Source organism: Pseudorca crassidens, chromosome 8 (assembly GCF_039906515.1).
Source record: "Pseudorca crassidens isolate mPseCra1 chromosome 8, mPseCra1.hap1, whole genome shotgun sequence".
Taxonomy (NCBI): Eukaryota; Metazoa; Chordata; class Mammalia; order Artiodactyla; family Delphinidae; genus Pseudorca; species Pseudorca crassidens.
The window spans coordinates 91083765-91227943 of record NC_090303.1 but is presented as its reverse complement, the minus strand read 5'-3'; the positions used below and the strand labels follow the sequence as shown (position 1 = coordinate 91227943).

Genomic DNA, 144179 nt, shown 5'->3' with positions numbered 1-144179 from the left:
ATGAAACTTCAAAGCTTTTGCACAGCAAAGGAAACCATAAACAAGACCAAAAGACAACCCTCAGAATGGGAGAAAATATTTGCAAATGAATCAACTGACAAAAGATTAATCTCTAAAATATACAAACAGCTCATGGACCTCAATATCAAAAAAACAAACAATCCAATCAAACAATGGGTGGAAGAACTAAACAGACATTTCTCCAAAGAAGACATACAGATGGCCAACAGGCACACGAAAAGATACTCAACATCGCTAATTATCAGAGATGTGCAAATCAAAACCACAATGAGGTATCACCTCACACTGGTCAGAACGGCCATCATCAAAAAATCTACAAACAATAAATGCTGGAGAGAGTGTGGAGAAAAGGGAACCCTCTTACACTGTTGGTCGGAATGTAAAGCAATACAGCCACTGTGGAAAACATTATGGAGCTTCCTTAAAAAACTAAAAATAGAACTACCATATGATCCAGCAATCCCACTACTGGGCATATACCCAGAGAAAACCATAAGTCAAAGAGACACGTGTGGGACTTCCCTGGTGGTCCAGTGGGTAAGACTCCATGCTCTCAATGCAGGGGACCCAGGTTCAATCCCTGGTTGGGGAACTAGATCCCACATGCATGCTGCAATAGTCCACATGCCACAACTAAGAGTCTGCATGCTGCAAATGAGAAGTCTGCATGCTGCAACTAAGAAGTCTGCATGCTGCAACTAAGAAGTCTGCATGGTGCAATTAAAGATCCAGCATGCCACAATGAAGACCTGGCACAACCTAAATAAATAAGACACATGCACCCCAATGTTCATTGAGGCACTATTTACAATAGCCATGACATGCAAGCAACCTAAATGTCCATCAGTAGAGGAATGAATAAAGAAGATGTGGTACATATATACAATGGAATATTACTCAGTTGTAAAAAGGAATGAAATTGGGTCATCTGTAGAGACATGGATGGACCATACAGAGTGAAATAAGTCAGCCAGAGAAAAACAAATATTGTATATTAATGCATATATGTGGAATCTAGAAAAATGGTATAGATGATCTTATTTGCAAAACAGAAATAGAGATACAGTTGTAGAGAACAAACGTATGGACACCAAGGGGGGAAAGGGAAGGAGGTAGGATGAATTGGGAGATTTGGATTGACATATATACACTATTGATACTGTGTATAAAATAGATACTAATGAGAACCTGCCGTAGAGCTCAGGGAACTCAGTGCTCTGTGGTGACCTAAATGGGAAGGAAATCCAAAAATGAGGGGATATATTTATACGTATAGCTTATTCACTTTGCTGTACAGTAGAAACTAACACAACATTGTAAAGCAACTACATTCCAATAAAAATTAATTATAGAAAAAGAAATGCATTTGAAATTAAGAGATCAGCAACTTAAATCATGCATGGATAGACTGTTATATCAAAATCTCACGTTAACCACAAATCAAAAATCTATAATAGATATGCACGCAAAAAATAGGAATCCAAACACAACAAACCACAAGAAAAGAGAACAAAAGGGAAAGGGGTAAAAATACCTACAAAAGCAAATCCAAAACAATTAACAAAAATAGTCATAAAAACCTACCTATTGATAATTACCTGAAATGTAAACGAATTAAATGCTCCAACCAAAAGACAGGTTGGCTGAATAAAGACAAAAACCCATATATATGCTTTCAACAAGAGACCCACTTCAGATCTAGAGACACATACAGACTCAAAGTGAGGGGATAGAAAAAGGTATTCCATGCAAATGTAAAGCAGAAGAAAGCTGGAGTAGCAATACTTTTATCAGGAAAATGGACCTTAAAATAAAGACTGTTACAAGAGACAAAGAAGGACACTAAGTAACAATCAAGGGATCAATCCAAGACGATATAACCATTGTAAATATATATGCACCCAACCTAGGAGCTCCTCAATACATAAGGCAAATGTTATCAGACATACAGTGAGAAATCGATAGTAATTCATTAATAGTGGGGGACTTTAACACCCGACTTACACCAATGGACAGATCATCCAGACAGGAAATCAATAAGGAAACACAAGCCTTAAATGACACATTAGACCAGATAGATTTAATTGATATTTATAGGACATTCCATCCAAAAGCAGCAGAATACACTTTCTTCTCAAGTGCACATGGAACCTTCTCCAGGATAGATCACATCTTGGGTCACAAATCAAGCCTTGGTAAATTTAAGAAAATTGAAAACTTATCAAGCATCTTTTCCAATGACAACATTATGAGATTAGAAATCAATTACAGGAAAAAAAACTGTAAAAAACACAAACATGTGGAGGTTAAAAAATATGTTACTAAATAACCAATAGATCCCTGAAGAAATCAAAGAGGAAATCAAAAATACTGAAAGAAAAATGAAAATGAAAACACAATGATACAAAGCCTATGGGACACAGCAAAAGCAGTTCTAAAAGGTAAGTCTATAGGGATACAAGTTTACCTCAGGAAACAAGAACAATCTCAAACAACCTAACCTTACACCTAAATCAACTAGAGAAAGAACAAACAAAACCCAAAGTTAGCAGAAGAAATCATAAAGGTGAGAGCAGAAATAAATGAAAGAGACTAATAAAATAATAGAAAATATGAAACTAGAAGTTGGTTCCTTGAAAAAATAAACAAAATTGATAAAACTTTAGCCAGACTCCTCAAGAAAAAAAGGAGAGGGCCCAAATCAATACTAGAAATGAAAAAGGAAAAGTTGCAACCGACACCACAGAAATACAAAGGATCACAAGAGACTGCTACAAGCAACTATACACCAATAAAATGGACAAGCTAGAAGAAATGGACAAATTCTTAGAAAGTTACCATCTCTGAAGTCTGAACTAGAAATACACATAAAATATGAACACACCAACTACAAGTACTGAAATTGAATCTGTGATTTTAAAACTCCCAACAAACAAAAGTCCAGGACCAGATGGCTTCACAGGCAAATTCTACCAAACATTTAGAGAAGTGTTAACACCTGTACTTCTGAAACTATTCTGGAATTTGCAGAGGAAGGAATACTGCTGATCTCATTCTATGATGCCACCATCACCCTGATAACAAAACCAAAGACATCACAAAAAAAGAAAGTTACAGGCTAATATCATCAATGAACATAGACACAAAAATCCTCAACAAAGTACTAGCAAACTGAATCGAACAATACATTAAAAGGATCATACACCATGACCATGATATCCCAGGGATGTAAGGATTTTTCACATTAACAAATTGAAGAATAAAAACCATATGATTATCTCAACAGATGCAGAAAAATCTTTTGATAAAATTCAACATCCATTCACGATAAAAACTCTCCAGAAAGTGGGCATAGAGGGAACATACCTCAACATTATAAAGGCCATATATGACAAACCCACAGCTAACATAATTCTCAATGCTGAAAAACTGAAAGCATTTCCTCTAAGATCAGGAACAAGACAAGGGTGCCCATGCTCACCATGTTCATTCAACCTAGCTTTGGAAGTTCTAGCCATGGCATTCAGAGAAGAAAAAGAAATAAAAGGAATACAAACTGGAAAAGAAGAAGTAAAACTGTCACTGTTCACAAATGACATGATATTATACATAGAAAATCCTAAAGAGGCTACCAGAAAACTACAGAACTCATCAATGAATTTGGTAAAGTTGCAGGATACAAAATTAATAAACAGAAATCTTTTGCATTTCTATACACTAACAACAAAAGATCAGAAAGAGAAATTACAGAAACAATCCCATTTATCATCACATCAACAAGAATAAAATACCTAGCAATAAACATACCTGTACAGGAGGCAAAACACCTGTACTCTGAAAATTAAAAGTTGCTGATGAAAGGAATCGAAAATGACACAAACAGATGGAAAGATATACTGTGTTCTTGGATTGGAAGTATCAAGATTGTTAAAATGACCATATTACCCAAGGCAATCTACAGATTCAATATAATCCTTATCAAATTACCAATGGCATTTTTCACAGAACTAGAACAAAAAATTTTTAAGTTTGTATGGAAACACAAAAGATCCCGAATAGCCAAAGCAATCTTAAGAAAAAGGAAGCTGGAGGAATCAGGCTCCCTCACTTCAGACTATATTACAAAGGTACAGTAATCAAAACAGTATGTTACTGGCACAAAAACGGACATATAGTTCAATGGAACAGGATAGAAAACCCAGAAATAAACCCACGCACCTATGGTCAATTAATCTATGACAAAGGAGGCAAGAATATACAATGGAGAAGAGACAGTCTCCTCAATAAGTGGTGCTGGGAAAACTAGAAAGCTACATGTAAAAGAATGAAATTAGAACACTCCCTAACACCATACACAAAAATAAACTCAAAATGGATCAAAGACCTAAATGTAAGAACAAATACTATAAAACTCCTAGAGAAGACATAGGCAGAACACTCTTTGACAAAAATCACAGCAATATCTTTTTGGATCCACCTCCTAGAGTAATGAAAGTAAAAGCAAAAATAAACAAATTGGACCTAATTAAAACTTAAAAGCGTTAGCATAGCAAAGTAAACTATAAAAAAAAACGAAAAAACAACCTACAGAATGGGAGAAAATATTTCTAAATGATGCAACCGACAAGGGATTAATTTCCAAAATATATGAACATCTCATACAGCTCAATATCAAACAAACAAACAAAACAGCCCAAAAAATGGGCAGAAGATCTAAATAGATATTTCTCCAAAAAAGGTGTACAGATGGCCAGCAGGCACATAAAAAGATGCTCAACATAGCTAATTATCTGGAGAAATGCAAATCAAAACTAAAATGAGGTATCACCTCACACTGGTCAGAATGGCTATCATAAAACAGTTTACACATAATAAATGCTGGAGAGGGTGTGGAGAAAAGGGAACCCTCTTGCACTGTTGGTGGAAATGTAAATTGGTACAGCCACTATGGAGAACAGTATGGAGGTTACTTAAACCAAAATAGAGTTACCATATGATCCTGCAATCCCACTCCTGGACATATATCCAGAGAAAACTGTAATTCGAAAAGATACACACACCCTAATGTTCACAGCAGCACTATTTGCATTAGCCAAGACATGGAAGCAACCTAAATGTCTATCAATAGATGAATGGATAAAGAAGATGTGGTATATACACAATAGAATATTACTCAGCCATAAAAAAAAAGAAATTATGCCATTTGCAGCAACTTGGATGAATTTAGAGATTATCATACAAAGTGAAGTAAGTCAGACAGACAAATATCATACGATATCACTTATATGTGGAATCTAAAAAAAATGATACAAATGAACTTATTTACAAAACAGATAGAGACCCACAGACATAGGAAACAAACTCATGGTTACCAAAGCGGAAAGTAGAGGGGATAAATTAGGAGGCTGGGATTAACATTCACACTATTATATATAAAACAGATAACCAACAAGCACCGACTGTATAGCACAGGGAAATATACTTAATATTTTGTAATAACTTATAAGGGAAAGAATCTGAAAAAGGTGTATATATATATATATACACACACACACACACACACACTCTGAAATCAGTGTGCTGTACACCTAAAACTAACACAATATTGTAAATCAACTATACTTCAATTTAAAAGTTAAAAAAAAGTTTGAAATGAAAATGGAAAAAAATTCCATCAGCTTGACCTAAGGTCTGGTTTCATAGTACGTCAGTCACCGGGTATTGAAAACTTAAGAGGAAACCACTGTACTGTCCTTTTGGAAATGCATGCATACACGCTCAATGTGTATTAACAATTTGTTTAAAAGTCTTTGGATTAGTCTTATTTTAAATTTACCTGTTTTTAAACTGTCTTCATTCTTCTGAAAACCACCAAAGTTCTAAACTCGGATGCTATAGAACCAAACTTTTCAAGACTCTTTCATAACATTAAAACCTCTGACAATACTTAAGTTGTAGTGATATTCTGTATGTACTCCACATACTGCAAAGGTTCAGTTTCAGTTTCTGTGTTTAGTCCCATTGCTTGAAGCCTCTTTAAATTTCCACTATCCATAACTTTTCATCTCAGTTCTGAAATTATGTTTGGCCTGGCTCCTCTGAATTCAGGTGTTTTTTTTTTTGTTTTTTGGGGTTTTTTTTTTTTTTTTTTTTTTTTTGGTACTTCCACAGAAAGGAAAATGCTTCTTCAGCTCAAACCTAAAGTTTGCAACAGGGACCATGATATATTCACAGGAATTAAGGCCTTTTCAGTGTCACTGCTGATGGGTATGAAATACAGGCATACGAGCTGTTTTCAATTATCTGCATAGAAAAATCTATGGCAGCAATTGGCGCTAGGTCAGTGAGCTGCTGGATTATTGCAGGAAGAGGTTACAGCTGCTCTGCCAACGACACACTCATTCGTCCACAGGTGCAGTCAGGAGCCGGAGTCTGAACTCGTTAGCAATAGCCTCTGGTAAAAGTACATCCTTAATCACCAAATTTGAAATAGCCATTTAGGTTGTCAAGAGAAAGGCTGATACTGAAGGAATGGAATTTTCTAGCTGTAACTCAAACGAGATCATATTTTCCATTCTATTTATCTTGTCTAAAAAGAACTAGGGAGTAAAAGTTAGCTGAGCAACAAATGCTAAATGTCATCCATATAGTTTGTAGTAGAATAACAAACTAGTCATTTGATTTAGTAGGTCCACTCAAGAAAAATGAACTTCTCAGAGATTAGTTCTGTTGTGATTTTTATTTTCAAAGAACAAAACATAGATTTTGTTCATCAATTGTAGGAGCCTGGGTCAGAAGCTGGTCTAGTATACTTACTCACTGGTATCAATTTTTTGAACCAGAAATCCCATACTGGTGTCTTGGGTCGATTGTTTTTTATGGTCCCAATGAACCCTGCCTCCTGCTATTAACGTCCTGTATAGTCCCCTCCAGCATTAACTTTGGATTTGACCCTTTTGCTAATGGGACATTTGCTGGTGTGAACTAAGTGGTGGTTTGATAGGCACTTGCACATTGGGTTTGTCCCTTTGGTATGCTCCTTCTGGAAACCTGGCACCATTATGACAAATCCCAAGTTAGCCACATGGGGAAGTGTGCAGAAAGGGAGAGATGTACAGCCACTGCAGCTGAGGCATCCATCAGTTATATGATTGAAGAAGACTTCTTGGATGTTCTACTCCCGGCATGACTCAGAGTAGAACTGGCCTGACAAGCCCAGTCCAAACTGCATAATCATGAGTATGTAAACGTCTGAGTTTTGGGTGGTTTGTAGCGCTGTTACCAAGTCCAAGATCATACTGCTTGCTACAAGACAGGCCAAGAAATCAAGAGATGGGTTCTTGGCGCAGGGAATAGCGACTCTTTTGGAAAGCCAACAGACTGAGAAGATGGTGGATTTGTGTCCCAAAGAACCATCTTGCCTGAGTTAGAATTCAAGCTTCCTTTATACTAAAAGGGGAGGGAGTAAAGTCAAACATTTCCTAGTTCAGGTCAGCCTCCAGGGGGCATATGTTAATTTCTTCCTCCCTGCAGTCATTCACAGGTGGGCCTGGTCAGGATGTTTCCAGTGAGCTAAACAAAGGTATTTGAGCTTAATGCTCATTACCTTGGAGACAGGGTTCCCAGAGATGGGCCATTATGTATAATTTAAGCTTACAGGCAACATCCCTTTGGTGATTAATTTGCAGCAGAATACGAAGTTTTTTCCCTATTACAACTCCCCACTGTCAATGTCCATTCTACAATCTTGTGGGAAAGAGATGAAGACTGTTCTGGCTACCTCCTGCATGTGCAATGAATGTTCCTTAGACTCTTTAGTCAGTCACTTTTTATCTACAACTATTTGAACCTGATGAAACCCCTTAGCCCTTTGTTGTCTAATTGGTAATTGAACTTGGGGTTTCTGTTCTAGTTCCCAATAAACATACTAGACTCCTGTGCTATTTATTTGGACAAAATTAAACAAACTGGTTGACACTTCTCCAGCTACGATGAAATTACCATCTACTTCAAATGGATAGACCTGTTGGAGGCAAACTCATGCACAGAGGTTAGTATAGTTCACAAAGTTTTAGCCTAACTGGAAACTGCTAGGTCTTTTAGAGAATTTATAGATTCTCCTGTCTGAGCTGACACCTGGAATGGCCTACAATGCAATATTTTAAAGGAGCTTAATTTCAGCCTGCTTCTGGGAGCCAATGATCTGTAGCAGGGCAACTGGCAAGGACTTATACCAAGTTAAATTAGTCTCTTGACATATTTCAGTGATGTTCCTTTTTAACGTATGATTCATTTTCTTGTTTTTTTCCTGTTGTGGTCTATAGGATGAGTGTAGTTTCAGTGCCTTAATTCAGATCAAGGGATAATTTCCCTAAGGAGGGCTCTAATCACTTCAGAGACTTTCTCTCCAGGTGGGATATGCTACCACCCATCATCAAAAGTATCCACAAACACTAGCAGGTTATTTGAAATTTCTTGCAGCTTGAGGCATTTGAGTGAAGTCTATTTTCCAGTCCTCAGTGGGGCAGGTTCCTGTGTGTTGATTCCCCATCTGGGGATGTCTGAGAGCAGGCTTTGGGTCATTTAAATCATGCAATTCTGAGTGAGTGCCTGGATGGTCTTTTTTAGGTTAGGCCCCATTATTTATATTTTTGAATCCACCATAAGGTGGCATTTCTCCTATAATGGGTACTATGATGAATGTGCTACAGCACAGGTCCAAGGTGTGCTCCAAGTAAATCTTCACCGTTTGGCCCTCTCTTTGTCCTTTTCTGAATACACTGGCTGGTATTTGGACAAGTTAATCTGTGGGAGAAGTAATCCTCTTGCCTCAGAAGATATTGTTTTAGGTTAGATGTCCCAGCAACACCCCCCCCTTTTATTTTGTGAACTGAAAACTGTTCTAAAAAATAAAGTCTATTAAAAAATTTTAAATCTAAACTACCTATTTTTTCCATAACATTGTTGGAATTAAAAATAATTTTTAAACTTTGATAATCTAACTGGTTACTAAAAAAATATCATTTTACTTTACATATGTTTAAATTATTATTTAGGTTGACTAAGAGGTTTGCAATTCTAGCATCCCTTTTTAATGGGATTCATATTGGCCGTGTGTTTTTGGGCTTCCCTGGAATGCCGCTAGTACACACTTATGGTCTTACATTTCTGTAGACGTGGAGGGAGGGGGAAAGAGCTCTGTCTCCTTTCCTGGGGTTTTCAAGAGTGCTATCTGTCGGCTGACATCATGTTCTGGTGGACTCTGATATCAAGCTGTTCTGGTGAAGAAGTTCAGGGTGAGGTCTACCAGAAAGTTAATCAGCTCGTTCCCCACTGGCAATTTTACCCAGGGCTACTGTGGGAAATTAGATGTCTCTAGTCCAAGGGAGTTCCTGGGCCTCTTTGTTCATCACAGTGTTCCTCTCTTTCTACCATATGACAGGCTCTCGTCTTTTATTGTTTTCCTTATGTTTTAACCTAAGGCAATCTCTTTTCCAATGTTCTTCTTCCTTAGTACGCACACTGTTCCTTCCCCAGTAGTGGCTCTTACCTCTCTTCCGGTTACTTGCCTTCTGGGAAACCCAATATTGTTGCCAAAAAAGTGGCATTGCCTTTTGCATCTTCTTTCTTCTGTTATTGTTCCCTGTTTAACACTTTAAAAGCAACATCTACAATTGAGAAGGATTCATTCCAAATGCACCATCTAAATTTTGCAACTTTCTCTTGACATCTGAGGCACTTTGCCCCCCAAAATGTCAAATTTACCATTCTAATATTATTTTCAAGGGCCTTGGGATCTGCATTAGTATGACATTTGTAGGCCTGATAAATCCTTTTGAAAAACTAAGAAAAGTCTTCATTTGATTATTTTTTTTTTTTTTTGGCTGTGTTTCTTGAATTGTGTTCAAAGTCTTCTGCTTTGGTTCCTCTTTTCAAAGTTCTGCCAAGATGCACTAATAAGGGGTGCTTTAGTAAGGGTATTCTTCCTTCACTGGGGTCCCAATTTGGTTCAGCTGTGGGTACTGCCAAGCAGGGGTGTAGAGGATCCTCCCTATACAGCAGGGTTGTGTTCTTTCCAATTAAAGTCTGAGATACCCAGCTGGCTGGTTATTTGCATTTAGTCCCCTATATGAGATAACAGTGATGGAAACTGCCTTGCCCTGGGAGTGGCTCCAGGCCCAAACTGGGTGCCCTGTCTGGTCTTAGATGGTGATACCAGACCAAGTCCCTGTGCCCCAGAAACTAACAGAAGATTTTCTAATTGATTCCTATAAGCAGGGACAGTCCTGAGGCCCCATGTCAGGAATTGGGGCTGGAAAGGAATGGAAGGTGGTAGAAGGGGTGGATATACTGGCATGACAGCCAGAATGGCTGGGACAACTAGCTCAGCTGGAGGAGTTCAAGTTTGAAGAAACATATCCTCACTCTCATTCCCTTTCTTTTCTTATTTTCCCTGAGGTAATAGCACAAATGCTTGCACATAAAGGATTTCATCATTCTTCCCCACTTCTTCACAAAATAGCTATAAAGTGGCTGGAGTTCCTGGACAAGACAGCAGAGTAGAAGGACTTTGAGCTCACCTCCTCTCACAAGCACACCAAAATCACAACTGCTGAAAAACCATTGATTAGAAAAGACTGAAACCTACCAAAAAAGATATTCTACATCCAAAGACATAAAGAATAAACCACCACAAGATGTTAGGAGGGGCAAACTCATCATATAATCAAATTCCATGCTCCCACCCCCACCACGTGGCTGACCCACAGACTGGAGAATAATTATATTGCAAAAGTTCTCCAACAAGAGTGAGAGTTCTAAGCCCCACATTAGGCTCCCCAGCCTGGGAGTCTGGCATCAGGAGGAGGAGCCCCCAGAGCACTTGACTTTGAAGGCCACAGGACTGCAGGAAATAGAGGCTTCACTTTTGGCAGGCACACACAAGGTCTCATGCACACTGGGACCCAGGGCAAAAGGAGCAACTCCACAGGAGCCTGGCCAGACCTACTTGCTGGTCTTGGAGGGTCTCCTGGGGAGATTGGGGGAAGCTGGGGCTCACTATGAGAACAGGGACACCGGTGGCAGATGAAACAGGAAGTATTCATTGGTGTGAACCCTCCTGGAGGCTGACATTTTGGCACCAAGTCCTGGTCCCATTCAACAGCCTGTAGGTTCCAGTGCTGGAATTCCTCAGGCCAAGCAAACAACAGGGCTGGAACACAGCCCCACCCATCATCAGACAGGCTGCCTAAAGATTTCCTGAGCCCACAGACTCCTCTAGACAAACCCCATGACAAAGCACTGCCCACCAGAGGGCCAAGACACAGCTCCACCCACCAGTGGGCAGGCACCAGCCACTCCCACCAAGAAGCCAGCATAAGCCTCTAGACTATCCTCAACCACCAGGGGGCAGACACCAGAAGCAAGAAAATGACGATCCAGCAGCCTGTGGAAATGAGTCTGCAAACACAGAAATTTAGAGAAAATGAGACAGCAGAGGAATACGTTCCAGATGAAGGAACAAAATAAAACCCCAGAAGAACAACTAACTGAAGTGGAGATAGGCAATCTGCCCAAGAAAGAGTTCAGAGTAATGATCATAAAGATGAACCAGGAACTTGGGAAAAGAATGGATCACAGAGTGAGAAGTTAAAAGAAGTTTATAACACAGAGTTAGAAAACGTAAAGAACCATAGTTGAAGAATACAATAACTAAGATGAAAAATACACTAGAAGGAATTGATAGCAGAATAAATGAGGCAGAGAAACAGATAAGTGAGATGGAAGACAGAATGGTGGAAACCACTGCCATTGAACAGAATAAAGAAAAAATAAAAAGAAATGAGGACAGTTTAAGAGACCACTAGGACAACATCAAGCACACCAACATTTGCATTATAGGGGTCCTAGAAGGAGGAAGAGAGAGAGAAAGGGCCTGAGAAAATATTTGAAGAGATAATAGCTAAAAACTTCTCTAATATAGAAAAGGAAACAGTCACTAAAGTCCAGGAAGCTCAGAGTCCCATACAGGATGAACTCAAGGAGGAACATGCCGAGAAACATAGTAATCAAAATGACAAAAATTAAAGACAGAGAAAATATTAAAAGCAACAAAAGAAAAGCAACAATATGCAAGTGAATCCCCATAAAGTTATCAACTGATAACTCCACCCACCAAGACTCTCATTCAGATTTCACAGCAGTCAAAAGCTTTACAGACAAGCAAAAGATAAAAGAATTCAGTACCACCAAACCAGCTTTACAACAAATGCTACAGGAACTTTTCTAGGCAGAAAAGGCCACAACTAGAAACAAGAAAATTATGAAATGGGAAAACTCAGTGGTAAAGGCAAACATACAATAAAGGTAGGAAATCATCCACACACAAATACGATATCAAAACCAGTAATTGTGAGAGGAGGAGAGTACAAATGCAGGATATTTGGAATGCATTTGAAATTAAGGGATCGGCAATTTAAAACAATCATGTATATATAGAGTGCTATATGAAAACCTCATGGTAACTGCAAACCAAAAATCTATAATAGGTATACACACACAAAAGAAATTGGAATCCAAACACAACACTAAAGGTAGTCATCAAATCACAAGAGAAGAGAACGGAAGAGGAAAGGAAGAAAAACTACCTACAAAAACAAATCCAAAACAATTAACAAAGTGGAAATAAGAACAAACATATCAATAATTACCTTAAATGTAAATGGATTAAATGCTCCAACCAAAAGATATAAACTGGCTGAATAGATACAAAAACAACACCTGTATATATTCTGTCTACAAGAGACCCACTTCAGACCTAGAGACACATACAGACTGAAAGTGAGGGGACAGAAAAAGGTATTCCATGCAAACGGAAATCAAAAGAAAGCTGGAGTAGCAATACTTCTGTCAGACAAAATAGATTTTAAAATAAAGTCTGTTACAAAAGACAAAGCAGGACACTAAGTAATGATCAGGGATCAATCCAAGAAGAAGATATAACCATTGGAAATTAATGTGCACCCAACACGGGAGCACCTCAATATATAAGGCAAATATTAATGAACACAAAAGAAGAAGTCAACAGTAACAAAATAATAGTGGGGAACACCCCACTTATATCAATGGACAGATCATCCAGACAGAAAATCAATAAGGAAACACAGGCCTTAAATGACACATTAGACAGATGGGCCTAACTGATATTTGTAGAGCATTCCATCTGAAAGCAGCAGAATACCCATTCTTTTCAAGTGCACATGGAACATTCTCCAGGATAGATCACATGCTGGGCTACAAAACAGTAAATTTAAGATAATTGATATGATATCAAGCATCTTTTATGACCACAAATCTATGAGATTAGAAATCAACTACAAGGAAAATAAACTGCAAAAAACACAAACACGTGGAGGACAAACAATATGCTACTAAACAATCAATGGATCACTGAGGAAATTAAAGAAGAAATCAAAAAATACCTAGAGACAAATAAATTTAAATATGCCTATCCAAAACCTATGGGAGGCAGCAAAAACAGTTCTGAGACAGTTTATAGTGACACAAGCTTACCTCGTGAAACAAGAAAAATCTCAAATAAACAACATAAACTTACACCTAAAGTAACTAGAGAAAGAAGAACAAACAAAACCCAAAGTTAGTAGAAGGAAAAAAATCATAAAGATCAGAGCAGAAGTAAATGAAATAGAGACTAACAATAGAAAAGATCAATGAAACTAAAAGCTGGTCCTTTGAGAAGATAAACAAAATTGATAAAATTTTAGCCAGACTCATCAAGAAAAAAAGGGAGAAGACTCAAATCAATAAAATTAGAAATGAAAAAGAAGTTACAACTAACACCACAGAAATATAAAAGATCACAAGAGACTACTCCAAGCAACTATGTGCCACTAAAATGAACAACCTAGAAGAAGGGGACAAATTCTTAGAAAGGTACAATCTTCAAAGACTGAACCAGGAAGAAATAAAAAATATGAACAGACCAATCACAAGTACTGAAATTGAAACTGTGATTTTAAAGCTCCCAACAAACAGAAGTCCAGGACCAGATGGCTTCACAGGCAAATTCTACCAAACATTTAGAGAAGTGTTAGCACCTATACTTCTGAAAATCTTCCAAAAACTTTTAGAGGAAGAAACACTCCCAACTCATTCTATGAGGCCATGATCACCCTGATATCAAAACCAGACAAAGATACCACAAAAAAGAAAATTACAGGCCAATATCACCGATGAATATAAATGCAAAAGTACTCAATACCAGCAATCCAAATCCAACAATACATCAAAAGGATCATACACCAAGATCAAGTGGGGTTTAACCCAGGCATGCAAGGATTCTTCAATATCCAGAAATCAGTGTGATACATCATATTAACAAACAGAAAAATAAAAACCATATGATCATCTAAATAGACGCAGAAAAACATCTGACAAAATTCAACACCCATTGAGGATAAAAGCTCTCCAGAAAGTGGGAAAAGAGGAAACTAACCTCAACATAATAAAGGCCATATATGAAAAACCCACAGGTAACATCGTTCTCAACAGTGAAAAGCTTAAAGCATTCTCTCTAAGATCAGGAGCAAGGCAAGGATGTCCACTGTCACCACTTTTATGCCACGGCAATCAGAGAAGAAAAAGAAATAAAAGGAATACAAATTGGAAAAGAAGTAAAACTGTCACTGTTTGCAGATGACATGATACTATACATACAATATACTAAAGACATTATCAGAAAACTACTAGAGCTCATCAATGAATTTGGCAAAGTTTCAAGATACAAAATTAATACACAGAAATCTCTTGCATTCTTATACACTAACAATGAAAGATCAGAAAGAGAAATTAAGGAAACAATCCCATTTACCACTGCAACAAAAAGAATAAAATACCTAGGAATAAACCTACCTATGGAGACAAAAGACTTCTACTCTGAAAACTATAAGAAACTGATGAAAGAAATTGGAGATGACACAGATGGAAGGATATACCATATTCTTAGACTGGAAGAATTGATATTGTCAAAATGACTATACTGCCCAAGGCAATCTACAGATTCAAGGCAATCCCTATCAAATTACCAATGGCATTTTCCACAGAACTAAAGCAAAAATTTTTACAATTTGTATGGAAACATAAAAGACCCCAAATAGTCAAAATAATCTTGAGAAAGAAAAATGGAGCTGGAGGAATCAAGCTCCCTGACTTCAGACTATACCACACAGCTACAGTAATCAAAACAGTATGGTACAGACACAAAACAGACATATAGATCAATGAAACAGGATAGAAAGCCCAGAAATAAACTCAAGCACCTATGGGCAATTAATCTACAATGAGGGAGCCAAGAATATACAATGGAGAAAAGACAGTCTCTTCAATAAGTGGTGCTGGGAAAACCAGACAGCTACTTGTAAAAGAATGAAATTAGAATTAGAACATTCTCTAACATCATACACAAAAATAAACTCAAAATGGATCAAAGACCAAAACATAAGGCCAGACACTGTAAAACTCTTAGAGGAAAACACAGGCAGAACACTCTTTGACATAAATCACAGTAATATCTTTTTTGATCCACCTCCTAGAATAAAAATAAAAACAAAAGTAAACAACTGGGACCTAATTAAACTTAAAAACTTCTGTAAAGCAAAGGAAACCATCAACAAAATGAAAAGACAACCCTTAGAATGGAAGAAAACTTTTGAAAATGAAGAGACCAACAAGGGATTAATCTCCAAAATATATAAACGGCTCACACAGCTCTATATCAAAAATACAAACAACCCCATCAAAAAATGGGCAGTTCTAAATAGACATTTCTCCAAAGAAGACATACAGATGGCCAAAAAGCACATGAAGAGATCCTCAACATCACAGATTATCAGAGAAATTAAAATCAAAACTGCAATGAGGTATCACTTCACACCAGTGAGAATGGCCATCATCAAATAGTCTACAAACAATAAATGCTGGAAAGGGTGTGGAGTAAAGGGAATTCTCCTACACTGTTGGTTAGAATGTAAATTGATACAACCACTATGGAGAACAGTATGGAGGCGCCTTAAAAAATATAAAACAGAACCACTATATGATCCTGCAATCCCACTCCTGGGCATATATCCAGAGACAACCATAATCCGAAAGGATACATGCACCCCAATATTCACTGCAGCACTGTTTACAATACCCAAGACATGGAAGCAACCTCAATGTCCATCGACAGAGGAATGAATAAAGACGATGTAGTACATATACACAATGCAATATTACTCAGCCATAAAAAAAAGAATGAAATAATGCCATTTGCAGCAACATGGATGGACCTAGAGATTATCATACTAAGTGAAGTAAGGCAGATAAAGAAAAACAAATATATGATTTCACCCATATGTGGAATCTAATTTTTTTTTTTTTGCGGTACGCGGGCCTCTCACTGTTGTGGTCTCTGCCGTTGAGGAGCAAAGGCTCCGGACGCGCAGGCTCACCGGCCATGGCTCACGGGCCCAGCTGCTCCGCGGCAAGTGGGATCTTCCCGGACTGGGGCACGAACCTGTGTCCCCTGCATCGGCAGGTGGACTCTCAACCACTGCACCACCAGGGAAGCCCCCAGAGAGACTATTTTAAATAGACATTCCCAAAACATAATCATTCCTATAGAGTTTATCTAAAACTCTTACCTCATTTACTTCTATTTACTTAAAATCTTGTCATAATGTTATTTTTCCTGCTGACAACATTTCTAACAGGAATAATAAGATCTTACTTGATTTCTAGTAAACCTAGGTACAATAAAAGTACTGTGCTTAATGTAAATGACTGTAAAGACATGTCTGTATTAAACAAACCAACAAGCTTAATCTAACTTTAGTACTAAATATTAATTCAATACTGAATATTTCCTAGATCATGTGAATCCAAAATACATTCTGGCCAGTTTTTTATATCTGAGCATTTATGTAAGTGCTTACTTTCCTTTAAGTCAATTAAGTAGAGCTCTTTTACAAATTAGTTATGGCAATGCCACACATCTATAACACGTGTAAAAACACACAAACAAACATACAGACCTCACAGTTCCTATTCCAAAATTTCAGCCATGAATCAGGTACAACAATGTAAAACCCATCAGTTACAAAAAGACGTTGGATTCAAATTGGGTTTCTGTTAGATGGGACAAATCAAAGTCACCTGTCTAGATGGCGAACCCTTTTTTACTAATATTTATGGAAAAGACACTTCTATTTCTATCTGTAGCTTTTTCTGATTTTAGGAACCAAGTGGAACCTGCCTCTTCTTCCTGGGAATGTCCCACTCTTGAACAAGAACAGACAGGTTTGGTTTTTTTTTCCCTGATCCTTTCCTCCATTTGATATCAGTAAAAGTTTCAAATATCACAAAACGGATTTGGCTGTAAATGAAGAAACAGTACCAAACAAAATAAAACGAAAAACCCAAAGGACAAACAGAAAATCCTAAATAAACCCTCAAGTTTGGTCTTGGGGTTTTACATATATCAACGACACGGGAGACCATAAACAACATAATTAACACCGTAAGGGTAGCAGTACGTAGTATACAGCGTCCCAAGATAACCCTGCCTAAACCCCTTGTGGAGATCCTAACGGGTACTGTGGCTACACATTGTTTCAATAAATATCTTCCTCTCACCCACGGGTTCATAGTTGTAATCAGATCACTTATCCAAAATGCGCCTCAGAGGATTTTCTTTAGGAATAGTTGAAACGTTACCCTTTTTTTTTTTTTTTTTTTTTTGCGGTACGTGGGCCTCTCACTGCTGTGGCCTCTCCCGTTGCGGAGCACAGGCTCCGGACGCGCAGGCTCAGCAGCCACGGCTCACGGGCGCAGCCGCTTCGCGGCAATGTGGGATCTTCCCAGACCGGCGAACGAACCCGTGTACCCTGCATTGGCAGGCGGACTCTCAACCACGGCGCCACCAGGGAAGCCCACATTACCCATTTTTAAAGACAAACTCAAGAAAAGCAAAATACAACCTGCACACACAAATGCTAGCATTCAAAGAAACAAATGAACCAGTTCACAAATTGAGTAAAAGTCCAACAACTCTTTCCTCTCTCCAACAGGGTATCTATCACACTCAACTACAGAACAAATCAGCTTATTCCGGAGAAAAAGCTCCAAACAGAGAGGAAATGCAACTCTTTTCCTCTCTCCAACAGGGTACCCCACTCAAATAGAAAACAAATCGGCTTATTCCAGAGAAAAAGCCCAAAACGGAGAGAAATAACATTCCCGGGTGTACACACCGGAGTGACTTACCTTACTGTCACGGGCTTTTGCTCCAACTGCCGATGCTGGGCAGCCTGTGCCGCTTTGGGGAATTGGAAGGGGAGATCCTCAGGCTCAGGGCAAGTGGTCCCGGCAGCTGCTAGGGCCTTACCGGCAAGGCTCCTGGCTGGTTGCACGAAAATTTGTTCACCAAGTCCAAGGTCCTACTGCTTGCAGCATGACAGGCCAATAAATTGAGAGACGACTTGTTGGGGCAAGAAATAGTGACTTTATTCGGAAAGCCAGCAAACCAAGAAGATGGCGGACTTGTCTCCCAAAGAACCTTCTTGCCTGAGTTAGGTTCACGCTCCTTTTTATTTAAAGGAGAGGGAGTAAAGCCAAACATTTCCTGGTTCCCGTCAGCCCCCGGAGGAGATGTGTTAATTTCCTCTGCCCTGCAGGCATTCACAGGTGGGCCTGTGAGCTACTCAAAGATATTTTAGCTTAATGCTCATTACCTGGGAGGCAGGGTTCCCAGAGATGGGCAATTATGTATAATTTAAGCTTAGAGGCAACATTCCTCTGGTGATTAACTTGTAATAGAATACAAAGGTTCTTCCCTATTACAACATAGCAAGAGATAATTGAATCAGAACCTAGCTTTCTAAAGAGACAACCCAATTGGCTTGATCATTTGAGATCCATTCCCTTACAGTGAGAGGGGACAGGAGGAGGGACTGTTACATAATTTTTTTGGCCCAATCAATAATTGAATTTGTGGTATTGGAGTGGCCCAAACTACACTATGGAATCATAGAATTAGGGAGTTGGAGAGTCCTCACAAAGCATATTTTCAAACTCTTCATTTTGAAAATTAAAAAAAAATGGAGTCCAGAAAAGTTAAGCTGGGAATAGAATCCAAGTCTCGTGATTCTTTCAGTATCTGTACCATGTTGACTACAGTGATCTTCAACACTTTCAAGGAAGTGGACCACTGTTAACAACATCCGGAACACAGTAAATGCTATGTTAATGTGCATTAATTTTTTTCATTATCATACTTTTTCTGCTAATGTTAATCTAAAGCCTCCAGATCCTTACTATGTCCTCTGATATAGTATCATCTATATCATATATATCCATATCACAGCACATAGGATATGGTGATAATCAAGTGTTTAAGAAGAAAAAGGGTGAGATAAAGGGCTTATATAAAGTCAGATAGCTATTGAGTGAAAGAGAAGGAATAATGTTTGTAAGTTGTTTATTGATGGGGTTGAAGAAGGACACAGTAAATGACACACTACATTGCAGCTCAAGTTCTAAGACTATTCAGAAAAATAAATAAAAATGAAAAGGGACAAAGCAAATGAGAGCCCCAAATATTGCCTTTATTACTGATAAATCTGATATTGGACATGTGGCTCATATGGAAGGACAAGTAGTCTTCCTATTACTGGCTTTTAGAGTGACACAGCCCAAAGAATGACATTACATGTGGTTCCCTCAAAGCTCCCCACCTTAAAGTGGAAAAGAAATAGGAACTGGAACAATTGGGGTTTAGAAAACTCATCAACAAGAAATATATAATTGGCTAATCAGGAAAAATTAACCTTCCTTAACACACATCCCTCCTTTAATAACATTTGGCCACGCTACACATCTTTTGTGCCACTGTTAGAGATGAAATATTTGGCTGAATAAGGCATTAGTGTGACTTACCGAAAATATATCTTATGCTGTTAGTGTTTTCTTATTCTAACTAATATGATAGAAAAAATGTTTGAAGCAGTATATTTCTCAGCTGTTAATTTGACCTTTTCCTCCTTGATCCAGAGAAACAAAATGTTAATGTCTAAAATACGTAGTCAATTTCAATGTACACAAATTAGTTATCAATAGATCTTGCCAAAGAATCCTGAGTTTATAAGGTGAGAGCAACCAAAAACTCTAAAGGAAGAGATTGAAGTAGAAAATAAAAGGTATAAGGGAAAGAATAGAATGTTGGCACAGGCAGAAGTATGTGATCTGATGGAAATTAAGAGTAAAATAACTATTTTCCATTGCAACAGCTCTTTATTAATAAAGTGAGCTAGTTAAAGAAAATTAAAGAATGTTCCTAAAACTCAGTACAGATGCTGAAATTCAGCATTAAAAAAAAAAACAAAACCAAAACCCAAAACCCAGGGAGGTGCAAGTAACTATGTTTGGTCTTTGGGGGAGAGATCATGTAATTACAATTTGTTTGCCATATCATAAGGGGAACAATCTATGCCTCTCATGTAATAGTTGTAGCAGATGTGTTTGTTGGCTACCCCATAGCCTTCTGCAACCTCCATTTCTTTTGCCTTCCTACCATATAGAGGCTGAAAAAAAAATCCTATCATCTTCAACTTACTGATCTTCCTTCCATGTCAATCACTTATGACCCTGTCATGGCTAATAATGTGTAAGGGGTCTTCTGGGGGCCTTTGGAAGGATTTATCCTTTCCCCATGAGAAAGAGATACTCAAGGAGAAGCCCTCTGTCCAGAACCATCCCTGAGACATAGCCATCTTGTAGACATAAGTGCAGGACAGCAGTATGGCAGAGACACCAAACTGAACCCAAATCTTTGAGATGCTGAATCAATGCCAGCAACCACCTATTTCTAGAAGTCTTGTTATGCAAGATACTGTCAGTCAGGTTTTCTATTATTTGAAGCTGTGAGCATTCCTAATTATCCCTAAAGATGGAGGCCACACTTTAGATAGTAATCTCCTTATCTGAATTCCATCATGATTTTTCTCTAGCAACTTACAGTTTCAAAACGTGAGTAATCATAATAATTCATTTCCCACAGATCAAAATGTTATAGGATGTGGGAAAAATGTAATGAAAATTTTGGGAAGATGAAGACTGAAAAAAACCAGAGGATATTCTTGGTCAGGACTGGCTCAGACCTCAACTTGACCCCCTCTAGCTGTGTGATCTCATCCAAAAAATAGGATGAGTCATTTACCTCAGAGTTTTTGTGAGAATTACATGTGATATTTGCAAGTTGCTTACCCCAGTGCCTGGAAGATGAAGATGATTATAGCCTGTTTTTATTATAGACTCCTGAATTAATTTGCAAAATAAATGTTCAATTTTTATAGTCATCTTTTTGATATCACCTTGCACTTTCCCAGCTTTTCGGGAAATATTTATTCTATGATTACTTCTCAAATATACTCAGTTTTCCTTTTTGACAAAATTCTCATTGGTGCCAGTTTTTTTCTCAGTAGTTATTCCAATCCTTTAGCTTTCATGCACAAACCAAACACTGTACTCCTCTCACCAACTCTCTCCCTCATTCACCTAACTAGGATGAGGCCAAAATCAGTGTAGTGCAAGGGAAGGCGGGGGAAGGGAAGAGCATGGGAATGTCAAAATAACCGGAGACAAGTACCTAGCCCAGCACATGTAAAATCAATGTCAGAGAAATTTCACCCAGCTGGGATAGGGAAATAGTGCTGACCTTAAGGTGGCACTGATGCTCTCATGCATACACACAGAAAGCCCAAACAGAACAAAATAATGAAAAAACAAGAAAGAAGATTCACAAACATGCACGCAACAAAACAAAAAGCAAGCAGAACTTAAGACACTGAAATTGTAAGCTTTGGGTAATAGCAAAAATCTCCTTGCAAGTTTACTAAAGAGTCATTAGTATGATTGTTTTAATGGATAAGAGAAGGGACATGGGGGGATGGAATGGGATGGGAAACAAGACTTAGTTAAGCTACCAATTTTGTCATTTAAGTAGCAGATAACCAGATTTTTCTTTAAAAGGCATGATTTCCCTTTCCTCCAGCCACTTTGATATGGGGAACTGCCAAAATATAATTACCTCCAAGTCTGGGAGAAATGAAAGAATTAGTCATTAGCTAAGTTTCTCCTTTTTTACTTTGGACATAGAAGCATCAGAAAGATAAATCAAACACCCCTTTTAAAAGGGCAAACTCTAGCTTGAAAAGATTTTTATTGTAGGGTTGAGAGCTTCTTGCACAAACTGATTTAAGGAAGTATTATAAATGGACTAATTAAAGCAAGGGGCCCATCGTTTTGGATCATTCTTTAAAAATGCATAAAAGGGGAATTTAAAATTGTCTGTTTGTACAGTGGTATGTATATACGTCTAAATTTTGCTTAAATAATACACTCTCTACTTGAATCTCGCATAAACCTCAGAACTCAACATTTCTAAAGGTGGACTCATCTCTAGTCGTCCAATCCTGTCCCCTGTCTCAAAAGTTGGCAACATCATCCACAAAGGTGGAATCCTAGGGGTTATTTTTGATCATTTTTTCCTTTCACCATTTATAGCCAATCAGCCACTGCTTCTTGACAATGACTTTCTCTCGAATCTCTTGTTCCTCCATCACCATTGCTGGTTTATTTATTCAGGCACGTGGTTACCCACCTAGATCATCTCAGCTGGTGTCCTTGCTTCATCTCCACTCTTTCTATTCTACCTACCCAATGCAGTAAGATCTTTAAAGTGGAAATCTGATATATGGCACTCTATGGCTTAAAACGAATCAAGGAATGCCTATAACAATAAAATAAAGTCTAACTTCCTTAAGAATGTTGGCAAGGTTATCCATAAATCTGACCCCTGTTCATCTCTTCAAATTCATCCCCTATAATATCTTTCTAAGCATGCTATGTAATGAAAAAATGGCAAATCTATAATAAGTGGTTGGTATTATTGTTCCAGTTTTGATGAGTCTTTCACATGTACACAGAGATAGAAAGGGATATATAGGTATTTATATACTGGCTTCTTCCTTCAACCCAACCTTTTATTTTCTTGTCTAGATTTCCACTTAAATTTGCACTAGTGTCAATCAAAAATGTCAATCCACTAAATATATACCAGTAAGTCAGCAGGGTAACGAGTGCTAGGAATTTAACTTCTTACAGCAATTACCATCTGTTTACAGCTTGAAAGAATGAAAAATCTGAAACTTATATGCCGGAATCTGAAAATTATATGCCAGAATACATTATGGTAAGAGTCTGAAATGACAAAAGGTTGTGGTTAAATGAGATCCTCACGTTTCTGTTAATTTTCAATACATTAGGCCTCACTTTGCATACTATATTCAACCTAGTTCTTGGAAAGTAAGTTCTCCCCAACCATTCTAGATAAAAATGAACAAGTTTCAAATTGTGCATACTCTGCTTTCAAGAGAAGGAGACCTCAAGGCACAGTGAATGTGAATGGATGCCTAAAGGCAACCACTCAGAAAGCAGCTGATTGGGGCACTCAATTCCCACTAAATAATTCAGAATCTCTAATGGAAATCAGATCCAACGTTTCCTCGGTGGAGGAGCAGCCCTTCTTGGTCACCCAATATTCAGCTAGCTACTCAAGAGCTTCTGAGAACAATATAGTAAAAGGTAAAAAATATTTTAATGGTGTTCATATTCTCTTGGGTGCTTTCTTGGCATGAAGTTCCCAACTTCCTGACAGCTGCTGCCATTGTGAAGAGACAGAGAGAGCAAAAGAAAGAAATCAATATTTAAATCTGAAACAGCCAGAAAGTTCAATGAGAGGCGCCCGTATTAACTGGTTTGTGTATGTGTTTGGCCTTTCAAAAGCCCCCAGTCTCAAGAAGAGAGAAGACATTTTAAGTAAACAACTCATTAGGAATCACACAGCAAGTGTTAGTTAGCTCATGATACACACACTTAATTTAAGGAAGAATATTCATGTGAGATATTGTCTAGAAATTTCAATAACAGAATGAACTGTTGCACAAAGTAATATGCCTATTTCTCTCTCTCTCTCTCTCTTTCTCTCTCCCTCTCTCTCTCTCTCAACAGGAAGAGAATATTGATTTCCCAGTCTTGGCCACCAGCCCCACCCCTTCTCACTATAAGCATTGAGATGAATGAGTTTGTGTCTCTAAAAGCACTAAGCAATCTTCAAGAGAGTACCGCTTTATAAATAAAAAAAAAGCTTTAGTATTATTGGGTAGAAATGTTAGAGAGAAAGTTGGAGCTCTTATCAAAGGCTGTTGGTGCCCCGACATTTGCTGTCAGCTCTGAAAAAGTGGCTGTGAAACTCATTGTATCCAATCGTGGTTGGCTTGGGGCCCAGCATACAGTGGGATTTCTGGCCAGTGGCCCCGTACAGTGGGACGGCTGGCGCCTGGCCCAGGGATTAGAGAGCTTTCATTTCTTTGTCTCATTGATATTAGTCACAGAATCTCCCTTTTCATGCACAACCCAAACCCGTGCGGGGGCGGGGGGAGAGAGCAGAAGCAGAAATGCTGCAAACTCTGAGCTCTTGTACCCCAGGAATAAGAAGAACATTTCCATTTCCAACTCAGTTATCCAACATCTGCGTCTATTTCTTTATGCACATTTAGCAGGAAATGGATAGTGTGGTGTATCCTTGAAAGAAAAATTGCTTTATACGCATAAGTTACTGCAAGTTAGCCTTGGACAAACAAGGTATTCAGTGTCTCCAGGCTTCTTTTGCTTCTCCCTCTCCCTTCCCCTCTCCTTCTCTTTCTCTCTAACGAACAAATGACTATTCTGAAATTTCATCTCAAGGAGCAATTTTGGTAAACATAATTTGTGGGCACATTTCCTTTCATTTCTAGATGTGTGTGTGTGTACCCTTTGCCAAAAGGTCATATGTAATATATCATTTGTTGACAGGTTTCCTTTGATTCCTTCCTTATGTGTGTGTGTGATTGTGTATTTGTGTGTAGGTGTGTGGTAGATGCTTTGCAGACTATCTGTACTAATATGTCCTAGAGCCACTTTCTCCTTGAGTCTTGGAAAATATTTTGCTGACTTCCATAGGCTAAACTTTGGTCTCAACTAATAATAATCTTGGCTTAAATATTCATGCCCAATGGAAATGAAAGTCATTTCCAAAATAAAACTAGGGCCATGAATTACTGAATAACAACTGATCTTAAAATAAACCACAGAGCCCCAACATATCTGAACAGGATGACTCAGGCTCACATCCCTTTGCCTGATTTCCCTAAAAAAATCTTCTGATACAAGAAAGGAAATACTAATGTCTGAAGGAGGGTCTCAGCTGAGCGCATGGGCATAACCTTGCTTCTTTTCAGTATATTGCAGAACTGCCATTACTGAGAAATTTGTTCATCTCAAGTATAAAATATGTACATTTTCTGGAAGTGGTAGAGGGAGTCAGTGAGAGACAGACAGACAGACAGACAGACAGGCAGAAGCGGGGCAGGGAGTGGGGAAAGAACCCTAGACAAGATAGAAATGCCTCTGTGAAAGGTTGTCACCATCTTCATCAAAGGATTAAACTTCTGCTTCCTCAGCTCTGACAGAGTAATATGATATCTATCCTTATGGGTTCCTGATATGCATCAAATGAGAAAATATATGTGAAAGACTTTGTAAAACTTACAGTATTTGAAGAAAGTGGAGTTGCTGTAGCACTTGAAGATGGCAATATTTAAGAGGGAAAATGAAAAGAAAGATGGATTTTGTTCAGAAAAAAGACACGTTAACTATGGACTTCCAAATTCCTAAAATTATAATAATAAATATCCAATTATATAATATAATATCCAATCCCATACTCAGAATAGCAGGATCTTAGATTACTTGTTCTACTATATTGTAAAGAGAAGAATATGAAGGTCAAGAGCCATTGGTGGTTTATCCAACGTCAGAAAACTAACTAGCAACAGATCAAGGGAATCTGATTCTGCTCATTTTTAACCCAGTATTCTTGAGTCTGCATTCCTTCCAAATGAGAACTCACTGTTTCTGTTTTTGTTTTTTTTAAAACAATGAGCTCTGAGAGAGGTGTTGGAGGTGATGGAGCAGTTCATTGCCACACTGTAAACCTGGAAAGTCTTCATGGTGCAGGAGGAACTTGACTGAAGAATAGTGTTTGGGTAAAAGCAGTAGAGCAGGGAAGACCTTATCAGTCCAGAAAAATAGCAAGAAACTATGAGGTGTAAAGAAGCACGCTATGTACAGAGGCTGCTGGCGAGAGCTACCTGGCTGCGTAGAAATGGATGTTGGAGACGATGAGAAATGAAGCACATTATTAAAGGCCAAACTTTAGACGATGTCATTCAAATACATTTTACCTGCACTGTAAAAGTTTGGATTATTGAATCAAAGACTGACAAGGTGACAAGTTCTTAAAGGATTTTCTTTTAGTCTGTCTCCATACCTCTGCCAAATTAATCTTCCTAAATACTGCCTGCACCGTGTCAGTCTGTTTCAGACACTGCCACGTCTCTGCAGGGTTGACAATAAAGGCAGACTCAAGATCTGCCCCAAAGTGACCTTCACTCCGATTCAAGTTTGCTCCCAGGTCTGGCCTCTGCTTCAGCCAAAATTGCCCACAAACCATACCCAGCATTTTTTCTGGACTTCATGGGCTTCCCTGGCTAGAATAATTGCCACCTCTGACTTGACTCATAAAACCCATTCTTCAAAACCAGCATACATTTTTCCATTTCTATTAAGTATTCTTTCATTTTTCCTGACTTTTGCTGTGGATGCTTTTTCTTCTGAACTGAGGAAACAACCCTTCATTATAAACTCATACACATTTGTCAGTAATGCCATATGTGTAATCTCTTTGAGGACAGGGCACGTGTCTTCACATGTTGCTTTGTCTTTGTGTATCCCCAGCATAAGTGCTGCCTAGATGAGCTGGTGTTGAAGCAGAATCTGAGGGTTGACTAGTCAGGCACCTACACACTGCAGACATCCTTCTTTGTTGACTATCAACAAAATATCTGTTAATAATAGGGGTTAGCAATCTAATTTGGGAAATGAGCAAAGAAAAACTGATTTCTTAAAATAAAGTGGTTTACGTTTGAGAGTCTTAGGATACAGCTTTTAATTAAGGGAAAGTACATATTTAAAGGACTTGTTACTTCATATTATTTCCTTTACACATGGATCTAGTCCCAATATAATGCAGTGTCTGCCCCAGATTTTTACGTAGTAATTTTAAAGGTTCTTTGTTAGTTTAGTGAGTGATGATATCGTGTTTATTAATAACCAAGCAGTGTTCTAGACATTTTAAAAGCTTAGTTTTCTTTGCAAACTTGAGAGGCAGGCACTGTTATCATCCTTATTTTTCCAATGGTAAACCAAGGCACAGGGGGGTTAAATAACTTACCAAAGATCACACAGCCAGTAAGTGAAAGTCCCAGCCTTTGAAACCAGGAAGTCTGACTAGAGTCTATGTCATTAACCACTACAGCTAGCTACCTCATCATTTGATTTTGTAAAAAATTTTCTTGAGGTCCATTTAAGAATTTTAGTTATATACAATAAAATGCACTCATGTTAAGTGTACAGTTTGAAGATTTTTAATAAATGTATATTTCCATGCAACCACCACATCAGTATATTATCTGATGGTTCTATCAACCTCTCTCAACCTGAACTGCAGTGGCAGGCAACACTGATCTGTTTTTTGTCAATGTAGATGAGCCTAGGTTTTCTAGAATTTTATATAATATAATCATACAGTATATGCTCACAAGTGTCTGGCTTGTTTTGCTCGGTGTAATGTTTTTGAAGTTAATCCATGTTGTTGCCATGTATCAGTAGTTTATTCTCTTATGGTTGAGTAATATCTCATTGAACGGATCTACTACATTTTATTAACACATTCAACAACTGAAGGATTTTCAATTTGGGGCTATTAAGAATAAAAATGCTATGAACATTTATATACAAAATTTGGTGTGGGATACATATTTTTATTTAACTTGAGTAAATACCTAAGAGTGAAAAGTCTAGATCATATGATAGATGTTTTGTTTTGTTTTGTTTTTTTTGCGGTACGCGGGCCTCTCACTGTTGTGGCCTCTCCCGTTGTGGAGCACAGGCTCCGGACGCACAGGCTCAGCGGCCATGGCTCACGGGCCCAGCCGCTCCGCGGCATGCGGGATCCTCCTGGACCGGGGCACGAACCCGTGTCCCCTGCATTGGCAGGCGGACTCAACCACTGCACCACCAGGGAAGCCCGATAGATGTATTTTTAATTCATTAAATTTATTAACAGCTGCCAAACTGTTTTCCAAACTGGTTGTATCTTTTTATATTACCACCAATGCTTAGGATTGTCAATATTTTTAATTGTAGCTCTTTCAGTAGGTAGGTAGTAGTATGTCATTGGGGTTTGAGTTTGCATTTCCTTGACAGGGCAAACGATGTTAAGCATTTCTTTCTATGCTTATCGGCATTTACATATTTCATTTTGTGATGTGTCTGTTGAGATCTTTTGGCAATTTTTTATTAGGATGGCTGACATCTGATTATTGAGTTATATGGAATCTTTAATGTTCTGGATCATGATCTTTGTCAGACACATATTTTGAGAAGACAGCTGGCCCTCCTGTATCTGAGGATGTGGAACCCATGGATACAGAGGGCCAACTGCACTATGCCTCTTTACATAAGGGACTTGAGCATGGGTAGGTTTTAGTATCATGGGGGTCAGAGAACAAATCTCTATGGCAAATGTTGAGGGAAAATTGTATTTATTTTCATTGTCGGGATTGCCTCATTATTTTTATGATGGTTTTCAAAGAGCAAAATTTTAATTTTGATGAAGTGCAATTTCTCAATGTTTTAATAATAGTTCGTGCTATTTATGTCCAATCTATGAAACCTTTGCCTACTCCAGAGTAACAAAGATTTTCTCCTACTATTTATCTAGACATTCTATAGCATTTGCTTTTACATTTAGGTCTATTTGGAGTTAATTTTTCTCTATGGTGTCAAAGTTTATTTCTTTCCATGTGGATATCCAGTTCTTTCAGGACCATTTGTTGGAAAGACCATCTTTTCTCCACTTAAATACATTTGAAACTATTTGTGAATTGATGATTTTGTTCTTCATTGACCCATAATTCTATATTTATGCTAGTACTAAACAATAATTTTGATTATTTTTACTCTACAGTAAGACTTGATACCAAGCAGTGTGCCTTCCAAATTTGTTCTTTATTTCTAAAAATGTTTTGCCTATTTGATAGACATTTTTCCAAAGAAGATATACAGATGGCCCAGAGGCACATGAAGAAATGCTCAACATCGCTAATTATCAGATAAATGCAAATCAAAACCACAATGAGATGTCACCTCACACTTGTCAAAACGGCTGTCATCAAAAAGTCTACAAATAACAAATATTGGTGAGGATATGGAGAAAAGGGACCCCCAGTACACTGTTGGTGGGATTGTAAATTGGTGCAGCCACTGTGGAGAACAGTAGGGAGGTTCCTCAAAAAACTAAAAACAGAACTACCATATGATCCAGCAATTCCACTGCTGGGTATATATCCAAAGAAAATGAAAACACTAATTTGAAAAGATACATGCACCCCAATTTTCACAGCAGCATTATTTACAAGATATGGAAGGAACCTAAGAGCCCATTAGCAGATGAATGGATAAAGAAGATGTGGCATACACACACACACACACACACAACGGAATACTACTCAGTCATAAAAAAGAACGAAGTTCTGCTCTTTGGAACAATGTAGGTGGACCTATGCTTATTGAACTAAGACAGAGAAAGACAAATACTTCATATTATCACATATATGGAATCTAAAAAATAAAACAAAAGCATGTATATAACAAAACAGAAACAAACTCACAGATATAGAGAACAAACTAGTGGTTACCAGTGGAGAGAGTGAGCGAGGGAGGGATGAGATAGGAGTATGGGATTAAGAGATACAAATTACTATGTATAAAATAAGTAAGCAACAAGGACATATTGTACAGCATGGGGAAATTTAGCTATTATTTTATAATAACTTTAAAAGGAGTATAATCTTTAAAAATACTGAATCAGTATGTTGTACACCTGAAAATAATATAATACCATAAATCAACTATACTTAAGGAAAAAAGGTTTTTTAATTAAAAATATTTTTTAACTGTTTTGCCTATTTGAGATCCTTTGCATGGCCATAGGAATTCTGGTATCACTTTGTCAATTTCTATAAAAAAACGTCTTGGGATTGGGTTTGGATGGCATTTAATCTATAAATAAGTATGGAGAGAATTTCATCCTAACAATTTAAAATTTTCAAATCAATGAACATAACAAATCTCTCCCATTTCTTTAGGTATTCTATTACTTTTATCAGAAATGTCTGTTGTTTTGCAGTGTATAAGCCTTTGACACGTTTTGTGAAATTTATCCCACAAAGTAGTTCATGCTTTTGATATGTACTTTTTAATATTTCATTTTCCAATTGTTCATTGCTAGAATATAGACATAAAATTGATTTTTATAATTTGCATCCAGCTAAAGACACTTTTTAGTTCTAAAAGCTTTTCTGTGCATTCCTGACAATTTTCTATGTACATATTCATGTCATATGAGAATAAAGGCAATTGTACTTCTTCCTTTTCATTATTTTCCTTTCATTTTCTGGCTTTATTTTACTGATTGAAGTCTCCAATACAATATCGAATAAAAGTGGTAAGAGTGGTCATTCCTGCCTTGTTCCTAATCTTAGATGGGAAGCATTCACTTTCACTATTAAGTATCACATTAGCTGGAGGCTTTCTGCAGATATGTCTTATCAGAACAACGATAATCATTTATATTCTTAAGTTGCTGAGAATTGTTATCATGAATGGGTGTTGAATTTTTTCAAATGCTGTTCCTATATATTTAATGTGTTCCTTTTGTTCCTCTAGTTAATCTGTTAAAATGGTGAATTCTATTGTTTGATTTTCACATGTAAAACCAAACTTGCATTCCAGGGATAATCATCCAATTTGTGTACAGTACTATATTTTTTTCTACATTACTAGTACTGATTTGATGATATTCGTTACGGACTTCTGCATCTGTGCTCATGAGGGATATTGGTCTGTAGATTTTATTTTCTTGCATCGTGTGATCAAGCCCCTTTGTGTGTTTCAGGCTGGATTTTCTGGAAGAGTCTGGCAGAGGCCACTGCCCAAGCCCTGCTCCTCAGCTTTGCCAGTTTAGAACCTTGATTTTTAGCAGTTCCTGACAAGAAAGACAAGATTGAGGGGCTTGACTCAAGCTACTTAGATTCATAAGAGACTGAGTGATAAAGTGCACATTTATAAAATTTCATGGAGAAATGCTAGCAGGCATTGTGGGTTGCTTCCCAAATCCTTTACACCTTTTCCTTTTGCTGGCAGAGTCTATGGCTGTGTGGCTAGGGGTCTATTGTCCACTGGGGTTTGGGCTTGCTTTATTTTAAGCCACATATGCCTGAAGCTCTCTGACCCCATATTGAAGAGAATTGGTTCACAAATTGGAGATGCAGAGTCAAAAGATGGAAAGAGGGCTTACCCTGGTGGCGCAGTGGTTGAGAGTCCGCTTGCCGATGCAGGGGACACGGGTTCGTGCCCCGGTCCGGGAAGATCCCACATGCCGCGGAGCGGCTGCGCCCGTGAGCCATGGCCGCTGAGCCTACGCGTCCGGAGCCTGTGCTCCGCAACGGGAGAGGCCACAAGAGTGAGAGGCTCGCGTACCGCTAAAACAAACAAACAAACAAAAACAAAGAAACAAACAAAAAAAAAGATGGAGAGACCTGGGTTCTTGAAGACTTTAAAACACTGTCTACCAACCTGTGTTGTTTGTGAGATAAATTCCTGAATTACTTAAGCCTTTCTTAGTTGAGTTTTCTGTTTTCTTATCAAAAAACAGCAAAATCATTTAAAAAATTACCTGAAATTGAAGTAAGTTTTGTAATATAGTTGCAGGGAACAAAAAATAAAAGGTTTTTAAAAAAATTCCCTTTCAACTATTCCAGAGAGAGGATGAGAAGTGTATTCATGGGACTTCTGTCAAACTGAGGGCATGATGAATTGTCCTTTTGCCTTCTAGCCATATTGAAGAACTCGGGGTGGTAATCAAGAATCCAAACATCCTGCCAAGCAGGCAATCCAGGAGACCTGCTGGCCAATTTTTCAGCAGGTTCCTTCACATTTTTTAACTTCATGCTGATCACACTTCTTGAACTTGTCACTGCAGAATCAGCGGCCTCATTTTCAAAACACCCTTAGGACATGTTATGATTTCTATGACTTCAAATCACCTTGCATTTAGTTATATTTTAGCCTGGTAACACCCATGCAGGGGGCTCATTAATTACCCCTGAGAGGCTGGGAACTGGCATGAGCAAACCAAGGTGACTGCTGACAGGCGCTTTTGGGGGCAAAGAAAGTATGAAAGGGTAAGTTTGGGGTTAGTTATTCTTCACGAGAAACAGGGACATGCAGAAGAAGTCTGGACGGTGGATTACTGCTGTAGCCTCCTAACTGGGATCTCTGCTTCCAACTTTGCCCTCATGTGGTCCATTCAACACAGCAGAGAGACCCTGTTGGACCAGAGTCCCGTTCTGCCACTCTTCACGGCTTCCCACCTCATTCAGAATAAAAGTGGAATTCCCGTGTCCTTGCGGTGGACACAGGCTTTGCATGATCTGGCCTGTTACTTTCCTCACCTCCATGCACTACGTTCCTGCCCAAGTGACCTCCCCACGGGTCCTCTATCACATCCGGCAAAGTCAGACCTTTGAATTTGCTGACCTTTGTCTGGAGGTCCTTCTCCCCAATATTTGCTTAGTCAGCTCCCTCACCTCTTTTAAGTCTTCACTCACATTTCTGCCCAGAAAGTTTTTCCTCCCCCAAATTGATGATTTCATCTTCCTTCACAGTCTTTTTTTCCATGGCTCTTATCACATCCTTAAAAAAATTTTATTCCTTAATTAATTTCATTTGCCTGTTTATTTATATAAACAAAAATGTAAGCTGTATGAGAGTAGAGATTTTCATCTGTTTCTGTCCATGGCTCTATTCACTCAAAAACTTAAGCGCTCAGAGAATGTCAGCTAAATAAATGAAATGACTTGAAATCTTAGATCAACAGACCCATGACTGTGACACAGGAAGGAGTCTGGATTTGAAGTTGCACATTTTAGAGTGCATTAGAAAACATCTTCTTAAACTTTGGTGTACGTGCTGGGCTAATATCAATCTCATAGACATTTATTTCTTAAGAAGAAACTCTCTTTAATCTTCCTTTATATTTTTAAAATACAGTGGTTAAAAATGGTAATTATGGCCCCATCCAGCCATTATAATCTCTAATTAAGAGCCTGGGAAGCATGGTGGTGATGATCGTAGAACAATGTGAGTGTACATAATGCCAGAGAGCTGTACACTTAAAAATCATTGTATGTTTTACCACAATAAAAAAGTAAAAATAAATAAAAATTTTTTAAATTAAAAAAATGCAATGGTTAATAATGTTGGTCAGGGTTTCTCAATGTCAGCTCTATTAACATTTCAGGCCAAATAATTCTTTGCTGTGGGAGCTGTCCTGTGCATTGTAGGATGTTTAGCTGCATCCCTGGCCTCTACTCACTACATACCAGTAACAACCCCTCCCCTAAGCTGTGACAACCAAAAATGTCTCCAGTCATTGCCAAATGTTCACTTGAAGGCAAAACTGCTCCTGGTCGAAAACCACTCATGTAAATAATTTTCATACGTTCCTATTTGAATAAAGGGTTATATTTTTGATATAACATGTAATGGAGTGGAAATCGTGGGGATCTCATGCTTACTCTATCAACCCTATCGATAAACACCATAATAACTGGTAGCAACATGTTACATTTGTAGATGTTAAGATAATGTTTAAGAAGGTAGAGAAAATGGATAACTCCTTGTTTAATAGCCTGGAAATTTCACCCCTCTGGAGTGAGAGTGAATATGGAGAAGACTCTTTCGGTAAAGGGTCTGGGAAAAATAATAATAAAAAGTAATAATGTCCATTCCTCCACAATTTATACAGGTAAAATCAGATTAAAACAAACATTGCTGTATTTCATTGGGTAAATGGGATCACAAAAGGGAAACAGGCAACAGGAAGTCTGTGTGTAGAAGGAAGATACTTCCTTAGTCATTTATTTCATGTGAGGATGGTGTGTGGCAGGTGCATGGGGAGTTTGGTTATGGGGACAGACTAGAGGTGTGTAAGTGAATTTCTGATGCCTCTGCTTTTGAAAAAATGGATGGATTGATTGACTGATTCAAAGCACTGCTTGTTGAAACAGCTCTTCGTCCCCAGCCAGCTCCTCCATGGTACACTTGTCTACATAGCCGTCAGAGTCCCTAAGTCTCTAAGACTACTTCCCACAAAACAATGCTTCTTATTTTGGGGTTTAGCTTGAGTTCAAAGCACATGTAAATTTTAAGAGTTATATAAGGCACTTAGGCCATCATCAAAAAATCTACAAACAATAAATGCTGGAGAAGGTGTGGAGAAAAGGGAACCCTCCTACACTGTTGGTGGGAATGTAAATTGGTGCAGCCACTATGGAGAACAGTATGGTGGTTCCTCAAAAAACTAAAAATAGAACTACTGTATGACCGTGCAATCCCCCTCCTGGGCAAATGCCCAGAGAAAACCATAATCCAAAAAGATACATGCACCCCAGTGTTCATTGCAGCACTATTTACAATAGCCAGGACATGGAAGCAACCTAAATGCCCATCAACAGAGGAGTGGATAAAGAAGATGTGGTACATATATACAATGGAATATTACTCGGCAATAAAAAGTTATGAAATAGTGCCATTTGCAGAGACGTGGATAGACCTAGAGACTGTCATACAGAGTGAAGTAAGTCAGGAAGAGGAAAACAAATATGGTATACTAACGCTTATATGTGGAATCTAGAAAAATGGTACAGATGAACTTATTCGCAAAGCAGAAATACAGACACAGATGTAGAGAACAAACTTATGGAAACCAAGCAGGGAGGGGGGGTGGAATGAATTGGGAGATAGGGATTGACATATACACACTACTATGTATAAAATAGATAAGTAATGAGAACCTACTGTATAGCACAGGGAAGTCTGCTCAATGCTCTGTGGTGACCTAAATGGGAAGGAAATCTAAAAAAGAGGGGGGTTTTATATATATATATATATAACTAATTCACTTTGCTGTGCAGCAGAAACTAACACAACATTGTAAAGCAACTATATATACTCCAATAAAAATTAATAAAAGAAGAGTTATATAAGGCCCTTACTAGATATTTATCAAACTGAATTGAAAGGATGTTACCTCAGAACTACAGGAAATGGAAGTATATTTTGCAACCACATTTGGGGTGAGCACCATCAAATGATAAGCTGAAAGGCAGTGAAAGCAAGACGAAGAGCAGGAAAAAACGGATGAGCGGAGGAGAACCTCACAATTTCCTTTTTGAGAATGTTTGGGCAAATTTGTTTTATACTTAATCATTTTTGCACAATACTTTCATCTATATCACAGATACTCATCTATGTGTTACTTAAACAATCCTAGGTATATTATCTTAGCTCCTTTCCTCATTCGAAGAAAAATGTAATTCCAGAAAGACACAGAAGTCCAGCCTCTGAGTTTTACAAACCTCGGAGTTCGAGCTACGTTCGTTAACCCCCTAAATTCTTGGGTGTCAAAGGCATGTCACTAAATAGGTCACTAAATGCACCAAGGAAGCCAGAAAAGGAAAGAGCCCCCTAAAGGAAAGTGGCATTTTAATTGGGAACTTTCAGACATCTGTCACTCTGTGACAAGCGCAAAAAAGTCCTTTGCACATGTGGTGACGCGCAGGTGGGATGGGACTGACAGCTGAAGTGACTGAAGCTGTGCGGGGCGAGGGCGAAAGACGTGGGGACAAATGAGAGCCTGGTCTTGAAGACTGCTTTTTCACCCTGAATATCATTTAAAAAGAATCGCCGGGGGCCCAAACTGTAGTTTAAGATGCCATCAATCGTCCATTTAAGACGCGCTACTTGATTAACTGGGGTACGCACCCACCTAAAGAAGAGGTCATGCACAAAGTTTGGGAAAGAGATATTGCATCTGTCTCTGCTAAAAACGAAACAGGGCTTCAGCCTCTGGCCTCTGGGTTCAAATCCGCGTGCTGGCGCGGGTGGGGAGATACTGCCCCTGGTGAACCCTGCTTTTAATAAGTTTCCCAATCAGCTCTCGAGGGAAAGGCGCGCCCCCCCCCCTCGCCCAGCCCTCGTATTCTCCCTGCCAGCTCCTCTCCTCCCTCCCATTCTCCATTTCCCTTCCGTCCCCTCCCCGGCAGGGCGTGCTCCACTCCGAGGCAGGATCCGTCTGGTTCCCCGCCTTCCAGTCCGAAAATCCCGCCAAGGGAGCCGCAGAGCAGAGGAAAAGCCAAAGTGGGGAGAGGGGAAGAAAGAGACCAGTGAGCCACCGTGCGTGCCGGCGGCGGGGAACAGGCGCGGCCGCGAGCAGCAGTGACTCGGGTACCTGGACTCCGGGCAGAAAGCCTCGCCCCGACCAACAAAGGCAGCCTGAGCGCACGCGGCTCGTTTGCGACTCCAAGTAAGTGGAAGGGAATGCGCGGTTCCTCCGAGGGCTCTCCGATCGACTTCCCCTTCAGCCTCCGCCACTTTTCTGGGCGCCCGCGGATGATCGTGGTAGGAGTGGGAGAGGGGCTGCTGGTGTCTTTGCTGGTGCGGCTGCTTTCAAAACTGATTTGCTCCAGAGGCATATTTTGGGGGCGTCTGGTCAGGATGGTCAGGGTGCCCATAGATGGGTGGAAGGAAAGCAGCTTTTGTGATGTTATGTGCGCATTTGGACTGTGTTCCTGCTTCCAGCGGAATGGAGAACATGCAGGGGCTTTGCTCTTTGTAAAACCTGAGTTAGTAGGTGTGTCTGTGGCTGGGTAGAGAAGAAGAGAAAGTCAGGCAGCCTGAGCAAGCAGGGCTCATTTTCCCATCCTTCCCCTGCTTCCCGGATTGCCCCAGGGCTTGCCCGCTGATGCGTCTTAGCTGGCATTTCTAGGTACCAAGTGGGGGCTTGTGCCTCCCAGTGCCAGCTGACCTTGCGGGTCCCTCGCAGACCATCCGGGCACTCCTTGTCCTGCCTGCCAGCCCAGGAATGGTTCTAGAAATGGTTACGTCCAAAGTTTAAAAGACACACCTTGAATCCCATTTCTCATTTGAATAATTTTAAGAACTGCCCTGTACAGAGACACTTGAACTTTTTATTTCACCCACATAAAGCTTGGGTATATTAATTACCAATCTGCTAGATTCTTAGTTTCTGAGTTGATGTTTCTAATAAGTTAAAATATTTTAAAAGAGAGGAATGTATTTAACTCCTTCCCTTCTCTACTTAACACACAGAACATAAAACTTGCTCTCTCTTCAACACACACACAGACACACACACATCTTTTTCTTTAACAGAACACACAGGAACACCAGAACACACACTGAGTTTATCTACACTCCTGTTAACTCACCCCTACCTCTGTTAACAGCTGCTCTGTAAGTCTGGGGGATACATTGAAAATGTAGGAGTGGCATGTGGTGGTGGGAGGTGATGGTTGGGGAGAATGAACAATTCGAGAGAAATCAAAGTTCCAGTCTTTTGGCATCTTTTGTTTTCATCTGGAGGGTTACTGAGGCATTTTGCTTTAACAGCTTGAGAAAGGTGACCTACGGGTGTGTGTTGGAGGGAAGGGCCTGGGAGGAGGTCCAGGAACTATCAACAGGCGCTTTCGAACTAATAATATAACGAAGCAATTTCATGATCTCAGGCAAATGTGGAGTTGACGAAACAGCAAAGCCCTTTTTAGCCCCTTGATCATCTGGGGATGAACTGATATTTGAAATATTGAAAGGTAATGGGAGTGAAACAAAAGAGGTGTCTCCCAGTGTAGAAAATAAAGCTTCTATTTTCCATCTTCATTATGTTCCTTTTTAAGTAAATTATGCATTCTAAAGACCAAATCATTAAAATAAATTATAGTCCAGTTAAATTCTAAGAAAATTGGAGTGGTGTTTTCTTTTTTCCTCCCTTTGGGACATGAGTTATTTTAGAGTGGCAATATTTGTACTTTCTCATTTAAATTAGAGGATGGGCTTTTGAAAAATTATGTTGTGAAAAAACCCTCTAATACCATTATTTTGTGCTTTAAGAAACTTTGGTGCTTTTAATTCTCTAATCGTATTTTAAATCTGTAGAAGTTGATCTTTCCTCTCCTCCTGTTCCCAGGCCTCTTTTAGGACTTTTTTTTTTTATCATTTAGGGAAAGGCCTCTATAAGGACACCCACCTGAAGCCATACTTAACGCATTAGGTGCTGTGTTCCAGATGTTTGCTTGTCGGTACAAATGTATTATATTTTCAAAGCTAGAGTGTGAGAGAAAAGAAACTACAGTTAATATGTGACTTTTTATTTTCTGACTTTTCGATGGGGTATTATATAGAATGAGGATGATAACATATATTTAAAATATTTAGAGTACAATATATTATGTTTATAATACATAACTTTGTGGTTTCCTGGACCTCTTTTCATGGTATTGGGTATAATAAATTTACTGATTTATTGAAAATTTCCATGTACCTATTTAGTCTTCACATATAGCAATATGTGGCAGAACCCACATTTTTTAATGAACATTTTTGATGTTTTTACTCTAGAAAACCTAGTGGCCTGGTTTGAATTTTCACAGAACCGGATTATTGAAAATAACTTGAGAGAAATTAGGTCCCCGAATAATTTAATCACTTTTATCAATAAAATCAATCCTAGAAATTAAGTATTTGGGGTTTAAATATTTTTTTCCTTTTGAAGATACTCTTGCTTTCTTATTTAAATGACATTCTCATGTGAATTCTGATCATATTCTTATTTGCCATGTGGTATTTTATTACTATTCAAAATTTTCTCAGGAGACTGACTTTGGGTGGCTTGTTCGAAATGGGGTATTAGTTAATGGTGGATTGAGGGCCGGTAGTTAGAATTCAGATTATAAATTCCAGTTGTCCCAACACTTACACTTTTCAATATGGTGACATAGTGAATAGGATGGCTGTCCTTGACTTCCCTCCTAAAGGTAATGCCCAAACTGAGACCACCCAGGGTGATCAGGGAGCAAGCTGGTTTACACCTGAGTACAGGTCAGTTCAGTTTAAAGAGATGCTCATCTTTAAGCATCAGGTGAGTCAGGCCTCCCAACAGCCCTTGTTTGGATGCTGAGTGGAGCTCCTCTAAGGGTGATGAATGTTGTCTCTTTTGGCTGCAGTTCTAATGAATAATCAGAGAACTTTTGTTTCCTTTTGACACAAAACCATGTCATTGCCCTGGGGTAAAATAATATTCAGATATGGAGCTTCTCTTTACAAGCTGGGCCAGCTTTTTTCCTTCCAGAGTCAATTGGCTTGAGTGGAATTTGGGCCACAGCCTCACTTTGGAAGGTTCTCCATTCTTGATGTTTATGGCCCATTCAATTTTCCATCCACTGGGCGATTTTTCCATGCACTTCTTCCCAGTCTTGTATGTGGAATCGTTTTCCACATGGCATAGGTGTCATACGATCTTTCTAGATTGTCAAATATAACAAGCCTTTTGTTCCTATTTTAGTATTTGGTAAATGACAAGTTAAGATTTCTGTGGTTTAGAAGGATAACTATAATGTAACGTTATCAGAGGGCATTATAATTATGGTAATATTGCAGATTTGATTATGTAGATCACATTCACCACAAATCCCTATTTCTTCATAGTAAGCAGGGAATACAGTGAATAGTTCATGCTTAAGATATTTTGAGAAATAACTTAATTTTTTCTACTGGGCTTTATTTTGGAGCCATTTCTTCATAGTAGGCTTAAGATAAAGTGATATTTCAAATAAAAACATCATCATAATGAGTTTCCTAAAAGCAGAGTTCTTAGATTCTGAAACTTCATAGTTAGTGAAAAAAGTCTATTGTTACATATTAATCTTGAATGAAGTAAGTCATAGTAACTGACACTTGGGCTCTTAATTCTAAGAATTGTGCTTATTAAAAACCAAAACATCATTGTAAGGCACAAATAGCATTCTGTATCTCTCACCTTTTATTCCCACTTCTTCCACTTTTTATACTGAGATATGAGATGACTGTTCTTCAATGAAATCACAGACATGGAGGGAACGATAGCAAGTCCTCTACCTTCAGCTGTGGAATTTGGGTGAAACTGAATGAGTCTGAGATTAACGGCGCCAAGGGAGGGTTTTCCCAGGCAAATCCTCCCTCTAGGTGGCGCTCTAATTCCCCCCTCCACCCACCCTTCCGGCGACTTCCGTTCCTCCTTTCCCAGCAGCGCCAACACTGGAAAAGCACATCGTTTGCCTCTTGGAATTACTCACTTTAACCACCAGCTCCACCCCACCCAGACCGTGCACCCCTAGAAGGCAGACACTCTCTCATTCCTCTCCAGAACCCTAGCATATCTAGAGTGAGACCATTGAAATGCCCAATGAATATCTGATGAATGAGTGAAAAAATAAGTAAATGACTCTGAATACCATTTTCTCTGCTCTTCCTCATGTTCCAATGACCTTGACTGCCTTCTATACTCAATCCCTCTATACATCACCTGGTACCAATTTCCTGTTTAAACCCAAGCACCCCATTCTCAACCTTGAACCTCTAGAAGAAGGCTCTCCTGTCTTTTCCTCTACCTCCTTTATTGCAAACATCATATAGGTCTGCCAGTTCTCTGGAGCGTCTTCCTAATCATATTTCACCTTGTTTATTTTAAGGCTCTCGACCTTGCATGGTCTCTGACTCACCTGCATAAAGGAGAAGGAAACCTTACCTCTTCTTTAACAAACTGTGTTATTCAAAGCCTTAAGACTGAACACTTGGGACATTATTTTCATCATAACTTCATTGTGGCTACAGGCCTTTGCTTTTCAGAACTAATAACATTTATTTTCTCATCATATTTTCATAACAATTCTACTTAGGTAGGCTGAACAGGATTTTTTTTTAATTGATAAGGATACAAACTCAAAGAGGTTAAGATGACCCCATTATTTAATACAAGAATCTTGACGATCTTAAAAGATCTTAAAATTCCTAGTTTGGATATTTTTTTCTCCTCTATAATATAATGCCATATCTTCAGCTGACTAATTAATTTTCTTTTTCAGTTGCCTCTCATGTCAAACCTAAACTCCAGTGTATGTAGAGTAAGCGGCCAAATCACCCAGTGTAGTGGTTTCCTTTCTTCGGTGTTTATCAGAATAACTGGAGTCATGTCTTAGCATCCAGATGCCTGGAGCCCATCCCCAGAGATTCTGATTTGAGAGGTGGAGTCAAGGAAGATGGACATGTGACAGGGCACCTGGATGCAGGTGATAAATTAGAAACATTGGCTGTAATGCTCCAATATTTGAGCTCTAAGTTTAAAGAAATCAAGGTAAACCACAGCTACGCTTCTTACTAGCTGTGTGACCATTAGCAAATACCGTGGTCTTTCTTGCTTCAATTTCCTTATCCCTAAGATGACAGCACTAATAGCTCCTAGGATGGACATGAATATTAATCCAGAAAATGAGTGTGAAGGACAGAACCCAGAGTCTGACTGCTACAGAGTATTTGATGAGGATAATGGAAATGCTGATTAGGGGGATGCAGCCCTGCCCACCCGCCCCCCATGAAAGTCCACCCTTGCTTTCCCTCCCCCACTGCTTTATTTCTCATGTCCACCTGGCATGAGAAAACGAACAAACAGAAACCTAGGTGAGATTTTCTTCTTCTTGAAATGCTTCTGCCCTCTCTAGTCTCAGACTGTTCTCTCTAAATGCAGATCCAAAACCCCTTCTGAAAAGAAACACACGGAACATGTGATCGTGCTCCAGGCCCCAGGGAATTTGACATGTAAGTTCCCCGAATCAGACTGTTGACCTTGGCCTTTCCTACAGTGTCTAGGAGAGCAGTTTACCTACAGGGCACTCCCAAGCCAAGGTGCAGCCATCTCATTGCTGAGGTTGGTGACACCCATAGCCATGTGCTGTGGCCCTGCTGCCATCATGGAGCCGTCAGCTCAGAGGAAAGAGTTCAGGTTTGGATTCAGGAGCCCGCATTTATCTCATCGCAGTTCTGCCGGAAGCTGAGTTGTCCCTGTATCTCCTGGAACCTCAGGGTTTTCATCTGTAAGCTGGTGATGATGTTGATGATGATGGTGTTGAGGGTGATAGTGATGATAGATGCTCTGCCTACCTCACGGGCTGGTGGTAAAGGTAAATCGTAACAAACTGTAACCTGCTACACTAAACATAAGCTACTGTTAATGAAATCAGTGGGGCCAGTTCTGCCTGTCTCTTTCCTCAGTTCTGCTGCTTGTCGTTATCATTTTCTCAGGACCCCTAGAGATTGCCTAAGATGCTGAAAGGTAAGTTTGACCAGATGAAGTGAGTAAGAGGAAAGATGTGTGACAGGTGTGAAGAAAAGGAAATCGGAGTCAGAGTGAAAAAAAAAAAGTGAGTAGACAATTGTAAAAAAGCTTAAACTAAAATGGTTATGAATTGTTTTACTAAATATTATGTTATAGGGCTTCCTAAGAGTTGTAAAGGATGCATACCAAAAATTTCAATCGGTTATTCTCACTAAATTTAGGTTTTTACAATTGATTAGCAGCACTTTATACTATAGCTGTGCTTCTCACACTTCAATGTGCATGTCAGTCACCTAGAGATCTTGCTAAAATGTGATTCTGATTCAGTAGGTCTCTGGTGGACTCTCAGGGTCTGCCTTTCTAACAAGCTCCCTGGCGATAGCAGCTGCTGGCCTGGGGACCTCATTTTGAGTGACCAGTCACTAGTGTTTAGTTCCATAAATTGGGAGAGCAGGCAAGAAATCAGAACTCTCTAATCGTGACATGCATAGCTTAAAACACACAACGAAGGTCATTGATGATAACACTTCCTACTATGTGCAAAAGCTGATCACTCCTGTATCTTCGTGTGCGAGTCATATTTACAATGTTGGATTATTTATAAAAGAAATTTGCAGAGTCACCATCCGAATTGCTATGGACTTGACTGAGCCCCTTAAGAATACAAGGCCCTTTGTCAGGTGTGATCTCAGGCCTCTTACCGGTGCTTCTCCTGGAGCCTTCCCCTGCGAGGGTGTAAGTGATAGTAATAGTGTTTAGGAAACTTCCTTCTTACGATGAGAAGGATGTAATGTAATATGCTTTCTGAATGCTAGAGTATTCTCTTATTTAAGGTTTGAACATCTGTTTTTCCCTTGGATGTGCCTTTCCACACCATAAGGGAAGCAGAGCAGGGATCATCCATCTGTGTGGCTTCCTGGGAGATGCTGGGCTGCCTAAGGAAGGAGCCAAGGACTCTTGCCTCAGAGTCCAGATTCAATCAATATGGAACGTATCTCAGTAACAATCTTAGGGAACAGAGAAAGTCTCCACTCAGGATAAAACAAATGGAGACCATGTAAAACTTTAAAATAATGTTTTCATAATGGCCTTCCTTATTTGCTAATAATATGGCCTGTTCTAAACCTGCCCATGGAATTATTGCTCCCCATAGCAGAGAATCATCGCTAAAGTTGTAACACAAAGTGGCCTTCATTTTTGAGCATTAGAACATCTGAAGGCTTCCACTGGGCATCTTCCAGTTGGCCAGATGGGGTGTCCATGTTAAGTCAGAAGTTGGATCTTTGGCTTAAAAAAATATCCTGCAGCTTTGGAGAATCTTACGGAAGGGCCAATTTAGTTCTTCAAAAACTATTTTCTATAAAAGAATGTTGCCTTCTGGGTACAGGATATTTCTTTAGATATGGTCCAAGGTGATCAAATGAGGAAGCCTGAAGCTGCTATAGGAAAGAAAGCAGGGAGTTTATTACGTTATTTTAAGTGGTGGAGGTACTTAAGTTTTGAAACAATAATGTAAAGCCTTTCTTCTCATCCTCTTTTCTTGATTACCATATATAGTTAATTGTTAAATTCAATGACTCTGGCAAAACACAGAATCTTACATACAGCTCAATTCATTTCAAACTTGTGAAAAGTTTGATTAATTTTAATGATGTGAAAAAAATAAGGGTTTTTTGATTATTATGTTTGTTATTAGGAAAACACAAATATATACCTGGAGAAACATATTATTTTTTCTCATTCTAGAAAAATGTCCATGCTACAAGATATTACAATTTTTTAAGTTATGAAGAAGGAAAAAAATGACTTATAATCCTGCTCAAAATGGACACCACTGTTAACACTCTGATACACTTTTATAGTTTTTCTGATTTAACCTTTGAAAATAGTTGCACAAATAATTGTGTGTCCTGCTTTTTAGATCAACATAGTAATCGATGTATGCTATATGTTTATAGCTTTCCACACATTAACATGTGCGTTTGTTTCTACTAAGTGGGCCAGTTAAGATGGAAATTCAATTTATTTAGCTTGACATGGGTAAATTTGAATCATAAAGAAAGCTTAGTAAATTAATCTGATGGACTCTCATTAAAAAGTTGGAAATAGAAAAATGCAAACAAACAAACATAATCCCATGAAGCAAACAAAAAATCTTTCTCCCAGCAAAGGATGTGCTGTTTAGACGGAACAGATAATCTTGTGGACCTTAGTGTGTACAAATTAAAGGTCAAGCGGAGTAAACATTATCTTCCATTCTTAACCTTGAGGACCCTTCCAGATACATATCCAGGGGTAAAAGTCTCCCCAGGGAAGCCACAGCTGCCTGATCTCACCCAGGTCCAATGTCACCCCCTTAGCAGGTCCCAGGAGCCTGCGGAACTTCTGAGCTGCTCTGGGCTAAGAAGAGAGGGCCTAATGCACTGCACGTGGGTAAACGTGCAGGGGCAGCAAACCTCTTTGATGCACGTCACTCCAGGGCTTGGCATCCTTTGGGGAATTATTTATTTGCTCTATTATTATTTGGAATGAATAGTGTACAGATTGGCTCTAGTTTAACGTGAGTCAGATCAAATTTGGGTTTGTCAACCGCACTCTTATTTGTAGAGGAGGGGTGGAAGGCTTTTATTGTCTATGCCGGTATTGGGATTCCCACCAACTTGAGCCTGAAATGATTTCTAGCCTTTTAAAACAGTGGTTTGAGTCTGATGGTTAGGGATCACAGAGTTTGCCCTCTGATATACGATATCTGGGGATTTGAAGATGTACTTCAAGGCTGTCATAAATGAATTTAGTTTGGAGAAACAGATCAAAAGCAATTTAGCAGGAATAAGTTGGTAGAGGTGGATTTCTACCAACTTCTCTCTAACTAGATCCACATTTCCTAAAAGCAAGCTAACTGTGGGTTTCCAACATCTCATCCAGTGATGTTCTCTTGCAAGAGGTTAAAATGAGAGCAGTTAACTTTAAAGGCAGCAGAACCAAGAAGACAAAAGAAATAGAAGTGGACTTGAACTGAGACCTTAGGGAGAACATCCAAAAATCTGATAGACAGAAGCCAAGCATGAGCTTGGGGAGAGGAGCTTCAGACCTCACAGAAAACTCTACTAGATAGCGCTGAGGTCTCCTCCACTCTGGATGAACTGCTCGGCAACTCTCTTTGGGCCCTTTTGGCCCATCTGGCTCTGGTGGGGTTCGTTAGGAGGTTTCTCTCCAGTGGATTTGTCTTGTTTGCTTTCTAAATCTCCTAAGCTCTACATGCCTCTTAGTATAAAAATGCCAAGAAGTCATTCCAGGACAGGAACCAGCCTGTCCCCTCCATGTTCCTCTCAGAGGAAGTATTTGAAGGCAAAACAGAATCAATCAGTTGTTCTAGTGAAGAGTTGCTGCCTCACATAGGACTTGAGCAATCTTGGATGCAGGGCCATGACTTAGACAACCTGGTCACTGGAGTCAACTAATCCATAAAGTTTACACTCTCCACCCCATTGTTTCAATTCACATTTCCCCCACTCTTGCAGGGGGATCATGAAACGAGACCAAGGAAAAGACCCAGAGGCTCCCTTTCATGGGCACAACAGGATCCCTCCAGGCCCAGGGCTTAGCTACACACACACTAGTTAGCTTCCTGGGTTAGGTTTCTACCCTGACTTCCATTTGCCGCCTGTAATGTGTAACATTAAATATCTTGTTGAAATCAGAAAAATGTTTAGACTTGGGCATTTCTATTAAAAATTGTTTAATTTTATTTTGAAGAACAAATATTATTTCCTTTTCTCCTTCCCATCTCAAATTGACCCCTTTCCTTGTCTAACTTCCAAGTCCATACCAAGGTATAGCCAGATTTATCATCATCTATTGGAACTTGAGCAACTGTTGAAAATAAGTATAGAATAGAGGAAGGTGTGACCACTCTTCTTAAGGTGATTTTAATGATTCTTTGGTGAGGAAGATCAGCGTAAGTATGAGGGGCTGTTTTCCCCAAAAGGGAATAGATTTCACTACTCATCTAACGTGACATGGGATTGCTTATCTCTATTCTTGGCGGAATTTAAGCAAAATCACACGTTGTCCCTTGAGAATGTTCCAATATTTGTATCTACTGTGACTCCTAATGCTGCAGCGAGATTGGAGTTCCTGTGGGGAGGCCAGGAACCTCTGAATTGGAAGAGGTGAGAAATGTGACAGTTGAGTATAGGACAGTTAGTAAGGCTTTAAGGAGCAAGTAAAAAAATTCTCTCCCAGAAGCTGGAAATGGAGAAACTATGGGACTGTGGCTTATCTGATAAATTTGACTTTTACTGAAATGAGGATGTGGACATACCCAATGAGGAGCACCATGTGCAACTGAGGGACATTTAAGGTACATCCTAGAAAGGGTAAGACATGGAAATGTTGACTGGTGTTTCCTGAAGTAAATCTGCAGATCCTATAATAGATTCCTCAGGATAGCATCTAACTGATTTTATTTCCATTTGTAGGTCTCCATATGAAGGTGCTTCAATTATTAAATCATTTTGGATTGTCTACCCTTTGTATTGAAAGGAAGTCACTATATTAATTCTGAGTTTCAGTGGTCCTGCATCTTCTCACTGAACCTCTCTGTTCTATACTGTACTGCTAGACAGTTGTTTCTAGTTCTTTCACGTTACCACTACCCAAATAACAAATGGCACATAGTAGGTACTCAGTTCATGTTTATCATTTCATAGAATTAAGATAACCTTTAACCTAGTTCCTACTCAATTTCCCCTCTCTCCTGCAATCTCCACCAACCCTGGCAAGATTTAACATTAACTGGCTGCCCTAACCAAAAACTGTGATGTGAGCAATCATTTTCTAGCTTTTCTGCTCTGTCTTTCATACTCAGGGATGTTTCCATTATCAATGTGCAGGCATCCAGAGTTCCAGCTCCTGCTGCTGTATGAAGACATCTTGTATCCAGGCTTCATGCTGGCCACGGGCATCCCTAGTTTCCCTTGATGTGCTCTGGGGACACATGGCAGTATGTCAAAGTTCAGAAGCTACAAGTGCCTCTGAGGCTGTGTTCCTAGGAACTGCCAGGGCCAGGGAGGAGCCGTCATCCTCTATCACTAGCTACTTCTGGAAGCTGAAGACCTTGCTTTCTTTTCTTAGCATTCCCCTCCTTTTTCCTTTCTGAGCACAATTCCCCCACATTACTAACAACGGCAACCGAGTCTCTGAATGGTTAAGTAACTTGTCCAAGGTCAGGAGGTAGTAAGAGGTAGAACTGAGATTGTAGATCAAATATATCTAACCACAAAGCTCCTAAATCAGGGCTTCCCTGGTGGCGCAGTGGTTGAGAGTCCGCCTGCTGATGCAGGGGACAAGGGTTCGTGCCCCGGTCCGGGAGGATCCCACATGCTGCACGCGGAGTGAATGGGCCCGTAAGCCATGGCCGCTGAGCCTGCGTGTCCGGAGCCTGTGCTCCGCAATGGGAGAGGCCACAGCAGTGAGAGGCCCGCGTACCACAAAAAAAAAAAAAAAAAGCTCCTAAATCACACTCTTCCACCGCCACCCCACTGTCCTATGACAAGGGCCCAGTGAGCATCTGAAGGTATTTTGGTCCAATCCCTTCCTTCTTCCTCTTTCCTGCATCCAGGAATATGCTCTCATGCTATGTATTTTATTCCTACCTCACTATGATCTAGAGAATACACTCTCTGGGACAAAGAATCCTGTTGTCAGACCAGACCTTTCTGACTGCATATTATTGCATATTGTTTTATTCTCCATTGCTTTCTCAAGCATCGGTTTGCCTGGCCTGGTGGTTCGACTGGCTCGTGCTGAGGAAGGGGAGGGGGGGAGTGAAGACAGGAGGATGTCTGGGCAATGCTCTGTCTGTTCCTCCAGGCTGCTATCACCTGACCAAATTGTTTGTTGGATTGCTGTGTTCCAGCCCCAGGGGAGGCCACAATGCATTGTTTGTTTGTGTATGAGAGTCTCTGGCTTTGATTAGCAGCTAGCTTCAGTGCAGCTGAACATACAATAGGGACCAAAGGATGGGAAAAAAAATCCTGCTACAGTTTCCCATTGGAAAGCATTCGCTGTCAAGCCTGGATATCCAACAGTGGGGCACAGATGGATAGAGGCTGGGAAAGGTTAGGTGATGGATTCTCCATGCCCTGCAGCCTGTTGTGTGTGATGAAGTTGCTCCTTTACGTGAAGTATTGAGCCTTTATCCCTCTAGATGCTGTTTACGATTAAGGTTTGAGACTGGTATTGATGTGGTTTGACGAGGGGCTGAAAAGCATGAAGGAGCCCCACGATGACAAGGGCAAGGGTAAAAACAGTGAAAAAGATGCACCTATGTTAAAAGGCTAGTCACACAGTTAAAAAAAATGCCATTACTTTGGCTGCATGGAAGAGGTAAAAATAACTATAATTCTATCAATGAAGGAGGAAAGTAGCAAGTTTTTATATCATAACATAGGCAAAGTTAGTGATTTCATAACGTAGACACACTGATAATAGATAATTTATTTCTTCTCATTAAATTAAATATGATATCTAGGGTAAGCACCCCCATCTGCTGGTAGCTGAATAATAAGATGTCTGCCTGAAGGAAAGACTCCTCATACATCCTTAGAGTAGTGTGTAAGTTATCAAGAATTTTTCGTCAACAGAATATTTGTCTGGAACATTGTGCATGTTGCAAAAAGCCACCATCCATTATCCTAGCTTGTAGGTACCTTATTTGGGTCCTCATAAGGGGGACAAAGCAGGCTTATAGTTAGAAAACCATACAATGATTAAATGGTAAACGAGTTGTTATCACATTGTCTAGAAGAAGAAGGTATTCCAATCTGGAGTGGAAAAGGGAGGCTGCATGAAGGGGGTAGGGTTTTCAAAGACAGAGTGGTATTGTCTATGGCAAGAAGGCACGGGGAAGGCATTGTAGGTGAGGGATGGAGAAAGAGGAATGCCAAAGAGATGATAAAAAGCAAGATACTGGGGGACAGAGAGCAGAAGGGCCTGATTTGTGCAGTCAGTGGGTGGCCAAGGAGTGAAAGTTAGGATTAGAAAAAAGTTTTGGGTAACGATAGCAAGACCCTCGAAGGGCAAGCTGACCTGCTCGGATTCTATCCTGATAGATAGTAAGGCATCACCGAAGGTTGATGGAAGGTTTTCTTCCACAAGCAAGGAAGAAAAACAAAAAACTTTGCTAGAGTATAAGAAAGATTATTTTCAGAGAAGTAACAGATTAGAGGTGGAGAGAATCCGTTAGGTTTTAAAAAGTAATCCTCTGTGTACCACCCCTCCCCCCAAGCCCTTGATCTTTCCAAATTCTGGAAATCCTGTTCACGCTTCAGTGCTTTGCTTCAATACCATCTCCTCCATGAAAATTGTCTTCATTCCTCTAGTTAAAAATGAATACTTATTCCTTATTCTGTTTCACAACTTTCTATGATTTTTCTTTCATAGTTTTTATCCATTCATTCATTCATTCAAAAATATGCAATGAGCACAGTCTACTGGGCTCTATGTTAAGTACTAGGAATGCAGAGATGAATACAACACGGTCTCTGTCTTTAAAGCTCACAGTCTAGTTGGGGGCCAGGCACATCAACAGAAAATGGATGCAATATCAGTGCAATGATCTAGATAGGCACTTTTGAAAGCCCATAAGAGAGACACCTAATGCAGCTGGGGGTGGATTCAGGGCAGGCTTCCAAGAGGAAGTGTCTCCTGACTTGTGTTTAAAGACTGAAAAAGATAAGGGAGAAAGTGGGAGTTCTCGGTAGAGACAAGAGTGTGAATCCTGACTTCATTCTTACCATACAGTGGTTATTTTAAATGACTGTCTCTCCCTTACTTAACTAGCCCAATGCTTTGCATGATATCAAATGTCCAAAAGAATGAATAAATGAATAAATGAATGGATGGATGGATTTCTGATGCCTTGACATAAGTAGGTACTTAGGAGGAATTCTTTCTGGAGACACTATGAAGGAAAATAAAAGCTATCTGACATTAGGATGGAAGTCTAGATGTTAGGATGGAAGGTAGGGGCATGATAGGGTAGTGAAAAATGAGATGTTGACCAATTTGAAAGAATTCCAGTGCCATTGATGGAAGAAGTCTAGAGAAAGAGCTGATATGGGAGGAAGAGGGGAGTGTTCTGGGCTAGAAGGAATTGTGGAGAGACTGGATTATCCTCAGAACGGAGTGTGAGCCGGACTCAGGCTTCTCAGGTCTCTGACCTTCATGGGCAACCTCAACGTCTAGGAGACCTTTTCATGAGAAGGAGCCTCAGGCATGTGGTGGACGGTGGTGACCAGGCTCCCAGCTAACTCAAATCCCCGAGCTCAGTACTATACCTTCCTCCTCAAGAGATCGTGCGACATACTTTTGCTAGAATGAGGCAAGGCCGTGTTAACAGTTTTATTTTCTGGGAAATATATGCTATTACTTTGCTCCTTATTTTAAGGTTTCCTTGGACGCATCAGCTTTCAGGAAAACTCTGTAATGAGGTCTAGGCATGTCACATGCACGTGGAATGGTATGAAGCCACACCTTCCAAAAGGGATCAGTTGGCCTGTGAGTTGCTTTCTGTACTTGGTTTACATTTTAGATGTGGGCTGATCACCACACTGAGATGCCCGCACTTCCCTTGAAACTGCTGATTTTGCTTTGCTCAAAGGAATGATCTTCTGCCAGCATGTACAGACTCATTACTTCTGCAGCCAGTGGAAAAAGTAGTTACTCATGAAACTCAGCGCCAGAGTGACGGTGGAAGCCAGATTGTTATGGCTCAACGAATATTGATTAAAATATGTGGAGAAAAACAAGTGATGGGCCCTCAAAGGGAGAAAGTGTCTTTATGTTCAACAGTCTGCGGGAAGGCAGACTCTTTCTCCCTTTCTGGTATTTTCTTTCTCCAGTTCCAGGATCCTCCTTCATAGTGAGGGCAGAGTCGAGGTAAATGGATCATTTTCATTTTCCTTCCTTAAAAATTATTCTGTTAGCTTTGCTAAAAGAAAAGAAAGCTCGGGAAGTCAAAATTGTCTGGTTTCCAATCCCCAGTTCACTGGAGAGTCAGAAGAGGCAGGAAATGTCTTGGGGACAGAGATTAGACAAGATGTTTTCTAAGAAAACCATGGAGCCTAGGATATATTATATTTTTTATTGTTCCAGATTAGGATTTAGTCTCCAAGTCCTGTTCCACGTAATTTGGGGCCTGTGAAGGTGAAGTCTTGAGATTTTACAGAGGTTTTACCTCTTCTGGTTCCTTTGACCAATAAGTAAGCTTCTGCCAGGATGAGCCTATTGTAATACAATTAAGAATCTTTTTTCTGCAGATTCTCCACTTGATATTAAGAAAAATCATATCCTGTTCAGGCTTCTCTATAATGAAGCTAACAACTAACACCCATGTCATATTTTTCCCTTCACAAATTGCCTTCATATATTTTATCTCATTTAATCCTCAGAACAATTGTATGAGATCAGTTTTTTTGTTTTTTTGTTTGTTTGTTTTTTTGCGGTACGCGGGCCCCTCACTGCTGTGGCCTCTCCCGTTGCGGAGCACAGGCTCCGGACGCGCAGGCTCAGCGGCCATGGCTCACGGGCCCAGCCACTCCGCGCGCAGCATGTGGGATCTTCCCGGACCGGGGCACGATCCCGTGTCCCCTGCATCGGCAGGCGGACTCTCAACCACTGTGCCACCAGGGAAGCCCTGAGATCAGTTTTAATAATTTTACCCCTATACAGATGAGGAAAAGGAAGCTTCTAGAATGGAGGAGGCTTGACCAAGGTTTCTCCAAGAAGTTGCCTCATGCATCTCATAGGATAGTTTGGGGAGTTTTCATAGTCTGTGAAAGTATTTTGTAAAAATAATTCAAAAAAAAGTTGGCATTCTGTTCTCTCCTGTGTATAGATTCTGTGCTTTAAAACACTGGCTTACACAATTCTAAAGCAGTTTCTTAAAGAACAGTTCACATGCATTTGGATCTCATGGGGTTGCATCCTCCACCTCTGAAATCAGAACCTTAATTAATCAGAATATTTATTTTTAACCAGGCCATTTCATATGCAGCAAAGTTTGAGAAACTCTTTGTGTGTGTGTGTGTGTGTGTGTGTGTGTGTGTGTGTGTGTGTGTGTGTGTCTGTGTCATAGTTTCACCTTATAGCTATTGAGAATAGGGTCTCTTATGTTGCTAGCTATCTTCCAGAAAGTATTGGTTATAGATTCTAGGTTTTAGACCAGACTCTAAGTCTGGTTAATTTTGTATTTGAATTAAATAATTTGAATTTTGCAGGCTTCCACTTCCTTAATTGTAAAACTAGAAGCCTAAAATAAAAGATCTCTAAGATACCCAAAGCACTTTGATTTAGCTTCTGTGCTCTTGCCAGGTTTTAGTCTCCCGATTCCTTTCTTTCTCTTCGTGATTCCGAATGTGCTGAAGTCAGTGGTTCTTAAAATGTGGTTCCTGATCTGCAGCATCACTTTCACCTGGGAACTCATCAGAAAGGCAGATTCCCAGGTACCACTCCAAACCTATTAAATCAGAAACTCGGAGGGTGGGTCAGCAATCTGTGTTTTAATAATCCATCTAGGTGATTCTAACACATGATGGAGTTTGAAAACCACTGATTTATGCATTTCTGATCCTGGCTAATACATGCAAATATGTAGCAGTACAGTGACAACATCTTGTCTTCTTTGACCTATGCACTAACCAAAAATCTACAGCTCTCTGTTCTCAGGGAAAGGCAATAAGGAATGTATGATCCCTCTGTTTTTAATACATGACTTCTGAGGGTAAAAACCCGATTTTGCACGTTTCTAAAGTAGCTTCTGTCATCCACAGAGAGAGAAGTCATATGAAAGTTTGAGAGAGAAATGGTACTTTCAATTACAGGCAGTTTTTGCTTTGCATGGTTCCAATGTGCATGAATTTTTGTTACTACAGTTTAGTTAATTAGCACCTCTTCCCCAGCAGCATGGTTCAAATTTGAGTATATTAACTATAAATAGTTGCATAAAGTACAAATTAAACTGCTAGCTCCTCAGTCCACAAATCACTCCATAATAGATTTGCTTTCTAATCAGTGACCAATCACATCACTTCCTTCATCCTTTGCCCATCATTGGTCCCTCTGCATCTGTTATTCATTTTATGCCCAGACAGTGAAGCATGGAGTACTGTTGCCTCCTTGTCTCCCAGTATAAACCCAATGACATTTTTCAAAAACAGACAATTTAAAGAAGGAATTGGCCAACAGAAATGAATGTGCAGGCAAGAAATGAGAGGTGATTTAACACTGGAAGTGAAATTCAAATGAAACATAAATGGAGTTAGCGAAGAAATACCTGTAGGTGGGAACGTTGACACTGCTGCCAGTTGAGAGGCTCTGCATTACGCGGCCTAAGACACTTAGTGGAGCCACGCTTGTCTGTATAAATGAGAAAGGGAGACAAAACAAAGAGGATGAAGATGTCCCAAAGGGACTGATGCTGGCAAGAAACTCACTTAATTCTCAAGTATATTTTAAGACGTTGAAAGCATGAAGAATAAAACGTCGGAGGCCAATCCAGACCTAGAAAGGCATATGACAATTGGCCAAGGCATAGAAAAGATGCTCACTCTGTATTGTAATTTACACAGTGAGAAAAAGAAAGCAAGCTGTTCAAAGTAGTCTTGATCAGTATTTTACCAAAAAAACGAAACACTTTAAATCTTAACATTTCTAATGTTGTAAGTTACCATATACTAAGTAAGTATGAGCTTTGCTATATTTCTTTATTTCCCTATACATTTACCTCTGATAGTAAGATATTTTTAATGATTTGGCAAAAGATTTTTGAAGCTCAAGGAACAATCATAACTATTCCCAATGATTATTAAGGTTGCTTTCCATGGTTTCACTTTACGTGACCATTTTTATTGTCTCACACTTCTGTGTAAAGCAGTGACTGCCTGTATATATCTGTCTATATATTACTTCTGAGAAATAACTATATGAGATTATATATTTTGTATTTTTAAAAATAGAGTATAGATGAAAACGTCTACCCATTTATTCACTCATCAAATTTTTTTTTTTTTTTTAACGCGGGCCTCTCACTGCCGTGGCCTCTCCAGCCGCGGAGCGCAGGCTCGGGACGCGCAGGCCCAGCGGCCACGGCTCACCGGCCCAGCCGCTCCACAGCACGTGGGATCCTCCCAGACCGGGGCACGAACCCACACCCCCTGCATCGTCAGGCGGACTCCCAACCATTGCACCACCAGGGAAGCAGCCCCACTCATCAAATATTTATAGGATGCCCACACACTATACTATACGGCAACACAAGGGTGAAAATGTAGAGGGTACATGCTTTCATTCTTGATGAATGAAGACCGAAATAAGTAGACACAATTTCAGTTAGTGGTAAGTTATGAGGAAAATAAAACAGGGTAGTTAGATGGAGAATGATTGTGTTTGTCAAGGGAAGGAGGGATGGTTTAGGGAGGAGAGTATCAGGAAAGGCCTACTGAGTTTCCACCAAATTCTTTTCTGTTCCCGGGCAGGGATAAAAACAACTGTTAAAATGTTATCTCATACAATTTCAATAACTAAGTCTAAACTTCTTATTCTGTAACTTGAAGTACAATATATTTATGAAAATTAAAGTTATTAATGTTAAACATACTGTTTTACTTAGTCACGTATGGTCTGTTTAAAAAAAAACAAATAAAAACTCTAATAATAAATTTATGAATAGAACCTTAACTCAAGACTTAAGCATTAAACAATATTTTATGTTTACTGATTACATGTATTTAAATCTGGGATCATATGTTTGAATTCCAAAGTCTGTGGCTGTATCTCAACTGAGAAATGAATATTAAATAGGGTTTAGACAAGGAGAGGGAACCATATGCTAATGTTCATTAAAAAAGTTTCTCAAGCTTTAGTAAATATCTAGCAAAAATAATATTGCTATAGAGAAATTATAAATCCACATGTAAAACATTTTTTATCATCTATCATGTAAGAACTTGGCATCAGTGATAAGCACTATTAATGACAAGAGAAATATTGCCATTATTGCCACATGAATTTTGTAGTTAGCACATGGGCATCAACGAAGACATTGGGTTATCTTCTTAGGTGGTGAAATATGAAACTGTGAACATATATGTATATTCATTTCATTCTTATTCATATATTCATAATATCCAAATAGGAATAAAATATATATGTGTATATATACATGTATATGTGTATATATATGTGTGTGTGTGTATATATATATATATATATGGAGAGAGAGAGGGAGAGAGAGAGAATAGTTTAAAAACTATTTTAAAGCCAAACAACTTCAAGCCATATTTGTTTTAAAGGATTATCTTCTTGCAAAGCAAACATTTCTTTGATTCTTAGTCAAGCTGCGAGCAGGTAGAAGGCGGCCCGAAGCCAGTTTGATAAGTGGTATTCACCTTAGAGTTTGGAGGGGCAGAGAGTGGTGGACGTGGGGCTTCTGTGCTAGTTTTGCTGCGCGTGTGTTATAATTCAGCACCGCCTGGAGCGTGAAAACAATATTGGCAACAGCAGGGGAGGCCTGCCAGCTGTTGGGTCATTTCCTTAACTGTCCATTAGCTTGGATGCTCTGAATGGGACACCTGTGGACACAAAGCACGTTGTTGAATGCTCATTACAGAGCCACAGTGCATACAGTTCACCTCAGAGCTGACTTGGAGTCTACAGAAAATCAAGCCAGAAGTTCTAACACAGAGGGTTCCCCCAATCCCAGCTTGCTCTGCGAGATGAATAACCATCACACCCAGACCTCTGAAGAGGAAGAACAAGGTCTCCTGTGGGGCAGGTTGACAATGAGCTGCAGGGCCCAAGAGGCCAGAGTGCTGGTTTGTGTAAGGCTACTGCTGTTAGGAATGAAATTCAATTGACAAGCTAATGTCAGAAAATCAAGAGAAAACGGATGATGCAAACTTGGGGAAAACCCCACAATGTTATAAAAGTTTACTTACTTTTCTCTATTCAGTGTCCAGCGTCACATTTTTTTTCTACAGTACTCCTGATTCCTGTCTTAGCTCTCTTTCTCCTATCTAAACACTTCCCAGAAGTTTTTTCCCTTTTTTTAAAATCTCTCCCAGCCATGGCTTTAAGTTGTATATGGAGTAAAAGTGTTCATAATCTTATAATAAATATATATTTATTAATGCAAGGGCCAGGTATTAAACTCTAAGAGGAAAACAGCAGAATAGAATAGTTGGAAAATACAGTTTGCATTTTAAATTGGACACTAAAATGGTCTGCTTTAAAAAGAGATTTTAGACCCCACGTGTGGCTTTTATTTTTTCTATCAGGTGAGTGAGGAGTGAGTGTGAGCATGGGAAAGGGCTGTGTGTGAGTGTGTGGGTGAATTACGATGAAAGGTGAATAGGAAAAGACATAATAAGACTATTTTATTCACCCATGGCATAAAATAATAATAATTAATAATAAAAATAAAATTGAGGATGCTCAGGGGTTGTCATTTAGATATGAACGCATGTGTTTGTATTTTCCAAGCACATATCAAGCATACGTATATATGTGTGCAAGGGAATTTCAGAGCTAGAAAAAGGGAGGGATTTGTTTTCTGCCTTTTAGAATGTCACGGGAACTCGTCCCTGCGGATTCCTAATTAGTGGACTATGTATCCGGGGGGGCGGGGTATCAAAGAGGGCAGTAGTATTGAGTATCGATTGAAACAGTGACCTAGGCCATCTTAACATTCCCTCTGACCCTTTGATGTCACTTAAACCCTAACCTCAATGTAGAAAAATATAGAGTCAGTGAGTCCTAGCAAAGCAGTGAGAGGCTGGAGACCACGCAGCGGGCGCTGCCCACATCAGCAAGATAACCCAGGCCTTGCACCCAGCCTCCGAGTCCTGAGATATTGGCAGTTTGTCCTTCTCCTCTTCTGGGCAGGTTTGAATACCCTTTGTGGAGGCCCAGAAACAGTCTGAGATCTCAGTCAGATTCTGATAAAATGGAAAACAAAACCCTACAGGGGAGAAATCCTGAGTTTTCAGTGATTACAGAGGAAGCCGAACAGCCAAAATGGAACTATGAGCTCTGTGAGGAGAGCGGCTGTCTCAGCGAAATGACAGAGACGTTTGCTTTCAGTCTCTGGGAGTGCTTTGCTTCAATGTCAAGTTTTAAGGAAATACTCAAAAAAGAACTCTCAGGTTATGGGTATTCAGGTCATGCCGTCTAGAGACTTAAGCTTCCTGAGAGGGAATGGAAGGGAGAAAAAGCTAACCTCTGCAATAGCTAACATTTTTTGAGCCGGGGTCTCTGATAAATCCTTTATGTAAATGACTTCAATTAATCCTTACAATAATTCTATAAAGAATGGAAACTAATGAATCCCATTTTACAGATGAGAACACTGAGGCTGAGAGTTGTTAATTAAATTGTTGTTAAGTAAAGCACAAGGTCTTTGGGTTAGTAGGAGAGATCCGAAAGCTAGTGTGTGTGTTACTCCAGAACTCACATAGCTTAGGTATTAGTGGGGGGGACAGATATATAGAGAAATAGATAGGTGGGTAGATAGATAGGGGGATTAGAAGCTTCTCCCTTTAGTAAGGTAAAAGGGAAAGACAATGACACTAGTCACTAAAATGCCAGAGAACAAAGAAACTTGGGTGCTGATGGCGGGGAAGTTAATTCTATGCATTGAGGGCTATGCTTTACTGCTTTCAAATACCTTATTTCACTTGAAGGGTTATTATCCCATTTTGCAGATAAGGAAACCGAGGTCTTAGGAAGGTTAAGCAGATTTCTGAAAGTCATCAGCCAAGTGATTAGCAAAGGCTGGATCTGAACTCTGGTTGTCTGACTCCAAAATCCATGCCGTTTATAAACTCACAGTGAATGAAATGAACGCCCTGAAAGATAAAGGAGAGGAAGCGCTCCACACAGAGATGTCTGTGAATGCTGCTCACTCACGTGTTCATTCAATCAGAGCACACACGTCTGTGAGCCAGGTCTCTGAAATGGAACACAAGGTTAAATGAAACTTAGCGCTTACCATTTGTTCTCTAAAAATTATGTATGATGAGCCCAAAATATAAAATATATGTAACACAAAATATACATTATATTAAAATACATGTAACATATATATGTAACGTAAAATATAAGTATAAAATATATTTTTAGGGCTTCCCTGGTGGCGCAGTGGTTAGGAGTCCGCCTGCCGATGCAGGGGACACGGGTTCGTGCCCTGGTCCGGGAGGATCCCACATGCCGCAGAGCAGCTGGGCCCGTGAGCCATGGCCGCTGAGCCTGCGCGTCCAGAGCCTGTGCTCCACAACGGGAGAGGCCACAACAGTGAGAGGCCCGTGTACCGCAAAAAAAAAAAAAAAAAAATTACATATATATATATATTTTATAACAAAAAACATAAAAATATATGTAAAATATATAAAAGTTGATATTTAATGTGGAGCCACATGTGGCAAAACGCTGTATAAAGGAACCAAATGTAAAATAGATAGCTAATGGGAAGCAGCCACATAGCACAGGGAGATCAGCTCGGTGCTTTGTGACCACCTGGATGGGTGGGATAGGGAGGGTGGGAGGGAGACGCAAGAGGGAGGGGATATGGGGATATATGTATATGTATAGCTGATTCACTTTGTTATAAAGCAGAAACTAACCATTGTAAAGCAATTATACTCCAATAAAGTTGTTAAAAAAAAAAAAAAGAACTCATTTCTATGCTTTAAAGCCTCTGGAATTGCTGGAATTACTAGCAGGGCCAGCATGGGAAATGTGAGGTGCTGAAATTCTCGGTCCATTTCAAACCTTCATCTCCAGTGGGCTCTCTGCACTAGACTGCTTCTTGCGAAGAAAGGCTCAAGTCCATTTTATCCAGGAAATCTTCTTTAAACCCTCTGGCCAAGCTCAACATCCACTCCTTGCGCTACTAGGGTACTTATTCACGTCAGCCCTTATTCGCAGGTCCTATGCCACTCAGTGTGTGTTGATGCGTCTTTTTTCTGCAAAGACAGGAAGGGACTCTGCCTATCTTTTTAAATATAGCACAGTACCCTGCAAGCTATCACTGCTTACATATTGAGTGTTCTACATATAATTATTGTACTGTATTTAATTAAGGTATTCTCTCAGTAAGGCCCTATAAAATCCAGAGACAGAAAGAAAAGACACACATGGCTATCTGTTACTGCATTTGTTGGTGTGGGACAGGAACAGTTTGAAGTTTCTGGTGGATGGAAAGGAAGTCAGTGAAGTTTCAAGGCCTACAGGATTTCCCAAAGTTAAGACTCCTGCGTATGTGGTCAGGAGTTTTGGGCCACCGGGATTGCCACACTGGGGACCTCTGGGATTCCTCTCGTACTCTTTACCCACATTTTCACACCCACTGCTCTGTTAGAAAGTTTAAAGAAGAAAGTATGATGCTGGAGGTACCTCGACGTTTATAAAATTCTTGATATTCAAACATATATGATATTCTCCATGACCACACGGGAAGAAATCTAAAAATCACATTCTGATCCCTGAGCTGAGGATACCAGAGGCCAGGATGGCGAAAGCACTTGAGATCCGAGGGCCAGTACGAGGAGGAGAGCACCTGGAGCCTGCATCCACATCCCCAGCCCTCTGCTCTCTCCCCACTCACCCAGGGCTTCTTTTCATCGAGCCTGACATCCTAAGTGATGGATTCGCTAACACAGTCTCAGAAAAGCTCTAGGGGACTGATGTGATGTCTGATTAAGATTGCCATGCATGTGTGGAAATAAGAAAGAGAGAGAGGGAGACAGAGAGAGAGAGACCACCAACCTGAGAGGAACCCCATGTCCCACAGAGAGGCGGGCTTGGAGACAGACAAAGCAGTTAATTGGGAGCAGTTCCACTAAGGGGCCTGGGAAACTTGTGCCCAGAGGGGCGGCTGTGACCCATTTGGCACACAGGCAGTGCTGGCCTTGCATATTCCAGCATCCTCCATGGCCACACACCTGGGTTACCTCACGAGTGCAGCCGTGTCCTTAGAGATTTACGATGTTTACCAAATCTGGCAGCTGGCTAATTTGTAGGAACGGTGATCCTTTGGGAACCCACTCTGAGACCCCACGCCCCCCCATCGGGCTTTAGTCCCCCGGCTTATTGTTCTTGAATTGCCAGCCAGTTTCTACAGCAAAGTGCTTTCCACTCTCTTTTGGGCCCTCGTGACCCTTTGGTACCTGCCATTGGTCATTTTGGAAATCAGCTCCCTCCTGTTTGAAAGACGTGAGACCTCTCTTATTAACGTGAGGTGACCTTGGCCTGTCGTTATAAAGTTTTCTTCCATGCGGTCACTTGACATATGTAGTTATGGAAAGTGCCTCACTCTGAATTTCTCAGGAACGTGACTTGTTTGTCCTGCCAAGGGATTTTCTTATGTTATTTGAGTTCCCTCCTTCCTACGAAGGGCCCTCCGGATGGAAATTCCAGGGGTGGAAATGAAAGCAGAGGGTAAGCTCCTTGCTCCCAGGGTGCACAGTGAGTGAGTGGGGAGACTGAGATGTGAACCCAGGCAGTCTGAGTTCAGCGCCTTGACAATTTTAATTTCTGCCAAGTCTCCAGTGATACGATGCTGCTGGTCAGAGACTGCAGTTTAAGAACAAGGTACGTTAGACATGAAGAATCTCAGAATCAGGTACCTTTAGAATAAGAAGGATCTTGAGAGATTATCCTATTGAGAGGTTTACTGACTGTGTTCAGTAGAGCCTTAGGGCCCTGAAGAGGTACCTCAGAGTGGATACAGTGGGCAAGGGGAGGTCCCCCAGTTGGGTACAAAATATAATCAGAGCAGCTTATTTTTATATGTTTTATATATTGGCGTTTTATACATGGTTTTATTTGATAGGAGGTTTTTGCTACTCAAAACAAAAGTGGAACTAAACTACCAATCTAGTCCAATATTTTCTTTTCAATATGCACATGCAGAAACAAAGGCAGAGACTTACTTAAGATCACAGAACGGCCTAACTGGGTCCTTCTGGTGCGTCACGCTACCTCTCACACTATACAGTTGGGCTGCCCATTTGTGCCAGACACTTATCTCTCAGCTCCAAACCTACCCTTCTACAGTCTACCCTGTGGTGCTGGAGTCGCGACCCTGCATACGCATTTCTGTTGTGCTAGTTGGCTCCAGGTTAGGCTGTCAGTAATGAGTATTAGAGGGAAATTCGGAGTAACTCAGGGGTGTAAGTGTCTGGGTTTTGTCTGAGTCCAGCTAGATTTCTCCTTTTCAAATATCAGGAACTCTACTTCCCAGCGTCCTGACTTGAACATTAGATACTGGTGAAGTTGTGACTTCAACATAGTTTGTAGTTCTGTAACACACACCATTAAATGTTGTGTCTGATTTTCAGAGATGTCAGCCCAGAGGTTACAAGAGATAAGAGATTCTTTAAGGGGTCCACATAACCCCTCTTTTGTGACTGATAAGAATTTAGACTTGAGCTTGCCACTTCTTTCTCTAATCCCTGCAGAGCACTCACAAGAATCCAGCCCACACCACGGTCCTCACAGTTACCATGGCTGCCACAGTGGTCAAGAACGTCAGCCATCTGGGCTCTCAAGGCACTTTCTTCAGTAGGCACTTTATCACAATCAACCACAGGGGTTCATCTGATTAACTGTGATGCCTTTGCACTGCATAATTACTAGCATCCTATTTTCCATTGGCATGGAGCCCATCACTGTGTTCAAACCTAAGGACACAACCACACCAATTCCTAAATACCATCTATGAGGCTCTGATTCCCTGTTTCATACCTGTCAATTTCTGTATCAATCAGGACCAGCCATGAGAAAAACCACACTGATTATTTTAACAGAGAGAATGAATATAAGTATTGGTTAACTATATATAAAGTTATTAACTATGTAATTGCAAATAAAACACTAAGGAATCATGAAGTATCCCAAAGCAGCATATAGAAGGATGGGTTTGGACCTAAGAGAACATAAAAATAGGTATAATGTATACTGCACATTCATGTATATATAATTTTCCGTGACTTCTAAGCCTATCAAATCTCCTGAGACTGAGTCTGTATTCTTATAGCGCTTTTTACTTACTACTGCAATGCCACCTTTGCATTGTGCCACTCATATCTCTATACATGTGTGTCTTCTGCTCACAGTAGATTCCTCAGTGGTGACTCTCATCTCTGCTATATGCCCTAAAACATGGAACAAAGTAGGTCAATAAATATAGAAGAGAATAAAAAGTCATGATAATGTTGAACCTGCTTTAATTAATAGAGTACTCAGAGTAGACCCTATTCTAGAGAGTGGGCCTGTCTTGGGATTCTATCTTTAGGGTATCATATAGCCTTCTGAAAATTTTGGCTCTGTTGTATAGCTTAATGCTCTGCTTAAATGACTCCAAAATAGATACTTTCTTCTGCCTTCCTAATGTGATTTCTCAGCAGCTAAATTAAAGAGGCTGAATAATAACCCTACATCTATGCCAGTCCAGTAAGACCGTGCATGACGAGCACCCAATGCTAAGAAGAGGTTATGTTCCAAGAGGATATGAGTTCTTGTTGGGTTCCTAAGTGGATTAAATGAAGTTTCTTAATCCAAACAAACAGGATATCTGAGGTACACTAGATTTCAATCTTCTTGGAGACAGAGGCAAGATTTATACTTGCTTGTAAATTTTCAGAATAGTTCTGGCGTGTGAATTGAAATGAAAAATCTTACTGAGAGTTTATTTCATCCTTTGATAGTCATGGAAGGGTTGGCTGAGAGCAGAATTTGACAAGGGCAAGAGTGAGTTTAGGTCAGTTTTAAAACAATTTTTTTTTAGTTGCAAACAACAAAATCCCATCTGGGTAGTTTAAGCAGTGAGAGATTGATTAAGGGGTAGAGATAGTTCCCACAATTTTTGAGAGAGCTGAGGAAATAGATTCTAGGTTGAACTCCTGGGAATGACTCTTAAAAACACACTGCAGAGCTGGGTCACTATAGGAGTTGCCTTCTTTGCCATAATCAAAAAACTAAGATTCAGGAAGCTGCTACTCAGGAATCACACCATTTCTGTCACAAACAGGAAGGAAGAGAATCAGGATCTAAGGCTAAACCACTAGGCAAATAACAGAGCTACTGTCTCCAGAATCAAGTTGTCCTGCCATAATCCTCACCCACAAACCAGATACCACACCCTTTACCTTTGTCCCCTCATGGCTTAATTCCCAAAGTCTCTTATGAGTGCATTGGACTGGCAATTCCCTAAACCACTTGCAAAACAGCTCTAAGATGGACTGGGAAATATAATTTTCTTCAAAAAAATTGTTTGGTTTTGTTACTCTTTCTGCTTTTTGCTTTTCATTTTCTGCTTCTTGGAAGAGGGTGTGGAACCAGACAACACGTGATGTGCACTGGGAGATAGACAAGTCAGATGCCTCTTGAAGAAGTCTGTTTGGAGACCTAAGTGGGGAGTGAGGGGGACCAGGGGGATTACTGGCTTCAGCAGGATGAGTGAGGGATGATGGGTAACAAAAGGGAGAAAAAGAGAGAGTGTTACTAAAATACCAGTGGTAAAATACCTAGAAGCATTTTGTAACAATATCATAGTATAAATAGCATGGACCATAGTATAAAATTATTTCAGTGTTTTTATTATGCTCAATCTTTGATTTTTCATTTGATTCTCAGAACAATCTTGTGAGGTAGGTAAAAAGTAAGTGAATTAGTTTTAATATCAACTAATTCCTTTACTCCATAATTTATGTTTTACACATTTGTTTTACAGTAAGTTAGAGTATGACTCTACTTAAAGTTCAATATTTTAAAATTTTTATTAAAAAACAAATAGAATTTTCTAGCTCTCTTTTTACCTTACGTTTTTGTCTGCCCTTGGACCAGATTTTTAAAATCTCCCCTGTGTTAACAGCTTCTATTTTTCATTAAATATGAGGGAGAGATGGGGAAGTAGTTAAAAAAATAAATAGCAACAATCTTTCAAAAGGTAGGTATTTAAACTGAATTTGAAAGGTGAGATAAAGAGTATGTCTCAGAAACTGTAGAGATTGCAGCGAAGCATCAGGCAAAGAAAGCGAATGGGCAGAACAAACCACCCAGACAAAATGTCAAGCCAGACAAAGTTTATCTTCAAGCATCTTCCACTTCTCATTTTAGTAGGCATCGCGCTGTCTGGTTTCCTGTTCCATTTACCCTTCACTCTTTCATTGGTAGAAAAGCAAGTAAAACTGTCCTAAGAAAAGTACACTGCAGAGACTCCTCAAAGAGAAATGGATGGATTTATTTGTCTGCCTCATTGCTGCACACCCTAATCTATATTCATTTTTCACTGTAGAATGATTAAAACTGTATAATTTTAAAATTGGCTTTGAAAACTACTGGCACCAAAATAGACAATAATTAATATCCTGTCCTTCAAACTGGAAAACATCACATTTCTCCCATGTTGCCAATGTCTGATAGTTTTAATAGATTTCTTACAGCTTCAGAATTGCCACCTGTATCTTAAAATCAGGTCTATCTACCTTTGTATGACATGGCTAATGGATGATATAAACCCATTTCCTTGGGCATCCCAACCACCCAGTACACAGAGAAATTGTACCCAACTTACCCTCTTTGCTTTCAGATCCATTTCAATGTCTGTTTTAGATCCCATCCTCTTTATCTTTCAGTCCCAGCTTCATTGGGCCATTTGAATTAACAGAAAAAGTCATCCTCTTGGGTTTAGAGGTAACAATTTCCACTTGAGCCTGTTAGGTAGCAAAATATCAATCTCAGACAGTTCAGGGAAATCCAGTAAATTCAGAGTTAGCCAGTTGATTCAAACCTTGTTCTTCCCTAATCTCTATAGTTCCTAGAATAGTGTCTCAGTTCCATGGAACTTGGGGAATGTCCTAGAGAGAGATGGCGAGATGGAGTTTGGGTCCGGAGCATCTTATCCTTGGTCATTCTGTTTTCTGCAAAGATTTTAATCTTCGCTTATCTTAGGATATAAACTGTGATCATGACCAGATCACCCCAGTGAAGTCCCTTTTGTGATATCTTCAACAAAAATTTGCCTTACCAAGCTCTGAACCCCAAACTCATCAGCAGTTTGGCATAACCTACCATGAAAAGGAAATAAGGCAGATGGTTAATCCTTCTAGTGGTTTCAATAGGTTTTGGTCAATTGATTTGAGAATCTGATCACCACTGGTAGGATGTATGACTGTACATAAGAACGCATGTATTTCTATGAAGTAATGATGTGAAATAGAAGAATTAGTTCTGCGCTGATTTCTTTTTCCTACTGGTAAATCCAGTTTCCCTATATCCCTTCTTCATTTGAGTTGCTAGACAAAACCATAATGCAACCCTCAAGAGAGAACGCATATAGCAGATGATAGGAAAAGAGAACAAAACTTATGACTTTTGAATAGTAATCGATTTTGGGGCCTCCAAAGCCATGCGGGACTCAGGGGATAAAGGTTATAATGATAAACAATGAATTGGTTCAGTAAGAGATGGTTTTTCCTCCCCCTGCACGAAAGATTTTACAGGCTGTAAGAAAAGCAAGTCAGAGGGAGTAGGATTGCTAAGATCTAAGTATGTCCTCAGTAGGGATTTTGTAACTCTTCCCTTTGGGAAAAGAGGACAGAAAAAATAATCCTAGATAGTTTAGAGGTTCCATGAACAGGTGAAGCTGTTTCTCACTTATGAAGAACAGAGCAAATCTTACATATATACATCTATTAAGTATGTATACATTTTATATTGTGTTTGTATTCAAATAAGAGAAACTTTTAGTAGAATCAGGATGTGACATGATAGAAAGACCATTGGCTTAGGTATCCTAAAATATGGGTCCTGGTTTCAGCTCCACCACAGTCATACTATGATTACATGATTTTGAACGAGACATTTCATCTCATCTCTCTTAGCCTCTTACCTCTGAAAACTAAAAGGAGAAAGACCAGATGGCCTCAATAATCTGTTTCATCTCTGGATAACTATGATTTTGACAATTTACACCTGTATGTTTAGTCTGAGTTCTTAATCAGGCAAGAGTGAATTTTAATGCATTGGTCTGGTCAGAAATAAAAATTATAAAAAATGGATTGTTTGAAAAGAAAAATCAGTATGAGCAAGTCAGTTCTCCATCCAGTTAGAAGCATTCTTTAAAATATTTAAGTGGCCTTTCCATTCATACATTTCTGTAATGATTTATTCTAACAGACATATATTGAGTGATTTCCAGGTACCAGGTTTGGGAATCCTGGTACCTTTCCTGTCCTGCCCTAAAAAGGAATTTACATTGTCAGGAATTAAAGAGCTCTCAGATGCTGTACTTCAGCGGATCCAGCAGGATTTAGTATCAGTGAGTTGGGACAGGAAAAGGAATGAACTTACATGGAAGCTAAGACTAATCATAGGGAAATGTCAACATCCACCAAAGCCCAAACTTTAACTCTTATGTTCAAAATAACTGACATGTCCACCATTGATAGCTGGTGAATTTTAGCTTTTCCTCTGAGTATTGACTACTTGTGGCATGTGCAACATCATAGACCAAATGGTGCTAGTGTACATCAATCCAGTTATTTTCATATGAGGAGTCTGAAACCTTGAAAAGTGAAGTGATTGTCCAAGATTGCATGTTCGCAAGTGGTAAAGCCAGAACTAAACGTCTACATCCCTGTTTCTTACTGCTATGATTTTCCCCACCTTATTTAGCTCTGTTACTTGAACAATGGCTTTTTATCATGGCATCCTAACACAAATGTGACCTTCCGAAAACAAAAGTCAGCTATTATTTTGAGGATGAATTTAGATATCTGAACATCTCAGGAGTTGTCACATTTAGCGATGCAAAGTAAAGTACATACTAGCAAGGAGGTAAATAAATTCAGAGTACATTTCCAAATCTGCTGGAAGATGAAAACTCAGCTATTTTTGTTATCCTTGGTCCAGATTTTTCTGTTTCTATAAAAAAATTGTGAGTTAAGCTGTATAACCATTGGTTTTGGCATTTTTTCAAAGGGTTTCTTTCATTTTGCAGAAGACCTCATTTATTCCTAGCTCTCCCTGCTCCCAGGGGGTTGGAAACTCAGCCAGGCATCTGATTTATATAATTAGCCTTTCGTGAGTATGGATGGCCTCTCACTCCAGCATGAAGTGAGGTGAATTTGAGGAAAAACACTCTTCCTTTATCCTCCTCCTTACCCTCCCTCCCATTCTAGTACTCATTTGTAACCCGAATTACCAGGGAAAGCAATGATTCTACAATCCATTTTGATCTCACCCCATCAGAGCTTTCAGCCAGAAAGACTTAGAAGCCGTCAATTTCATAATAATGAGTGTATAATGATGGTCCCCTTGGTACTGCTCTCACCCAAATCCCCATTTAGAGACGGTGACTGGAAGGACAAAGGCTAGTGTTTCAGGAAGGGCAGATTTAGGGTAGATCAGCCATGGAAATCAGCATTGGCTCACATGTCCAGGACCTAATGAGAATCTGGCAGAGGCCCAAAAGGAGCTGAATCCACTCTGCCTCTGCATTCTAGTCCCCATTTCAGGGCTTTTCATGAGAAGCTGTGGAATTGTAAAGGAGGAGGTAAGGGAGCCATGCAGGGAGGGGGTCTTCCCAAGAGTATTAGCAGCAGGTTAGTCTCTGTCTTGCTTAGAACACTGACAATAGAGCCTCTGATTGTTTCTTCTATGAGAGATTCTTCCACACTCATCTCTAGTCTTATTTTGTGTGAGATGTTCAAGGGCCTTGCCCTTGACAGTGGGAAGTACGCATGTTTGAAGTTTACGAGATTTCTACTCGATGATTTGAGCTCGTGTGAATTTGCCAGTGTTACTATCGGCCTCATCTTTATTTTTCCCCAATCACAATACATCACCTCCTTCAAGTGTATTCTTATGCTCAAAACCTAAGTGCTAGAAAATGTAGATGGTCAGAAAAGTATCATTGACAGATGGAAAAACTAGGGAACATGCAACATTTAGGACTAATGCCAAATTTTCTGGGAAAATGGTTTTAGATTTCTATTTGAAAGTAGCTGGAATATGTCAGCAAGTAGGGGACTTTGCTTCCTGCAAATACAATTCTTATCAAGTTACAGGGGTGCAGGTGATGTCCCATTGGTGGGAAAGAAATGGATCACAAGGTGGCAGAAACATTTTCTTGCCCTAACTTTTTTTTATCTGGATTCATGTGGCGTTGCCTTGGATTCACATAAAAAGAAAACTTTTTACTTTGGAGTGCTAATCTCAGAGATGGCGCTCATGGAAAAAACCAAACAGGTGTTCAGATAGATGATTAATAAATTATTAAATGTTTACATCTTGTGAGGGAGGAGGAACTATGGTGAATGCTGCAGAATCACTGAACTCTATCTAGTTTTGATCTGAATTTAATGCTGTTTTTTCTTCACACCTAACATTCTTAGATTGAGAGGAAATACTCTTTCTTTTCTGGCCTCTGTGCTGTTACCACGTTGGTTGACTGTGAGGCCACTGGCCAGTCGGAGTTGGGCCACTTTCTTAGGTTGCAGTTTGATCTTGGGGACGTCAGATTGCTCAGCCAGGATAGTTGAAATAAAGATTGACTCTATGTGTGACAAATAATGTATCTGCTGTCACTTGCTTTCTGACACATGAAAACATTTCCTCTGGATGAGGGTCGATTTTAGGGTCTCAGTTCTCAACTCTGTGAGCAGGTGTCCCAGCCGCTGTATCTCCCGGCTCCCAACGGTGCCATCAAGATGTTTAAAGAAAGAACAATCCCAGAGGCTCAGGCCTTCTCCCTTTGGTTCTCCTTTAGCTGCATTCATATTTTAAGAAGGTGTGACACAAGTAAAAGGTGTTTTTTTTTTTTTTTTTAAATAAATTTATTTATTTATTTTTGGCTGCGTTGGGTCTTTGTTGCTGTGCGCGGGCTTTCTCTAGTTGTGGCGAGCGGGGGCTACTCCTCGTTGCGGTGTGTGGGCTTCTCACTGTGGTGGCTTCTCTCGTTGCAGAGCACGGGCTCTAGACGCACAGGCTTCAGTAGTTGTGGCACGTGGGCTCCGTAGTTGTGGCTCGCGGGCTCTAGAGCGTAGTCGTGGCTCACGGGCTTAGTTGCTCTGCGGCATGTGGGGTCTTCCTGGACCAGGGCTCGAGCCCGTGTCCCCTGCATTGGCAGGCGGATTCTTAACCACTGCGCCACCAGGGAAGGCCCTAGGCATTCATTTTTGAAACAGTTGGCCCCTTACAGCTAATTCGATTTGGGAAATGTGCAGTGCTGCTTTTCAGCCCCTGGGTTTTTATTTTCGTGAACTCACAACTTGCCCTCCAGGCCAGCTCCTTACTCCTCCCCTTTTCTTTCCTGGCAGTCCTCCTCCTTTGCCCTCTCTGCTTCTTAGCTTGCTTTTCAGCCAGTAGGGCTTTCTTCTTCATCTCCTGCTTATTGATGAATGACTTTCATTCATCTTTCTCTCTCTTTTTGGGGGGGCAGCGAAGGGGAGTGGGGTGGTCTATGAATAGCTATAGGCTCTGCCTGCTCCCATTTTTCCACTTGACTACTCAGTTCCATGGAGATAGAAAATGGAGGGGAGCAGCAGGGTAGGAGGCACCAGGGTCGGAGGTCAAGAGTGGCCACCTTTTGAATTAAAGCTTCTCATTTCCACTGCGGATAACATATTGTCGCCCAAAGTAACTATGCAAGTACTTGACTGTCAGAAGGCTCAAAGCAAAGGGAGAGAGGAGAAAAAGGGGGGAAAGATCAGAGAGAAGGGGAGGAATGCACACCCTGGGGTCAGTTAACATGATTTGCAGTGTTTTTTGAGATCGTGTTTCGTGACTCCATGCAAGGGCCATTATGCTTTGTATCATTCTCAAGGGGTGGACCTGGAATATATTGTGCAGCCTGTATACAGATTACAGCCTTCCTACCTTGTAGACAGCTTTATTTAAAACTATTTAACTAGGTGGCAAACTATTGTGCAACATCAAAGCTTTTTTGGTGGGAGGGGGTAATGCTACATGTTAAATTTATTCTTCCTTCCTAGAGACTTTGCAAGACTTTGCATTCAGCAGGCCCTTTGTTGGTCCTATTGGGCATTGCATACGCCCTTAAGTTTATCTGTTTTAGTTTCTTAGTGACTGCCTCCTGGGTAAACTGCAAGGAATTCTGTAGCTGTAGATCAGTGAGTGATATTTGCTTGGTTTTTCACTCATACGTGCTGTTTTAACATCCCCCGAATATAATTGTGATGTGGAATGGATTAACAACAGGATGAAATTGTAATTTTCCCACTGAATTTTTAAGGGCTGGGTCTCCATTCTATTCATTTCATCTTTATGCACATAGTACTAACCTCAGCAGTATTCAGTAATTGTGTATGGAAAGAATGGATGTTAAACAAGGGGAATTTAAGAATTTTTTGTCATCTTAAGTACTTTTTACATGCTAGGCTATTACTTGGTTTATATCAAATGATCCTAACACAAATTGGGAGTCAGCCTAAGAGAAGTTTTCACGCGATTAGGCTTTACTTTTGTCTGGGGAAAGGCTTTCATTCTAATAATACAATAATAATCAGATGGAATCCTCAAAATATAACCATTCAACCTGAGTCTACGATAAAGGAAAAGGATGTCCATAGCACAGTCATTTTAAAGTCTGGCAACTCATCAGAATCACTTGGGAAACTTTAAAATTCTTCCTGGGCTTCATAACTGATGATTCTGGTGTGCGACTTGTTTCATAAACTACTATCACAGTGCAGGGAAAGTAAAGAAGGAATAAGTTGTGCAAATAAACTCTTCAATCTGAAGCACTTAGTAGAATTCAGAGTCATATACAACAAAATTCCATTATAAAAACAACAAAAAAATACAAAGAGAGTGTTACGAAACAAAGCTATTTCCATGTCTCATGCAGCTGGCCCATAGAAACAGTGCCTTATTGATATGATTACAATAAATACTATACAATGAATAAACATGAACATCAAGTGCCTTCTCTCTGAAGCCATATAAGTAATAGCTATTGTTTCATGAAGGAACTAAATCGCGTACAGTTTACACTGAGAGTGGGGAGAGCAGAGCAGAACTGATATACTTTTTGAGTTATTTCGAGATATTTATGCATCTGTGCCCTATCATTAAATAGCACATGCTATATACTCCAACCACCTATCAAGAAAATAAAATGAGATAATTCAAGTGGAAATGGCTTAAAATTATAAAAGCACCAAGTAAGTGTAAGGTGGAGTCCACTATTACATTCTGCCTAACAAAATTTCATGTCAAGGACAGCAACCACAATATTGAATACCTTGTGAAATTCCTTATCAAAATGTTAACCTGGAGCTCACACCCAGAAGTGATTTGAGGGAGAGTGTGCTGATGGTCCATAAAACTTCTTGTGATATTTGGCATTGTTGCTGGTAAATTCAACTTCCTTTTCCATTTTTGATTTCCATTCTTCTTTGCTTTATCTAGTCTATTCTGAATTTTTTTTCCACTGAATTTCACCTGATGGCCAGAACTGTCTATTTTCATTTTAAAGGCAACCTAATTCGGAGCTTCCCTGGTGGCGCAGTGGTTGAGAATCTGCCTGCCAATGCAGGGGACACGGGTTCATGCCCTGGTCCGGGAAGATCCCATATGCCGCGGAGCAACTAAGCCCGCGAGCCACAACTACTGAGCCTGCGCGTCTGGAGCCTGTGCTCCGCAACGGGAGAGGCCGCGACAGTGAGAGGCCCGCGCACCACGATGAAGAGTGGCCCCCGCTTGCCGCAACTGGAGAAAGCTCTCGCACAGAAACGAAGACCCAACACAGCCAAAAATAAATAAACAAATTAATTAATTTTAAAAAAAGGCAACCAAATTCTTCTTTTTACCATTAGTTAAACATCGTGTTGCAATACCAACAACACTTGGGCCGTTCGGTAACTAAGGGCCAGCAGACATGGTATGTGGCCTCTGCTTTGTTTCTTACTAGCTGTGTCAAACTTCTTCATGGCATTTAGCTTCTCTGAGGACCTGGTTTCACCTCTGGAGTATGGGGATAATACAGATTGCCCCGCTTGCTTCACAAAATGGTTGGGATCAAATAAGAAAATCTGCACAATATTCTAAGTAAATCATAAATTACTGAATAAATGTAGGGACCTTTTAGGCTTTACTTTCTTTATTATATTGACTTTTCTTAAAAAAAATTTTTTTTAGTTTTTTAATTTTTTGGGCTGCACTGCACAGCATGTGGGATCTTAGTTCCCTGATCAGGGATGGAACCCGAGGCCCCTGCAGTGGAAGTGCGGAGTCTTAACCGCCAGACCACCAGGGAAGTCCCTGTATTGACTTCTCTTAAATCTCTGTATAATTTTTATTTTACACAAAAATAATGTTTATAATATTTACTTCTAAAAAGAATGCCTTTAAGATGTGTTATTTGAAAACCCAAGAAATAACAAAAACAAGAAATTACTAGAACTTTTAAGGGACATATATTAACGTTGTGATTCTTATCCTGGATTTTTGATGACCAAGAGTAAAGCATTCTGGGTTACCTCTACTTTGTTAGGTCTTGATCTTCAAATGTTAAGATATATTTTAAAATTACAATGTAAAGTAAAAAACATGTAGCGCTCAAAGAAAAAGAAAATAGTTTTCATGTTTGCTTGTTTTAATCTGAGTTCCCAGAATTCTGCTTATTCTGCACCTGTCAGGGAGCTCATTGGTACTTTTCCATGAGAATCCAAAATTTAAACTTCTGTTACGCATGGAGTTCTGCACTGAGTAGGCGTGTTATACATTTCTGTTGACTTTACATACATAAGCCTCAGCCATTCTTGGCCTCCTTCAGAGAAACTTGGGGCCCTTCTATTTATTACTTATCTGAATTGACCAAGAGGCTCACTCTTCCTCCCTCTTTTTAAGCATCCAGTCCAATCGTTAAGTGAGCTGGTTCACCTCCAGTACTGTGACAACCCTCACTGCTCTCTCTCCTGGTGGATTTGTGGACATTTATAGTGAAGGTCCTGTAAACAGCCTGCCGCATCCCCCGTCTTCTGTGTTTTTTATACCATCCATGGGTTCCTCACTGTAACTTAGGGCTCTCCCCTCCCTGCTTTCTTTACCATGTCAGTCTTTAACTGCAGGAGTGCTTTACTTTCACATGTCAACTCTATTTCCCAACTTGCCGTGGTTCATTTCTCTCTCTGACGCATTTTGCAAATCTTTAGGGTATTGTTTAGGAAACTCTAGTTATATAAGGGTGTTGATTGCAGAAGCCACGTTTTTAGCATATACAGTACAAGATCTTTTACACTTTTTCTCTCTAGAACCTCAGCCTGTCTCCTTTGCAAATATCCAAAACATCCTTGAAGAGCCTATTTCCACAACATTAAAAATGGGGAACAAGTGAGAATTCAGTTTAAGGTACAGGTGGAAGGATTAAATTATAAAAGGGCTAATCTCTAACAACATGGCAGGAATACGTTAGACAAATTTTGTACTATATTCAGAGTAGGATTTTGGAAATGGAACCTTTAGGCAAAGTAGTGCTCAGGAATTGGAGTTATGATCCCCTGGGGTTGAACTGATGAATTCAGGAAAAAATGAAAGCCCCATGAAGATAATCTGAGACACAGAGAAGATCAGCCTTCATGCTCTTACTGCAGCACCCTTCTCCAAAGCCCCATAGTCCTTCTTTATCAGTCAGGAGACCCACTGTGGTGAGCAGGCCTCCCAGGCCCTAGTGTCTCCTTGTCTCTGCCATCAGAGCATCTAATGCTGATGCCTGCTCATCCCTTCCAGGGTCCACCAGGCTTTACTGTCTCTGAAACACCTTCCCTAACTTACCCCAGCTCCCAAGAAGAGTGAGATCCTTGCTTGTCTGTTTCCATAATGCCCTGATATTCTATCATTGCTGGCTTATTTGTCAGTTTCTTCTATCAGGTTGTGGTCTCCTTGAGGGCAGGGACCGTGCTGTGTTTTGCTCTCAGTCTCTGTTCTCTAGCACCATAGCCAATACCTACAAAATGCTTAATAAATATTAATGAAAATAAATGCATGAAGACATAAGGGAAAAATTGTTGAGCACATTTAAAATAGCTGATGCATTTTTATGTTTCTCAAATTATCCTTCTGGGATCAACCACCTCTGCCTTAGGTCCTATGGCCACCCTGATGGTCACAAAGTTCTAAGTCAAATGGCATAAAAGATATAAAAGTGTTTAAATAGTGAATTTTAATGCAATACTAATGTTCTATCTATCTATCATCTATCAAGAAAGAAAGAAGATTCAAATTTTAAAGAGAGAAGAGGTGACATTGCTACCTCAGAGGGGGATAGGCCTTTGGTCCGCACTCTGCCTCCACTACAAGGTTTAGGGTAAAAGGGCATGGGTGCTCCATGAAAGGATTAACCCCCATGAAGGGGATTTTGGAGGCTTCGGCTCCTATGGTAGAATTTGGGACTTCTCTGCCTTTTAAGTAAAGAGTACCTTTTACTTGGGGTCCCCTATGATTTTAGGGTCAGGACAGGGTCTCTGGCAGAAGAGTCAGAAGTTTAGTTCTTTAAGGCTGATTCTCAAGCGGAGAAGTTAGAATTAGAAGGGCTGTGTTTCTTGATATCTATCCTCTCACGAGGGCAGAAACAGGGATGAGGAGTCAGGGCAGATTCCCTGTCCAAGGTCAAAGGTTGTACATTTGATGGGAGTGTGTCTTTCACACCAGAGCATGATTTTTAGTTGTATTAATGTCTGCCTGCTCTTTGGAGATGACTGCCCACCGTATTTGTGGTCTGGTCGGGAGGCTTCTTTTTGCCATGCTTGGTGCTATTCTGTGTCCCTCAGAGGCCTCTCCAAGGTGCAGGCCAAGATGCACTTTGCACGGGCTGGTACAGCACCTCCTAGTTAGCACCCTAGCTCTTTTCCTTATGACTTGATCTTTTTAAAACTCAGTATTCTCATTTGTACAGTGGGGTTAACAGTGATGGCTAGTGGGCTTATAGTGAAGAGTAATTGAGATAAGAGCATACAAAGCATTTAGTATTGTGTCCAGAACCCAAAAAGAAAGAAAAACAACAACAACAACAACAATAAATAACGGTTAGTGTTAACTATTACAGGTAGAAGTAGTCCATTCTAGGCACTGGGATGCCTGAATAAAGTGACCCCCAGGGGCTATCAAAGGTTGGACGTGAGGCTAGACATACTGTCCATGAATAGCATTCTGGCTGTGAACGCCCCCATCTAGTAGCATGGACCCACAGAGGAGGCATATAGGAAGGCTCAGTGCAATTCTGTATTAAACGCCAAGGGGCAGTGAACATTCTCTTTGCTCTTAGTACTTCATAAGACACCCTCTAGAGTTCTCCATTTGTTCCCCATTAGTCACAGGCTCACCAAGTCTCCCCTGGAACTGATCCCACAATGAATCTAGAAAAGAGCAAGAGCTCTATATTGCCAGTGGCTCGCGGCTCTTAACCAGGCCTGAAACTGAGCCCTGTCTCTAAATCCCTGGATGTATTACAGATCTTGCTTCATTTCTTTGCTCACAAGCTAAGTTCTGGATAAGAAACCAAAACAGAGTTAGGTCTTTTGAAATTCCTGGCAGTGAACCCTAACCCCTGCAGAGAGGTGGTGCCCATGAGCAAAGTGGGTTTAAAGGGTTGGATGCTTCCTGCTATTCTGGGCAGGAAGGCAGGAAATGGTCCTGATTTACAATAATTATGGGCAACAGGGCCAGGAATAAAGCAGGGATTCTATGAAAACAAGCTGTTCTCAACACGGTATGCTGAGCCCCCAAGACTCTTGACCGGGTCTCACTGTGTCTCAGTGGCCAGCCACCCAGTGGCCATGTATTTATTAACAGGAATCATAATAAGAGGTTGATAGCTCTTTAATTAGCAACATTTTTATGTTAAAACCTACAGAAGGAGCAGAAAATTTGAAAAAGAAATTCACATGAAAGAATCTACCATATTAAATGACTAGGACACTTTCCTCTGTCTCATGAATACTCAGACTCAGAGCTTCTGGATAGCTCAGATCAATGTCTGGCTAAGTCAGGAAAAAGAAAATCTAAAGCATATTTACTCAGCTAATGAATACAGAGTTTGGTATTAGCTCAATAAAAATTTAATCAAAATTTGGATTAACACAAATCTCAGCAAAAACTCAATATTAGAAACAATAACGTTTTTATACCTAAGAATTATTTTTTTGTACCTTTCACGTTGCCCATGGGCCTATTTCTTGTTCATTCTTGCTCCTTAGTCCTTGATTTAGGTATCGTATGTTGAACGTCTGTAGAATAGCTGCTTGTAACAGTTCTTTGCGGCCTGCAGTGTAAGCTACCTGTCGTGTGGACAATGGGAAATAGATTCAGAGCAAACTTGTGACAGGATAAGCGGGACGGAGAGGAAACATAGACACCTCCCCATCCCAGCCCACTATAGGAAAGCTTCTAGTCACCCAGTATCCTTTTGATCTAACTTATCAGCTCTTTGGGATATGTTCTGTTCGTCCCTTCAATTCCCCTCTCCAGCACTTTCTATTCTGCTCCAAATACCAGCAGGCTGAACTTTCTAGGAAACACGAGCAGATTCCTTTGCCGTCTGGCTTTTGGTTGGCTTTGCTCACTGCAGGCACAGTCAGGAGATCAGGGAGGAGGAAAAAACGGGTCTCGGCTGTTTCCTGAGTTTGCAGAGGTTGGTCCTCTTTGGCTGTGGTCTCCTACAGTTTGAGCTTTCTTGAGGTCCTGACAATGATTCCTTCCACTTCCCACCTCAGATGGAAAGGGGGTGGCACCTTCTTGTTGCTCACCTCAGGAGGTTTCAACACCTCCCCTTGGTTTCACTTAACTCCTCTCACATCATTGTAAATAACGCAGTCGTTACACTCTCCTCAGTGAATGCACGGTGAGTGTCCCATCTGCTTTCTGTGAGGCCCCTCTCTGTGCCACTACATGAAACCTCCGTTCCATTCAGACGGGTTTACTCACTGTATCTTAAACATCCTCTGTGGCTTTTCCACCTCCATGTGCGTGAAGTCCCACACCCCTTCATACCACAAAGTCAAACTTAAGCCAAACTTAACCATGCTCACCTGACTAGCTGCTCTAGAGGAAAGTGGTGGTACAGGTTCTTTGGGAAAACAAGATCATGTATTATTTTACCACAATGCCTTATTAAAAAAAATATTATTCGACACTATTATCTAGCCCTGTCTTAAGGAAGCTTCTTTGGGCAAAGTTCATTTCCTTCAGTTCTATACATTTCCCCATGATGTCAGCCTCTTTGTCATGCGCACTGGAAGATGCATTTACTGGTTAAAATTCGCTCTGACTTGGGATGCTTTTTGAATTGTTTGTGCAGTCAGGTAAGCATGAAAGAGTTCCACATCCACACTGTGACAAGCTTCCCAGACTACAGCAAGCACAACCAAACTAGGACTTCTGAGACCATCGGATCTGCCTTGATTTTCAGGGTCTGATGGAGACCAGGAATGTTGGGACCAGCTCACCTACCTAGAGAAATAATCGTGTCTCTGTGTCTCATTGGTGTGCAATTATGGGCTAAGTGGTGTGGTGCCTGGTGTTGCTAAGCCAGAAGTTGTACAAAGTGCCCTCTGTTTCAACAAGCTTCAACTTAGGCGTGTGAAATCAGAAACCTACCGCCCACCTTTTGCTACTGCAGAAATACTCAAATGATTGGCTACGATATACATAGGGTGAGTTTGCTGTTGCTGTTTTGAATCAGTAGCTTGTATAAGAAAATGTTCATTGGAAAAACAAGTAATATCAAAGTGATCTCTTGGCATCAGGCAATGGAGATGTGAGCTCCAAAACCAAATTGCCCCTACCCTTCTATAATACGTGCCTCCTCTAGGAGTCCCTACTCCTGTAACTCACATCTTCCTTTGCCAATTTTACTATTTAAACATTTGTGTCTTAATATTTCTATTTGAATTTTTTCTGGTTTTGGAATATCCCCAGAATTAGGGTATTTTAATCTTCTACATCTCAAAAGTTTTCTTGATTGCTTGTGGAAGAATTTTATTATGATCATTATTATAAATGATGATAATGACAAAATGGCTTACAGTTTATCAGGTGGCTTTGTATGCATATATTTATCTCACTTAGTACAATTCTATCTGAACTAGAGAAAACAGATTTTTTTTTAACATCTTTATTGGAGTATAATTGCTTTATAGTGGTGTGTCAGTTTCTGCTTTATAACAAAGTGAATCAGCTATACATATACATCCCCATATCTCATCCCTCTTGCATCTCCCTCCCACCTTCCCTATCCTACTCCTCTAGGTGGTCACAAAGCACTAAGCTGATCTCCCTGTGCTATGTGGCTGCTTCCCGCTAGCTATCTGTTTTACGTTTGGTAGTGTATATATATCCATGCCACTCTCTCACTTCGTCCCAGTTTACCCTACCCCTCCCCGTGTCCTCAAGTCCATTCTCTACATCTGCGTCTTTATCCTGTCCTGCCCCAAGGTTCTTCATAACCATTATTATTTTTATTTTTTAGATTCCATATATATGTGTTAGCATACAGTATTTCTTTTTCTCTTTCTGACTTTCTTCACTCTGCATGACAGACTTTAGGTCGATCCACCACACTACAAATAACACTACAAATAATGTTTCTTTTTATGGCTGAGTAATATTCCATTGTATATATGTGCCACATCTTCTTTATCCATTCATCTGTTGATGGACACTTAGGTTGCTTCCAGATCCTGGCTATTGTAAATAGAGCTCCAATGAACATTTTGGTACATGACTCTTTTTGAATTATGGTTTTTCTCAGGGTATATGCCCAGTAGTGGGATTGCTGGGTCGTATGGTAGTTCTATTTTTAGTTTTTTAAGGAACTTCCATACTGTTCTCCATAGTGGCTGTATCAATTTACATTCCCACGAACAGTGCAAAAGGGTTCCCTTTTCTCCACACCCTCTCCAGCATTTATTGTTTGTAGATTTTTTGATGATGGCCATTCTGACCTGTGTGAGGTGATACCTCATTGTAGTTTTGATTTGCATTTCTCTAATGATTAGTGATGTTGAGAATCCTTTCATGTGTTTGTTGGCAATCTGTATATCTTCTTGGAGAAATGTCTATTTAGGTCTTCTGTCCATTTTTGGATTGGGTTGTTTTTTTTTTGATATTGAGCTGCATGAGCTGCTTGTAAATTTTGGAGATTAATCCTTTGTCAGTTGCTTCTTTGCAAATATTTTCTCCCATTCTGAGGGTTGTCTTTTCATCTTGTTTCTGGTTTCCTTTGCTGTGCAAAAGATTTTAAGTTTCATTATGTCCCATTTGTTTATTTTTGCTTTTATTTACCTTTCTCTAGCAGGTAGGTCAAAAAGGATCTTGCTGTGATTTATGTTATAGAGTGTTCTGCCTATGTTTTCCTCTAAGAGTTTGATAGTGTCTGGCCTTACATTTAGGTCTTTAATCCATTTTGAGTTTATTTATGTGTATGGTGTTAGGCAGTGTTCTAATTTCATTCTTTTACATGTAGCTGTCCAGTTTTCCCAGCACCGCTTATTGAAGAGGCTGTCTTTTCTCCATTGTATACTCTTGCCTCCTTTAACAAAATAAGGTGACCATATGTGCGTGGGTTTATCTCTGGGCTTTCTATCCTGTTCTATTGATCTATATTTCTGTTTTTGTGCCTGTACCATATTGTTTTGATTACTATAGCTTTGTAGTATAGTCCGAGGTCTGGGAGCCTGATTCCTCCAGCTCTGCTTTTCTTTCTCAAGATTGCTTTGGCTATTCGGGATCTTTTTTGTTTCTATACAAATTGTGAAATTTTTTGCTCTAGTTCTGTGAAAAATGTCATTGATAGTTTGATAGGGATTGCACTGAATCTGTAGATTGTTTTGGGTAGTATAGTCATTTTCACAATGTTGATTCTTATAATCCAAGAACATGGTATATCTCTCCATCTGTTTGTATCATCTTTAATTTCTTTCATCAGTGTCTTATAGTTTTCTGCATACAGGTCTTTTGTCTCCTTAGGTAGGTTTATTCCTAGGTATTTTTCTTTTTGTTGCAATGGTAAATGGGAGTGTTTCCTTAATTTCTCTTTCAGATTTTTCATCATCAGTGTATAGGAATGCAAGAGATTTCTGTGCATTACTTTTGTATCTTGCTACTTTACCAAATTCACTCATTAGCTCTAGTAGTGTTTTGGTAGTATCTTTAGGATTCTCTATGTATAGTATCATTCATCTGCAAACAGTGACAGCTTTACTTCTTTCTGATTTGGCTTCCTTTTATTTCTTTTTCTTCTCTGATTGCTGTGGCTAAAACTTCCAAAACTATATTGAGTAATAGTGGTGAGAGTGGGCAACCTTGTCTTGTTCCTGATCTTAAAGGAAATGGTTTCAGTTTTTCATCATTGAGAACGATGTTGGCTGTGGGTTTGTCATACATGGCCTTTATTATGTTGAGGTAAGTTCCCTCTATGCTTACTTTCTGGAGGGTTTTTATCATAAATGGGTGTTGAATTTTGTCAAAAGCTTTTTCTGCATCTATTGAGATGATCATATGGTTTTGATCCTTCAATTTGTTCATATGGTGTATCATGATTTGCCTATATTGAAGAATCCTTGCATTCCTGGAATAAACCCCACTTGATCATGGTGTATGATCCTTTTATGTGCTGTTGGATTCTGTTTGCTAGTATTTTGTTGAGGATTTTTATATGTATGTTCATCAGTGATACTGGCCTGTAGTTTTCTTCTTTGTGACATCTTTGTCTGGTTTTGGTATCAGGGTGATTGTGGCCTTGTAGAATGAGTTTGGGAATGTTCCTCCCTCTGCTGTATTTTGGAAGAGTTTGAGAAGGGTAGGTGTTAGCTCTTCTGTAAATGTTTGATAGAATTCGCCTGTGAAGCCATCTGGTCCTGGGCTTTTGTTTGTTGAAAGATTTTTAATCACAGTCTCAATTTTAGTGCTTGTGGTTGGTCTGTTTATATTTTTTATTTCTTCCTGTTTCAGTCTCGGAAGGTTGTGCTTTTCTAAGTATTTGTTGAGAACACATTATTTTTAAATTTATACCTAAAGAGATGGAGATTCTGCAAGATCTCATGATTTGCTCTTGATTTTTCATTAAGTGAATAAGAACTCTGAGACCAGCAGAAATAAGGTTTTCTGATTAACAGCTACTGCCTTTCCATTGCGTCTTGCTGCCTAGACATTTGAATTGTGTCCACTAATCACTCAAGGTACAAGTGATCCTCAAACAGAAAAGAAAAGAGAGAGAAGCTGAGGCAGCTTATTAGTGCCCTAGTTTGGTTCAAGTTCCTCCATCAGCTGTTCCACAGGTTTCTGCAGGGCATCTGGTGTGGCTATTTGCACTGGTGGAATGGAAAACAGCAGTACAGAGAAGTGCTGGCCAATACAAATAATATGAGAGCCAATATGTAATCTTAATATTTCTTGGAACCACATTAAAACGTTAAGAGAAACAGGTGAAATTAATTTTAATAATACATTTTATTAAACCTATACACAAAATATTACCATTTTACCGTATACTTGATATAAAATATGAATGAGATAGTTTTTATTCATTTTTTCATACTGTTTTTGAAATTCAGTGTGTAGTTTACACTTAACAGCCCCTTGTAATTCAGACTAGTCACATTTCAAACATTCATCTGGATGAGTGGCTATTTTATTGAACAGTGAGGCTCTAGAGCATTAAGAAATGGCACCTTTGCCAGTTGGCAGTTGAGATGTTTCCCTAGCACATATCCCTGTCCTTGACATTGCAGCAGGGCTACAGTCGTGTGTGTTTTGAGAATATCAGACGTACAGTCAGAGTATTCATGCAAAAGGCCAACCAATAAAGGAAGACAATTTTAAATAACATCTACTAGACTTTAAGCTCCATGAGGGCCAGGACTGAGCTTGCCTTATTCATTGCTCTATTTTTAATGACTAGTCCACTTGCCCAACTCTTGAATAAATGAATTACTGATAGAATGAATGAGAAAACTATATTTGAGATATTTTTACATTCCTTTTTGTTCATACTAAGTCTTCAAAGTCTGATGTATATTATACATTTATTGCACATCTCAATTCAGACCATTCACATTTTGTGTGCTCGGTAGCCGTGCATGGCTAGTGGCTACTATATTAGACAGGATAGGTATAGATCATTGGGATATACCACTGACTCAGTCACCAATATCAATCACCAGATGTATGACCTACAGAAAGTTAATTTATTTCTGTTTTTTGTTTGCCAAACTCTCTGGAAGCATGAGTTCCAATTTAGAATTATGAATTGCCTTATAATAGAGGAAACAATAGCCAAGATATATGACATTCACATCTAATCCTACACCTACTTGACCAAAACAATTACTATTACCTTCATGAGCAATCCAAGCAGTTTGGCGAATGGAAATGGGATACATTTTTATTTGCCTCCTCACCCTACCCAAGATGTACAAATACCACAAGGACACATAACTAGAAACACTGAGGAGAAGTTAACAACACAATAGATAATGGGCTTTTCAGTAACTGCAGCTTGGCCTGTTTTCTGGCGACTGGGGCAGATGGCAGAGAAACTTACCAACCGGCCAAATGCTCTTGGTGGGGCAAGAGATGTCCTGGTGGGGAGCAAGTGATCCTCATTTGGCTTCTGACTAGATACTTGACTGCCAAGCAAAGCAGCCAGAGATTAAAATTTTGTTAAAAAAGAACATAAATGTTCAGGACCAAGACTGTTGCACGTAATTCAACATAATGCAAAATTGTGCCCTGCACAGGGGTGCCCGTCCCAGGGGGAGAGTGAGTAGTAAAATGCACACCCATTGTGCCCTGCTGGGGGCTTGCGTTCAGCTGCAGGGAGAGAAGCACTGTTCAATGCAGCCCACTTTAGGACTTAAGCAGCCATGGTCAGCACGCAAACTACGGCTGGAAGGAAGAACTCCCTTTGGCTAAGCTATAAAAAAGTAACAACAACAACTACAAAAAAAAAAAATCAGTTTGCAGCTAAATCCTAAAATGTGGAAGACTTTACATACCCGAAACTGGACTAAATATGAGTTGAGTATTATTTCTTTCTAGGAAATAAAAGGAAACATAAAGCAACAAAACTGAGTACGTACATAAGAACAGACTTGAGATATACTTGCAATGCTCTGTGAACTCTTCTTCCTTGGGTGGTATGCCAAAACTTCTCTTTTCCTTAAGTATTTTAAAGCGCATCCTAGACATTTTATTATTTCATCTGAAATGCCAAGATTAAAGCTCTTTAAAAATTATACCCACAATACCGTTATCGCATCTAATAAAAATAACATTTAAGATTCACTGTTTTCCCTTTTCTTTTTTTTTTTTTTTGCGGTACGCGGCGGGCCTCTCACTGTTGTGGCCTCTCCCGTTGCGGAGCACAGGCTCCGGACGCGCAGGCTCAGCGGCCATGGCTCACGGGCCCAGCCGCTCCGCGGCACGTGGGATCCTCCCGGACCGGGGCACGAACCCGTGTCCCCTGCATCGGCAGGCGGACTCTCAACCACTGCGCCACCAGGGAAGCCCTCCCTTTCTTAACATGATCTCTATTTCCATAATAAATCATTCAGTAGAAAAACTAAGGTCAGGACATCAGTTGCCGCCTTCATGGTGCTGTGCATTGTAGAATCATGCAAAGCTCCACTTCCCAAGATAACATATTTCTATCTTCCCTCAGCACCCCACACGACTAGTTCCACCCTTAATTACCAGCATTTCTAGTATGCTGGCCCATAAACTTCGTCGATTGTATGATGCATGGCTTGTAAAGGTATTTAGGGCTGCTGGCATTTTGCTTTCTCCCCAGTGAGTAGTTATGCGGCTTGGGAGATGAAAACATGCCTGGCCCATGTCAGCACAAACCAGTTTCAATTACTTATTTCTAGTCCCATGAGTCAGAAAGTAGGAGCTGGTTCCTCGCCCTCTATTTATGGACTCTTCATTTTCTCTCTTATCTTTTGACTTGGGTATGAAGCAAAAACGGCCTAAACAAACTCTGTTGTTGAGCTCCTCACGAGACCCAGTTTATGTTAACCCATTTATAAAAGCAGGAATAGCTCCAGAAAAGGAAAGTTCCCCGGAGGGTGACATGTGGAAGAGCTAGTCTGAGGCAAGTGGGCTGCAGGATGGGGCTCTGCTACTTGCATATTTTTGCCTAACATTTAGGTATGAATCTTCATTTTTGGGAATTGGCAAAAAGGGAAAAAACAAACTGTGGCACATCTACTTGGTAGGAATTATGTGGCCATTAAAAATAGAAATTAGACATAACAAAGAACTACTAAAAAAAGCCTTATGACTTGTTAAATTTTGAGAATAACAACCAAAATTGTGAGTATCATAAGTGACTATGTAAAAATAAATATGAAGGTGAGGAAAGTATTAAAGGTAATTAAAAATTAAAACAATTTTGCTAGGGTGTTAGAACTGAGGATTCAGTTTTTTTCTTTTTAATTGTCAAAATATTGTCTTATTCCACATTTTGATTATTTATTTTTCCCTTTTTGAAGATGACCCTGCCAAAAGTTACCCACTTGACCCTACATGGAGTGTTTTCCAGTGGTGGCGGTGGAAAACTACAAAATTCATGTGTCTTTTCTTTGGTTCAGAGCCAGCCCAAGATCCAAAGGTCCTCATGCTTTATCAGAATCCTAGTTTTATCCCTTAGACACAAAGGGACACAGGGAGTGAATGACATTAGGTCTCCAGAGGAGGAAGGAAAGGACGTAATCCCAATAAGAGTGGGCGGTTGAAACTTGGCCGAGTTACACCTACTTTTCAAGTTTGTCAAAAGAACTCACAGTCATTTTTATCCACTGCCTTTGTCTGGAAATTTATAGGTTTCAGCAACTCTGATTGGAAACTCCATTTAAAGTCTGACATTTTCACAGCCCATGAAAGAGAAAGTGAAGGAAGAAAATTCCCTTCAACTTACTTTAGTTGGAGCCTTGAAGAAGAGTCAGGGCCTGTTTCTTTGCTCAGAGTACCTGGCCAGGTTTAGGATGCTATTGGAAGCGTTAATTGGCACTTGTGACTTTAGCCCAAACTGGTGGTCAGGAACAGTCAGGGATTTGCAGGCATTGGTCATGCAGCTGTAGATGCTGAGCCTGTGAAGTAGAGGCGCGTGCCCAGCTACACTAACGGGAACGAGGCGTAATCTTTAAAGATGAGAGCCTCGCTCCATATTTAATTCTCAACCTTCATATAGACTCTGGATATTTAATAGTAACTATGTTGCTTTGATATGACCAGGCTGAGAGTGTGGATCAAATTATTTTGTAAAATGAAAATGACTTCAGTGTATTTTTCGGAGGGCAAAAATACACTATAATATACAGTATTTATAAGGACTGCAGAAAATTTAGAAAGCATTAAAAGCAAATTAAAATGTCTTACATCCCACAGGACCTCAGTGAAAAATGTGGTATATGATATGTGTGTGTGTGTATGTATATTTTTTTTATTAAATGGGATTGTATAAATGGAATCAGCCACTTCTCAGGTAAATAAATATATATTACAACTTTTCATGTGCATAGCAATAGGTCACATTTGAATGGCGACATAGAATGCCATTTTATAGATGCAGTTGTGAATCCATATTGAGTATCGACAACTTTCCGTTATCATGCATGTTATTTTGCAGCTTAGTTCAAGCTTTTGCAAAATCAGTTTGCATGTGTTTAAAGTGTTTTTAAAAACATAACAATAAATGTTTTAAAGGCTCACATTGTGTGAAGAGTAGGAAAATCTGATGTGGGAAGCAAAGCAATTATTTCAAATATAAAATTATTATTCTTTTATTTCTTGAAATAGGAAGAGAATTGGAGAGGGGGACATAACTCCGTTGTTTTGCCAAAATATTTTAAGTCAGCCCAGAGAAAAAAAGTGGTTTTGAGAGAAATCAGAAGACTTTGTCACCTTTTGGCCACCCCTTTGCACCCCCAAATTTTTGTGATTAATCTTCAGTTGGTAACTTATCTTTTCTACATATTCAGTTCTTGTACTGTAAGAAAGGATACTAATAATTACCAATTGTATACTCCACTGGGTTAAGCTCAAATGATATAATGAATGTGGAAGTACACTGAACTCTAAAGCAGTATTTACTTGTTATTACTATTATTATTATTATTTATAAGTCCACATGATTAGTGGACCAGAGGAATTTGAAGGTCCTGCAATTTACTTATGAGTTTGTAGAAAATTGATTAGACTATTAATAGATAAGCTCATTTTCAAGCTAACTGAAATATCCATTGAAGTCCTAATCAAAGGTTAGCACTTGTTTTATGAAAGTGTTTAGCCCCTCGTTTTTGTTTTCTGTTGCCATGTAACAAAGTACTGTAAACTAAAACAACACCTATTTACTGGCTCACAGTTCTGTAGGTTAGAAGTTTGGGCATGGTGGTTGGGTTCTCTGCTCAGGGTCTTGAGACTGAAATCAAGGGTTGGCTGGGCTGTGTTTATTTCTGGAGGATTTGAGGAAGAATTTGCTTCCATGCTCAATCAGGTTGTTAGTCATTTTCAGTTCCTTGTATTTGTGGGACTGAAGGTCCTGTTTCCTTGCCGGCTCTCAGCTGGAGGCCACTGGCTTCCTAGAGGCCATCCACTCTCCTTGCCACATGACCTGTCCATCTCAAAGCCAGCAGGAGAATGTTCCTTGTGCCAAATCCCTCTCACATATCCCCTGTCTCTGATTGCATGACCCTAATTTAGTGGCCTCAGGTGATTAGGTCAGGCCCACTCAGATAATCTCCCTATGTTGAGGTCATTGATTTGGGATCTAACTGCATCTATGAAATCCCTTTACAGTAACACTTAGTGTTTGCTTGAGTAATTAGGAGAAGGTACGTTACAGCAGGGACCGGGAATCTTGGGGACATCTTAGAATTCTGCTTGCCATACCCCCGAAAGCTGAGGTTCTTCTTTTCCAATGATTCAGAGGACTGTTCTTTCTGTAAGAACAGACCCTCCAGTGTGGAAGTCATTAGTAGATCCAAGTTCTATTGATAGAAACCTAGGAGATCCCATTTCATTACTGAGGTTCTAATTTCACAATGACAGTCATGTTAACCTACTCTTACTAGTCCTACGAGAACAGGCTTAGAAATCTGATATACAAAGTTCATGTTTCTATCAGGACCTGTATGAATTGGGCAAGATGCTTAACCTCTTTGATTCTGTTTTTTCTACCTGTAAAATGGTGATGATACTACCTGTTTTGCAAGATCGTTGTGACTATTAAATAAGAATATGTGTATACAAAGCTTTAGTATAGCACCCGCATTTAAGTGCAGAATAAAGAGTCATCTCAACTTGTTTCAGTGAGGAGGAAAGCAAAAGAAAGTGCAGATTTATATTATTTTCTTTTCTTTTAAATTAAATCCACCATTCAGCAGAAGGGCTGATTCTGCTGTTTTTGTGCTGTTACTGAAAATGATATCCTGTAATAATATCAGTATTAATGAATATATTGTATGCATTTTGGGGCTTCCCTGGTGGCACAGTGGTTAAGAATCCGCCTGCCAATGCAGGGCACACAGGTTCAAGCCCTGGTCTGGGAAGATCCCACGTGCCGTGGAGCAACTAAGCCCGTGTGCCGCAACAACTGAACCTGTGCTCTAGAGCTTGCGAGCCACAGCTACTGAGCCCGTGTGCCACAACTACTGAAGCCCATGCGCCTAGAGCCCGGGCTCCGCAACAAGAGAAGCCACTGCGATGAGAAACCCACGCACCGCAACGAAGAGTAGCCCCCGCTCATTGAAACTAGAGAGAGCCCACGTGCAGCAATGAAGACCGAAACACAGCCAAAAATAAATAAAATAAATAAATTTATATGCATTTTTAGTTTTCTTGAGAGATGATAGGTCTAAATTTTCCAAACTGCAAATGAAAATTTTGTTTTCCTCAAATAAATGTTTCTTTCCATCTATGCAAATATTTATTCCTGATTTTTAGGTCACCACACCAAATTAAATATACTGATTTTCATTGGAGGCCCCTAGAATGTGGTCAAATATCCTCTAAAGTATAAAAAATAATCACAAATCAGACTTCACATATAAGCGAACTGGGAAGTGAGGAGCAACACTGAGAATGAAGCCAGGCAGAGCTTCTGATTTACCCCCGTATTTCCGGGAAATATTTCGCCAGGAAGATAGGGCTATAAAACCAAGTCATAACTCTGATGCTTCATAAAATTCCTGAAAGCCAGTATATCCAAATACATAGTTTACTTTTCTGGGCAAATTTTTCTCCCATTAGAGCAACAGATTTCTTACCTGGTTAAAGAGTTTGTATATTAAACAACAGTTCACTTATCAAGATTCACTTTATGACCTTTGCTTCACTAAACCTTTATATTATGAACTTTACTCAGTCCTAGTCAATCCCTTGCCTTGAAAGATTCGACTTCAACTGCTTGAGACCAGATCCCCCAAATCTATAAATATCCTCCCGAATCTACTCCTTCTGAGATAGTGAGATGTGGTCAAGGTTACATCTTCCTTACTGTACTTCCTTACTTACTGTAGTAGGTTTAAAATTAGCTTTGCTTAGTTAATAGATTTTTCTGGTTGGTCTTCTGTGGGGAGAGTCCACAGTTGATAATAATTATCATATGCACCTTTTATAATTTGGAAAACTGTATTAAAGAAAAGAAATCATCTAGTAAATAGGTCTCCCTGGCTTCAGAATGGACCACATTGTAAGCATTTTGAGAAGCACATACAGCATAAGGCTTTTAATTCCGTGGGACACTTGGTCACATTGAGCAAAGGAGATACATTTACATTATCATGAAAACCTTCAAGTTTTAGTTCACTTTCTTTATGGATAAGGGTCACTTATCCACTTATTTTATCCACTTATTTATTTATGTCCACAGAGTCTTGTACGTAACAACACTAAATAAATTCTAGTCGATGGATTAGGAGCTGAAGGATCAATTTAAGGTCACTCCTCTTTCTAAAATTCTCTGAAAAAAGGTACAATTTGTTTGTACTTAGATCACATCCTAAGCAGAAGGAAACTCCATGTCGACCTAATAGCTGACGAGCTTTACATGTGGTAATTCATAAATTCCTTTCTATAAGTGCTCTGGAAACAGCAGTTATTTAAAAGAAGCACTGCAAGTAGAGATTACCAGTGAATTCATTCACAAATTGTGACTGTGGAATGTCAAGAGAGGAGAGAGAAAAACTTTACTAGCAGAACAGCAGCTATTATACCATATGGGGAACAAATCTTGTTTATTCAGTATGCTCCTTTGTAAACATATGACTAGAATGAGATTTCAAGCTATGAGATGGGATAGCTGATGATTTCCTGTCATAAAACATGGAAGAGACATATTATATAGTAAATCGAATAATTAATTAGGATTAAAATCAAGTTAACTTCTTATCTGGCTTCACTACTAACTAGCTGTGTGGTTTGAGGTAAGTTATGCAATCTATTCAATCTTCAATTTCATAGTCTATTAACTGCAGATTAACAGTACCTGCCATTGTTTATCCCACAGTGGTTTTGCGGAATTGAACAAGATAGAATCATACCATTTTGGGGTTGAAAAGTAGTTAATAGTTATTTAGTCTAATTAGTGATTTAAAATGAAAAGTGCTTTAAAGGAAAAAATTTAATACCATATATATAGTATTTTAAACATATCAGACCTTTCAATTTTTAACTCATTCTGAAAATACTCCTCCAAATTTGTTTGTGTCTGTTTTCTGAAGACAGTTGCCTTATCTCTACATTTGCATCACTTGACCTGGTGCCTGGTGTGTTGTACACATTCACACCATCAATTTATTCAGTCTAAGTGAATGATTGAGTGGAAAACAACATCTTTACCTTTAAGGAGTAGACTGGTCTCAGTTTCTCCTGATTCACTTTCTTTTGTGTTCATTTGGTTTACATGTCCATAAATTGGAGCTAATGTCCTCATTCTACAGCTCTGATGTGTTATGACAATTGAGGTGAGAATAAGAATCGCTGGAAGCTAGTAACTTAAGTTGCTATGGGGGTTTTCTAAAACTGTGATGAGACTGAGGCTGTCAGCCTCCCATAGGAAGCAACTAACTATGAATAGTGGAGTTTGGAGTGTTTTTTAGAGAGCTGAGAGTTTATGCCTTTATGTACTAATTCTTTCAGCTCATTAGCTTTGTAGATGTAGCCTTGTAAAACTACTGTGCATACTTTTCTATGTTGTTGATCACATATAAGAAACATCAGTGTACATTGATGATATCAGCTGTCTTGCAGATATCAATACTGTGACATCTGGGTGTTCCAATCAGGGAAAACTGAGTTGTTGGGGGCTATTTGACTCTACCCTAAATGACTCATATGTACATATGAATTTTTAAAAATAATTTTCCCATATTTTCCTTTATCTTTATGCTGATACTGATGTACTTGGTGATAGCATTTATTTTCTTCCTTCTAATTTACTATGGACCTGAAAACCAAATAGCCAGACCTGTAGAATTATATATGAAATTCAAAAGATAGTGATCAATATCCTAAGGGTATCAACCATGTGATACTGTTTCATTGGGTTGGGCTGGTCAGTCTTTTAAACATTATTCATTTATTCATTCAGTAAATATTTGCTGAGTACCTAGGTAGTTACTAAGTATGGAGATTGAAAGATGTATAGAACACAGTTTTATAGATATATAAAATTTCTGGATTTATTTGCTAGTAGAACAAGATATTACTTTATGGTTTAAAAGAAATACTATGATCTAGGTTAGCAACTACTTTAAATCTAGTTAAAATTTGCAGCTGCAAGGTAATAATCTCTAACCTATTTGAGTGTTGTTCCCTGCTGTCATCGTCATGTTAGACATATAATCAGAGTTAATTTTGTATCCTATTGTCTATGTAAGAGTTGCCAGGAATTCACCTCATTTACCTCTGAGAAAAATTAAATGAAACGTATGGTGGAGAGATTCCAGCTCATATAAAGAAGAATTTTCTGTTTGAGCTTCTTAAAAATAGAATGTACTGATTGCTCATTAGCTTCGTTTTTCCACCCATATTTACCATTTGTATATATTAAGCTTGTGGTCCAGTAAACACTTCACTGTATCCTGTGAAGCACTGTGAAGCAAGTTATTGCCGTTTGCTTAAGTTATTGATTTAAATACATTCAAATGCAGGACTTTCCAGTTATCATTATTAATTTTTAATTCATTTATTTCAAGTCAACATTGTAGTCCATTAAGAATAGAATTAATCTTCAATTTATCATCAGTGTAATTTGATAGTTCCCCCAGTTTCAAGTGGTCTGCACATTAACTACAATCCTGTTCATGTTTTCATTCCAAGTATTTGCACAGATTTTTACAGAACAGAGTTAAAGAGAGAATCTTCTGTGAATTTCTTATGGACATCTCGTTGACTTCCTCTATTATTTTTCTCTTTTCTATTTGTCAGTTTCTATTCTGATCCTGATTATTTCCTACCTGTATTTAATTTTTAAATTTATTTATTTACTTATTTTATTTTTGGCTGAGTTGGGTCTTCGTTGCCGTGCGCGGGCTTTCTCTAGTTGCGGCAAGCGGTGGCTACTCTTCATTGCGGTGCATGGGCTTCTCATTGCGGTGGCTTCTCCTGTTGCAGAGCACGGGCTCTAGGTGCACGGGCTTCAATAGTTGTGGCACGTGGGCTTCAGTAGTTGTGGCCCACGGTTTCTAGAGCGCAGGCTCAGCAGTGCCGTGCACGGGCCTAGTTGCTCCACGGCATGTGGGATCATCCTGGACCAGGGATCAAACCCATGTTCCCTGCATTGGCAGGCAGATTCTTAACCACTGTGCCACCAGGGAAGTCCCTACCTGTATTTAATTTTGATTTGAATTTTTTCCTAGATTTTTGAGATGGAAGATTAAATTACTGATTTTAGATTTTTTTCTCCCTTTCAATATAAGCACTCTCTGGTGGAATGGGTAGTTATATCACAGTGTACCCACCTCACAGAGTTATTGCCTGACGGGAACTTCACTGTCTTACTCAAGAGGTATGTTTTCAGACTGTGTCAAAATTTCCTGAAACCCGGATACTCTATGGCCCTAAGATCACTATTATTAGCCACCTTCTCACACAACTAAATAAGTTTTATTTGGCATGAAGGAACCATTTTGATCTCTTTGTCACTCTTTTATAAATTTCAATGGTAGTTTTAGCCCTCAGGCTAATTATTTCTAGAAAGGATGGAGTTCAGTAAGTGGGGCATTTGATGCTTCCAAAAAAAGGAAAAAAAAATCAACAACCTCGTTTTTTGACATGGAAACCATGCAGAAGGACTTCACAGGATCTCTGAAGGAACAAGAAGCAATTGATTCTCACGAACCATCGTGAGATGTGATACCCAAGTCCACATTCCTTTACCAACAGTGCATTCAGTGAATCATTAGATGAAAGAAGAATGAGTGGAAGGAACTATGTGTATGAGAGAAGAGGATGTGGAAACGAGGTGAAAATAACCATGTAAGCAGAAACAGAAAGTAGGCTTTTAGAGGACAAGGCGAGTGAGCAGAATCACAACGCCTGATTTTAATGTTTCTAGTTTCCAATGTTACATCACTTTCAGCATGTTTTTTAGTAGCAGACTTTTCACCGTTGATAAAATATGATGAAGAATGCAAAGAATGAGGCAGACAGAATGAATGGGGGTGAGGTATCTCTACCAAACTACAAGGTCACTTGATGTTTTAAACTAACCTGATGTAATGTTCTGGTTTTGGAAGATGTCACTAGGTCCCTAATGAAGTGAGTTTGCTAGGCTTCTAACAAGATTTTCCTCTTTCCCAAAACAACACTCTGCATAATCAATTAAGCCTTTCCTTGATTTCTTTTCTTGTTTTTTTTTCCATTCTTCTTTATTTTTTTAGTCAATGAGCTCAGCTCTAAATGAAAGCTGGAGTTGTATGAACTGAATTGGCTGGAAATAGTAGCTGAAAGGCGTGCAAATCAAAGCTGGCAAGTTTCAGCTCTTCCGTTCCTGAAGCAGAGGCTAACTTCAATCCAAATGGCTTCCTGGGCAATTGTTTCATTATTCTAGCGCTTTGTTCCTAGTATGGAACCAGGCATTAATAACCCAGACTTTGCAAGCTAAACCAAGAAAACATACATCACATCTTTACCTTCAGGTGTCTTAGTACCCATCTTCCTAGCAGTGTGGGAACTGTGTAGGAAGGGATTTTAAATCACTCATGGGTTCGAGGTGGGTGTGTAGAGAGGGTAACCTTTAGGCTCTGATCTTTCCTGTTCCATCCTAACCTAGCATAGGCCCCAAACTACAGAGGAGAAAACCAGGAGCTCTGAAGTCAGGCAGCTCTATGCACTTTGGTACCTATACTAAGGACAAGGATTTTTAATATCTTTGCAGGAGTTATGGACCTATATCTACATCTATCTATTTTCATACACACATATTTTGGGGGATAAAATTGTTTGTAATTTTGCTTTTAGAAATTATTTGCCCTCAAGTCATTCATTTTTAGACTGTCACTAAGTATATTCAAGAATTCCTGCAGGGCTTCCCTGGTGGCGCAGTGGTTGAGAGTCCACCTGCCAATGCAGGGGACACGGGTTCGTGCCCCGGTCCGGGAAGATCCCACATGCCGTGGAGCGGCTGGGCCCGTGAGCCATGGCTGCTGAGCCTGCGCGTCCGGAGCTTGTGGTCCGCAACGGGAGAGGTCACAACAGTGGAAGGCCCACGTACCGGAAAAAAAAAAAAAAAAAAGAATTCCTGCAAAGTGAGAAAATGTAATCTAGAGATTTTACATAATTCACATTTTTACAAGGATGTATAGCTCCTCAAAAAAGTACTTATGGCTCTCTCCTCTACTGCACAAATAGCATTGTGATGGGCAGAGAATTAAATACGGATGTGGTTCTTGTATTCTCTCTCCACATCAGCTTCTAGAAAGTATAAAACCAAATGTTGGTAAATTATTAGTAAGTATAAAAGAGTACATCATGGGCATTTTCTATTTTAACCTCTCTATTCAACTTTGTGGTTAAGAGCACAGACATAATTTGATTTTAACTAGTCTAGGTTCAAATTCTATTTTTTTTTTAATTGAAATATAGTTGACTTACAAACTCTGCTTCTACCACTTTGTGATCTTGGGCAAGTTACCTAGATTCTTTAACTTATGTTTTACTCACCTGTAAAACTGAAATAATATTGACTCTTTTCTAATGTCGTTGAGAGGATAAAAGATGAAGCTTTTAGCACAGAGCAAAGCCTTTAATCCATGATGGCTGTTATCTTTCCCTACTCTAATTTTCCCTTTGCGTTTCTCTTTACTTTTATTATTTCATCTTTCTAGAATGTATATATTTTAAAAGGTACCTTAAATTATTGGAAGAAATTGGACCATAAATAATTTAAATAAGTAATCAAATAGTAAGCAAATATTTAAATTTTTTATTCCTAAAGAAATTATGGTTTAGAACAAGTGTTTTCAAATTTTCAATATCACCTGGGGATCTTGACCTTGTTAGAATGAGTATTCTAGTTCAGAAGGTCTAGGGTGGGACTTGACAGTCTGCATTTCTAACAAGCTCCCAGGTGATGCTGATGCTGCTGTCCTTACAGGAGGGCTTTGTGGAGCAAGGGGTTCAGAAGAGCGGCGTAGAACTTTATAAAAACACAAAGTATCCAGTGCCTAGCACACTTTGACTTGCAACCAAGAGCAGTGAGATGGTGTCTTATTTCTCTTATGCTTTTTTTTTTTTTTTTTTTTTGCGGTACGCGGGCCTCTCACTGCTGTGGCCTCTCCCGTTGTGGAGCCCAGGCTCCGGATGCGCAGGCTCAGCGGCCATGGCTCACGGGCCCAGCTACTCCGCGGCATGTGGGATCTTCCCAGACGGGGGCACAAACCCGTGTCCCCTGCATCAGCAGGCGGACTCTCAACCACTGCGCCACCAGGGAAGCCCTGTTTTATGCTTTTATGAGTAAAAGATTCCTTTCTTTAATCCAAATTACCTGAGAGTCCCATGGGATTCTATTTCTGACACAGTCATTGTCTTTGCCGTCCTTTTGAGTCATAGCAGTTCCCTGAGCAGACACTTGGTCCCTTGACTCTTGGACAGAGTCTTTTCCATTACACTGCGGCAGTTCTCGGGGCCTTTCATTATGTCACATTGCATATTTATTAGGCTCTTCTAACATAATAACTCGGCCGAGTCACACAGATACCCACTGGCCAAGAAACAGTCTCTAAACTAATGTTAACTTAATGATTGTTTCAGAAGCAGCTATGTGCTTTTTTTTAACTTCACAATTTTGCTAAAATATACCTCAATGTTACCAGTGATTCCTTGTTGCTAATTCCCACAGGCACCTATCTCTAGAATTTGACCCTGTTCATTATTTCTTACTTCTTGAAACTTCCTGTTTGCTTGGTTTCCATGATTCAACTTCCTTTGCTTGCCTCTTACTGCTCTGTTGCTACCCTCGATTCACTTACGTAAGAATTAGAATTCTCACGTCTTGTGTACATCTTCAGTTCTTACTCTGTGTCTTCTTACTCTGTGGTCTCTTAGGTCGATAACTACTATCTCTTTCAACTCAGATATCCTATTGGTACCTCAAACTCAGTGTGTCCAAACAGATCTTTGCTACCTTTCCTTACTTAACCTTAGTCATTTAACATCTTTAAGCTTTTTTTTTTTTTTTACTGATCTGAAAAGTCAGGCTAGTGAAAGAACCTAAATAATCAGACGTCTGAGAATTAATATATTAATAGATACTATATTAACTATATTATATATAAATATCTATTATGCATATTGTGAGATTTAAGATATGTCGGTTGCTGAGAATACTGTCCTTAGGATAGATCTGAGTGTGTATTACTTATGAATCTGTTTAAAACCATATTGTCTATGTTCGCACTTACCTCCGGATTGAAGATTAGAATCTGGGAGATGTCCTAGATTTCTCCTTCCATAGTACATTCAATTAATGTGATAAGTCCAATGAATTTTATCCCTTAAATAACTTGTTTTGGTCTTCGCTCTATCCCCTTTCCAGTGTCACAGTGTAAGTCTTCTCAGTGTTTCACCTGGATTATGTCAACTGCCCTTGTCTAAGCCTCCCTGAGTCTAGGCGCACATCCTCCATTCACTCTGCTTACCGATTGCTGAGTGCTCTCTCAGATTCACAGCTGGTCATGGTCCTCCTTCTCTCAAAATTCTTCATAGCTCCGTATTTCCTAAAGTAAAACATCATTGCATTTCTCACGTGACCCTTATATATGACAAGCAAGAAACATCAAGATTAGTCTCTTCCATCTCTTAGTTTCTTTTCTATTTCTCAACTTTTCTCACTGATGCTTGAGCAATTTTTAACTAATCATTGATTCCTGGAATATATCACAGTTACTCAAACCTGCAGGCCTTTGCCTGCATGTTCCTCTTTCTCTAAACTAATCTGTTATTTTTTTTTTTTCCTAATCTGTTATTTGAGATTAAACTCAAAATTAGTCTCCTCTGGAAGCTTTCCTTAAAGACTCTGAACATACTTAGGTAACATTTTTATGCCCGTTAAAAAGAAGAAGAAGAACAAAACTATTACAGCAATTTCCTAATTTTAGTGCATCATTATTTTATCAGGAAATAGTGTTGGATTTGATTCAGGTTTTTTATGGCATCTGTTGAAATAATCCCATGATTTTTCTCCATTATTCTGGTAATTCTGCTAATGCAATGAAATACATTGGCATTCAGCTGTTAAAACAGCTTTGCATCCTGGAATAAACATCACTAGTTATGATTTATTAGCTTTTTATAATATTTACTGGATTTGATTTACTAATATTTTTAAAAGATTTTTATGTTTATGTTCACGAGGAGTGTTGGTCTATAGTTTCTTGTAATGTCCTTGTTAGGTTTTGGTATCAAGTCAAATTCATTCATACTGAATTTTTTTCTACTTATACCAATTAGAGTGGTTAAAATCTTAGATTATGATTCTGGATTAGCCTGTTTCTTTTTTCAGTTCTGTCAGTGAGTAATTCATGTCTTTTGAAATTTTATTATATATAAACCCATTTGGTATTATGCCTTCTAGATCAATAGATACTTTTTCTAATTATGAAATGTCTCTATTTTGTTAATTCTTCCTGACTTGAAGTCTACATTGACTGTTACTACTATAGCCACACTAGCTTTTTTATGATGACTGATTTTGTGGAATAACTTTTCCCATCCTTTAACTTTTAACTTAAATATATATATATACATATATATATATATATATATATATAAATAAAGTGTGTCTTTTGTAGATAGCATGCAGTTCAGTATTGCTTGTTTCTTTAGTTTGACAATCTGTGTTTTTTGATTAATACATTTTGTCTATTTGTATTTAATGCAATCATTCATATGTGTACGTTTACACATACTTTCTTGCTATCTCTCTTTATCCAATTTGTTCCTTGTTCCTTTGTCCCTCCTTTCTGATTATTTTAGGTTAATCAAACCTTATTTTAAGTTTCCTACTTTAATTTTTCTCTTTTCAGTTGTAACTCTGAATTATTTCTTTTAATGGTTGCTCTAGGAATTGACATATGTATCTTTGACATATAACTTCCTATTCAAAATGAACATTACACCACTTTATGTAAAAAAATCCTTAAAACAGTAAAATTCTTGCCTCCTTTATCAAAAATAAGGTGACCATATGTGCATGGGTTTATCTGTGGGCTTTCTATCCTGTTCCATTGATCTATATTTCTGTTTTTGTGCCAGTACCATACTGTCTTGATTATTGTAGCTTTGGAGTATAGTCTGAAGTCAGGGAGTCTGATTACTCCAGCTCTGTTTTTCTTTCTAAAGATTGCTTTGACTATTCGGGGTCTTCTGTGTTTCCATACAAATTGTGAAATTTTTTGTTCTAGTTCTGTGAAAAATGCCTTTGGTAGTTTGACAGGGATTGCACTGAATCTGTAGATTGCTTGGGGTAGTAGAGTCATTTTCACAATGTTGATTCTTCCAATCCAAGAACATGGTATATCTCTCCATCTGTTTGTGTCATCTTTAATTTCTTTCATCACTGTCATATTTTTCTGCATACAGGTCTTTAGTCTCCTTAGGTAGGTTTATTCCTAGATATTTTATTCTTTTTGTTGCAATGGTAAATGGGAGTGTTTTCTTGATTTCACTTTCAGATTTTCATCATTAGTGTATAGGAATGCCAGAGATTTCTGTGCATTAATTTTGTATCCTGCTACTTTACAAAATTCATTGATTAGCTCTAGTAGTTTTCCGGTAGCGTCTTTAGGATTCTCTACATATAGTATCATGTGATCTGCAAACAGTAACAGCATTACTTCTTCTTTTCTGATTTGGATTCCTTTTATTTCTTTTTCTTCTCTGATTGCTGTGGCTAAAACTTCCAAAACTATGTTGAATAAGAGTGGTGAGAGTGGGCAACCTTGTCTTGTTCCTGATGTTAGTGAAAATGTTTTCAGTTTTTCACCATTGAGAACAATGCTGGCTGTGGGTTTATCATATATAGCCTTTATTATGTTGAGGTAAGTTCCCTCTATGCCTACTTTCTGGAGCGTTTTTATCATAAATGGGTGTTGAATTTTGTCAAAAGCTTTTTCTGCATCTATTGAGATGATCATATGGTTTTGATCCTTCAATTTGTTCATATGGTGTATCACATTGATTGATTTACATATATTGTAAAATCCTTGCATTCCTGGGATAAACCCCACTTGATCATTGTGTATGATCCTTTTAATGTGCTGCTGGATTCTGTTTGCTAGTATTTTGTTGAGGATTTTTGCATCTATGTTCATCAGTGATATTGGCCTGCAGTTTTCATTTTTTGTAGCATCTTTGTCTGGTTTTGGTATCTGGGTGATGTTGGCTTCGTAGAATGAGTTTGGGAGTGTTCCTCCCTCTGATATATTTTGGAAGAGTTTGAGAAGGAGGGGTGTTTTCTCTTCTCTAAACGTTTGATAGAATTCACCTGTGAATCCATCTGGCCCTGGGCTTTTGTTTGTTGAAAGATTTTTAGTCACAGTTTCAATGTTAATGCTTGTGGTTGGTCTCTTTATATTTCCTATTTCTTCCTGGTTTAGTCTTGGAAGCTTGTGCTTTTCTAAGAATTTGTGCATTTTTTCCAGGTTGTCCATTTTAGTGGCATATAGTTGCTTGTAGTAATCTCTCATGATCCTTTGTATTTCTGCAGTGTCAGTTGTTACTTCTCCTTTTTCATTTCTAATTCTATTGATTTGAGTCTTCTCCCTTTTTTTCTTGATGAATCTAGCTAATGGTTTGTCAATTTGTTTATCTTCTCAAAGAACCAGCTTTTAGTTTTATTGATCTTTGCTATTGTTTTCTTCACTTTTTTCTAATTAATTCTGATCTGATCTTTATGATTTCTTTCCTTCTGCTAACTTTGGGGTCTTTTTATTCTTCCTTCTGTAATTGCTTTAGGTGTAAGGTTAGGTTGTTTATTTTAGATGTTTCTTGTTTCTTGAGGTAGGATTGTATTGCTAAAAACTTCCCTCTTAGAACTGCTTTTGATGCATCCCATAGGTTTTGGGTCATCGTGTTTTCCTTGTCATTTGTTTCTAGGTATTTTTTTATTTCCTCTTTGATATCTACCATGATCTCTTGGTTATTAAGTAGTGTATTGTTTATTTTTTATTTTTATTTTTTTTTATGGTACGCGGACCTCTCACTGTTGTGGCCTCTCCCATTGCGGAGCACAGGCTCCGGATGCGCAGGCTCAGCGGCCATGGCTCACGGGCCCAGCCGCTCCGCGGCATGTGGGCTCTTCCCAGACTGGGGCACGAACCCATGTCCCCTGCATCAGCAGGCGGACTCTCAACCACTGTGCCACCAGGGAAGCCTGTGTTTGTATTTTTTACAGATTTTTTCCTGTAATTGATATCTAGTCTCATAGCATTGGGGTCATAAATGATACCTGATATCATTACAATTTTCTTATATTTACCAAGGCTTGGTTTGTGACCCAAGATATGATCTATCCTGGAGAATGTTCTATGAGCACTTGAGAAGAAAGTGTATTCTGTTGTTTTTGAATGGAATGTCCTATAGATATCACTGAAGTCCATCTTGTTTAATGTATCATTGAAATCTTGTTTCCTTATTTATTTTCATTTTGAATGATCTGTCCATTGGTGAAAGTGGGGTGTTAACGTCCCCTACTATGATTGTGTTACTGTTGATTTCCCCTTTTACGGCTGTTAGCATTTGCCTTATGTATTGATGTGCTCCTATACTGGGTGCATAAATATTTATAATTGTTCTATCATCTTCTTGGATTGATCCCTTGATCATTACATAGTGTCCTTCTTTGTCTCTTGTAATAGTCTTTATTTTAAAGTCTATTTTGTCTAATATGAGAATTGTTACTTCAGCTTTCTTTTCAATTCCATTTGCATGGAATATCTTTTTCCATCCCCTCACTTTCAGTCTGTATGTGTCCCTAGGTCTGAAGTGGGTCTCTTGTAGATGGCATATATATGAGTCTTCTTTTTGTATCCATTCAGCCAGTCTATGTCTTTTGGTTGGAGCATTTAATCCATTTACATTTAAGGTAATTATCGATATGTATGTTCATATTACCATTTTCTTAATTGTTTGGGTTTGTTATTGTAGGTCTTTTCCTTCTCTTGTGTTTCCTGCCAGAGAAGTTCTTTTAGTATTTGTTGTAAAGCTTGTTTGGTGGTGCTGAATTCTCTTAGCTTTTGCTTGTCTGTAAAGGTTTTAATTCTTCTTTGGAATCTGAATGAGATCCTTGCTGGGTAGAGCAATCTTCGTTGTAGCTTTTTCCCTTTCAACACTTTAAGTATGTCCTGCCACTCCCTTCTGGCTTACAGAGTTTCTGCTGAAAGATCAGCTGTTAACCTTATGGGTACTCCCTTGTATATTATTGGTTGTTTTTCCCTTGCTGCTTTTAATATCTTTTCTTTGTATTTATTTTTTGATCATTTGATTAATATGTGTCTTGGCATGTTTCTCCTTGGATTTATCCTGTATGGGACTCTCTGTGCTTCCTGGACTTGATTCACTATTTCCTTTCCCATATTAGGGAAAATTTCAACTATAATCTCTTGAAATATTTTCTCAGTCCCTTTCTTTTTCTCTTCTTCTTCTGGGACCCCTATAATTCGAATGTTGGTGCGTTTAATGTTGCTCCAGAGGTCTCTGAGACTGTCTTCAATTCTTTTCATTCTTTTTTCTTTATTCTGCTCTGCAGTAGTTATTTCCACTATTTTATCTTCCAGGTCAGTTATCCATTCTTCTGCCTCAGTTATTCTACTATTGATTCTTTCTAGAGAATTTTAAATTTCATTTATTGTGTTGTTCATCATTGTTTGTTTGCTCTGTAGTTCTTCTACGTCCTTGTTAAATGTTTCTTGCATTTTCTGCATTCTGTTTCCAAGATTTTGGATCATCTTTACTATCATTACTCTGAATTCTTTTTCAGGTAGGCTGCCTATTTCCTCTTCATTTGTTTGTTCTGGTGGGTTTTTACCTTGTTCCTTCATCTGCTGTGTATTTCTCTGTCTTCTCATTTTGCTTAACTTACTGTGTTTGTGGTCTCTTTTTTGCAGTGTGCACGTTCGTAGTTCCCATTTATTTTTGGTGTCTGCCCCCAGCATGTAAGGTTGGTTCAGTGGGTTTTGTAGGCTTCCTGGTGCAGGGGAGTAGTGCCTGTGTTCTGGTGGATGAGGTTGGATCTTGTCTTTCTGGTGGGGAGGACCGTGTTCGGGTGTGTGTTTTGGGGTGTCTGTGAACTTAGTATGATTTTAGGCAGCCTCTCTGCTAATGGGTGGGGTTGTGCTCGTGTCTTGCTAGTTGTTTGGCATGGGGTGTCCAGCACTGGAGCTTGCTGGCCGTTGAGTGGAGCTGGGTCTTAGCATTGAGATGGAGATCTGTGGAAGAGGTTTTGCCGTTTGATATTATGTGGAAGTGGGAGGTCTCTGGTGGACCAATGTGCTGAACTCGCCTCTCCCACCTCAGAGGCACAGGCCTTACACCCAGCCAGAGCAGCAAGACTCTGTCAGACACACGGTTCAGAAGAAAAGGGAGAAAAAAGGAAAGAAAGAAAGAAAGAAAAAAGAAAATAAGTAAAATAAAGTTATTAGAATAAAAAGTAACTATTAAAATAAAAAATTAAAAAGTAATAAAGAAAAAAGAAAGAAGAGAGCAAGCAAATCAAAAAGTAAATCCACCAATGATAGCAAGTGCTAAAAACTATACTAAAAAAAGGGAAAGAAAGAACCCTAGGCCAAATGGTGAAAGCAAAGCTATACAGACAAAATCACACACAGAAGCATACAGATACACACTCACAAAAAGAGAAAAAGGAAAAAAATATATATATCGTTGCTCCCAAAGTCCACCTCCTCAATTTGGGATGATTCGTTGTCTATTCAGGTATTCCACAGATGCAGGTACATCAAGTTGAGTGTGGAGCTTTAATCCGCTGCTCCTGAGGCTGCTGGGAGAGATTTCCCTTTCTTTTCTTTGTTCTCACAGCTCCCAGGGGCTCAGCTTTGGATTTGGCCCCGCCTGTGCGTGTAGGTCGCCGGAGGGCGTCTGTTCTTTGCTCAGACAGGACGGGGTTAAAGGAGCCGCTGATTCGGAGGCTCTGGCTCACTCAGGCCGGGGGGTAGGGAGGGTCACGGAGTGTGGGGCGGGCCTGCGGCGGCAGAGGCCGGGGTGACGTTGCAGCCTGAGGCGCGCTGTGCGTTCTCCCGGGTAAGTTGTCCCTGGATCCCGGGACCCTGGCAGTGGCGGGCTGCACAGGCTCCCCGGAAGGGCGTGTGGCTAGTGACCTGTGTTCGCACACAGGCCTCCCGGTGGCGGCAGCAGCAGCCTTAGCGTCTCATGCCCGTCTCTGGGGTCCGCGCTGATTGCCGCGGCTCGCGCCCGTCTCTGGAGCTCCTTTAAGAGGCGCTCTGAATCCCCTCTCCTCGCGCACCAGGAAACAAAGAGGGAAAAAAAACCCTCTCGCCTCTTCGGCAGCTCCAGGTTTTTTCCCGGACTCCCTCCCAGCTAGCCGTGGAGCACTAACCCCTTCAGGCTGTGTTCACGCCGCCAACCCCAGTCCTCTCCCTGGGATCCGACCTCCAAAGCCCGAGCCTCAGCTCCCAGCCCCGCCCGCTCCGGCGGGTGAGCAGACAAGCCTCTCGGGCTGGTGAGTGCAGGTCGGCACCGATCCTCTGTGCGGGAATCTCTCCGCTTTGCCCTCTGCACCCCTGTTGCTGCGCTCCCCTCCGTGGCTCCAAAGCCCCCCCCCCCCACCGTCTCTGCCAGTGAAGGGGCTACCCAGTGTGTGGAAGCTTTTCCTCCTTCACGTTCCCTCCTAGAGGTGCAGGCCCCGTCCCTATTCTTTTGTCTCTGTTCTTTCTTTTGCCCAACCCAGGTACATGGGGGAGTTTCTTGCCTTTTGGGAAGTCTGAGGTCTTCTGCCAGCATTCACGAGGTGTTCTGTAGGAGCTGTTCCACATGTGGATGTATTTCTGATGTATTTGTGGGGAGGAAGGTGATCTCCGCGTCTTACTCCTCCGCCATCTTGAAGGTCTCCTCTCATTGTGATCTTTAAACAAACAACGAGCCTGCGTGATAAAACTAAATTTTCTTACAGGAGGATACTGAGAGTAAAAGGGAGTGACTGCTTTGTCCACATCACAGATATAATAAGTGACGAAGCTTATGTGGAAGAAATCTGGCTGACTCCAAAGGCTCTTCTCTTCCCACAGTATTAAAAATTTTGTTTTTAATGCCTTATGATTTTCTGAGATATTTTCCTCATATTTGTAATCATACTTGTTATACTGTGTGTTTGATCTTTGATAAGAGGACATAATCATGTCCAACTTTAATGTGAGGTATGGAATAGTTAGAATACACACTTGTAAAATTCCTGTTTTTGCTACCACAAGCAAGGCATTTTGCATACTCAAATATATTCCATATTTACATCACCTACTTGAGACATTTTCCCATTTCTACCTTTTGAAAAAATACTGTTTTGTACCATCATATCCCCTACTGGATAGATCTTGATATTGGCCAGACCAGTGACTTTTAAATACATTTTTCTTTCTTGACAAATGACAACTTACGAGGAAGCCACTAAGGAAAGTAGTTAAAGAAGAGCTGCTCCAGCTGAAGCTGAGATAAGGGTGGGAGCTATGGGCACAGAAGGGTGGCTTTCGACACACATTTTCAGGATCCTTTAACGCCTGGCAGCAGCCTTTGACCTCTTCCTGGAAACACCGGTGCTCTAAAAATCACTGCTTTAGCCCAACTTTATTTTTCTAATGAATATCAGAAGGGATTTTTAAATGTGTGTGTGTGTGAACTTTTTTTTTTTGAGTATGAAGTTTTTGAGTCTTGGAGCTCATTCTTGACTCCAATCATAATACTTTGGTAATAAACACCCCAAAATGAACCAAAGTACATAGAACAGCCACAAAACTGATAAACAAAAATAAAAACAAAGCCAAAAGGGTAACAAATGTACTATATTAAAGATATCTGGATGGACTGTTGAGTATGGTGGCTGCCCCTCTGGTGGTAATTTAGGGTTTTAGTCACGTTTATACAACATGCAGCCTTTTCCTCCCTCCCTGACCTTCCCTTGTTTCACTTCTCCAGACCAGTTAATAACTCTGTCTATCTTCCTCCCTCACAGCTCCCAGGATTAACGCATTATATCTTTCTCCTTTTGAGGTCCACCCACTGTTACTTACTACTGTACACTCTATTCTAATCACATTCTGTCACTGAATGTATTATAAACATCATCTCCACATATTCACTTATTTGGTCCTTTCTGCCTGAATTTCTCTTCCTTCCCTCTTTTCTTTATTTAGAAGACTTCAACTATTAAAAAAAAAAAAGGTAAAATATACCCAGCCCTCTACCTCACTCAACCTTGCTAAGCAAAATTATCACTTGAGCCTATGTACTGAGCTAGCACTACGTGTATAAACTTTTAATGATGTTTACCATAGTGAATCATTTCTCTCCCTTTTCTCCCAGTTAGACAGAACTCCTTTAGGGGGAGGGCTGAATCATATTCTTTTATCATGTTCCCATGCCCAGCATACACCTGGCCCTTAGTAGGTGCTCTAAAAATCAGTGAATAGATGTCTAAAGAAGATGTCTTAAAATATCACATTTTTCCAGCAGGTGCCACCATGCCATGAAAATATTTCAGCCTTAAAGTTGCCTGTTTCTATTGAGTTGTACAAAATTAAGTGAATGTCCTTCTTTATCCACCTAATTGATAATGCACTTAGTTAAAATCAAAGATGGAACACTGTTGAACTCATTCCTGGGGTGTGAGTAGAGTGTACCTGAGGTCATCATGCACACACGTGCTTGGGACACATTCTTTTCAAGGCTTGTTTTTTAAATAAGCTTAACAAGGTCAAAGTGAAGGTCTGATTTAGCAAAAGATTCCATTGTAAACATAATGGCTATTTATATGAGACTTTAGGAATCTAAGGCAATGACCAAACCATTTGAAAATAAATCAATATGAGGATTCCGACTTGAAGAAGAGTTGGTGAAAATGAAAAAAAGTGACCTATAAAAAGGAAAAATATACTTTTTCACAGAAATTTAGGCACGTAGATCACAAAATATCTAGAAAAGTCTGATGATGTGTAATATATGGTGCAGAAGCATTGCAAATCATTCACTGACCATTCCTGTATGTATGAAACTGCTTTAGATTCTGGTTGTTTCCAGCCCAATTTCTTCAGTGAATTTTATATCCCATGGTATAGACAAAGGGCTGAGACATCATTTTAGCATGAATATTAATTCCTCTGTTTGATACCATGTTTTGGCGATAATTTTTGCTGGCAAAAATTTTACTGAGTGGCAACTAAGTGCTGGGTTCCTATCCTAGGTACTTGAAATAAAGAGGGCAGTAGAATAGTTTCACCACACAAGAGGCATAAAATGCAGTTGCAAAGTTAGATTTTTTTTTTTCATTTCATACACGTTAAATTACATCAACAGTTTCCCTAATTCTCAACATGGAGTCTCTTTACTTCAGCGAACTCCAAAGAAATACTGGGCATGAAGGTCCTTGAGTTTATTTTAACTTTTTAAGAAGTCAAAAGGCTGAACAAATTTGTATCCTTAGAAAGCTGAACAAATCTTTAGTTGGCATTAAATCATATCTCTGTCTCCTTTTTTGTTTTTTAAAATTTTTATCTTTTGATTTTAGATATTAGACGGCTTAAAGTGTCATGCTTGTTATGTCTTAATAAAAAGAAGTACTTCCTTTTAGTAAGTAATACGAGTGTAGGGGTGAATTAACTTTATTCAACAACTAATAATATATTTCTTGATATTCTGGGTTAGCTCTGTGTCTACATCTTGCATTTTCACAATAAACCTCTCAAGTTGTTGTTATAATCAAACCCACTTTGTAGATGTCAAAACAGCGGTTCAAATGGTTGTGATTTGCCCAAGAACATTCCAAAAATTATATGGTGGAGCTGAAGTTTAAGCCAAAGCTTCTGCCTCAAATCCTATATTAGTCATTCCAAACAGATCACTAAGAGACAGATTCCAGCATTCTTGTTTTGTGTTTACACGAGATGTTAATCATCTTTAAAAATTCTAGATCCTATTAAAATGCTAAAGGAAAGGAGAGCTCTCTTTTCCTTTTCATCAGCGATTTCTCCATAGAAGTGACCAGGACTTAATAAATTAACACTTTTCCCCTGAGTTGGTTTCAGAAACCAACTCAGGGGAAACCCTGAACTTCATACTTATTAGTGATTGAGATAACTCAACAATAATTTCCAGACAACAGACATCTAGGGTAGTCTTCAACTTAACCGTTAAACCCTATGAAATTAAATCTGTCAGAGCAAGCTCAACACAAGATGGCAGTAGGAGGGGGTGAAAATAAGTAAATTATTCAAAAGAACTGAGCTGACTTAGCAAGGCTTATTCTGCCACTGTTTTATTTCCCTCCGTGTGAAAAATAAGTCATGATCCTGACCACTTCCTTAAGGTCAATGTTCTTGCCTCCATGCTCATCTAGCAACTGTTGGATAGCAGGCAGGGTTAAACCATATACAGATGCTTTTGCCTTTGCTTGATGCTAAGGACAAATAATCAACTATGCAAATACCACAAGCAAGGGAAACTGTTATCTACACATGTTTAATTACCCAAGGTTTTGCCACGGTACCAAGGCACCAGCATGCTACTTGGGCTTTTGGATAATTTGAGTCATCTCTTTTCTAAACTCCCTTATTCTCCTCTTTTAAATAACCATTTTTTCATTTGCTCTACCCAAAAAAAATCTTAAGCTATCAAAATAGAGGCTTAAACAGAATGGTAGGCAAAACGGGAGGGAAGGGAAAAGAGGTTGAGAAGATTCTCCAACTCACACCTATTGCTGATCACATACTTTACACATTTTCCCTGTACGCATGGAATTGCATGCATTTTTCTTTAGAACATCTAAAAGCTGAAATTAACCGCTTGCCCACTAATTAAGATTCCGAATTTTTCTGAATCAATAGGAGAAATAACATAGACTAGAGTGCACTTCCGTTCTACCAGCTCTCATCCCAATTCCTGTCTCCTTCCTTCCTCTCTGCTCCCACTATAGTTAAGATCACTTGTTTAATAGACCATTCTATGACTCAAAAGAAATTTTTGGTCAGGAAATTCTGGCCCATGTGGGATTTTTTTTTCCTTGAAATTAAGTGAATTTAACTTGATTGAGAGAAAGCTTTTTGGAAATAATTATAAAAGTAAGAACTTAGCAATGTCAGGCTAGAAATGCTGAGGTTAAAATAGCCAGCAATAGCACCTTTCTATTAATAACTCTGTGTGTGTGTGTTATTTATGGAAGAGTTCTTTCTGTTTCTGCCAAGTGGCCATGCTTCCTCAGTGACATTTCTTTACAAGGCTCTGCAAGCATCTCTCCATTGCTTGGCCAGAAAGTTCTCTCAAGAGCTGTGCTTTCATGATGGAAATTTCTGAATTCTCATCTAATTCACAATCTAAATATTTCAGGTATTCAAAGGTAATTGTGAAACATAAAGGTGTACTCCAACTTGGAAAGAAATATGTTAAATTTTTAAAGTTCTGAATTTAAAAGTTAACTTACCCTTTAAGAAAGTTCAGATGAAAAGTTTCTGCCACCAAAGTGGTTAGTCACTGCGAGTATGTTCTTGGACAGCCTTTGGAGAAAACAACAGAAGACCTTCACCTTGGTTCACATTACACCTAATAATTGTAAATGACGCATGGCTAAGTCATATATGTATAGTAGTGTAGGTGCACCAGGGTACTCAGCTCTGAGAAGGCTTGCCAACCAGTACATCCAGATTGGCTTCTCATATAGTTCATGTCCAATGAGAGTCATAGGAAAAGTCTCAGCATCAGTAGGAACTCTTCTGTCTGACCATCAGTGAAGTATAGTTATAAAAATTTAGCATTAAGAGGAAGAACAAAACACCTAATTTTAGATTTTAGAAAGTAATGGAGATGCTGAGTAGCTATTTAGGATGTAAGATTCATTGAAAGGACCAAATGACCAAAATACTAACTTTAACTGATAGATGAAATATGCTTCATCCATACAATGGAATCTAGAGTCATCAATTAAAAAAACACTAATAAGGGATAGCATTTCCAATGTCACAGAAAGGGGGAAAAATTCACGGACAAGGACATCATTTCATAGATGTGTTTGAATGAGGAAAAGCAAATTGCAGAATAGAGTGATCTCAATCCCTTATATGTGTGATGTTTTATTGTTTACATTCATGAGAATGTAAAATTATCTAAACAATCTATACAATCTATACTTCTGGAAGAAAAATTCTCAGAGTTAATGACCATATGTTATTCCTGTCATTTTTATATGAAGTATAAAACACCATGAACATACCAGATAGAGATAAAGGGCTTCCAGGTGAGTTGCTGCAGCCAGTGACTTGGTGTAGCTTCGAGAAGTGGGCTGTCCTGGGGCTTGAACTGAGACTTCCCAAGTTTGCTCAGCAAGGCAATCATACTGACACTAGGCTGTCGCAAATGACTTTAAGTTCTAAGGGAGTCTTCATAATGTTATCCTGGGATTTTTATTCATATCAAATGTGGAGAATTTCAAATTATGAGTAAGTGTAAACTCTTCATTCCATCCTAGAATTTAGTGGATTTTCAGCACATGTGAGTTTAGAAGTGTTTTTGCTATAGATCGAAGGTGTGCTAGCTCTTCTTCTGTTCTGGGCTTTACTCTTCAGTGGACCAATGAATAATAGAACTATGATGATAAGATAATCATGATGATGGAAACGATAAAAAAAATCTGAGATGTTGGTCATTACTGATGCCTCTGAAGATAACAGCAAACATATACCTACACAGGTAATCCATTCACCGTGTCCATTCAGATTATCCACGTGCGCTACAACACCATGGCTGTTTTTGCGAACTGTCGGGAGTTATAAGGATGACTATATATAGTTACTTAGGTTGATGCCACCTTCTTCTGTCTCTCTGTTTGTTCCTAGAATGCAGACTCAACAGTACCTGCAGCAGCGTCGGAAATTTGCAGCTGCCTTCCTGGCATTTATCTTCATTTTAGCAGCTGTGGATACTGCTGAAGCAGGAAAGAAAGAGAAACCAGGTAAGCAATATGGTTATGAACACAAAACTCTTCACTGATTAACATCCATCTAATCCTTCCCTCCTTCCCTCCCTCCCTCCTTTTCTTTCTTCCTTTCTTCCCCACTTCCTTCCTTCCAAGTATTTAGAGGAACCTAAGTGACATCCCCTCTGATTCCGCCCCCCACTCTAAGTCCTGAAGTATAGGTGGTGATCATTAACTATTGACTGAAATAATAATGATCATATTAACAGCTACAACATACAGAAAATTGACCAGGAATCAAGTGTTTTACTTATGTTGACACTCTTCCTCAAAAAGAGTCCGGCAAGCAAGTTTTGTTTTATCTCATATTTACAAAGGAGGAAACTGAAGCTTAGGGAGGATAAAGCACCTTTTCTGTGTCACTCGCAATGTCATAAGGAGGCTGTGGAGCTGAGAGTCTATTACATCTGTGGTCCACCACATTTAATTTATGCTATTCCACCTATAAGACAGAGAAAGGAACGCTGACATGCATTGAAATGGCTAATCTGACAACTGTTACTTCTCAAAGAATATTTTATCATTTTTTAGGTTTAACTGACTTTGATCATCTTCTCTTTTTCAGAAATGTTTGCTTCTAAAAGGAGATGTCAGCAAATCACTTAGCACAGTCCCTGGCACATAGTAAGAGTTAAATGAATATTAGTTCTAGCTCCTTAGGTTTCTTTCTCCATTCTCTTGGTCATTGGTTGATTCAACCATTCAGCTAACACCTATCGAGTTCCTACTCTTTACTGGACACTGAAGATAGAGGTTAAAAGCACAACCATGCAATTATGGAGCTCAGGAATTAACTTGGTTATATCTAGCAGTTAAAGAGTTTTCTGGACGTTGATTGTTTTTCCTTCCGCCCTTTCAGAAAAGAAAGTGAAGAAGTCTGACTGTGGAGAATGGCAGTGGAGTGTGTGTGTGCCCACCAGTGGGGACTGTGGGCTGGGCACCCGGGAGGGCACCCGGACCGGAGTTGAGTGTAAACAAACCATGAAGACCCAGAGATGTAAGATCCCCTGCAACTGGAAAAAGCAATTTGGAGGTAAACCCCACCGCTTCTGTCCTAGTCATTTAGTTGTCCACCCTGAGATAATTCTGTCATTCTTCCATCAAGCATCTTTTTGAGGTTGACTCTATTTATTATTTTAACAAGTTTATTTTATCAGATGCAAAATAACCAAGCATCTCGCCTAACCCCAGGTCCCTCATTTTCAATTCTACCAGAATTTGGGGCCAGACAGTTTTTTGTCCTGGAGGGAGGGCTGTCCTGTGCATTGTAGGATAATTAACTGCACCTCTGACTTCTACCCACTAGTTTCTTGTGGCACTCCCCACCTCACCAACTGCACCAACTGAAAATATCTCCGGATATTGCTGCATGTTTCCTTTCGGTGGGCGTGTCAGAATAGTCCCTGACTGAGGCCACTATCTTACCAAAAGGGACAGAAAATATGCCCTTGATCCCTCCTAGCAGTGTTCTCTTTCCTTCTTCTATTTTTAGATTCCTTTGATCTTCCCTTCCTCTTTTCTTACTTATTCTCCTCCTCCTCCAGATCTCTTTCTGTTACTTCCAGGCCCTCTCTCTCTATTTTTTCCCTCCCCACTCTCCACACTGGTTCATAGATTTACTTACCAGATCCAGCAGGGCTACTATGAGCCACTTTTCACAGATTTTCTCTCACTGACTATTGCCAGTTTCATGCTGACCTCATCTCCTTATTTGAGAAGGAATCTTTCACACTTCCAACTTTAAACCCACCACTGAACACCCAAATTGCCTGTTTTTTCACATTCTGATTCTTTGTCTTTCTCAGCCATAGTGGGACACAATGCCCCAAAAATTCTCACTGGTTTACAGAAATGTGCTTTAGCTTATGGATCAATGGAGAAGGATAGTGAATATACGTACTATATCTTTTTCATTCTCTACCACCTTTGGGGTTATAACTTTTTATGAATGGAGGTAAATTCTATAAAGGCATGGTGAAATTCAGATACATTTGATCTTAAATTCTATATGGGTACCCTAAAGAACTACACGCAAAATGTCCTAAAAAGTGTGTCTTAAAGGTCTTATACCTAGAATATATAAAGAGCTCTCAAAACTAACAATCCAATTAGAAAGTGGGCAAAAGACATGAACAAACATTTTACTGAAGAGGATATATAGGTGGCAAATAAACACCTGAAAAGATGTTCACCATCTTTTCTCCATTAGGAAAATACAAATGAAAACCAAGAGACATCACTATATACTACACACCTATCAGAACGGCTACAATTAGAAATAACATCAATTGCTAGCGAGGATGCAGAGAAACTAGATCACTCATACATTGGTGATGGGAAGACAGAATAGTAGAGCCACACTGGCAAAGAGTATGGCAGTTTTTCACAAAACTGAACTTGTGTTTACCATACCATGCAGTGGTTTCATTCTTAGGCATTTATCCTAGAGAAATGGAAATTTATGTTCTTATAAAAACCTATACATGAACGTATATAGCAGCTTTAGCGGTTACCAAAAGTTGGGAATGACCCAGATAATCTTTCAACTGGTGAATGGTTAAACAAACTGGGGTACATCCATACCATGGAGGATTCCTCAACAATGAAAGGAACAGACTATTGATTAATACAACTTGGATGGACCTTCAGGAAATTTTGCTGAGCAAAACAAGCCAGTCTCAAAAGATTACATACTGTATGACTCCGTTTATATAACATTCGTAAAATGACACAATTACAGAGGTGGAGAACAGATTAGTAATTGCCAAGGGTTAAGGAGGTAGGAAAGGAAGAAGAAAGTTAAGTTCTGACTGTAAAAGGATAACCCGAGGGACCCTTGTGTTAGAAGTTGTTTGAATACTAACGGTGGGGGTACTCACTCTTACCTACACATGCGATAAAGTCACCGAGGATTAAATGTGCACACGTACATATACACAAATGAGTGCAGGTGAAACTGGGGAAACCTAAATAACATCTATGGACTGTGTCCACGTCAATTTCCTGGTGGCGCTATTGGACTATAGCTATGCAGGATATCACCACTGAGGGAAACTGGGTGCAGGGCATATGGGATCTCTCTGTATTATTTCTTGCATATGAACCTACAATTACCTCACTACAAAAAGTTAACAAAAGTGTCTATCTTCGTGGCACTCCAAGACGAACTCACAGATTTCTGTTTGGTCCTACCCTGCCTCTAGCGGAGTGCAAATACCAGTTCCAGGCCTGGGGAGAATGTGATCTGAATACGGCCTTGAAGACCAGAACTGGAAGCCTGAAGCGAGCCCTCCACAACGCTGACTGTCAGAAGACAGTCACCATCTCCAAGCCCTGTGGCAAACTGACTAAGCCCAAACCTCAAGGTAGGTTCCTGCCTTTGAACCATAATTTTTTTTTTTTTTAAAGAAGATGTTGGGGGTAGGACTTTATTAATTAATTTATTTATTTTTGCTGTGTTGGGTCTTCGTTTCTGTGCGAGGGCTTTCTCTAGTTGTGGCAAGCAGGGGCCACTCTTCATCGCGGTGCGCGGGCCTCACTATCGCGGCCTCTCTTGTTGCGGAGCACAGGCTCCAGACGCGCAGGCTCAGTACTTGTGGCTCACGGGCCTAGTTGCTCCACGGCATGTGGGATCCTCCCAGACCAGGGCTCGAACCCGTGTCCCCTGCATTAGCAGGCAGATTCTCAACCACTGTGCCACCAGGGAAGCCCCTGAACCATAATTTTAATCTGAGTGGATTGACGGACTCAGGCAGGATCTTCAGATGTGCAAACTCCAGAAGGAAATCTTGGGTGAATTACCTTTAGAAGGGGACTGAGAAAGGCTCATATATTGAGCATCGTGCAAGTACTTTTCAGTAGGCAATTGATGAATTCAAATTGAAGTCCTCTGCACAGATGGGGGGATAGGAACAGTCTCCTTGCACAAATAAACAACTTAGCAAAACAGGCCAATTAAGACAGCTGCATGGTGACTATATATTTCAAGCCCTAAATCAGGACTACATCCTGACAAGTATGGACAAACTTAGAAAGATCAAGAGGCTGAAAATGAAAAATCAAGGCTCTCCTAGATTATCAACATATATAGTTTTCATGAAATCAGTTAAATTATTTTATATTTTTTCCTTTTTCTACCACATAACTTGATAGGCGCTGTATTTCTAATATTTTTTTCAGAGCCTTCATATTTGTTTAGTTAGATTAGCTTACCATCTACATTTATCATGGAATTTCAGAATTACACAGAGCTATCTTTCTATCCATTCCCAGACAGTCAGACTCTGCTCTCATGCTGGAGAAAGTAAACCAAACCAATTATCACGGCCATGGTTTCATACGAATAGAATCCCAGCTGAGGGAAGACAAAGAGGTGTTAAACTCTTTTATTTCATTGTTGTATGGGCTGAGTTATTTCCCCCAAAATTCAAATGTTGAAGTCCTAACCCACAGCACCTCAGAATGTGACTGTATGTGGAGATAGAGCCTTTAAAGAGGAGATTAGAGTTAAATGAAGTCATACGGGTGGGCCTATTCCAATATGACTGGCATATAAGAAGAGGAGATTAGGACACATACGGACACACAAGGAAGACCATGTGAAGACACAGGGAGAAGACAGCCATCTACAAGCCAGTGAGCAAGGCCTCAGAAGAAATCAGCCCTGCTGACATCTCGATTTTGGACTTCTAGCCTCCAGAACTGTGAGAAAATCAATTTCTATTATTTAAGCCACGTACTCTTTGGTTCGGTGTATGGCAGCCCTAGCAAATGAATACAGTGGGCCTCAGTGAACTCTGCATTAAAATATCTCCTTGGCCTTTGCTCATTTTTGATTCTAAAATGGACCTGAAAATTCATACGAGCTAGATTAATTATAAGGAGAAACTCAGAAAAATGAAGATGAAATCCATAATAAATGAATATAAGAATATCCCCAGAAACTGGGGAGGATTGGCTGACTTGCCACTGATGGTCAGGAAGGACCCCCTTCACAGGCCTCACTCTTTTAGCCTCTGATGAGGTGGTCCATAGAAATGGTTACCTCCAACTTCAGGATGGCTAGAAGCAGGGTGGACCTGCAGGTGAATGTCTAGGATTCAGGCTGCTCTTTCCAGAGCATGGAAGCCTCTGCTGATTGTAGTGCATATTTGGAAGGCATGACGTGGGGCTAGGGTCAGTGCACTGAGTTCGTGTGCCAGCTGTACAAATGTCACTCATCTGGAGGCAACTATACAGATCTAATGGAAATCAGTGGCCTTATCTATTCAGTGAGATAGTCCCCAAAGTGGAAGAACTAACAGATACAGTTTTCAAAGTAATTGATTTTTAACCTAGTCAGAGAACCAACATCTTCAGCATAAATATAGAGTGGGAAAAGAAAAGGGATTGAAGACGTCTCTATGTTCCAGTCCAGTGGTTCTCAACCTGGGCTGCACACACAATTTTCTATGGGAACTTATAAAAGTCCCAGTACCCAAGTATAACCCAGACCAACTAAATCAGCATCAGTCATTTTGAAAATTAAAATGTTCTTTAGGAGATTTCAGTGTCAACTAAAATTGAGACTTACTGCTCTAGTGTGAAATTCATAGACACACACACACACACACACACACACAAGCACACATGCCATCCTTGTTCTCTCCTGCGGTGAGAGAAACTGCAGCTTAATGGATGGGGAGGAAAAAAATGGGATCGTGATTAGCAGGTGGTGGCTGATGGTGGGGCTGGGTGAACATGGAGAATGTTGAAAAGCTTGGAATATATCGGACAAAATGGGAACATGATTAAAAAAGACTCCTCAGCATATTTGATAAACACATTAAGTGTGGCTCCTTTTTAATTGGACTGGTAAATAGTTCACCGTTTTACATTTCCCATTTAGTGATATGTAATGAAGGTTAAAAGTCTGATTCAGGCTTGAAAAATAGTGGTAAAAATATTTCAAGCGTGTAGACAGTCTGTAATTTTTTATGTCAAAAATTAAGGTAGATAATTAATTGAAAATGGAATTACCCTGAGGTCTGTATTTCACAACATTACCAGTTATGCATTTCGTAGGTCATTAAAATGTACTCTTCTTTTTGTGCATAACATACCTTTGTTAAAACTAACCTTTTCCCTCTCAACAGTGGAGGGTTCTATGAATCCTGTTTTGGCACCAGGAACTCTGCACAAAGAATATCTTATCCTACGAGTTGAGCTAGGGAGACATGTCAGATAGAAGATTTTCTTAATGGGATTCACTCACACTTTCCATGACATATGTTTCCTGGTTTAAGTAAAATGTAACAGGTGGCATGTGTGGGTTTCATATATATTTATACCATTTTTCTCAAATAATCATGAATGGATATTACAGCTTTCCCTGTGTGAACTTCTGCACTTAAGATAGCTCCTTTATTTCTGATCAATGGAAAAACAAGTAATAAGATGGAATCTCTATTATGATTAGTATTGTTCTGTTTCTAATCTCATGCCTTGCTTTAAGTGTTTTACATATATTATCTCATAAAAATTCCATATTTCCTTGCAAGTAAATAGTGGTATGAAGGAAACTGAGGAACCCTGGTTAATTTATTCAATATTTGCCCAGGGTTACGTCTCTAATAAATGACAGAGTCCACATTTGGTTGACTCTAAATTCATGTTCTCTTTTATACCCTGCAGATTTCTCACTTAATCTCATATGAGTATAAGGTAACCTCCATGAGTTTATTTTCCTTTGAAAGAGGAGAAGGTGAGGTTTGTAAAGCCCAGTACTGACGTGCAGGATGATGCCCAAATGGAAGAAGACAATTTCTAGGACATTATTTCTAAAACTGTTATGAAAGACATCTCCCAGAGCATAAGTTTCAGGAGGATGGGGACCTGGTCTATTTTGTTCTCCACTGTATCCCTTTTGCTTAGAACACGGAGCAGCACATAGTTAAGTGCTGAATAAATATTTGTAAAATAAATAAATGCTAAAAGAGGAGAAAAAGGTTTTGTACACTAGATCCACCAAAGACTGGTGGAAGCTGTAGTAAAGAAGTCATTTAAGCAAATTTTTCTCAAAGTTATACAATAATAAATTAGTTTCTTCCTTTATTCAGGAAAGAATAAGTCATCAATGCTTTCTCCTATTTTAGCTCAGGACATGAAAAAGAGGGAGGTAGGGAAGCCGCTAATTTTGACTCGGGCACTGTCATAGGCACTCCTCATCATTTAATTTATTTTATTTTATTATTTCTTTTATTGGGATATAGTTGTTTTACAATGTTGTGTTAGTTTCTACTGTACAGCGAAGTGGAGTTCTCTGTGCTATACAGTGGGTTCTCATTAGGGATCTATTTTATACGTCTTAGTGCATATATGTCAATCCCAATCTCCCAATTCATCCCACCCCTCCTTCACCCCTTTGTGTCCATACGTTTATTCTTTACTTCTGTGTCTCTATTTCCTCCTTGCAAACCAGTTCATCTGTACCATTCTTCTAGATTCCACATATATGCGTTAATATACGATATTTGTTTTTCTCTTTCTGACTTACTTCACTCTGAAGGCCAGTCTCAAGGTCCATCCACGTCTCTACAAATCACCCAATTTCTTTCCTTTTTACCTCATCAGTTAATTTAACTTGAAGCTTAATTTAAGCTTCAAAGCAACACTATGTAGTGTATTTTATTTATCCTACTTTATATATAAGAAAACACAGGCTCAGAGAGGTTAAGCAACTTGCCCGAGGTTTCACAGCTTGTAAGTGTTGAAACCAGGATTCAAATTCAAAGTCAGACTGACTCAGAAGACCCACTGCCTTTTCAATCGCACTGTGCTGCCACTAGGTTTTACAAACTCATGAAACTCTGGTAGTATTAGATAAATCTCAATTCCTAGACTCATTACATGGTAGAGCATCTGGGGACCTTGCCTGTGATTGATGGGACCCTCATGTAACAAGTGAGGACAAAAAAAATCAGTGATTCATCCAAGTCCCCCTATTGTTGAGTAGCAGAATCAGTTCCAGGCTTTGTGCTCTTTTGACATCATTATTCTGCCTTTTTAAACCCAGTCACCGACCTTATAGCTAGCATGTACCTTTTTTTCGCCACACATCATTATCCTTCTCATGAAACACATCATCAGGTTCTGGGATTTTTTTGTCTGGTTTTTTTTTTTGTTTTATAAAACTCTTTTGCTCAGTTACTGGCCTCTTGTTTTGGGAAATGGTAGTGGATCAATATGCAAACTGCATGATTTTCAGTGTGAAAAACATGCTTTTTAAATTTTAGAATGGAATAGAAAGATGTTGGTAAGGCTGTGACAACCCAGCATGAAATTGAGGAAAGATGGGACAACATGCCCCTTGGGGGATAATCGTTGTGACTTGATTATTAACAAGGCTAAAAGATTAAAAGACTTGCTTGGGGAGAGGAGAGAACTGACGCATGGACACAGGGGGAGAGGGGGAGGGTGGGATGAATTGGGAGATTAGTTTTGACATAAATACACTACCATGTGTAAAACAGATAGCTAGTGGGAACCTGCAGTATAGCACAGGGAGCTCAGCTCAGTACTCTGTGATGACCTATATGGACGGGATGGTGGGGGAGGAATGGGAGGGAGGTCCAAGAGGGAGGGGAGATATGTATACATAGAGCTGATTCATTTCATCGTATAGCAGAAACTAACACAACATTGTAAAACAATTATACTCCAATTAAAATAAAATAAAGTACTGGGAAACAGAAAAGACATGCTTGGGGAGAGGAGGCGCTTAATATCTAGAATTGCCATCTAAACTTTGGGAAATTACTAAATATCTCACTTGCTTTGGTTAAAAATTGTCTTAAAATTCATTACACTCCATTCTAACAGCATTACCTTTTGAGGTAAAGAAGTGGTCCTTCCTATGGCTGTGTCAATATTGTACAAACTCTATTCTCTAGCCTTGGTCCACACTTTCAGTGATACCAGATATCAGTTTGGAAATCCTTATCTAAAGGTTCTCTTGTGTTGGAATCCCACTTAATCTGAAGAGAGGTTTTAGTCTTTCACTTCTATATTATATACACAGAAGAAGGGAGACTACTGATATTCTAATGTAGACATAAGAATTGAAAGATGCAAAATTGGAATGTAGCTTTCCTGGGGATGGGGACAGATTGCTCTGGGGAAGGTCATTGATTGACTGAAAGGTTACAACTGGAATTTGCTTAATTGCTGCCAGAATCCGGCAGGGAGAAATTGGTGAGCAATTGTGTGGGCTCTTGAGATTTTAATTTCTTAGGAAAAGAGATTGAGAGCATTAATTTAAATTTTTCATTAAGAAAATCCCGTACCTGTCAGAGTTTTTAGCCGCAGCAAGATCTTTTCTAACTAATGAAGCAGAAAGGGGTTGATTGAAGAGTATTATATCGCTCACAGAATCTCTACAAGGGCCAGAGGATTTGACTTGGATCCATCAATACAGCAGAGAAGGCAAAAGATTCAAGAGAAATGTCTAATCACACCATACGTGACTGATATAGCAGAGACCCTCTTGCTGAAATTACCCACTGCTCAGCACATATAATACTAAGAATTGGACACTGGAAACTTCACCTTCCCTGTACCCCTAAAACCAGACACGTCCACCTCTTTTCTTGCCAAAATGTCCAATATCCCCAAATTTGGCCTTATTTTCTACTTGTTCACTTCTCCCTCTAAGACTCATTTAAGAGTGCCTGCATGGTAGAAAGTAGGTCACATATAAAATTCTGTTGTAAGAGCGTCTGGGAAATGTCTATAACTTTCCAAACTCTGCCTGTAAGTATGAGAAGAGAAGCTGAAAGGGATTTGAATTGCTCTTTAGTAAGTGATCCTTCAGGGAGTATGTGTTGGAGTATATCATCAGACCTACCCCTCTCTCCTGTGGGGCTAGAAGAGGCACTGATGACATTTCTTGGAGAGAAAGCTGCCCGGAGTAATCATACTGGACCAGTTGAGTACCCAGCTGTAGAGAGAGTTAGGTCTTTCCTTCTTGGAACCACCAGTCATTCTTTGTTGAGTCATTTCAGTCTTTTCAGTTTGAAAATAATGCACAGGAATAACTGAGCTGTGGCCAGTCTGGGCTGACAGTGCTATATCAAAGATCAGAGCAGAGAACCCTTCGGAGGGCAAATAACTGTTCTCCAAGCCACAAGTGTTTCTCAGTGGTCCCCCTGGAGGATGGACTCACTGTAGAATTAGAAGATGGCCGAGCTGAATGGGACTCAGGATGGGCCCTTCTGTGGGGAAGCTGTGGTCCTGCAGGCAGTGCTGTCTGTGGGAGCAGGTACAGCCCAGGGGAGCGGGCTGCTGGTAGCGATCACCAGAGTGCAGAGTCAAAGATGAGGCCCAGGTGGGGGCTTGTGTGGAAGGCACCTAGGTGAACTGAGATTTTTCCTATAGGTGCCACAAATGATACAGGCTAATGATCATCTTGGATCGTTCTAGAATCTTGAGCTATCATTGACCTGGAAATTATTAGTTGCTTTATAAACAAGATACATAAATACTGTGAAGTATTGTGAAACTCCTTTTGATACTGACAGGCCAGCTTGGCATATATCTGCTTCCAAGTTTGCCTGACAGAAGGGTATTCACAAATGGTTTCTGGGGTGGGCAGAGGGAGAAGCACATGGATGGACGTCTGTGCACAGGTGGTCCAGGCAACAGTGTTAATCCCTCTTGCTGTCCTGTCCACCAATTCATGCTCCGCTGGTACCAAGTCCTTGTTAAACTTGCCTGCTCTCGATAACCCTAATTCCTTTTAGTTCTTCCCAGCTATTTCTAGAAGTTTTGCCATGTCGCTGCTCTCTCTTTTTGGATGATTTCCTAGCCCTCTCAGGTTTGGCAATTCATCTTTGAAGATCAAAAGGACAGCAACCATTTAAGTGTGAGATTCAGCTGTGTGCAGGACACAGCGTTTAGCAACTGATCATTAAATGGGAAAGGGGGTCAGTAAAGTGATATTCCCAGCATTCTCAATTCTCTCCCGCTAAGTAGATTCTTTTGTTAGTTCTTTTAAAGATAAAAGATGCTCCCCAACATTTCTTTCTATTTTCTGGGCTCTGACATCCCTTGGGAATGAGCATGCAGCCCTCTGTGGATGAGCTTTGCTAGGCTGAGAGACTTTTAACTGTGTTGAGAGAGGTGAAGGCACAGAATCCCACTGTAGGCCAGCCTGGAACGCGCTCCCTCCCCTCTAAGACCCCTGACGGGGTTGATGGCTGCTGCCCTTGCGTTTGACCAGAAAGAGGCAGCCTGGGGCCTCTTATGGGGATTTTGTTCTTTTTGATCAGAGGGAAACACTCTTATTCAGTTTGGCCTCAAGGTTTTCATTTCTTTTTTATTCTGCTTGTGGAAATCTTCGAATGTCTATTTTATTTCCCATCCATGATACTGTTCTTGAAGTGAGAAAATCTAATTCTGCAACTTTCTTATTAGAATATCTGTTTTGTCTTCTGTAAACTAAAGTCGTCAACGAATATCTCATAGCACTATTGTAAAGATGAAGTCATTTATGTAAAAATGCCTGATAAATGTGCAGTGTTTTTCAGACTGTTTCCTTCCTTCCAAATGGATTTCTTGAGGTGGGCGTTTCCCTCAGCACCTTTTCAGGCAAAAGAATTATGGTGATTACAATGATAGTAATTATAGTTAATATTTCATGAGAGCCTAGTAGGTTTTGATTATAGCTGGGTACATCGCTCATACCCTGTGTCATTGAATATTCACAAAAACTCTGTGAAACAGTTACTATGATCATCCCCAATTTTATGTATAAGGAAACTATGGCTTAGAGAAGTGAGATGCCTAGCGTAAGGTGATACAGCTAATAGGCAGAGGAGCCAGGACTTAAATACAAGGCAGCCTGACTCTAGATCTCCTGCATTATGTACAGCTCCTACCCCTGTATCTATTCAACATGGGCATCTCAGTTTCTTATCTAAGAAAGGTAATGAATTTCAGACCCACTTATTCTTCCTAAAATCCCTCTTTTATCCTCACTTCCACCAGCAACAGAATCAGATCCTGGCTCGTTAGCAGGACGTGATCATCCAGTTTGGCCCCTGCTGGATCCTTGTTCCTGGCGTTGCCCGTATACTCTGCCTCAGCCACATCAAACTCCCAGCGACGGCCGAACGGGCCATGAACTCTTATATGGCCATTTCTCTGCACCTATGGTTGTAGAAACCTGGAACTTGTTCTCCTTCTTCTATACTTCATACATTTCATTCTGTAAAACCCAGCTCGTTCATTGAGCAAGTATTTATGGAGTGGGTTCTATAGGCTAGAGTTAGCACCAGGGATAAATCAGTGACCTATATGGACCTATAGTGCAATAGGAAAATCAGGAGGATAAATGCCAATGTACTGCTCAGAGTACAAAGGCTATGAAAGAGAGCAGCATGCTGTCCTTTGGCATTGTTTCCAATTTATTCATTTATTTATAAGATCTATTAAGAGCCTACAGTGGTAAAGGTTGTATGTTAGGTGCTACTGATATTAAACAAGTTTCCTTCCCTCTTACTGCTATGTTCTAGTGGTGGTGGTGGGTAGATAATAGTGACCAAAATAAATAACTAGTAATTAAAATTAGAACTACATATTAGAGTAAGTGGTCTTAAAATCTAAAGAGCCAACTGTCAGAGTGACCAAAAGGGAAGGGGGCTAAGTTAGACAGAGTAACTGGGGAAAGCTCCTTTGAGAGGTAACTTTTGAACTTGGACTTGAAGACATAGAGCAGCTAGCCATACTAATGTTCTAAATGAAACAAGGGGAAGTTCAAAGTCCTGAGGCCAAAAAGAGCTTGTTTTGTTCAAGGATTAGAAAAGAGATCAATATGAGACTTGCCAGACTGCCCTTCCCGAGCCTTGAGTCGCTGCCTTTTCTCCGAGGGCTGGCTCCTCTGATAAGACTTTCATCCCTGCCTCTGCCGTGAGTGCATGTCTGCCTTGCCCTACCCTGAACCTCCTGAGGTCAGGAGCCACAACCCATGCCCCTTTGCAAGTTACCACATCTCATGTCCCTAGTCCCTGAGAGGAGCTCAACGTATAGTACCGACTTGATGAATGAATGATGTGTCCAACTAAACTGTCCTGGTCTGGCTCGCTAGAGCACATCATTCATTCATTGGCTGCCCAAAAATGCATAGAGAAATCACAGTTAAAGCACAGGACACTCACCCGGAAGAAGAGTCTCCTGGGTGTTTTACTCCCATCCTTATTAAAAAATTTTTGTTTCTAATGGCTGGGACAGACGTGAGGACCAGGAACTATAAATGTTTGTAGAGTTTACTTCATGCTGTGTGTCTGCTTCCATCTCCCTTGGCAAATTCCATGCTCAGAGGCTCATTAGCTGTGCACACACAAAACAGCTATGTAATAATTAGCATCAAGGAAGGCTGCGTAACAGAACAATGTTTGCACTAATTAGATACTGGGTTGAGAGACCTTCTTTTTATTTCCCCCTGAAGCTTCTGCATTCCTCCTTTCTAACTTTTGCTTTGTGTTTTAGGTTTTAGCTATTATCATCAGCATTTCTTGAGCATCACAAAAGTAGTTGCTATTTATTGAGTATTTACAACGTGACAGGCACTATGCTAAGCCCTTAGCATGCATTGTCTCACTTGGTCCCCACCAAAGCCCCAAGGAGTTTGGTTCGCATTTTACAAAGGAGGACACTAAGGTTGCAACTTGCACAAGGTCACTAGCCAGTGAGGGGTCAGGCTTGAACTTAAAGTCAGGACTGTGTCCAGAGTTCTTTTCTATTATACCAGTTCTTCCTAAACTGAGTGCCTCCTATGGGATCTCTTTGGGTATTGTAAAATAAATGAATAGTTTTGGTTTCTGTTTTAACGATAATTCTAAAACATCGGTATAAGCGTGTTTGGGGTCATTTACGATTGAGTCATGTCAGATAATTTTTGACTCAAGCTTTGTCTTTGTGTAATGATTGGATGGGAGCAAATGATAACTTTTAGTGCTGCAATTCTCAAGCTGGGGTCCTCTAAAGGGGTTGAGTTCCTCCAGAGGAAGACACAGCAGTGCAATGCACCCTGTTACACTCAGTGGCCTCCAAGGCTTGACCCAGGGCTGGATTCAGGGCTACCTTCTCTCCACTGTGAGATTCGTAGAGATGCTGGTGCTTCCCCAGGATCCATGGCGCCGGTGTCCTGGTGACAAGTGCTGCTAGCAGAGATAACTCTGCACGCTCTCCGTGACTCCAGCCAGCTCGGTCCTGATGCAAAGCCTTCAGGAACCTACAGGGAAATCAAAGCGGGCTGGCTGTTGCTCAGCGCACAGACAGGGAAGAGAAAAGAAGACTTTTTCAGGAGGAAAGAACAGTATCTGTAGAGAGCTCATCAGAAATCCAGAGAGCAGGAAGCAGGTAAACATTTTTCTGGTGTCCTCCTTCTGGGTCACACAGGGGGCAAGGCCCAGAGCTCTTTGCCGCAGGCTCACGCGTTCACAGCACTCGCTTTCGCAAGGCAAAAATAATTGCAGGAATTATTTTCATTCCACAGAAAACAGGACAACTTTATTTTCAGGTCTTTGCCCAGATGCACAAGAGTAATAAATTAAGCTGCTGTGAAGGCTGCTGTCTAAAAAAATGTAGAGAAGTCGACAGGAATCTCCTCAGATCTAACCGCTGCTGCTGCTGTAGACAGGGCGTTGGGTGGATGGGGGTGGAAGGAATCAAGTAATGGGGAAACGTAGCTCACCTGCTGGAAATCTGCAGGCCAAGGGTGGAGACGGGTGAGTGGATTAATGCAGAGAGCATTGTGAAACCATTAATGAGCATCAAGTCCTAGATTGTGCAGTGCCAAAGTCACATATTCAAATGATGTTATTTAAAATGTGGGGAACCGATTTTTTTAAAACATAAGAATAAACACGTATATTTTGCATCTCTACAGCTAATGAGGGTGATCCGAAGGATATACAAAAATGAAAACTAGTGTGAAGTCTAGTTCACTGCTGTAACAAAGTACCGTAAACAACAGAAATTAATTTTTTCACAGTTCTGGAGGCTAGAAGTCTGAGATCAAGGTTTCAGGAGGGTTGGTTCCATCTGAACGCCATGAGGGAAGGGTCTATTCCAGGCCTCTTTTCTTGGTTCATAGATGGCTGTCCTCTCCCTGTGCCTTCACATCGTTTTCCCTCTGTGCATATCTGTGTCCAAATTTCCTTAGGGCCCACTCCAATGACCTCATTTTAACTGAATTACCTCTGTAAAGACCCTTGTCTCCAAATATGTTCACACTCTGAGGTATCGGGGTTAGGAATTTAACATGAATTTTTGAGGGGGACATAATTCAGCCCATAATGACTGATTCATATATATATATAAATATATATAAATAAATATATAAAATATATAATATAATTTATATTTATAATATAAATATATAAAATATAAATATATAAAATATATAATATAATTTATATAAATATATAATTTAAATATATATATAAATATATATTATATATATTTATAATATAACATATAATATAATTATATATATAAATATAATATATAATATATATATAAATATAATATATTTATATATTATAAATATATAAATATAATTATAGAAATATAATTTATATAAATATATAAATAAATATATATAAATATATAAAATATATATATAATATATATATAAAACTGATTCTTTTATATATATATATATATACACATACCAAAAAATTTCATTTGAGAGTGAATAAAAAATGATTTATTGAGCTGTACTTACCGAGCTTTTAAATATTCTAGAGTTCAAGCTTTTCCCCTTTTTCATAAATCATAATTTGAGTTTCCAGTAACACCAGTTATATAATATTAAACATCAGATATGGTAATAGAAAAATAACGATGTGCTAAGTGGGAATTACTTATTGTTTATAATGATACATTTCATTTCTGACTTGGGCTACAATATAAATTTTAATATTTGTATAATAAGGTAAATTTTCTACCTATGCCTTCATTATTGCAGAAACAAGCTTTTAAACATTTAAATATCATATTAGAAATAAGCGGTCTTCTTTTCTGCTTCTGATGTAGAAGAAGGCAGTTAATCTGTGTGTGGGGAAGTCACTGTCAAGAAGTGTAAGGTGTTGAGAGTGGCCTAGGACTGAAGAAGGGGCAGATGCTTTGCTGAACAGAAGAAACCTACACATTCATTCCCCCATCTAAGGCTGTGTGTGTGTGTGTGTGTGTGTGTGTGTGTGTGAGAGAGAGAAAGAGAGAGAGAGAGAGAGAGGGAGGGGGGGAGAGAGAGAGAGAGAGAGAGAGAGGGAGGGAGAGAGAGAGAGAGAGAGAGAGGGAGGGAGGGAGAGAGAGACGTGGATTTAATTATATCACTCTATTCTAGCTTCTAGAGTTCTGCAAAGTAGCTGGGAGGCGTGGGACGGAGTTAGGGCCAGCAGTATCACCAAGCATGACAGCACATACATACCCCGAGTCTCTAACACGGGTATCAGATTTGCGTGCTATTGTACCCGCAAATATACGGGCATAATCATAACCTACATTCCCAAAGCTACCTATGTAAAATCACACATTGTTTGAAGAGTTTCACTCGCTTTAGCTATATTTGCCTCTCTTCAATGTTATTTAGCACTTAAAAACCTTTTTTTTTGGCCAAAGCTGAAAAAGACAAAATTTAGCAGCCGAAAGCGAATGCAAACACACACACACACATGCGTGTGCGCATACATACACACACACGCACAGAGCTTTTTGTTTTCCTTCTGTAACTATCTACAAGTGAGAAAGCCCTGGATTAAAGGATGTACAGATGAAGCAACTCTGATTCCTTTCTTCACTGATCTTCTCTCTTGTGAATTCAGAGGAAAAATCCACAAAAATGTTCCGTTGTTTTTACATTTTCAAACACATGAATAGGTGTAGCTGATACATAAGGACAATGTGAATGTGCTGAGCTCAAAAGAGGGGTTTGACTTGGTGACTCTCTACCTGGTACACACATGCACATAGGTCAGATCAGGGAGTAACCCCATCACACTCATGTTTACTGTATAAAGGAAGCACGTCCTAGAGATGATTCCTTCCTAGATGGGTTGGAGAAGCCAATAGTTATCCCAACGTTTCCCTTCAAAGAAAAGGAAACGGAGAGACAAGAGGGAAAGAGGCTGAAAAGAGGAGTCTCTGGGTGAAGGGAGAAGGGCTTCATCTACTGATCCAGCGAGAGTTGCTTTGGAAAATAACTGACATGCTTAGGGACTTTTACTAAGCTTGCTTTGGGTGGTTGACGGAATAATTTCCTCACCTCCACGAAATCTTCCGTTAGGTCCACATTAACTCACTGCCGTTCTCATGGCTGAACTTGCTGTTTGGAGGCTGTGCAGTTAAGTGCCGAGTCACCTCTCCAAGTAAATGGGGGCAGAACAGAGGTTCCTCAGAGTCCAGACATATTTTGTTTGTGTCTAGGCACAGATGTATACTATTTTTTATGCACATCTACTTGATGTCAGAAAGCAAACATGTGTAGAAGGGCAGATAATTGGGAGGGAGTTGTAGGTATTGTTATGAAGTAGAATTGATGAGCAGAAAGGAAGGTGGGCAGTGAGGGAAGGAACAGCTGTCAGCACGTGGGCAGCACTGAGTAGCAGCCGCATGCAGGTGGATATGTATGTATAGAGGTAGGTATGTATTCCATACCTAATCCCAGAAGTAAATGCATCGGGTCCCTAAAAGAGGAAATGAAGCGAGTGACATTACAGAACAAGAAATCGAAGAGGAAACAACAAATCATGACACAGATGCTGGACCGAACCATATCCGAGAATAATATCTTAAGAACAAAAATCTAAGAGATTATGCTTTTGATTTTTAAATATCTAGAAAGTTCTTCCTGTATCGTGCCACTTAGTACCGGGAAGTTTAATGAATGGCGCCGCGCCGGGAAGCCAAGCCGTCTAGTGCCTGGGCCCCTGGTGGGCCACTGAGCTGTGCACTTACAAGTCAGCAAGCCTCGTTGTCAGTTCTGAGACACAGCTGGCATGGCGCAAGGAATCAGATATTTCCAGGTGACTAGGCAGCTAATTCTTAAATACAGGTGCGTTCCTTTAAATAGGTTCATGAAGCATTAAAAGGGTGTTGGTGGTCTCCAGATTTTGGACTGACTTACATTGCGATGTTACTGTTTGTCAGTAATCGGATCCCTTTCCTTCGCTCAGTTTTCGTGATTTATTGGCTGAGTCGCCGCAGGTCAGCTCTAGGGCTTTCCACGGCGCGCCTCCCGCTGTCCCTGTCTGCTGCTAATCTTGACCTCTGAATCTTCAGTGTCCGTTTCTGCGTGTTCATAGCTTCCTCATATAGGAATTCTACCTCTTAGAAGGTACAGATCTTTTTTTCCTAGTCTAATCAATAGTTCCTCCCATCGATTTAATGACCCAAAGCCATTTTATTTGAATCAGTGGCAAAGAGAGGTCGACTCAGTTAAAATTCAAGCGCCCCTCAAATCTTTTCATCTCTTCATTTTCTTTTTATGTTTTCTGTCTACCCCATAGGTCATGTGAAAGAAAGAAATCAAACCAAGACATTCTCCTCAGAAAATGAGATTAGCTTATCCCAGAATTTTCAACTCTTCTGCTTCATAGAATAACATTTCCTCTCAGGGTGTTCAAAAAAATCTTTAAACTGATGTCTTTCAATGCTCACTCACAACCTTATTTCTTCCATATTTCCCTAATATTGGATATGGGAGTGGGTGTTTACTTGTACCATCCACATGGCAATCCTATTTCTGAAAGGGCCTGTGAATAGATGGAAAAGAGATGATGCATCCTGTTTGATTATTTGCCTTTTGAGAACGAGTTTGCTGTGATCGACTCATATAGGTTGCTGATAAAAATTTAAACTGGTACTTCCTTTCAAGAAAGAAATATGCCAGTATATACCTAGAGCTTTAAAAACATTCTGCCCTTTGATCAAGTAGATCCTCTTCTAATAATTTATACTAAGGCAGAATTTTAACATACAATGATTTGTCTGTAAAAGCACACATTGCACCATTATTCATAATAACAGAAAGTGGGGACACGCCAACTGAGCAGCAAAAGAAGAAAGGTTACAAAAAATAAGGGTGGGCATGTCATAAAGGAATACTACTTGGTCATGTTTCAAAGTATATGCAGTGGCATGAAAACGAATACAGCAGAACTTTTAGTATAATATACTTTATCAACTGTCAGTATGTTCCTAGTTTAAACTATATATTACATATATTTATAGAAAGGAAACATAAATAGAACCTGTTGCTAAAAGTGTTATCTCTATATTGTGAAACCATGGGTAATTTCTTTACCATATGTTTCTTTATTTTCTATATAAGCTGGTATTACTTTTTTTTTTTTTTTTAATTGCGGTACGCGGGCCTCTCACTGTTGTGGCCTCTCCCATTGCGGAGCACAGGTTCCGGACGCGCAGGCCCAGCGGCCATGGCTCACCGGCCCAGCCGCTCCGCGGCATGTGGGATCTTCCCGGACCGGGGCACGAACCCGTGTCCCCTGCATCGGCAGGCGGACTCTCAACCACTGCGCCGCCAGGGAAGCCCTAAGTTCTTTGTTGATCATAGATTCCATGATACTATTTAAAAACCCTCATGTAGACAGGATAAAGCTTGAGAGGATATTCACAAGTTTTTTAGACCACAGAGACAAGTAGTGACAAAGCTCATTTTGTTTGTCAGTAAAATGTACGTAAAAGTCACAATGTGAGAAATCAAATTGACCTTATGCAAATACAAACTTCCTTCTTTCCACTACCTTTTACTGGGACTCCTCATTTTTCTATTTATATTGAACCCAGAGTGGACTTAAGGTGTGTAGTGTGTCAAAGGAATGCCATGATGACTTGTCAGTTGCATCAAAAAAATAAATTGTTTGATATTATGCAGATTATATGGCAACTGGTTGATTTCTTGGTATTTAGCAAGTTGTTAATCGATGAATATAAAATAAATGTCAGGCTCAGGTAACAGAGAGAGGATATGCTCTTGCCTTTACCAAGGAGAACTGAGGAGAGATTCCCATTCCCAAAGTGTTCCCTGAAATGAACAACCTACATTAGTCAGATCAAATAGTGTTCAATATTCAGAATAACTTTAAGTGTTATGAAATAAAATTTTACAAACACCTGATTGGTATGGGATCCATTTACTTACATATGAAATAGGGACATGCTAGCCAAAATATGCAAATTATTGCCCCAAACATCCACTCTACTGGAGAGCTAGAGGATTATAAATTACTGAGGCTTCCCCAGTAAGGGATCTGGAGAAAATCAGACAAGGGAAATCAAAGTTATATTTCAGTTGTCATCTTAGATTATTCCCTGAGGATGCCATTTTAATATACAGCTGTTACTTCAAATGTCAACCAAAGAGTGGGAATTACTAAATGTTCAGACATTATTTGTCCAGAAATTGAAGAGAAAACCTTCTTTGACCTTAGAGCTATCTTTAAACTTGGAGGTTCTGGTCATCTCACCTTTAATAGGTTAAAAAAAGGGAGACTTTTATGATGACAAGTAAAAATAGAAAGAATAAAAAATTGTTACTTCAGTATGGAGAGGGGAAAATGTGAGGATACACATGAACAAAATGAATGCTTGTGAGCAGCAATTTAGCAAAAGTTTAGCAACTCCTGACCTAGTTGTGTATGTTGCACCCTTGAAGCTTGAGTAAATGAAGTTTAGGACAGTTACTTTGTACAGAAATACTACTTCATCTAATATATGATGGACTTTGGAACTTATCTGAAGAGCTGGTAAGAATGGAAAAAGCTCAAGCTCTATTTAAGTATAAGCTGGGTTTTGTACACCATTTGTGGTTGGTGTCATGTCCCCTCTCATCATAAGCCTTATGACCCTCTTGGACACATGCCCTATGATCTGATGAACAAAGCCCTAATCCCTACTGGCCACTGTTTGCGTCCTGATATTCCTCTGTTGCTTAGCACATTCAATAACCTGCTCAGTGCACATGTCTCGGTGATGACAAAGAGTATTAATCTTACAGAGAAATTACCTCCTGTTCTTAGTCTATTATCACACTAATGATGACTGCTTACCTTTATTTGCACATGTCATTGTGCCATGTTCTGTTCTCAGTGGATTTTATACAACTCATTGAATTTGGATATGAACCCTACGAAGTGGTACTATTCATATGCCCGTTCACAAGTGAGGAACCTGAGACACAGATACACAAATTAACTTTCTCAGAGTCTTATAGTAACTAGTGATGGAGCCAGAATTTAAACTCCAGCAGTCTGGCTCCAGCCCCAAATCCATACATTTCTGCCACTATTGTGGACCAAACGGAGGAAGTATTTTAGCAACATTTAGCAATATCCTTTCGCTCGCTAGCCTGGTGATGCTGACCATTCTTATCTTTGGAGCCAAAGCTGACATGTCCTATTCTATACTGTATTCTCCTGTGCTTAGGAAAAGGGAGATGGCAGATGACTGAATGGCAAATGATAAAGTCTTTTGATTTAAATCCTCATAGTTTTACTCACCTGGTTTAGTCCAGGTTGGTACATTCCACTTGCTTCATCCAAGGCTAGGAGTCTCTGTAGTGTCAAAGCTCCATGTTTGGTGGGTTCAAAGGTGGTCCTTCGTATATGAATAGCTGGCTAAATGTATAAACAGAGGGCAAATCAGGAGTGGAAGCACTTTGAAAATGTTTGTCAGTAAAGAATGCTTATCAACTCTCCATGGAAAGGGAATGTGGGAAGTGAGGGGCTAAGAAATCATTTGTAGCTCTCCATTGAGCAGTGACCTGGCTTATTCTCTCAGAGATGCTGGCTGTGTTTGTATTTTCTAAGTAGGAACCCCAGACAGTATGTTCTTTATCAAATGGGGGCAACCAGTAAGATAACAGGCATTTATATGTGTTCACACAGGGAGGTAAGCTGTATTACTCCTGCCTATGCTCATAGGCATTCTCCTGGCAAAAGCACAAAAGCGCGCACACACACACACACACACACACACACACACACACACACACACACACATACACACACGTACTTTTTCTATGTATCTAATCATTTCATTCCTGGCCATTTACAAGACAAGTGGCTCCCTCCCTCATAGCTTACTAATGCAATGCTTTTTCTTCTCTTTCTTTTATTTTTAATCACAGCAGAATCTAAGAAGAAGAAAAAGGAAGGCAAGAAACAGGAGAAGATGCTGGACTAAAAGACGCCACCTTCCGTGGACCATGAAAAGGACATCAGCAAACAGGATCAGTTAACTATTGCATTTATATCTACCGTAGGCTTTTTATTCAAAAATTATCTATAGCTTAAGTACACAATAGGCAGAAACAAAAAGAAAAGAAAAATTTTGTAGTAGCTTTTTTTAAAATGTATACCATAGTACAACTAGGGCTTATAATAAAGGACTATAATCCTATCTAGAAGGTTGACTTATAGTACATGATAAGTGATAGAAAACTGAGGTAAGTTTTTTGAAGTTATGTGATATTTTACATTTTAAATCTTTTTTTACATTTTTTTTTCTTTTGGCAGCAATTTCAATGTTATGACCATGTAAACTACTTCTCTTGTTAGGTAATTTTTTCACCTAGACTTTTTTTTCCCAATTGAGAAAAATGTCTACTAAACAAAGCAGCAATAAAATATGATCATCCTATATGAGGAAAATATCTTTTTTTCTGCCAATGGATTTAAAAAAAAATTTAGTCAGCAAAATGAGGGGAGCAGGGTCAGAGCATGTCCTAGTTCAATGTTGACTTGTTTAAAAAGAAAAGCATTAAAACATGAAATTATTTTGCTTTGGCAGAAATATTTGTTTTCTTGATGAAATTATTTTTCCATCTGAGGAAAAAAAAAAGACTAGGAAAATAAATCAAGGTGATGCTGAAAAAAAGATGCTTTTGTGTGCAATAATTTGATATTGTAACCCTTCTCCCTTTGTCACCTACACTCACCCATCCGACCTGTTAGCAGTGAGAATTGATCATACAAGCTAATTAAATCACTCTTGGGCACAAATGTTATATAGATGTAGCTGTAGATGTAGCTCTGTAACTATATATACATTCTAACTTTCTATCAGTATATAGTAGGTTAGACTGGTGCTACTGAATGAAACAAAAGTTCCAAAGTAGTCTAGTGTTTGGAAGAACAGAAAAATGCTCTTCTTCTATTGAATAAGTTTGGGCTTGCAGAGTCCAAATCAGTAACACCAGGCAAAATGGTAGCCTGTACTTGGTTTCTATAAGCCAATAATTCTTACTGTATTATCTACTATGTAAGTGCCACGGACTGTCTGTACAACTAACTCCCTTATCTGCTGAGCTCTGAACACAGTTTTTAAGTAAATATTATAAGTCTGTGTTTCCATTATTCAGAGAAATAACCTCTCAGAAGTCAGCTGGGATTAGCCTCAAAGTATTTCTCTTGAAAAAGTCGCCTCTAATTTTAAAGCGATAAGACTCAATGAACAAACACTTATCTACCAAGATAACTGTAAGTCCACTTTCAGAGATGATGGTTTCAATACCTTGGGCTAACCATAAAATAATTACAAACTGGTCTAATGATGCAGCCGAAGTGTCTTCAAAGCTGTAGTATTTTTGCCATCTGGTGAAAGACTCCATGCTTGAGCTAGGCATGTTGGAAGGGTCCATATCTCCCCACTAAGTCAAAGCCAACTGCCAGTGGGGAGCAGAAAAAGGGATGGGCTTCTGGGCACATACATGGAACAGTTTATAGACCGGTGCTTAATAAAAGCAGAGTACCTTGTAAAGTGCAAATGCAGTTCTCTTACAAGTGAACCTTAATAGGAGAAAAGTACTCATGGGGATGGATGGAGGAGGTGAAAGGAAGGCATTATCTTGACTGGGATTTTTTTGACAGCAAAGACCCTATAAGGACAGGGATGGTGGGAAAGCCTACAGCACATTTTGTCAGCCTCTCACCTAATATTGCTCCTCCATCATCATTCAGCCAAAACAGCAGCCCATGAATCAGTAATGAGCTGAGGTGAACTAGAACAAAACCTCCCAAAGGAAAAAATGGTACTGTAAATAACCGTGGCATTCCCCCTTTTTTCAGGACATGGCAGGAAGCCAGGGGTTCTCTGCTGTGTGGAGGATGATCCCTAACACGTCACATAATAACTCCCTGATCCTCTGTGAAAGCAAGGCTTGGAATGCTAATCTCCACTGCATAGGGTATGAAATTAAACTTAAATTCTCAAGAATTATTCTACCCCAGCCCCAGCTTTAAACATCTTGCTAAATCTCACTGAAGTCTTGAAAATATAAATACAAAGGATAGACTCCAAAAATCACTGACTCTCACAAATAGGAAAAAAAAGACCATCTTCAGTATTTCATAGAGTGTTCCACCAACTCTCTCCGCCCAGTCGATCTGAGTTTTATGAACTTATTTACCCTAGTGTTCTTTAACCCTGGAGGAAGGAAAAGGAAATGGAAACAAATCAGCTGTGTTTCCTTAAACAACCTTAGACTGAAGACAAGGTTTCCTTCCAATCATCAAGAACAATCCTTCAGTTACCAGACATGTCCTTATTCAATTCAGTGACTGTAGCCTCCACACCTGGACTCGGGTAGACTTTCTAATTTATCCTGATTGTATGAATCCTATCACACTATATTCCTAGAGTGACATCATAATGTCTTGTTAACTTTGTAGGAGCAGAACTCCAAATAGAATTTAATGAATGCTCTGAATAGTTATCAAATTCTACTAAACTGTGTGAGTATATAAAAAAAAAAAACAACTAAAAATTTCATTTGTGGGTCCTTGACCATAAGAAGCCTTATCTGAGGAAAGAAAAGTTACAGTCCTTTACCCATTGATAAAACAGATATTTCTTTAGGAATAAGAGATACATACTTCCTTCCATAATATGTAATACTTAGTTCCATATTTCTGAAAGTCTTGTTTCACAACTTCTTTAAATGAAAAACAAAGGTAAATATGCCTTAGGATTCACTGGATGAGGCAATATAAAATACTGTCTTTCACAAACTGAATTATTTTAAAATAGTTCTCAAACATAAAAATTCAAATTTTATCAACATTTAGTCATGGGATTTTCTAATAGAGTGAAGCAAAGGGCTTTCTTCACATTAATCTTCTCCCCAAAATAATAAGGCAGATCAGCATCCTTGGATGTGGAATATCAAAGCATTCAATCTCTCTCTCTTTTTTTTTTCTGGCTTGCTTTTAATTTAATTAGTTGAAACCCTTAAGCTTTTAAAAGTGGAATCAATCAGAAAGGGAGAGCTCAGAGAATAATGTCCCAACCCCTCTCATGTAAATCCAAATTTTAGATTCTCCTTTGGAGTAAAACAGGCTCTTCACTGTCTACAAGTTTATTTCTGAGTTACAAAAATTCTCTTCATGTTTTTCCCTATTTTACCATGTTTTTCTCCTATATTCCCCTATTCAATCTGGGCTGCCAGAGGACACTTTTTCCCTTGTATCTGGAAATTTAAGCAGCAGACAGTAACTGCTCCAGGTTTGTCAAATAGATGCATTTTCAAACTACTTTTCAAAGAAGATATAGAGTCTTGGAATATATTTACACAAGGGGTAAGGTGCATAATGTTATTCTGAGCATTCAACAAGTAATACCTACCTCAAACTTATGTGGACTCTAATTCCCCTAGAAATAAAAGATATGGAACATTTTAATCAGAGAAAAACATACCATGATCTTAGAAATCTACTCCCTCCCACACTGTTTCTCATCTTCCCAATCTTTCAATTTTCCAAATAAGGCACCAAAAGTAAAGTAAATGTTCAGCCCTGTTTGGGTCACAAGTAAAATCATGTAATTCAAGAATATTTCAACACAAAGGAATGCAAACTGACATGTGTTTCTTTTTTGGATTTAAAAAGAGAAATAAAGAACAGTTAGCTTTCAATGTCTAATTTCTGTAATGTAATTTTTTTAAAGGACAAAACCTTAACCAGCAGAACATTTTTTGATATATTTATGTATATATCCATTACAACTACTATATTAAGTTATTCATGGTGTTGGCTAAGGAGTTTATATATCTAGGTTATTGCCACATGTTTTCTTTCGTTCTTTGGAAACGTGCATGGAAGCCATATAATTTACATTAGAGAATGACAGCATGGAAAATCCTGACATCATATCCCTAAACTCCTGGGAATGGAGGGATGCCTTACAGTGTATACAGATATAGTGATTGAGTCCATATACTCAACTTGCTCTTAGTGGAGATACAAATGTTACATAAAATACACTAGTCACAGAGAATCATTTTTCCCTCTCTCTTTTGATTGTCAGATCCATCAAATATAGGAGAAAGAAATCTTCAAGTACCTCAGTTTCTGAGATTCTTGGAGAATTACATGAATACCTCAGTTATTATAAATGACCAACAGATTGACATGTTTGCAATAAATGATATAAGTTTTAGACTCCTAAGTCCAAACTTGTATGCTTTTAAGGTAATAATTAAACTTTTTACCAATTTATTTAGAGATATGCCAACCTGCTATCTCTTGGCAAGGAGGAAGGGAGAGTTATTAGTGATCTATTCTGGGATGTGGTCAGGAGGAAGGTGGGCAAGTTGTGTATAACTGCTCTGATCAAGAATTTCTGGAATCTCTGAATTCCCTCCCTCTGTGTTAAGCTAAACAATATTTGGCCATCTAATGTAGTTTTCTATTGGCAGCGTCTGGTTTAGGTTTGTATTAATTAAGTTAGGCAACTTAACCAGTGCTGGAAAACTGAATTCAGACTTTCTAGCGAATGCATCCTTATCAAGAAATTTGACCATATCCAAAGTGGGATTCCATTCTCCTAGGAAGTGCATCTCTGAAGTCTGTCTGAACAAATGTTAATTCTATAACAATTATATTGATTAATAGAGATTAATTCCTAAAAATCTCTTTGAATACATTTTCCCTTCCAAATTGTGATTATCTATTTCATCCCATAGGCTCTGTCTAGTTTAAATTCATTAACTAATTTATGCTTCCTTGCATTCGAAATGTTTATAAAGAGTTCAGCACAGTTATAGGTGCCAGGGATGCAGCAAAGGACAAAATGGGCCCCGCCCCCCAACCCCTGTTTTCACGGAATTTACACTCTTGCTGGGGACACAGACAATGAACACAATGAATAATGTTTTGGTTACATATCGCATAACAAACCACCCAGTGCCTTAAAACAACAATGATTTTATCATCTCCTGACTCTCCTGGTGGGCTGACGACTCATCTGGACGGTGCTTTTGTTCCGTGGGATGTTAGCTTCAAGGGCTGGGACGTCCACCATGGCTCTCTCACATGTCTGACTTCTTAGTGGAAATAGCTGGAGAACCGGACTCAAGTGGGACACTGGAGGGCTGAGCCTCTCAGTTTCTCCGTGTAGTCCAAGGACTCACTCTTTCCACACAGCATTGTCTCTTTCTACAGTCTGCCCAGCAGAATAACCAGCCTTTTCACAGGGCAGCACAGAGCTCTCCAAAGTACAAAGTTGGAAGCTGCCACTCCCTGTTAAGGCTTAAGCCTGGAACTGGCTTAGCACCGTTTCTGCCACATTCTCTTGGTTCAGATGAGTCACAGAGCCGCCCCAGATTCTAGCGGAGGGGAACTACCCAAGGGAGTGAATCCCAAGAGGCAGGGTTCACTGGGGGCCGTGTCTGGGGACAAAGCACACAAAGAAGCAAAATATATAGTAGATGTGGGGTAAGTGCAAGAGAGAAAAATAAAATACCAAAGGGCAATAGAATATTGGGCAAGTGCTGCAATTTCGAATACAGTGGTCAGAGGAAGCCTCCAGGAGAAGGTGACATTCAAGCCAGCAAAAGTCTGAAGGAGGTGAGGGAGAAGTCAGGCGGCTATTGTCATCGGGAGGAGGGAGCTACAGGCAGAGACAGCAGCGAGGGCAGTGAGTGCAAAGCCCTGAGATCGGAGCTCCCTGCACATCCGAGGCAGAGCAGGGAGGCTGTGAATGAAGTAAGCAAAGGATAAAGGAGTAAGAGATCAGGAGGGTAAGGGGACACGAGGTCAGCACCAAGGAGCTTTGGCGCCAGAGGAATCATTTTATTTCTCTGGTGGGAGACACCGCTTCCTCAGTCACTGGGTGGGGCGGGGCGGGGGGTGGGCAGACCGGGAATGTTGGCAAGCCCTTTGGTGGCTCAGGCTTCTTCAGGATCAAAGGTTTACTAATATAACCGGTGAACAGCTCATATCCCATTTTTTCCCTCAAGATTTATGCAAGATACGTGGCAACGTTCTCAATTGCCCTGATCCAACGGAACAAGCTGGATGATCCAACTCTGAGTTTGGTTTTCATCAAGCTCAGTCCCATGACAACCAGTAAAAAGAAATGCTTGGGGCATGGTGACAAGAAGACTCTGGATTTTAGTCCATGCCTCAAAGTGAAAATTTTAACATGTGAGCTCACAATTCCCTCAGTTTCATTTATCCAGGTCTATTGCAAAAGCCAACAGTTCCTAGAAGTTTCACCCACAGTGTTCCAGGCAGCCCAGTGAATGACCTTATTTCCTAGCTCTCCACTATATGCTATGAACTTTTAATTTCCCATCTTAGAATTTTAATGTCAGCCCCATTGCTTTTTATGACATTTTAGCTTGATAATTAATTCCACATACACCAATCATCTCTGGGCCGGGCAGTGGCGGGGGCGGGGCGGGGGGCGCTGTGCCCTATTCCACACCTAACAATCTCCCCTATGCTTTTGTGCTCATTTCTGCATCATTTAGTGGTCTTTGGTTACAAGCAATAGAAACTACTATTCTTAAACTGAAGCGTGTGTGTGTGTGTGTGCAAGGGAATTTCCTGAAAGGATATTGAGTAGCTCAAAGAACTGAGTGGAAGAATTTAGGGAAGGATAGAGGATCAGAGGAACATTAAGATAAAGACACAAATACCCAACAGTTACTCACAGGCCGCAGTTCCAATCATTTTTGGTCCCTCTCTGCCCTTTCATTCTCGGGACACGCCTCCTGGGAAGGAAACTCTGGGTGGCCTAACTTGGGCCATGTGGCACTCCTCTTGTCAGAAGTCCATTGTCTTCTGATTGGTAGCCCACCAGAATCACATGGAAATGAAGTAGAGAAAGTCTTCAAAGAAGGGCACACTTGTCAGAAATAAAAAGGAAATATTAAAAACGAAGCATTCAATTAATAAATATTTTAATCATTTATTTTAACGATGTTGAATATTAAAAATACTAGGAAATAAGCATTGACATGGGTTGGAACCATATTGCACAGAAATTTGAATGCAAAGGAAAGGGTCTTGTTAGGTGACAAAGTGTTGTTGGTATTTTTTAGTAGAAGACTGAAGTGAGAAACGGTGTCTACACTTGACGAATTTTAGTGTGTCGCCTGGAAGTGGTTTATAAGATACATTTGAGTAGTGAAGCACTTAAGATGGGGAGACAATTGAGGAAGCTGTTGGAATTTTCCAGCTGAGAAATGATGAACGCCATTTGCATCTGTCATGCATTTTGCCTCTGGTGACCCAGTCATTTTTTCTCTGGATTGTTTCTTTTTCTCTTCTATCACTGTTGCCTTATTATTTTCTTTGTGATCCAAGGAGATCTGACTTAATAACACATTACGCTTCATGCTTTGGGAGCCTAATGCCACACAGAGTAGATATCTCAGAGAGTAAAGCCGATTTAGAGAGCTGACCAGTTGTCATAAACTTCCTGGTTCTCTGCCTTCAAAGCCCTCCATTTCTATTAGCATAAATCGGGTCACCTTGACTGGCAGACTTAGTCCCAATATAGGCTTGGTGAACCCTCCTCTCCTTAGTTATTTAAGTTGATCTGATTCAATAATAAGAAATCCGTCGTCAAGCCAATCTTGCTTTCCTGTGCTCAACTTGTGTCCAGGTGTAAGAAACTTCCACTTTATTACCCTTTTCTACCATGTCCTTAATTAAATTCCTTGTAGTCAACCCAGTATTCTTACCCTTATAAGACTGGGCTCTGTTTTCCTCTCTCAATCCCCTGCCCTAACCACACCACCACCAACCAGGTATAGTCCTTTTCTGAACCTCTTCCACATCCTGACAGACTCATCTGATGCAAGTCAAATTTCCAGGCCAGGGTATATATTCATATTTTGATTGATCTTGTTGCCATGTTCCCCAGGCAACATTTCAGCAAACATTTCACTTTTTCCTGGACTTCTCTGATGCTAGCCTCTTGCCAATTTGTGGCCTACATCTCTGTCTTCTGGACGCCGAGTGCTGGATTCTGTCTGCTGGGTTGGACTTTCCTCCTACCAGCTGCAACTTTGTCTCCTACCCCATCACCTTCTTTTCCTTTCCTTCCTTTCAGCAGCTCCCATTCATGTGTGGGGAGCTCTGCTTTTATATTTAAGCCCTTCTGAATCTCCCTACCTGCTTGAAGTTATCCCCTTCATCTCCAGGTATATGCTGAAATAGGGAATTCATTTAAATGGAAGAGAAATGGACAAAAGAGAGAGTAAAGAAAACAATATGAAAGGGTGACGTAAAAATTCTTTATCTTACCCACACGTACACTAATAGGGACTGTCCTAGATATCAATTACATAAGAATTCTAGAGAGAGCTAATAGATGGTATTGTTTACCTGGAGACTCCTGGAGAACTGATTTGATAGAGAAAGGGGTGAGGAACGCTAAAACCAAAATACTAATTCTAATGTAGGGGTTCTTAATGTTTTTTGTTCCACGAGCTCCTCTGGCAGTCTGAAGAAGCCTATGGATCCCGTCACAGAATAGTGTTTTTAAATGCATAATATAAATTATTTTGGACTATAAATCATTCCAATTATATTGAAATGCAGTTGTTACTATACTAACAAAAATTTTTGATGCAGAAATATTTGTGTTTCCCTAGCCATTAAATAAGATCTAGAGTTAAGTCTAATAACTACTGAAGACAGTGGTAATATACATGATATTTGTAGCTATCTGTGACAACTGTAATATGAGACTGTGATTCCTATTCATGACAAAGTCAGAAATCCTGCTTATACTCCTGTGGTTTGTTGCCCATATTTGCAATGGAAGAAAATGTTAAATTTTAGTTTGGTTAGAGACGAGTGAAAATAAACATGATTTGTTTTCTTATTTAAGTCCTGAACCCCCACATTTACTTCAGGCACTGGTGAGCCCGCGTGCCACAACTACTGAAGCCCGAGCACCTAGAGCCCATGCTCCGCAACAAGAGAAGCCACCACAATGAGAAGCCCACGCACCGCAACGAAGAGTAGCCCCTGCTCGTCGCAACTAGAGAAAGCCCGCGCACAGCAACGAAGACCCAACACAACCAAAAAATAAATAAATTAAGAAAAAAAAAACTCATTAAAAAAAAGAACATTATTCCAATGGAAATCATGGTCACAGGCAAGTAAAGAGTGTTGTATTGCGATCCTTAGTGGCCCCATTCGCTATTTTATCCGACTGGGAACTGCCTGTCCTCCTAAACACTAGGCTGCCCTTCCTGTCAAGCCCCAAGCACACCTCTTTTCTTTTCTCTTTGTTCCCGTTATTTCCCCCGCTTGCAATGCTAGCTCTCCTCGCACAGCGTCACCACAGTCTCCTCCCCCAATTCTTACCTAGCTTCCTGTTTACTCATTATTCTTGAACTCAATTCTTTAATTCAACCAACAGTTTTTAAGTGCGACGAAAAACGTATGTTACATCTCTGTCCAGATTAGATTTCTATGTGATAAGGTTAGTTTAGGCTGAAAAAATAGACAGTAAGTTCATTCCATGTCAAAGTGATTATTCCAGCCTGAGATGCCATTATTTTTCTCATTATAAATTAACACTAGGATGGGAAAATTGTTTATTATATGGGTCTCTCACTTTTTATACTCTGTCTTTTGTTTAGTGTTGGTAATAAACGTGTAGGTCTTAAAAGGAAGTCACATTATTTCCAAGAGTCATGAAGATGTTTTTTTTCTAACATGTGCCTTAAACTCAGCTTCTTCAACGGACTCTTCAGAGTTCTGCCATGAACTCTGCTTTGTAATTCCTAATTATGTTTCTCTTTTCAGAATTGTTTTTCATTTACCATATTTCAAGTTCTAATCAATTATGTAAAATTATTTTTGCTGATTATCAGTAGTTGGAGTCTACTTAGAGGAAGTCTCCAAGAACTTGAAAATATATTTTAAAAACAAATGGATTACCTTCTGAAAGTGAATCTAAGAAATCAATGTTTACTAGGTCACATGCAAAGAAAACTTAAAAACTATGGCTATTAGATCAAGGAATTGAGTGGCGCAAGATTGACATCACAGAGTTATCACAAAAGGATGTGTCAATCAGAATTAGGAGTCTGGAGGTGGTGGGGAGAGGTAAGAAAGGATGGTCAGCATAGGGAAAGGGGCGTTGCAGTAGCCCATGTTGCAGTGCCATTATGAGCATGCTCAGAAGAGGGAGAAACTTAAGCCAAGACACCCTATCATATCCAAAACTACTGCCTTGACAGAACTGATCTCGCTGAGCAAATATCTGTGCCCCCTTTATGTCTACACGTAGGAAGAAAATCAACGCCATGTCAAAATGAATATTGCAGCCTAAGATAGAGGTATTTTCATCACTATAAATTAATACATGGAGATTATGATTTTATATTTCAGCTCTATAACATGGTTAATGGGAGTCTCCTCTGCCATGTGTGTCCAATGTTAGTATTCTGATAATTCAATCTTTGAGTCAGTTGGGGTCAGTCCTTGAGCCATGAAAGACGACTCAATGTAATGCTGCCCTGTGGGATAATTTCTAGTGTGCAGCCTGCCTTTTCCAAGTGATACTTCCGTTTCATGTAACTGTTTTTGAAATTTCTACTGCTGATATAAGTCATTAAAATTGCCAGAGTAGAAAGTGTTCTATATTAAATTATTTAAAATAATTATACTTCTTAGTAATAAAATACAATATTACAATAGTAATATGTACTTCTTTACTCTGGTATCTGTTGGGATGAATAGAATTAAACCCAAGTTAGGAAACACATCAAAATTAAATTACCAGGAAATCACGTTCCCAACCAGTGGACTGCAAAACAAACTTAATAACCTTCTGAAAGAAGTCTCTTCTCACATTTTATGAGAGTGGAGAAAAGAGAGACTTCAAGATGATACAGAGAGAGGAGAGTTCTTATATATCAAGAAAAATCTTCGAGACTGGAACACTTCTTACAGAATTTATATAAGCTGCATAAAGGCTCATAGAAAATGTGTGTGTAGACTGTGTCATTATGAAAGTGTCTGGCCATGTTCTGGCTAGCTAAAAAGCCAATTTGAGGAGAGAAATTTAATGGGACAGAGATGAATAACATGCAGCAAAGGGAGATTTATTTTCTTTCTGTCATGCTGTTACATGATGAGCTCATTTTTAATGATACTCCAATATACACTAAGCACAGTATTATTAAGGTATAAAATATTCTGGCAATGTGGAAAATGTATGAGAGGTGTGGTCTATCACTACCTTGATTAATTGGATAGAATCCACAACAAAGTGAGTTTGCCCTCTGGGTTTTCCAGCAAAATCTTTCACATAGTTTTCCTATCCAGGAACTCAACTGTCCTGTCTTAAATGTATTTATTTAAGTTATTGGTTTTTTTAAAATAAATACTCAAACATGTGGCCAAATGAATGTGCATGTGCATACACTGCGCCCTTCCCCCGCACACCCTGCGTTTGGCTGCCTCAAAGAACAAAGCAGGACCCGTGTTGCTG

General features: G+C 39.5%; 1 protein-coding gene across 3 annotated transcripts; it reads left to right on the top strand.

The window, feature by feature from the left end:
- Window positions 1-36431: 36431 nt before the first annotated feature.
- Window positions 36432-133313, top strand: PTN (pleiotrophin). 3 transcript variants are annotated; one of them, XM_067747117.1, is made up of 5 exons: window positions 36432-36727; window positions 110236-110351; window positions 111235-111408; window positions 113579-113740; window positions 132568-133313. In XM_067747117.1, exons 2-5 carry the CDS (start codon window positions 110237-110239, stop codon window positions 132618-132620), a joined length of 504 nt encoding a protein of 167 aa, XP_067603218.1. In that variant the 5' UTR covers window positions 36432-36727; window position 110236; the 3' UTR covers window positions 132621-133313. The 3 variants fall into 3 exon arrangements, with proteins under 3 accessions (XP_067603218.1, XP_067603216.1, XP_067603217.1); XM_067747115.1 differs by having other exon boundaries at window positions 36433-36727; window positions 132565-133313; XM_067747116.1 differs by lacking the exon at window positions 36432-36727 and adding an exon at window positions 36804-36822 and having other exon boundaries at window positions 132565-133313.
- Window positions 133314-144179: the final 10866 nt, after the last annotated feature.

Excerpts from the sequence above, each read along its gene's own strand:
- PTN (XM_067747115.1), top strand. The coding sequence starts at position 110,237 with ATGCAGACTCAACAGTACCTGCAGCAGCGTCGGAAATTTGCAGCTGCC. Across the intron at positions 111,409-113,578 it reads CTGGAAAAAGCAATTTGGAG|CGGAGTGCAAATACCAGTTC; the intron begins GTAAACCCCACC and ends CCCTGCCTCTAG. Across the intron at positions 113,741-132,564 it reads GACTAAGCCCAAACCTCAAG|CAGAATCTAAGAAGAAGAAA; the intron begins GTAGGTTCCTGC and ends TTTTAATCACAG.